The 142,820-nt window shown below is 46.0% G+C and overlaps 3 protein-coding genes across 5 annotated transcripts; 1 reads left to right on the top strand and 2 right to left on the bottom strand.

Moving 5' to 3' along the window:
• Positions 1-18,931: 18,931 nt before the first annotated feature.
• LOC117039780 (gametocyte-specific factor 1-like) lies at positions 18,932-39,104 on the bottom strand. The gene is made up of 9 exons (XM_033136970.1): positions 39,034-39,104; positions 37,809-37,884; positions 35,310-35,406; positions 33,420-33,520; positions 29,922-30,048; positions 29,095-29,178; positions 28,727-28,790; positions 25,930-26,024; positions 18,932-19,017 (listed from the first exon to the last, which is right to left on the bottom strand). Exons 2-9 carry the CDS (start codon positions 37,818-37,820, stop codon positions 19,004-19,006), a joined length of 594 nt encoding a protein of 197 aa, XP_032992861.1. The 5' UTR covers positions 37,821-37,884; positions 39,034-39,104; the 3' UTR covers positions 18,932-19,003.
• Positions 39,105-51,274: 12,170 nt separating this feature from the next.
• LOC117039767 (gametocyte-specific factor 1-like) lies at positions 51,275-65,425 on the bottom strand. 2 transcript variants are annotated; one of them, XM_033136967.1, is made up of 7 exons: positions 65,401-65,419; positions 60,768-60,901; positions 57,599-57,725; positions 55,771-55,857; positions 54,332-54,374; positions 51,952-51,999; positions 51,367-51,450 (listed from the first exon to the last, which is right to left on the bottom strand). In XM_033136967.1, the coding sequence occupies exons 2-6, from the start codon at positions 60,858-60,860 to the stop codon at positions 51,978-51,980; spliced, it is 372 nt and encodes a 123-aa protein (XP_032992858.1). In that variant the 5' UTR covers positions 60,861-60,901; positions 65,401-65,419; the 3' UTR covers positions 51,367-51,450; positions 51,952-51,977. The 2 variants fall into 2 exon arrangements, with proteins under 2 accessions (XP_032992847.1, XP_032992858.1); XM_033136956.1 differs by lacking the exon at positions 54,332-54,374 and having other exon boundaries at positions 51,275-51,450; positions 65,401-65,425.
• A 2,121-nt stretch (positions 65,426-67,546) lies between these two features.
• Positions 67,547-130,144, top strand: NCKAP1L (NCK associated protein 1 like). 2 transcript variants are annotated; one of them, XM_033136937.1, is made up of 31 exons: positions 67,547-67,746; positions 70,372-70,482; positions 71,881-71,973; positions 74,727-74,783; positions 78,244-78,386; positions 79,444-79,534; positions 82,386-82,523; positions 83,843-83,891; positions 84,247-84,403; positions 85,177-85,233; positions 86,387-86,483; positions 88,029-88,138; positions 89,164-89,296; positions 90,774-90,855; positions 92,082-92,140; positions 94,510-94,655; positions 96,697-96,829; positions 97,655-97,774; positions 99,700-99,839; positions 101,223-101,354; positions 102,785-103,003; positions 103,450-103,580; positions 104,438-104,535; positions 105,452-105,545; positions 105,952-106,034; positions 106,245-106,325; positions 113,906-113,999; positions 117,687-117,803; positions 120,072-120,181; positions 123,868-123,957; positions 129,386-130,144. In XM_033136937.1, the coding sequence occupies exons 1-31, from the start codon at positions 67,645-67,647 to the stop codon at positions 129,509-129,511; spliced, it is 3,393 nt and encodes a 1,130-aa protein (XP_032992828.1). In that variant the 5' UTR covers positions 67,547-67,644; the 3' UTR covers positions 129,512-130,144. The 2 variants fall into 2 exon arrangements, with proteins under 2 accessions (XP_032992828.1, XP_032992836.1); XM_033136945.1 differs by lacking the exon at positions 102,785-103,003 and having other exon boundaries at positions 67,548-67,746.
• Positions 130,145-142,820: the final 12,676 nt, after the last annotated feature.

The raw sequence follows: 142,820 nt of genomic DNA, 5'->3' as shown, positions 1-142,820 counted from the left end.
GCTCCACCAATGTAAGATTCGAGGGGACAGTTTTGCTTAGGAGGAACAAGACACTGGATTGTTGTTTTTGGTCTTGTGGCACACAGCATCCATGCTGTGCATTCAGTGTCTCATCACTGTTAATGGCCTGCCAACCTATGGGTAGAATTGGCAGCTATGGAAGTGGAGTCAGGAAAGAGCAGTTTGTGTGTGAGAGGGAGGACTGCATTTTTTGGAAAAGAGAGTGCAATTTTCCATCCCTCAGAGGAGAAGATTTATTTAATGCTTCCCTATTGGCCCAAGCTGCTTCCTCCAGCACCTGGTTTTGCTATGGTTGTTCAGCGGGAGGTGGTGAGGATGTGTTCCAAAGAGATGCATTCTCCCACTCTCCTGGTTCCTGAGATTTTTTTGTGTTAATTAAGAACCCCTTGTTCGTGTGTGTGTGTGTGTGTGTGTGTGTGGTTCCTGCTTCTCCATCCCCTCACAGCCATTTCTGCAAAAACACCCAGGAAGGACAGTAGCCTTCTGCTAAAGGGGCATAGAGAACTGAATGCAGCAAAAGGCAAGCAGGCTGCCAGCTCATCATCTGGTTTGCACTTCCCCAGACACAACAAGGAGCATAAATCCAGCCTGTCATGGCCCTGGCTGGAAACAGTGGCTTTCCTTGGCCTCATAAAGAGCCAGCAGATGTAGCAAGCGTGCTTGGAGAGCAAGCGGGTGCCCACCCAGTGGACTAGAAAACATCTCTTCAGACAATGTTCCCATTTTAAAAAGAGGTGCGGAGTGCCCTGCAACACCACATAGGAATGTGCAGAAAGTGGTAAGGGAAGCAAGAAGTATGGGGAGTGCGCAGTGTTCCTCTTCTTCTCTTGCTTAGTCAGTCATGCTGGCTGGTGTCCTTTGGGCAGAAAGCTGGGAGGCCCAGGCTGGGTGGAGCCAGAGCCAAGGACAGGCAGAGGTAGAGTCTATGACAAACAGAGCTAACTGGAAAAAATAATAATAATAATAATAATAATAATAATAATAATAATAATAATAATATATTTATACCCCACCCATCTGGCTGGGTCTCCCCAGCCACTCTGGGCGGCTTCCAACAAAATATTAAAATACAGTGGTACCTCGGGTTACATACGCTTCAGGTTACATACTCCGCTAACCCAGAAACAACGCTTCTGGTTAAGAACTTTGCTTCAGGATAAGAACAGAAATTGTGCTCTAGCGGCGCAGCAGCAGCGGGAGGCCCCATTAGCTAAAGTGGTGCTTCAGGTTAAGAACAGTTTCAGGTTAAGAATGGACCTCCAGAACGAATTAAGTACGTAACCAGAGGTACCACTGTACAATAGTCTGTTAAACATTAAAAGCTTCCCTAAACAGGGCTGCCTTCAGATGTCTTCTAAAAGTTTGGTAGTTGTTTTTCTCTTTGACATCTGGTGGGAGGGTGTTCCACAGGGCGGGTGCCACTACCAAGAAGGCCCTCTGCCTGGTTCCCTGTAAGAAGATGGGTGCAAAACAGTCACAGCTAGACTAGTGACTGGGAGCGGCTGCCGAGACCACATAACACCCATCTTGAAGGACTTACATTGGCTCCCAGTACGTTTCTGAGCACAATTCAAAGTGTTCGTGCTGACCTTTAAAGCCCTAAACGGCCTCAGTCCAGTATACCTGAAGGAGCGTCTCCAGCTCCATCATTCTGACGAGACACTGAGGTCCAGCGCCGAGGGCCTTCTGCCCCCCCCCGCTTCCCTTTGCACATTTTTCTCTGGCTTCTGCATGCACAACATGGACCAGGCAGCATAACTAGTATTAATTTTGAATGGGTGACAGGCATGATCACAGTAGCACCCAAAGTGTTCACTGGTAGGTGACCATTAGAGGATGAAGTTCAGGATCCCACAATCATGGGACCTGCAAGCATTAACAGGGGGGTGGGCACAAAAAAATGCGAGCCATGGTATTTGGAATGGTGTGTGCTTCCTCCCCTCCAAAGAAATAAGCAGAGGTACTCTTGAATATCCCATCAGGCCCTGCAGCATTTTGGCTTGGCACCAGAGAGGGGCATCCTCTGTAGCTGCATTGGAACTCCATCCTGAGGCAAGCCTGCCATGCTCTCTGGCTTTAACAGACTTTTTCCTGGTTCACAAATAACTCTAAGTCTGGTGTGCAGAACCTGCAGCCCTCCAGATGTTGCAGACTACAAGTCCCGGCATCCCTGGCCATTGCCCATGCTTGGAGGGCCAAGGTCCCCCACACCTGCTTTGTGCCATGGTTTGTTTAATAAACAGCCACAAGCTGTACCAAAGGCAATCAGATAAACCATGGCTTGTTTCTCCTGAGGTTTGTTTGTTTTTCAGCTGCTCTTGCCCTGTGCGCTTCATACAGGGTGGCCCAAAAGTAGGTATACAGAAGTAGGTACACAGTTAAATCATTGAAATTCATCACAACAGATTACCGTATTTTTCGCTCCATAAGACGCACTTTTTTCCTCCTGAAAAGTAAGGGGAAATGTCTGTGCGTCTTATGGAGCGAATGCATGGTCCCTGGAGCCGAATTGCCTAGGGGCCAAAAGCAGATCGTACTCTCTTTTTTTTTACAAAGAGAGAAGGGGGTGTTGAAAGGAAGCCACTGAACAGCTGTTCAGCAAGTGATCGGGAGAGAGATAAGGCTCCCTTTCCAGCCGCACCCCCTTGCCGAGGCCTCCATTGTTGAATGCAGAGGTTTCCCCAGCGACATGTGACTGGCTGATTAGATTATCTGTCTGGAAACTGTAGAAATGGCTGTAGGACTAGAAGCTGCAGAACTGTGAGTTGAAACCCATAAAAACGGGGTTTTTCCTCTTTGAAAAAGAAGCTGCACCACTTTCAGCTGATCCTAAAAAAACAGGGCTTTTCCCTTTGCAAAAGAAGCTGCACCACTTTGAGCTGATCCTCAAAAAAGCAGGGCTTTTCCCTTTGCAAAAAAGCTGCACCACTTTCAGCTGATTCTCCAAAAAGCAGGGCTTTCCCTTTGCAAAAAAGCTGCACCACTTTGAGCTGATCCTCAAAAAAAAACAGGGCTTTCCCCCTTTCCTCTAAAAACTTAGGTGCGTCTTATGGAGTGAAAAATACGGTATATGGGTGCACATAACTGGCACACAACAAAGTGGCAGTTGGAAAGAATAGCCAAGTCAGACGAAAGGATTATTTTTCTCTACTGATATTGTGAATGATGATAGCGAACTTGAGTCAAGAACAAAGAAAGTGGATTCTAAAGCAGTGTACCTACCTTTGGGGCACCCTGTAGTTTTAGGTGAGAATCTGGGGTGGCCAAACAAACCATGGTTAAGGAAAAGTGCTTGGTTCACCCACCATGGGAAAATCATAGATAAAACAAACCAAGTTTTGTAAGCAAACGACAAAACAATGGTGATAATTTGATGGCAGTAAATAAGGCTTAGTTAAGCTGCTGAGGTCACACATAATGCTAAACCTGTGAGGCCCAGGTTAATGTTGTGTTGTTGTTTAAGGAAAATAAGCCACCTTTCACTTTTTAAGTTAAACTAGGATATAAAACGTCGTAACTGAATTCATGTTTATGTAGCCCCGGCTTATGGCCGACTGCAAAAGTCTCCCAATTATTCCACTCTGTCCTGCTCACTTCATGACCACTCAATCCTAGTCAGACATTCCCACCTAAACACATCAGTATTTCCTCCCTCAGCAAATCAGGTTTGGGGCTGGAAATGGTTAGTGGAGTCACTGCTTGACTCTGGTTTGAACAAACCACAGTGGCCGCTATCTCCCTGCAGACACGCTGCTCCCTAGGCCCACATTGCCCTGTCTCAGCCCCTTCCGAAAGCTCCTGGGTCTGCTTCCCTCTGCTGTCTCCTCCCTATTAATTGGCTCCATTGCTGATCTGTTCTTACTGTCAAGTAATTCAGCGAAAATCTCCCTCCCTGTTACTCACACCAGTTGGAACAGTCATGTCCCCCCCCCCCCAAATCCTGGAAACTACTTTGTTAAGGAGACCCCCATTCCCCTCACAGAGCTACAATTCTCTGAGTTCCTTGGGGAGGGGGATTGAGTATTAAACCATTTTGGGAGTTGTAGCTCTGTGAGGGGAATGGGGCCTCCAAACAACTCTCAGCACCCTTAACAAACTACACTTCCCAGGATTCTTTGGGAGAAGCCATGGCTATTTAAAGTGGCTTAAATGTATAGTGAAGTCCAACAGGAGCAGTGACTTGGAAACTAAATTCTATCAATTAATCCTAAAATTTGCATTAACCTTGTCTGTTGCCTTCTCACACTGCTGACTCATGCTCAGCTTGTGGATCAACAATCCCAAGATCATTTTTCACATGTATTGCTTCAACGTTATACTGCTAATATTTTAATTTTCCACCCTGCTCCAAAATGTGTAAAGTTGCATTTGTTTCCTGTCACATTTCATTTTGCCAAGTTTCAGCATCATTTTAGTTTTGTCTTCACCCATTTGTAAGGAATCTCTCTGCCCATGTAAGTCATTGAGATACCAGTAAATGTTGAAGAGGGTCAGGGTTGAGGACAGAAGCCTATGATGGTCTGGACATGGGAATGCGATGCATGTGGGTCACTGCGCACCAGAGGACACACTCTGGGATCTGAGAGCCGACACCAAGTAGTTCACAGGTTGCCCAATTATATAACGGAATCTTGCCAATGTGTCCTCAGGGACTTGGATGTTAATTAGTGGAAATGCCTGCACTTTCTGGGAGGACCTGATATCACACAATTGCTAGGATGGTGACTTGCAGATATGCTCTAAGGCCACGCGGAAGCTGCTGGAGCAGAGTCAGGCCTGGGACACCTGTGCAAACTGTGGACTTCTATCTCTGGGGATTTAAAGTTACGTTTCATGCCAGCCCATGTTCTGTGTTTTCTGGACCCCAACATAATTACATATTTTACATCCCCAGCCAAGTGAGACAGCCAGGGCACGGAACCGGGGCCAAAGCTGGGGTTTTCCTGAGCCTGACCTCTCCCTGTGTTCATGGACGGTGCTGTTTTTGCTACGTATGAAGAATCCACATCCAGAAAACGAGTTTGCTATTTGTATAAACGATTCCCCCAGCCCCTGTTCAGGGTTCCTGTCCTGATTTTGGATTGCTCTCTCAGCTCAGGCAGAGCAGAAGCAGCGCAGTGAAACCCATTTGATTCTGAACAGCCAGGATGTTTTGAAATCACAGATGCCTTCTTAACCAGAGGGCAAAGCAGCAGCCCCAGCCCACGGTATTGGAGTTAGTCAATTCCCCTGCCAATGAGCTGCTTGGCTCTGGAAAGGAAGAGCTTGGGATCTTCCCACAGGTCCGAGCCAGACGCTTTTCTGTGGGGAGCTAGAACCACCTACACACACTGAGCTGTCCAGTTAGTGAGGTCACTGTGGGAATTCTCTGTGGACATGCAGAAAAATGCTGTGTCATAGATCTACCACTGGCCGCGTGACACCCTCTCCCCCCTCTCCAAATATATGCGCTGGCAAAGTTTGTATCCCTGATTCAGAAGGCAAACATACTTGCCCTTTGCATGGAGCCACAATCCTGGCCTTATGTCATCAGAGCTGTAATAGGCAGCTAGACCAAAGGCAGTGGTGGAGCTAAGGGTGGGGAGGGGAGGGGAGGGGAGCAAACCTCCTGCCCGATGCTAAGAGGCAAAGTTTGTGCACACTTTCCTTCTCTCTTTCTCCTCCAGACATTGCCAGTCTTTGCATCCTTTGCAACGGGACCCTTGGCAACCAGGCTGCTCAGACCTCCACCACTACCACCCCTTTCATCTTGCATTCGCTGTAGAATGAGTGGGGAAACCTGGGGTCTTTTGGGTGCTGTGGCACTCCCATCATCCCGAGCCCAGACAGAGATGGTGGAAGTTGGAGTCCTATAGCAGGCTTCCTCAACCCCGGCCCTCCAGATGTTTTGAGACTACAATTCCCAGCATCCCTGACCACTGGTCCTGCTAGCTAGGGGTCATGGGAGTTGTAGGCCAAAAACATCTGGAGGGCCGAGGTTGAGGAAGCCTGTCCTATAGCATCCAAAAGGCCACAAGTTCCTCACCCACTTTTTGAATAGTCCTGGCATGGCCAAGGAGCCTCTTCTCCCTCTTCCCGCCCAACCTCCCATATGCCTATCCCCAGGGCAACTGCTGCCATGGAACCACCTCTGGTGGCACAGCCAGGGCCAGCCCAAGGCATTTTGCTTCCAGAGATGAAGGGCAATGCAGCGCCCGTCCACCCCCAACCCATGGGCAGAAGCAGCCACTGCTGGCAGCTGATTCTTAGGATGCTTCCAGAGACACCATTTTAACAGTCAAGAATGCTTTAAACAGATGGTGTGGGTGCCAGTCTCCCTGCAAACAAGTCAGGATGTTGTAAACTGCTCTGAGATCCTTGGATGAAGGTGGTATATAAATTTAATTATTATTATTAATAATAAAATCTGTTTACTTTGAAAGTTGTTTGTCTCTTTGTCTGTTCTCTATGCTTTTGATACAACTTAAGATATCACAACCAGATTTTGCACGCTGCTCCCCAAGATCCAGGAGCAGGTTTTGTCTGTATTCAGTCACAATTGGATGCCATTTTGAATCAATATGGTAGGCTGAACATTTTAAAATACACCGATTTGCTCCAGAAAGCAACTCTACTTCAACCCTCCCTAGCAGTGTGATGGGATCCTCTACTGCTCCGGAGGGTTTGCAGCTCTCACAGCTCTGATCTCTAGCAGCGGGGATCAGCAGCCTCAAGAATATGCCCCCCCTGGGGGGGCTGCTGCTGCCGCCTTCCAGCATCTGCTGCCTCACTCTGCCTAATGCTAGAGCCGGCCTTGACCACAGCGATTCATCTCCAGAACATACCTTTCCACTGGCAGGATGCTGCTTTCAAATCTGTTTCAGTGTATCTGAAGAAGTGTGCATGCACACGAAAGCTCATACCAAGAACAAACTCAGTTGGTCTCTAAGGTGCTACTGGAAATAATTTCCTATTTTGTTTCGCTTTCAAATCTGTACAGTAATAAGAGTACAGTGGTACCTCGGCAGGGCCGTCTCATCCATAGGGGCGCCCCCGCAAGCCTGCTGGCATACTGGGCTCCCCCTCCCCAACTCGCCCCCGCCCCCACGGGTGTGCGGGCACTCGCGTGCCAGCGGGCTGCAAGCCGGCCTCCCTCGCCTCCCAGAGCCCCTGCTGGAGTGGCGCGGGGCTTTGCGCGCCCTTCCAGCACTCCAGCTGGGGCTCCAGGAGGCGAGGGCGGCGGGCTTGCAGCCCGCCCGCCCGCCCCTCATCCCCTGCCCACCGGCGCGCGAGCGCCCGCTCCAACGCCACGCCCCTCATCCCCCGCTCGTCCACCCCCCCTCCCGAGGGGCGGCCAGCGCGGGAGGGAGGCGGGCGGAGAGGCGGCAGGCCGGGGGCGCTGAGGGATCGCCGCGCCACGGCAGCCGATCCCTCTAAGACGGCCCTGTACCTCGGGTTAAGAACTTAATTCGTTCTGGAGGTCCGTTCTTAATCTGAAACTGTTCTTAACCTGAGGTACCACGTTAGCTAATGGGCCCCCCCCCCGCTGCCGCCATGCCACCGCAGAGCGATTTCTGTTCTCATCCTGAAGCAAAGTTCTTAACCCGAGGTGCTATTTCTGGGTTAGCGGAGTCTAACCTGAAGCGTCTGTAACCCAAGGTACCACTGTACCTCTGAGCATGCACAAAGTGCCAGTTGCTCAGCAACCATAGCCCACCCACCCACCGACATATTGCAGCCTGTCCCTCCCACATTTTAAAAGCTTCCCTCGTGCTGTGGCGGCTCTCCCTTGGGCTATTCTGCACTGGCCTTATTTAACTTGGATGGGCTTGGAGACTTGGGGAGGGGCCCTGTGAGAAAGCTTCAAAAACCCTGGCCAGCTGCAATGGAGAGGCCAGCTCCAGGCAGGCGCTTGCTATAAACTCTTTTCTCATACGCCAGTGTTTTTCAACCTTTTTTGGGCAAAGGCACACTTGTTTCATGAAAAAAATCACGAGGCACACCAACATTAGAAAATGTTTAAAAAATTAACTCTGTGCCTATATTGACTATATATAAAGTAATTCTCTTGAATAGGAATCAAATAAACACAAAGAAAGTATTTTATAATTACTTTTCAATTTTTCCCACGGCACACCAGGCAACATCTCGCGGCACACTAGTGTGCCGCGGAACAGTGGTTGAAAAACACTGTCATACGCAGGCCTAGTGCAAAGCCTTCCAACAATAGCGCTCTGGCCGCCTGCTCAAGAGTCCGGCACACAGGGCGACACTGCCACCTCTGGGCAGCCTTGGGTACTTGAGCCTTGAGTCTCGGAATTTTGGCTTAGGAACACTTTAGACAACTTTGTCCCTCCTCCCCAACAAAGTTTCCATGTAGCGGCACAGAAAGTACCTTGGCTGTGAGTCTTGGAAGACCTCCTCCCTGCCTTGCAGGCTTTCCCCCACCTGGCCTGGAAGAGCCAGGCCCCGACTGACTTCAGCTGCTGAACACTCTTGGGCTGGGGGATTGCTATGGGGAATTTGTAGGCGGGGGAATTTGTAGGCGGGGGCACAATACTTTTTTGAAAAAAAACTTTTAGATCTTATTATGATTTATGTGGAAATTACTCGGTTTGGTTGTGTACTTGTTGATGGCTTTTTTTTTTTTACAATTACTTTCCTTATGCTGAAATAAAGTCTTTTTCATGTTGCAAGCCCCCCTTAAGCATGGTTTTAACTATGGGTATGTTTAGCCTGGAGAAGAGGAGGTTAAGGGGTGATATGATAGCCATGTTCAAATATATCAAAGGATGTCATATAGAGGAGGGAGAAAGGTTGTTTTCTGCTGCTCCAGAGAAGCGGACACGGGGCAATGGATTCAAACTACAAGAAAGAAGATTCCACCTAAACATTAGGAAGAACTTCCTGACAGTGAGAGCTGTTCGGCAGTGGAATTTGCTGCCAAGGAGTGTGGTGGAGTCTCCTTCTTTGGAGGTCTTTAAGCAGAGGCTTGACAGCCATCTGTCAGGAATGCTTTGATGGTGTTTCCTGCTTGGCAGGGGGTTGGACTGGTTGGCCCTTGTGGTCTCTTCCAACTCTATGATTCTATGGAAAGGTAGAAATAATTATGTATGTACCTGCCTGGAAGAGAAGGAGAGGCCTGAAAGGAATGCCCTTGCCCCACAGTAGAAAGGGAGTTGCTAGATGCAAGTCAGCTGCTGTTAGCTATTTGCTACAAGCCAGAGGTGTGGGATGCAGGTGGTGCTGTGATCCAAACCACTGAGCCTAGGAAGGTCAGCGGTTCGAATCCCCGCGACGGGGTGAGCTCCCGTTGTTCGGTCCCAGCTCCTGCCCACCTAGCAGTTCGAAAGCACGTCAAAGTGCAGGTAGATAAATAGGTACCACTACAGTGGGAAGGTAAACGGCATTTCCGTGCGCTGCTCTGGTTTCACCAGAAGCAGCTTAGTCATGCTGCCCACATGACCCGGAAGCTGTCTGCAGACAAATGCCGGCTCCCTCGGCCTATAGAGCGAGATGAGCGCCGCAACCCCAGAGTTGTCCGTGACTGGACCTAATTGTCAGGGGTCCTTTTACCTTTAAGCAATGCATAGGATTGCAGTCGTGATGCATTATTGGTGTTGTTTTTTTGAGGGGGGGAATGTTAATTTGTTTTAATATTTTTTCAGTAGCACTGATCCATGAGATTGTAAAAATGGGGGGGGATCTTGCTAAAGGGGGCAATCAAACAAATAATTATCATCACCACTATTTCCAACTGGATTTAACATTTCCAGAATATCTGATTGGACATTCGTTGTAAGAGTACTAAAAATGTCACTGAAGTCAACAAGCCAATATTCCATAACCAGAAGGATGTCCAAAAATACAGTCCCTTCTTTTTTCCATTTAGTAGAGTTTCCCTTCTGGCTATTAATCCAGTTCTAAACTTTGTTTCCAGAAAAACTCAACACAACTATTGGGAGCTCAAATGGAAGTTGAACTTTCCCCCAATATTTGTTCATTGTGGGATGTGCCTACGATGTGTAAGACAATTATCAGCCCTGTTGCTGTGCGATCATGGTTCTCACCTTGACAGGCGACCACTATTATTGATGGTTATTTTATAAACTGGGAGAAACGGAGGTGAAGTCATAGCCATATGCTCAGGACCACACACGAGGCCATTAACTCTGCAGTCTTGAGACGGAGTCTGGAAGTCTGCCAGGCGACAAGGACAGACATTTCAAGAAAGGAGGTGATGGTTCTTCCTTTGTGTTACTGCTGAACTTTAATTCATTTAACTGTACACTGTGCTGGGCTCTCATTATTTATCTACAAGATTTATATCCCACCTTTCAGTCAAATGACCCTCAATGTCGATTAGAATGGATTATAATAATTCTGGAAACCAAGTCTTATGAGGGATGGTTGAGAGAGCTGGGTATGTTTAGCTTGGATAAGAGGAGACTGAGAGGAGATAGGATAGCCATCTTCAAAGGGATGCCACATGGGGGAGGGAGCAAGCTTGTTTTCTGCTGCTCGGGAGGATTCCAGTTACAAGAAAGGAGATTCTAACTAAAAACCAGGAAGAACTTTCTGACAGTAAGAGCTGTTTGACAGTGGAACGCTCTCTGTTGGGAGGTGGTGGACTCTCCTTCCTTGGAGGTTTTAAAGCAGAGCCTGGATGGCCACCTGAGATTCCTGCATCCCAAGGGGTTGGACTAGATGACCCTTGGGGGTCCCTTTAAATTCCACAGTTCTATGAGTCTATCATAGTGTCTTTGCACTCAATGGCAAGAAAAAACAGCTCCTTTTCCCTTATGCGATATCCAAGAGCCCATATGTAGTTTCCCTGTCAGTCGGAGAAAATAAGAGGCCAACTAGAGAATAATGAGAAGCAAAGCAGTTAATAAGCCTGATCTTTATTAAACTGTTGCAACAGGGTCCCCACTCACCACATGCAGGAGGGAGGAAGAACCCAGAACAATGGTGTGCAAGCCCTTATATAGACTTTTTAAATTGCCCACCCTCAAGACCACCCCCCAAACATCGTGCATACATCACATAAGGAGGCGGGCTACATCACGGAAGGTGGTCTACAACAGAAATCCTGTTTTGTCAGGATACCTGACAATGGTCACTGATTGCTCCACCTGGGCTGCCTGGCCATTCCTTTTGAGATGCTAAATACTTAGTTCCTGAATCCAGGTCACAGGCTCACCCTATCCATAAACAAAGGTCACAGGCTCACCCTATCCATAAACAAAGACAGGTAAGCACAAGACAAATGGCTTCAGGATTGCTCTCATGGACTATTTCAGACACGTGGTTTATATACTTATGTATGTGTTTGTTTATTTTATATTTGGGACCTTAGAATTATAACAAGTGGAAAATAAGAGCATGTTTACCTCATTGGTCAGAAACAGAATATGTTTTGCACCATTATCCTTCACTGCCAATAAGCAGGCTTTCTAAATAAATAGTAATAATGGAAAATTGGAAAAGGGGCAAACATTTCAAAGGGTAATCCCCCCCCCCCCACACACCATGGGTTGGCTGTGGCTGCTCTCTTGGCGCTGCTCCACTTCCAGCAGAATGGCCTTCATTGTATCATACAAACTAAACGTCCAAAGACCTACACCCGATCCCACCAGGTGCTTGGGAAGAAGTGTGAATTCCTCCCATGCAATTACCTCATGCTGTTTGGCACAGCAAGGTGTGCGAGGGAGTGTAAGAAGCTGTCAGTCACATCCCACAGGTGAGACCTGTAAACATGCACAACCACCAGTATTAAAGCAGCGTCATCTGGTGAAGTCATGGCCAAATCATCCGTGCCTCTGGATTCACAGGCCGGGGGGGGGGCACTGCGAATAGGAGGCTGGGACGTTCCAGAAACCGCCAGTAGCCAAGGCCTGGCTGCAGTCTGTTTATTGCTTTTCATACCAAACTCCCCTTGGAGGAAAGGCTACAACATTTGTTTTCTGCTGCTCCAGAGAAGCGGACACGGAGCAATGGATTCAAACTACATTAGGAAGAACTTCCTGACAGTGAGAGCTGTTGGACAGTGGAATTTGCTGCCAAGGAGTGTGGTGGAGTCTCCTTCTTTGGAGGTCTTGCCATCTGTCAGGAATGCTTTGATGGTGTTTCCTGCTTGGCAGGGGGATGGACTGGATGGCCCTTGTGGTCTCCTCCAACTCTATGATTCTATGATTTGGGTCTTAAATCTAGAGAAAATGCGATGAGAGGACGACATGATTTAGGTGTATAAAACTACGCAAAATGTGGAGAAAACGGACAAAACCTTTTTTTCTCCGTCTCATAACACTAGCACTCAAGGACATCCAACAAAGCTGAATGTGGGAAGGTTTGGGGGCAGACAGAGGTCCTTTTTCACGCAGCATGTGGTTGAGCTATGGTGGCTGCCAACCCAAGAAGTGGTGATGGGTATCTGCTGAGGATGGCTCCAAAAGAGAATGACACAAATTCATGGGAGATAAGGCCATCGCTGGTTATGAGACACAATGGCTGTGTTCTACCTCCGCTGTCAGAGGCAGTGGCTGGGAGAGGACTGCTGGGCTCAGGTCCCACTTTTGGCCTTCCCATAGGCAGCTGGCTGGCCACGGTGAGAGCAAATGTTAAACATGACCCCCTTTTATGGGCTGCTCATTTCTGTAAGCCGTCAATATGTTTTGGAGCACATTATGTTAATCAAACATCCTGTATGTAATATACATATATGGAAGCCTCATTAAACACAATAAACTTAGTTAAACCAGAACAGCAGGTTCCAGTACCACATACCCACCAAGTGTCCCAATTTTCCAGGGACAGACCCAGAATTATGGAAGACATCCCAGCTTCTGATTTGACCCTGGATTTCCCCCACCAGTGCCACCGAGCTCAGGGAGGAACATGAGCCAGGGATTGTCCTGAGCGACGGTGGCTGCGAGGGAGCACCTCGCTGCCTCTCCCTGGTCTTTCCGTGACTGCCACCGCTGGCCTCCTCCCTTGGGCAACTCACAGTGGCTGCTGGAGAGCAGGCAAGGGGTAGGAAATGTTCTGCAGGGGGATGGCAAAAAATGTTGGGGGATCAAGGAGGCTCGGGGGGGGGAGAAATTTTAATATGAGGAATGTTGGGGGTATGGTATCATGGCCACTGGTCCCATCACCTCCTGGCAAATAGAAGGGGAAGAAATGGAGGCAGTGAGAGATTTTACTTTCTTGGGTTCCATGATCACTGCAGATGGTGACAGCAGTCATGGAATTAAAAGATCCCTGCTTCTTGGGAGAAAAGCAATGACAAACCTAGACAGCATCTTAAAAAGCAGAGACATCACCTTGCCCACAAAGGTCCGTATAGTTAAAGCTATGGTTTTCCCAGTAGTAATGTACGGAAGTGAGAGCTGGACCATCAAGCAGGCTGATCGCCGAAGAATTGATGCTTTTGAATTATGGTGCTGGAGGAGACTCTTTAGAGTCCTATGGACTGCAAGAATATCAAACCTATCAATTCTTAAGGAAATCAGCCCTGAGTGCTCACTGGAAGGACAGATCATGAAGCTGAGGCTCCAATACTTTGGCGACCTCATGAGAAGAGAAGACTCCCTGGAAAAGACCCTGATGTTGGGAAAGATGGAGGGCACAAGGAGAAGGGGACGACAGAGGACAAGATGGTTGGACAGTGTTCTTGAAGCTACCAACATGAGTCTGACCAAACTGTGGGAGGCAGTGGAAGACAGGAGTGCCTGGCGTGCTCTGGTCCATGGGGTCACGAAGAGTCGGACACGACTAAACGACTAAACAACAACATGGTATCATGAGAAAATGGCAACCAAAACATGCGGACTGTAGGTGACTTCATGTTCAAAAATAATCACCAGTAACATTGTATCTGGGGGGCTTATCTTTCTCAGTCTGAAATCATGCATGGTCAGAATTTATAATGCTTTGAACAAAAGCAGCCAGACGTTTTTCTTTCTTTCCCAATGAACTCCTTAACTACTGGTAACTCCTTCTGCTGCCTGAAGTGACTCATTGTTCAAGCTTTATCTAGTACAAGGTAAACAGAACAGAAAGTCAATCACAGCTGTAGGGGGCAAAGGGGGGGGGGAAGCTACAGATAACAAAAAATTTAGCACATCCTACTTTATGCAAACCCCTTCATGGATCACTGCCTTGTCATGGTGAAGGGGCTTGAATTACTCAGGGAAGCTATGGACAGGTCATAGTGGAGAGTTTGGACCAAACGTGATCCATCTGGAGGAGGAACTGGCAAGCCACTCCAGTATCCCTGCCAAGAAAACTCCATGGACAAAGACAACAGGCAAGAAGGGGACGACAGAGGATGAGATGGTTGGACAGTGTTCGCGAAGCTACTAACATGAGTTTGGCCAAACTGCGAGAGGCAGTGAAGGATAGGCGTGCCTGGCGTGCTCTGGTCCATGGGGTCACGAAGAGTCGGACACGACTGAATGACTGAACAACAACAACTTTATGCAAACAGGAGAGGGTTTTGCATCGAAAAAGCAGGCCAACTCCCTCAGAAATTGTCACAACATTCCTCTTGAATGCTGCCTGGCAAATTACAAGCATTTCCAAGTGGAATTTCTTAGAGAGGCTTTGAAGAAGGCTCTTGCAATCTGATTGGTCTCACAGCTCAGAAATCACAACCAAACTCCGGAATGGCAGTTACAAAACTGTGGCAAAGAGCCGGGTGGGAAACTGAGGTCACATCTACACCATGCATTTAAAGCACAGTATTTATTTATTTATTTATTTATGAATCTATAAGCCACACTTTTATAAAAAAAATATAGCAAGGCAGAGTGCAACATGCAAGGATGAAATCAACCAAGAATCCGTAAAAGCTGCATTAATAGCATCAATGAATACTAACTGGCTCTACCGCTTTAACAGTCATGCCTGCACCCCCAACCCCGAATCCAGGAAACCATAGTTTATCCCTCACAGGGACTTTCCATTCCCAGCCAGCATTCCAAGGTTCTGTGCAGGTTAGATTTCAGGGGACATCCCAACCACCAAGGATATTTGGTGATATCTGACTGTGTATAAAGGTGCCGAAGCACACACCTGCCTTAAAGACAAAACACAGACTGTCTCTGGAAGTCCCTGTGGTCTTTCCAGACATCTAAGCCTCTCCCTGTGTGACATGTTCATGGACCTGGGTGTTAATTACTTGGGAGTGCTGCACATAGCTGCTCTGGTAGCACTAAAGGAATTCCAAGTGAATACAGGCAGCTATTGCTGACCTCTCTTTGATCGGGTCCACTTCTATCTAAGAAAAGCCATAGATTCAACTTAAAAAAGACCATGCTCTTCATCAGCTTGATGAGCAGCTCTTCACTAGATCAAAACCTTGTAACTATTTAACACATCAACAGATTTGGATGGGCCCATTAACTACAAACCCCAACATTTGGGATCCTCTCCAAACCTATGCCAAACTGTTGCAATTGAGAGACCACAGGTGGAGGAAGGGGGTGGGTGGGAGCGCCCCACCCCCAGCAGTGCAATCCTGGCGGGGTTCCATTGTGGCTGACCCCCCCCCCCAGGACACACGCCAGCCCTGCCCCTGAGCAACTGATACATCAAACCTGCATCCTTCCTCCCTGCTCTCTTTCTTTTGACAGCTGGGAGAGGCTCCCCCCCCCAGAGCAAGACTACCCCCCAAAACATCATACATACATCACAGGAGGAGGCGGGCTACAGCAGAAATATGTCACAGGGGGTGGTCTACAACAGAAATCCTGCCTGGCAGGATACTGACAATGGTCACTTGATTGCTTTACCTGGGCAGCCTGGCCATTCCTCTTGAGATGCTAAATACTTACCGGTAGTTCCTGGATCCAGGTCTCAGGCTCACCCTATCCATACACAAAGACAGGTAAGCACAAGGCAATGGAGAGGATTTCCCATTTCCTTCCTCCTCGCAGAGAAACATTTGAGGTCAATTTGGGAGAGTCAAAATGGCTTCAGGATTGCGCTCATGGACTATTTCAGACACGTGGTTTACATACTTATCTATGTGGTTGCCTTGTAAATTTATGAACATTTAATTTATATATTTGAGACCTTAAATTCTTATAACACCTCCAAACCTGTGTCAAACTTTTTTGCTGCAAAAAATCTGCCAAGCTTTGGCACCGGTTTGGAAAGGATCCCAAATTTGGGGGTTCGTAGTTAATTTTCCCGATTTGGATCTAGTAAGAAGTAAAGCAGTTCAGTTCTACGATAGCTGGTGGATAGTTGCCTTCTACATGTAAAACAGGTTTAATTCTATACCAGCAATGAATACATTTGCTTTTGCATTATACTGTTGATTCATGCTACGCTTGTGGTCTACTAAGATCCCTAGATCCTTTTCATATGTACGATTGCAAGCCAGGTGTCCCTCATCTTATATTTGTGCAGCAGGTTCTTCCTATGTGTAGCACCTTACATTTTGTCCTTATTAAAATTCATTTTGTGAATCTACAATCTGTTAAGGTCATATTGAATCCCAATTCTGTCTTCTGCAGCAATAGCTACCCTTCCCAGTTTAGTGCCATCTGTAAGTGGGATGAGCATCTCAACTCCTTCATCCAAGTAATTTATAAAGACGTGGAGCAAAAGGAAAACACCTCTCATTTTTTTCATGTTCATGTTTGGTCCCCCCCCCCCACTGATAAAATCAGATACAGTGGTACCTCGGGTTACATACGCTTCAGGTTACATACTCCGCCAACCCAGAAATAACGCTTCAGGTTAAGAACTTTGCTTCTGGATAAGAACAGAAATTGTGCTCTGGTGGCGCAGCGGCAGCGGGAGGTCCCATTAGCTAAAATGGTGCTATAGGTTAAGAACAGTTTCAGGTTAAGAATGAACCTCCAGAACGAATTAAGTTCTTAACCCGAGGTACCACTGTAAAAGAAAACAACTTGGAATAGCTGTGCAATTTCCCAGATGCAGAGGATACAATACCCTGCTTGGTATTGATTGCTCTAGCTCCCTTCTCTATGGTTTGTCTCTCCTCTCACTTTTACCATTCCCCAACAGCGAGTGTTAAGAGGTCTAGGAGCAGAGTTGCCATTCTATGTCTGACTTGTAGCTGAACAATAATTGGGGGCTGCTAAACTGTCCCTGTCCAGAGGCATTTCTAAACATGCTGCTCTTTTTGTCCCTCCCCGACATCACAATTTCCCTTTCCCAAGCAAACAGCTAAACCTACTCCAGGCTGTCAAGACACAATGGGCTAGAAGCTTGAATTACAACCCATTTAAGTACCAAGCAGAGTGCCAGATCTAGGCTCTGGAGTGTGCTTGGGCAAGATGCCCTTGGTGGGATTACCACCTTCTCACCTCTGTTGCTCACTGGTTGGCCCATTTTCTCTGGCCGTTAGTGCTGCTTGCTTCTGTGACTCCCTGCCTGCTCACGCAGGGGGAGGCAAGAAGCACTCACAACAAGGAAGAACACAAGGGTCAGGACAGGAGGCACCATAGGTTGGCAGCCTTCCTCTCTCTGCTAAGGCTCCACAACACCAACCCCCAAAGTGCCAGTCCTGGAAACATTTGAAAGAGGGCTACAGGATACCACCCTGCGGGCCAGTCAGAGCAGGACTTTGGGGCAAAGGTCTGTCCAGGGCCCAACTCAGAAGAATGAACAAGAGGGTCTCCCAAATGCAGCAGGCCCTGCTTCCCAAGTTTTGAATTTAAACGAAGCAATACATGTTAACACTTTAAAATAAAAGTGGGGGCAGTCCAAACTCAAAAATGTCATAATAGCAACACTGATCCCACTAGCCTTTACCAGTTTTCAGAGTACCGGTAAGTGGTCTTTCTTGAATTAGAGATCAATGAGGCAACAACATATTATTACCTAGAATTCTTTTAATAATTGCTTTTAAATTCTTTACAGCCAATTTCTTTTTGCAGAAACACTGTCAAAAAAGGGATAAATTTAACTATTCAACAGAAATAAAAGTAACCATTTCCTCAGGATCTAGAATTACCATGCCAACAGAAAAAAATCTACAAAGGTAGCTGGGAAGTATTTGGGGGCTTAAACTTGACAACACAGCTGTTTGGGGTGAATATTTAAATTTTCCAAATAAACCACTCATTTTTATTCAGCAATTTTTAAACATGCCCCTTCTATTGAAGTATCCCTGATAAAGAAAAGGAACTATCAGTGGCCAAATTGTGTATTTGCCAAAATTCTTTCAGAAATGAAAATTAAAGCCCGGCATTTCTCAAAGAAAGCACCTTTTCATGGGATCGGCTTTATGATTATGATAGCAAGGCTTCACCACTGATGTGAACTAAAGCAACTCTTTATGCATGCCAGGGAATGGACTGCAATGGCCAGGGTTACTGTCACACAGATTAATGGGAAATAACTCCACCCGTCCCGTGTCAGCTCTCTGCCTATGCCAGCTGGGGAGCATCCAAATGATGATGTCACTGTTTCCTGATGACTTCCAGATAATTCCTTGGCATGCCATGAAAGGTTAACAGGTGTCAGCAAGAGAGCACAGACTTGTATATGTTGTGCTCTTTCATCCTACTCCTGAGTCTCTTTCAGGGATCCAAGCATCTAAAGGTGGATGGCAAAGAAGACAGATCTGGCAGCAACATCACAGGCATGGATTGTACCACTTTATAATTTCAACCTGCCCTTTAAAAGTCAGTGCCATTTCCAATGGACAGGAAGCATTTTACTATGGGGGGCATTCTTCAATCCTCTCCAGGCAAAGTGGCAAAAGTTAGACACTGGTGGCAGAGGTGATCAACAACCACATGGGCATGAAGGGATGAAGTAGACCAGTCGTTTGATCTGATGATTTCTTTTGAAAAACAAGCAAACTCAACACAGTAAAAATAATTAGGTCAGCTCAGAACATCATCACCAGTTTTGATTGTGTGCTAAGTGCCCCCCCCCGGGAATTCCTCCTAAATCCTCATCTGAAGGTTTTTTTTTAACTATTTCCAGTGATTGGAAGGGATAGCTTCTGCCATGGTCCTCAATTTGCAGCATCTGCAATTAAATAAAAAGGAAACAATTTTAGGCCCTAAAATAGAAGCCATGATAATCCACGCACAATGTGTCAGGCAAAATGGCTTTGTGATCCCACTAACATAAAGGCCATTATCTCAAAACAGCACCACCAATCCTTCTCATAGTTTACTTGCTCACAGAGATATGCACGAAGGGCAAAAATATCCCAGCAGGTTAAACACTCAAACTGCAAGCAAACAGAATCTGTACCACTCTTTGTTGATATGCATTGCAAGACAACAGAATTTATACCTTCTTACAGCCATATGAGGAGCTGGGGAAGCTGGGTAAGGGTTTTGCAGTTTACTTGAACAAAATGAGCTCTGTCACACTATTTCTGGATTTAACTTCAGGCAAAGAATGCATTCTCTGAGGAGTTCTTGCTAAACTGAAATTGTAGTAGCAGTTCTAGTGTAATTCAAGAAAAGAGCCATATGATGGTAGCAAGGCTATCAAACTGAGACAGGTACTAAACAACATGTGAGGAGTAAAATCCAGAGGCAAATTCATCTTCTTGGATAAAAAACAAGCACAATACATTTAACTGCTTTACCTCTGAGCACCAATGATTTAACCTGAACAAGGTATTCAGACCACCTAAATAACATATTTACAAAGTTGGGATTCTGAAAGTTTGATATTGAACTACTGAATTTTCCACTGTGTTTGAGGTATCTTCCTTTCAAAGCCATCCATTTTAAGAGATTTAACTCTGCCAAACACCCATCAAGCCTAGATTATCAGCAGGCCAATGGGATTTATCAGTGCAGAGTAGGGGTTATTGATACAGGTATTTTCCATTCTCAGAATCAGGGACCAAGATGACATTCCTCTGGACACATGGAAAGCTTTATTATTTCCATCCTTCAAGAAAATGCAGAACTAGTGACAGCCCAAAGCTGACAATAGCTTAGAGGTTTAAAATTTTATATACTGTACTCTATAGTACTGAGTTTTGCTTTCCTAAAGAATGTGGACAAAATGTGACACAAACACGAGTCCTGCTAGGCAATTCTTTTCTAGATGATTAAATTTTATGAATTGAAAAATGGAAAAAGAGGGGATGTTTTAATTGCTGTTCTAAAAACAGTGTGCCTAATGGGGCAGTTTAAAATACAGAACTACTCTAAGGTACTTTCAACTGCACCATGACTCAACCCAGCTGCTTATGTTATCTCCTTGATTAACTTTGTTGTTGTTCAGTCGTTCAGTCGTGTCCGACTCTTCGTGACCCCATGGACCAGAGCACGCCAGGCACACCTATCCTTCACTGCCTCTCGCAGTTTGGCCAAACTCATGTTAGTAGCTTCGAGAACACTGTCCAACCATCTCATCCTCTGTCGTCCCCTTCTCCTTGTGCCCTCCATCTTTCCCAACATCAGGGTCTTTTCTAGGGATTCTTCTCTTCTCATGAGGTGACCAAAGTACTGGAGCCTCAACTTCAGGATCTGTCCTTCTAGTGAGTACTCAGGGCTGATTTCTTTGAGAATGGATAGGTTTGATCTTCTTGCAGTCCATGGGACTCTCAAGAGTCTCCTCCAGCACCATAATTCAAAAGCATCAATTCTACGGCGATCAGCCTTCTTTATGGTCCAGCTCTCACTTCCGTACATTACTACTGGGAAAACCATAGCTTTAACTATACGGACCTTTGTCGGCAAGGTGATGTCTCTGCTTTTTAAGATGCTGTCTAGGTTTGTCATTGCTTTTCTCCCAAGAAGCAGGCGTCTTCTAATTTCGTGACTGCTGTCACCATCTACAGTGATCATGGAACCCAAGAAAGTGAAATCTCTCACTGCCTCCATTTCTTCCCCTTCTATTTGCCAGGAGGTGATGGGACCAGTGGCCATGAGCTTAGTTTTTTTGATGTTGAGCTTCAGACCATATTTTGCACTCTCTTCTTTCACCCTCATTAAAAGGTTCTTTAATTCTTCCTCACTCTCTGCCATCAAGGTAGTATCATCAGCATATCTGAGGTTGTTGATATTTTTTCCGGCAATCTTAATTCCGGTTGGGGATTCATCCAGTCCAGCCTTTCGCATGATGAATTCTGCATATAAGTTAAATAAGCAGGGAGACAATATACAGCCTTGTCGTACTCCTTTCCCAATTTTGAACCAATCAGTTGTTCCATATCCAGTTCTAACTGTAGCTTCTTGTCCCACATAGAGATTTCTCAGGAGACAAATGAGGTGATCCGGCACTCCCATTTCTTTAAGAACTTGCCATAGTTTGCTGTGGTCGACACAGTCAAATGCTTTTGCATAGTCAATGAAGCAGAAGTAGATGTTTTTCTGGAACTCTCTGGCTTTCTCCATAATCCAGCGCATGTTTGCAATTTGGTCTCTGGTTCCTCTGCCCCTTCGAAATCCAGCTTGCACTTCTGGGAGTTCTCGGTCCACATACTGCTTAAGCCTGCCTTGTAGAATTTTAAGCATAACCTTGCTAGCGTGTGAAATGAGTGCAATTGTGCGGTAGTTGGAGCATTCTTTGGCACTGCCCTTCTTTGGGATTGGGATGTAGACTGATCTTCTCCAATCCTCTGGCCACTGCTGAGTTTTCCAAACTTCCTGGCATATTGAGTGTAGCACCTTAACAGCATCCTCTTTTAAAATTTTAAATAGTTCAGCTGGAATATCATCACTTCCACTGGCCTTGTTGTTAGCAAGGCTTTCTAAGGCCCATTTGACTTCACTCTCCAGGATGTCTGGCTCAAGGTCAGCAACCACATTACGTGGGGTGTATGAGACCTCCATATCTTTCTGGTATAATTCCTCTGTGTATTCTTGCCACCTCTTCTTGATGTCTTCTGCTTCTGTTAGGTCCTTTCCACTTTTGTCCTTAATTGTGCTAATCTTTATACGAAATGTTCCTTTCATATCTCCAATTTTCTTGAATAAATCTCTGGTTTTTCCCATTCTGTTATTTTCCTCTATTTCTTTGCATTGCTCGTTTAGAAAGGCCCTCTTGTCTCTCCTTCCTATTCTTTGGAAATCTGCATTTAATTTCCTGTATCTTTCACGATCTCCTTCGCATTTTGCTTGTCTTCTCTCCCCCGCTATTTGTAAGGCCTCATTGGACAGCCACTTTGCTTTCTTGCATTTCTTTTTCATTGGGATGGTTTTCGTTGCTGTCTCCTGTATAATGTTACGAGCCTCCATCCACAGTTCTTCAGGTACTCTATCCACCAAATCTAAATCCTTGAACCTGTTCTTCACTTCAACTGTGTATTCATAAGGAATTTGATTTAGATTGAATCTTACTGGCCCAGTGGTTTTTCCTACTTTCTTCAGTTTAAGCTGGAATTTTGCTATAAGAAGCTGATGATCTGAGCCACAGTCAGCTCCAGGTCTTGTTTTTGGTGAGTGTATAGAGCTTCTCCATCTTTGGCTGCAGAGAATATAATCAATCTGATTTCGATGTTGCCCATCTGGTGATGTCCATGTGTAGAGTCGTCTCTTGTGTTGTTGGAAAAGAGTGTTTGTGATGACCAGCTTGTTCTCTTGACAGAACTCTATTAGCCTTTGCCCTGCTTCGTTTTGATCTCCAAGGCCAAACTTGCCAGTTGTTCCTTTTATCTCTTGACTCCCTACTTTAGCATTCCAATCACCTATAATGAGAAGAACATCCTTCTTTGGTGTCATTTCTATAAGGTGTTGTAAGTCTTCATAGAATTGGTCAATTTCGGTTTCTTCAGCACTGGTAGTTGGTGCATAAACTTGGATTACTGTGATGTTAAGAGGTCTGCCTTGGATTCGTATCGAGATCATTCTATCATTTTTGAAATTGCATCCCAGTACAGCTTTCGCCACTCTTTTGTTGACTATGAGGGCCACTCCATTTCTTTTACGGGATTCCTGCCCACAGTAGTAGATATGATAGTCATCCGAACTGAATTCGCCCATTCCTGTCCATTTTAGTTCACTGATGCCTAGGATGTCAATGTTTATTCTTGCCATCTCATTTTTTACCACATCCAGCTTACCAAGGTTCATGGTTCTTACATTCCAGGTTCCTATGCAATACTTTTCTTTACAGCATTGGACTTTCCTTTCGCTTCCAGGCATATCCGCAACTGAGCGTCCTTTCGGCTTTGGCCCAGCCGCTTCATCAGCTCTGGATCTACTTGTACTTGTCCTCCGCTCTTCCCCAGTAGCATGTTGGACGCCTTCCGACCTGAGGGGCTCATCTTCCAGCGTCATATCTTTTATATGCCTGTTGTCTTTGTCCATGGAGTTTTCTTGGCAGGGATACTGGAGCGGCTTGCCAGTTCCTTCTCCAGGTGGATCACGTTTGGTCCAAACTCACCACTATGACCTGTCCATCTTAACCTGTCCATAGCTTCCCTGAGTAATTCAAGCCCCTTCGCCACGACAAGGCAGTGATCCATGAAGGGGTTGATTAACTTAAGACTACATTAATGCCTTTCACTTCCTTTTCACTTAACTTGGCTCCACACAACCAGAGCAGAAGGTGATTTGTGCACACACATCAGAAGACAAGCTAAAGGGCACTTTGCAGAATTTGAAGCTGGGTATAAAAATGTGGAGAGGTTTTAAGAGGACTTATGAATCAACAAGTAGGTCAGGCTTCAGATCAGAGGTGTCTCCCTCTAGTCTTTCTGTATGTTTTAAAAGCCACTTCTCACCCTCAGGAAGGTGGTCCAAGGAAAACTCTTTCCTATTTATGCCAAGCTCCTGCTCCTTTCTTTGACCGCGCCTGCATATACCTCAAATATTTGCTCATAGCATTTCCCAGTTCTTCCTATAAAGCTATTGTCAAGAAAGATGGGATAATTTCATATTAGAAAGCAGAACTCATGTTCTTCCACCTCTTCATTGCCATGATCTCCCCCAGGTGGACAAGGAAAGAAATGTGTCCCTTGAAATGAAGCATCTTCAGAATTAGTCATTAGCCTGGGGCAAATAAAGAATATTTCCAGGCTCTATTGTTCTTAGGTGCTCCAACAGAGTAGAAGGGAAGAGGCAGGGCAGCATTGCAGAGGCTGCAACATGGAGCTCCATCTCTCAGTAACCTAAAGAGTGACAAATTTAGAGAGGGGACACCCCTATTTCAAACCAAAACCTTTGGGCAGCACTTTGCTGGCCACAGCAAGAGTGGTGGCTGGCTGCTGCAGATCCTTCCTACCCCCTTAGCTCTAAGGAAAAGCTTAGATAAGTATAGCAGGAGTACTTAACTTCCACATTTTTTATTATAAAAAGTGACTGTAGCTCCAGAGGTATTTTTAACATGAATGCTGCTGCGCAACTTAAAAAATAATAACCTGTTCATATTTGCCAGCTGGCTGCATTTCCAGCCTGCAATTTATTTATTTTGACCAGCCTGTTTTATTACTTATGTAAGTTGGATAGTTGGGAGTGTTCTGTCCATCCTTTATCAGCCTCTCATGAGCAAACAGCAGGAAAATAAAACTTTTTAGGGTTAATAGCTTTTGACATTAGCAAGACTGGGTTTCAAGTGCAGTACTGCATATTCTCTTGGGTAGTTCAACACACTGGACCCTAATGATAATATTAAGTGATTGTCATTTTTTCAGACAAAGCAGGAAGTCTTGCATAAGGAATTATTATAGATAGGTGTACACACACGAGAATTAATTTCTCTGTTCCCCCCCCCCTGTCCTTTATGGAGCACTGCCTCTACTCTTGCCTCCACTCTCAGCACAGAGAGGGCACAGCTGGGGAAAACTCACTAGTCACTGCAGAAAGCTACAGCATGTTGCCACCAATTTAGTTACTACAGCTGTTAGCATAGGAACTGCCACCATATTTATTAGTCTTGCATGAAAAAGAGTACATTCACATATATTCTATGGGGGACGATTTGGTCTGTGACCGTTTAATAAAATTTGATTTGATATATTCCATGGGAAGAAGCTGAAGTCCTGAAAACAGAAGAATGGAAAGACCTTCACACTTCTCCTTGTATCCACAACCCTTAAGAGGGAAGGGGCATTTTGTCACCACAGGGATAGGACAAGGGGTGGGGAGAGGAATGCTGAGCTGCTCAGCCGCTTCACCCAGGAAGGGGACAAAAATAATTCCATGCACACACATTCCTGGTTGTTACTGCACATGAGATCTGAAGAGGAGACTTTGTAAACCTAATGCAGCTGTTCACCACAAAGCTGCCACTGAATTTAGCAGGAGGGGATACTGAAAACCCCCACAAATGTTTTGGGCTCACTTAAATACCAGATACTATTTATGCTCCCAGACAGGCTTCTTCCAAAGCACTTCTAAACTTGTATTTCAAGGCAGCTGCTTGTCAGGAGGTAGAGGCAAACAGTGCCCTCTCTTGTCCAGTTAAGACTAGAGCAAAACTAAAACTCTTCATTCAACATTCCCATTCATATATACGATCAATGGGCAAAATGCCGCTGAACTAACAGGGGCCAAGCCATGGCTGTCTTAGTTATGTGTGAACCTGGCCTCACGGTTTGTCTTACCCCAAACTCACAAGCCTGTGTTCTGTTTCTTCTATGACTTACCACTTGCTGCTTGCCTGGGAGAGATAAGCCTGATTTTAGATTTAACACTAAGCCAGGGTGGGGAACCTCAGACTAAAATGCAACCCTCCAGACCTCTCTGGCCCTCAGAATTCTTCCCTTCATTGACCCTGCTTTGCACCTGGAATGTTTTTGCCAGGATGGAATGTGATACTGAGCTGTGATGATGCCTCTTGCTTGTCTGCATGGAAGATAGAGAGGGGTATGCAAGGGGGTATAGAAAGTAGCTTACTGTACTAAGGTCAAATTTACATCCATTGCTCTGGTTCCACCCACCTAGCAATAACCAAGGGGCCACACTAAAGTGGCAGGGGACCTCATGGTCCAATGTAGACTGTGGATACAGTTCCAGTGTCACTTACTATTCTTCCATGGTAGTACATGTGGCAGGGACCTGGGAGCTCGTAGTCCTGAAGCTAGGTGGTTCTTATGTCCTACAGCTGGACTTGATCCAGAACTGTGGGGCAGGGGGAGAGAAGGAATGAAAAATTAATGTGTTCCTTTTTATTTCACACACGTGAAGTAACTTAGAAACAAAATCCATTAAGAAGCAAACCAAACCAACGCGGCATCATGAATTCTAGCATACAGGCCACTCCTGCAGCATCTGCTCTAAAATATGTGTTTGAAAAAACAGATTTGCCAGTGCCATCTACTACACGCACACAGTAATCCTTTGGGCAGCATCATTCCCATATTAGAGATGGAGAATTAAGGCTGAGAGAGTGGCTTGTTGAAGGTCACTCAGTGAATACATAGCAGAGAAGTCCATTGGGAGCTTCCAGATAATAGATCACACTTAATAATTTCACTGCAACAGCTCTCTGGTATCTCAATAATGTTAAACAGAAGGGTAACAAATAAAACCCTGGTCTTTGACACCTGAAATATCTATTTGTAACCTGTTTTTTAACACTTTATTTTTTAAGCCGTCCAGGTGAAGGGAAAGGAAGAAGTCAAAAACAATTATGATAAATATGATGGGCTGGGTGAGGCTAAGAAACTCAAACTAAAAAATGGAAGGCACTGTCCATGATTTGGGGAGATGTCCTGCTCTAGACAGCATTGCACTTCCCTTGAAACAACAGATTTGTAGCTTGGGACTTGTCCTGAAGCCACCTACCGTATTTTTCGCTCCATAAGACGCACTTTTTTCCTCCTAAAAAGGGGAAATACCTGTGCGTCTTATGGAGCGAATGGTGGTCCCTGGAGCTGAATTGCCCAGGGGCCAAAAGCAGATTGTGCTTTTTATTTTACAAAGAGAAAAGGGAGTGTTGAAAGGACCCCGCTCAGCAGCTGATCAGCAAGAGATCTGGAGAGAGATAAGAGTCCCGGCTCCCTTTCAGCCCCGCCCTCCTTTGTTGAATGTGCTGCAGAGGGAGGTTGTTTGTTTCCCCAGCGACATGGGACTGGCTGATTAGATTATCTGTCTGGAAACAGTAGAAATGGCTCCCCTTCCTTAAGATTTTTTCAGAAATGTGAGTTAAACCCCATAAAAATGGGGCTTTTCCTATTTGCTTTTCCCCCTTTGCAAAAGGAGCTTTGCTTTTTCCCCTTTGCAAAAAAAGCTGCAAAACCTTCAGCTGATCCTCAAAAAAAGGCCTTTTGCCTTTGCAAAAACAGCTGCAAAACTTTTAGCTGATCCTTAAAAAAAGGCCTTTTGCCTTTGCAAAAACAGCTGCAAAACTTTTAGCTGATCCTCAAAAAAGCCAGGGCTTTTCCCTTTGCAAAAAAAGCTGCCAAACTTTTAGCTGATCCTCAAAAAAACAAAAAACAGGGCTTTTAGAGGAGGAAAACCAGAAAAATATTTTTTTCTTGTTTTCTCCTCTAAAAATGAGGTGCGCCTAAATGAGGTGCGTCCTATGGAGCGAAAAATACGGTATGTCACTGGAAGCTTAGGCAGTTTTAGCTTTGCTTGGTTTGCCAGCTAAGGCCTTCCTTGAACAGCTATAGCTTAGCTGGTTATCCATGCCCTGAGAAATTGCAGGCTGGACTACCACAATTCACTCTACATGGCACTGCCCTTGAAAACAGTATTGAGGTTGCAAGTGGTGCAAAATGCAGCAGACAGGGTGTTAATGGGTGCGGCTGATGGTCTGCATATGATACCTATTTGAAGCAACTTCTTTGGGTGCCGACTGTCTTCTGGGCCTGATTTAAGGTGCCTATGATGAGAATTAAGGCCCTGAAAGATTTAATTCCAGACATCTGAAAGAATGCCTCCTTTCACATCGACCTGCATGTGCTTTACAAGTTTTATGGGGGGCATTTTTGGTGTCTCCGTGCCCAATGAGGTTCGTGGTGTGGAGGCCCATGGGAGGGCTTTCTCTCTGGCAGCTCCAGTTCTCTGGAATGACCTCCCCTCTGAGGTCCATCTCACCTCAACACGTTTTGCAATCAGGTGAAGCAGCACAGACCACTTTGGACAGGCTTCTAGACAGGGATGAGGTGCACTGAGAGTGCTTTGATTTAACTGCTGCTTGAGGCTAAGTCATGGCTCTCTGCAGGTTCCTGGTTGGATTTGGTTCCTGCTATGCAATTGTGCTGCTTGGGCAGGACGTCAGAAGCTTCCACAGTAATCCAGTTAGCTATAATTCAGTATTCCCCAACCTGGCACCCCCCAGAAGCTTTGGATTACAACTCCCATCTGACCCAATTTGGGGAAGATTGAGCTGTGTGAGTGAGTGTTTGGGGGTGGGTGGGGGCAGACAGCACAAAAAAGACTACATGAGACAAGCCTCAGCATCACGAGAGCTGTCATCCTGCCAACCCACACAATGGAGGAAAGACAAGCTTGTCCTTCCTGAGTAGTGAAAGAAATAATTATCATTTGTACCTCCAGAAAAGGAGAGAAGCCACCCCGCACAGAGCAAGAGGAGTGAAACTACCGTTAGGTTGTACTGCACACTGCCATTCTCAATATAGAAAAAGAGACACAACACTCATCAAAACTCTCCCTCATGCGTTAGACCTATGCAAAGATCTGAAGGATGCATATCCCCCCCACAAGTGTAAGCAAAAGCTTACTTTGTTCATGGTAACTCCCCAAATAATTTTTTTAAAAAAAGAATTAGTTCTCTGTCCACAACAAACAAGCGCAAAGGAAGGAAAAGATGAATATGACCTTCATCTTAGCAGTGCTGGATAACCCAACTTTACCTGCTTGCCTCACCATGGTGGCTTGTGCCCCAAATGAAGACAGTGTTTGACTGGCCTGCTACGTCTGTCAAGGAAAACAAAAATATTACTGAAGCCACACACGAGAAGCATGGAATAAACACCAGACTTTACTAAGGAGAATACAACTGATGCAGTGCTGCCTGAGCAAACACAGCCATTTAATTAAGTAATTTACCTCAAGTTGTACAACATATCGTTTTCTTCCCAGCACAGGTGATGGAAAATAATGGCTGGGGCAGAACAGGTGTTTGAAAAAAGCATTCCTTCTTACTAAGATCATTACAGTTTCAGGAGGGGACGGGCCCTTGCAGATACTCTAGCAAAGTATCACAAACATAGAGTCTCACCTCTATCCCAGTCTTCTTCGCATGGAGGAGATTGCCAGGAGCTTACCACACTAACCTCTCTTCTGCGGCTTTCCCCGTGGCTTGCTAAATGAAAGAAGTTTCTTTGTGAGAAAAAGCATTTTATGAAGTGCCCAACGCAGTGCTGGGCACCAAGCCTGCCTTTTCTAGAAGAGCACAGCCCTTCCTTGGCTACGGGCATGACAGAAAAATGGACCTAATTTCCAAACACCCTGATCTTCATCTTCCCAATCCTTTAATGACCAAGCACAGATAACATTTTTGTAAACTGAGCGGCAAAGCTGTGGTGGGCGGCAGGAGTCTAACAAGAGGTCGGCCACAATTATGCCTGCGCTGGCCCTGTAAGGCCAAGTTTTCTTCATGGCTACGATTGGGGGTTTGAACCCAGCTTTGTGTTCAAAGCTGTCCAGGCTGTATTGGTTCTTTTATATCTTGTCCATCTTTGCATAGCCAAACTTACCTGCTGGAGAAGAGACCTCAAACATCTAGTGAACAGGAGGTGTGAGTTACCCACAGTTTTTATGACCCTGTCCCTTATTGTCTCATATTAACTCAAATGCCAAGTAGGTTCCATCTTAATGTGAGTAATTAGCCTGATGAAGCCAGGTGCTGAAAAAGCCTGCACACTCAGCAAGAAAAAAATATTATTCTACCCATACTACTTCAAATCACAATCAAATAGGCACCACAAACATGTGTTATAGATTCAAAAAGAAATTATAGAAGACTGAGAGCAATCCCTTTGAAATGTTAAAAGTCAAGGTAAGGGGCAGCTGCCAGCCATTAATTCATACTGAAAAATTTCTTACCAATGTCTTGCTCAATGCACCTTTTGTCATCACAGCTTGATATGTGTTGACTGATCTCTCCTCTGGGGACCTGATGACGGGCATTAAATGGGCATGTGACCAGTTGCTGTACTATATCAGGATGGTTCTAGAAAACAAAGACACGGCTATCTTATTTTAAAGCTATGCAATACAGAACTATCAAACTATATACAGTACGTATATTTCGGACAACCCTGATTATGTGCATGGCAAAAGTTATTAGCTGTAGAACAAGTACACAACACACCGATAGGCTCACTGAAAACAAACATGCAAATCAACCAGGAAATCAGGAGTTCTGCCCTAGCAGCTTGAAGTCTTGATTTGTGTATGCATGCTGTGAAACGTCAGTGGTGTTTTTCTTTCCAATAGTTAATTGTTTTATTGTAAAGAGATTAAACAATCAGGCTAGCTGGGTATCAGTTAACCAATGCCTTAACTAACAGCATATATGTTACTTAAAGACAGCAGCATGGTCCATTCAGAGCCGTCTCATCCATAGAGGCCGGTGGCGCGGCGCGCCAGAGCGCCGGGCACCCCAGGGGCGCCCCCGCGAGCCCACCGGCATACCGGGCTCCCCCTCCCCAACCCGCCCCCGCCCCCACGGGCAGGCGGACACTCGCGCACCGGCGGGCGGGCGGGCTGTAAGCCGCCCGCCCTCGCCTCCCGGAGCCCCAGCTGGAGTGCTGAAGCGGCGCAGGGCTTTGCGCGACCTTCCAGCACTCCAGCTGGGGCTCTGGGAGGCGAGGGCGGCGGCTTGCAGCCCGCCCGCCCGCCGGCTTGCAGCCCGCCCGCCCGCCGGTGCGCGAGCGCCCGTCCGCCCGCCCCTCATCCTCCGCCCGCGGGAGCGCGGGCGCCCGCTCCAACGCCACGCCCCTCATCCCCCGCTCGCCCACCCCCCCTCCCGAGGGGCGGCCAGCGCGGGAGGGAGGCGGGCGGAGAGGCGGCAGGCTGGGGGCGCCGAGGGATCGCTGCGCCAGGGCGGCGGATCCCTCTAAGACGGGCCTGGGTCCATTGTAGTTTTTCTCTTCACAAAGCAGGTGGCTTTGTCTAGCTTGTGAGCAAGGGCTTCCCCTGGAGGAATGGGGTGGGAGAAGAGCCTGCTTTCAAGCCAAGTTAGAAACAAGGGCTTTTCCAGAAAAAGCATCTGCAAGAGTTGCTTAGACATGCAAGCACTCTCGTGGTTAGTCTGCTGGGCTGGGTTTGGACATTCAAACAAAACACTGCTTCGTATTATGCACAAACCAGGCCTTTATGGCTGGGAAATGTCTACCTTTCCACTGGGCCTGACCAAAACGTCCTTCACAGAATCACAGAACTGTATAGTTGGGACAGACCCTGAAGGTCATCTAGCCCAAACCCCCTGCAATACAGGAATATTGATTAAAGCATATATGACAGATGGCCATACAGTCTCTGCTTAAAACCCTCCAAGGAAGGAGAGTCCACCTTGCAATTGCAAGGTTTATATATCCTAGTACCAAGTATTGTAATAATAATAATAATATTTATTATTTGTACCCCGCCCATCTGGCTGGGTTTCCCCAGCCACTCTGGGCGGCTTCCAACAGAAACCAAATACAACAATATCAAACATTAAAAACTTCCCTAAAAAGGGCTGCCTTCAGGTTTTTTCTGAATGTCAGGTAGTTGTTTATTTCCCTGACCTGTGATGGGAGGGCGTTCCACAGGGCGGGCGCCACTACCGAGAAGGCCCTCTGCCTGGTTCCCTGTAGTTTTGCTTCTCGCAGTGAGGGAACAGACAGAAGGCCCTCGGCGCTGGATCTCAGTGTCCGGGCTGAATGATGGGGGTGGAGACGCTCCTTCAGGTATACAGGACCGAGGCCGTTTAGGGCTTTAAAGGTCAGCACCAACACTTTGAATTGTGCTCGGAAACGTACTGGGAGCCAATGCAGATCTCTCAGGACCGGTGTTATGTGGTCTCGGCGGCCACTCCCAGTCACCAGTCTAGCTGCCGCATTTTGGATTAATTGCAGTTTCCGGGTCACCTTCAAAGGCAGCCCCACATAGAGCGCATTGCAGTAGTCCAAGCGGGAGATAACCAGAGCATGCACCACTTTGGTGAGACAGTCCGCGGGCAGGTAGGGTCTCAGCCTGCGTACCAGGTGGAGCTGGTAGACAGCTGCCCTGGATACAGAATTAACCTGCGCTTCCATGGACAGCTGTGAGTCCAAAATGACTCCCAGGCTGCGCACCTGGTCCTTCAGGGGCACAGTTACCCCATTCAGGACCAGGGAATCCTCCACACCTGCCCTCCTCCTGTCCCCCAAGAACAGTACTTCTGTCTTGTCAGGATTCAACCTCAATCTGTTAGCCGCCAAGATCTCTCTACCCATTATGTAGTTCTGGAAATGAATGGAAAAAAAGGTCAGATGGCTGGTGTGCACTTAGACTGAAACCTCCCTCCCATTATCTCCACAATGTCTTTTTTTAAATGTCCTTCAGTTGATAAAATTCATCTTACAACTGCAAAGAGTAACAGCACTGACACATCCCAAGTTTCAACAAGCGTATAGACAGAGGTGATCCAGCTGACACAGTATATCAAAAAGCTTTTCAACAAAGCTTTCAAAGACCCATAAGTCCACTTAGCTCAATCAGAAACTGGTTAGATAACAAGAAGCAGAGAGGAGGAATAAATGGACATTTCTTCCAAAAGAGGAATGTGGAAAGTAGGAGTGCCCCAAGTAGGGCTGAGTGATATCTGGTTTTCCAACATTGTAAAACCACATTTACTCGAGCCTAATGTGCTGTTGAATCTAATGCAGTTTTTGCATTACTATTATTATTATTATTATTTTGCAAATTATTTTTGCAACATAATTTGGCCAAAAAAGGTGAGCATTAGGTTCAAGTAAATATGGTGTATCACCAGCTAACCATTGCAATACAGTGATGTATCATGATGTCTGAAATAACCCTGAAAAAGGTTGGAAAAGTGGCTGAGCTGTGGAGGTAGGGAGCAACCAGGAAGAAGGGATGGTGACTGCCCACTTGCTCGGGCGAAGGAGCTCCTGCCCACTCCATCCGCAGCCCGGCCCTGGCCCTGGCAGAGGGAGCCTGAGAGGGTGCTCTGTCTTCTACTTGCCTGAACGTTTGCCTTCATCCGAGCAAGTGGGGTGGGCTGCCTCTGCCTCTTTCCAGGGGTGTAGCAAGCCCTGCTGGCGCCTGGGGTGTGTGTGAGAGAGAGACAGCTAGGGTGCGGGGCACACTGTGGGGCTGGATGGATGCCAGAGCAACTGTGTCCCGAGGGCATCTGAGAGGAACGCGGCTGGCATCCGCAGACCCAGTACTGCCTGAAAAAGCAGTGTGGGGTTTGCTGCTGGAGCAGCTGTGTCCCTCCTGGGCCCCCTCCAGCTAGATTGGCTATTGGCCGGATTCAGCAAGCTCTTCTTATGTTCTTAGGCAACAAGATACAGGCTTGACATACTCAATAATAGAATCTACATTTCCTACCTTACGACACTTGACAAGGTGGTAGGGGAACCTACATGCCCTGATTTTATGATTCTTGTCATATGGACATTGCATTAGTTTATCAGGATCTGAAGAATCAACTAGAAAAAAACAAAGATGGAAGCATGCTTTGTGGGAACACACTAACATATTGAAATTAATCAGATAACTGAGAAAAGCTTTTGGTTCTCAGTATTCCTTAACTGCAGAATTACCGTATATACTTGAGTATAAGCCTAGTTTTTCAGCACACTTTTTGTGCTTTAAAAGCTGCCCTCGGCTTATACTCAAGTCAACCATTCCTTAAGGAAGTATTAAAACCCCACAGGTGCTCACTTTCCCTGGCTCCTGCTTAAACAGGACAGGATCCCAGCCTTCTCTGTATAACACAAGGGAACATTGCGCTGTGAGTTAAACCACAGAGCCCTAGGGCTTGCTGATCAGAAGAATGGTGGTTCGAAACCCTGCAACGGGGTGAGCTCCACAGCAGCAAAGGAGGAAGAGGAAGGAGCAGCCCAAAGGGCTGCTTTGGGCTGCTCGTTCCTCCTCTACCACAGTGGCAAAGGCGAACCGGCTTATACTTGAGTCAATAAGCTTTCCCACATTTTTGTAGGGAAATTAGGTGCCTCGGCTTATATTTGGGTCGACTTATACTCGAGTATATACGGTACTTCAGGTTTAGTGGCTAATTACACTCACTTGAAAAATTTAGGTGATTAGGGTACTAAACAAAGAAAATGTAGTCAGTGGTGCAAGACTGCTGTAGACATTAATGAGCACATTTCTGAAATAAAGCGCAAGTTCCAAGGAACTGAATCCCTGAAGCTACTCAATTAGATAGTCCAATTAAAAGAGTTATTCAAGGAAATTGAAGAGGTATGGCTACATTTTTCCCAATGGTCTCATAAGACAAGTGGGTCTTGGTTTGAGTGCCTTTGTATTAAGACTTTGCTACAGAGCATCATATTGCACATTTTGCAGGTTCCTCTGCGCTTTCACTTCAGAAAACATGAAAATCCTATTACAGTTATGAAAGAAACCCACACAGAGTTTGTCTTACATTTGTCAAAACCAGAAGGGGTTGGAGAAACCTCTTAGTAGGTCTGGAGTTGGTCTTTTACTCATCAGGTGTAAACTGCTTTCCTTTCCTTCTATAATTATTACCATCAATATGCTCTATGAACTAAATCTCACCAGTGGACAAAGTGCCACCCTCCAGCCCCCGTATCGCCCAGTGCTGAATCTCCCCAACTGCACTGAGAAATAACTACTAAATCTAGTAAAAAGGTAAAGGGACCCCTGACCATTAGGTCCAGTCGCGGACGACTCTGGGGTTGCGGTGCTCATCTCGCTTGACTGGCTGAGGGAGCCGGCATACAGCTTCCGGGTCATGTGGCCACCATGACTAAGCCGCTTCTGGCGAACCAGAGCAGTGCACGGAAACGCCGTTTACCTTCCCACCGGAGCGGTACCTATTTATCTACTTGCACTTTGACGTGCTTTCGAACTGCTAGGTTGGCAGGAGCAGGGACCGAGCAACGGGAGCTCACCCCGTCGCGGGGATTCGAACTGCCAACCTTCTGATCGGCAAGCCTTGGGCTCTGTGGTTTAACCCACAGTGCCACCTGTGTCCCGTGACCAAATCTAGTAGGAAGATAAACAATAAAACATGCTCATAACATATTGTATATTGCTAAGTAAATGTATGCTGTGCTTAAGTATAAATCATTTATCCAACAGCAGAGTTTTGTATGGATCACAATGTTTTATTGCCTCATTTTGTCATCTAGTGAGCTTCACAGCTGAATATTTGAAACAGACTCCTACACAGAATCAAAACTGTGGAATAGTTATCAGCACAAAAATAAGAAAGAAAAAATTGGTACTTGCCATAGTTGTCTTCCATCTCCAGATTAGAGAAACTGATGGAATTTTGTGCAAAGCTATGGTAACCATGCTGCTGAGTCTCTGAGATATAATATCTGCCCTAAAGATCAGAAACCAGAAGGTAACAAAAATCATTTCGGTTAAGAAGCAAACTTGGTCATACAGAGATTAGATGTACATAAACTAGTCTCATATATATGGAGCAATTATTTCCCTTCAATTTTCCCACTTGATTCTAAAAGCTCATGAATGACTGTACCTGTCAGGGAACTGTCCCCGGCTCAGTGCAGGTTAGTGGAAGGGCTTTTGGGATGTTACAGAGAGCCCCGACCCCACCTGACCAGCAGCACCTCCTCCTCCAGCAGAGGAAGCAGCGATGTCTCCAGTGGGGAGGGGCAGGCAGCTCAGAGGCTGGAGAACAGAGGCTCTGGGGATGTTGGAGAGACCTTGCACTCCCCTTGCTCAGTGGGCGAGGAGGGAGATACGCCATTTCCAGCACCCCAAGTGCGCAGAGGGGTGAAACATAAGGAGGGGAGGTGGAGATTTCGTATAACGAAACTCTTATGTTGGGGTCACAGCCGGAAGGGGCCACTCCCGGATTCTGTGAGTGACTGATACAGACATGAACTTGTAGCTCTGCACTGTAAATAGTATGCACAATAAAACTGCTAAAAGACAGGATGCAGTTTTGGCTGTTTACTCACGAGCAACCACCCAGCGGACCTTACAGTACCAAAAAGCAAACGTGTAATCTCCTATCTGCATACACACTTTTATAGCACATTCCCACCAGAGACACAAAAGCACCTGGCTAATGCTACGAAAAAAACATGGGAAACTTTTTAAAAAATACATACACCTTATTGCTTTATTGAGCTTTCATAATGGGTAATACAGAAACCAAGTAACGAACCCTGTCTTCCCTACAAATAACAAAAATAATTAGTATTTCCTTCCTAATGGGCTTACTTGTTTTTCTTCTCTTCGCACAAGAAGCCAGTATTTTTGAGGCAATTATTTTAAACACAGTTTTATACTTTTGCCAAAGCTGGAATTACAGGCCACCCGTCTTCCCTAAAAAAATGGGATTTCTCCATTTCCTGTCCAATAATAATAATAATAAATAATTTAAATGCTGCCCACCTGGCTGGGTTACCCCAGGCAATCTGAGCGGCTTCTAACAAATTACAACACCGTAAGGTATTAAAAATTAATTCAAACATTAAAAAATTCCCCTATTCAGGGCTGCCTTTAGATGTCTTCTAAAAGTCAGAAAGTGGTTTATTTCCTTAACATCTGATGGGAGGGCATTGCACTGGGGAGGTGCAACTGTGCAGAAGGCTGTGTTAATTTGTGTATATGAGGGCTTGTGCACACACCAGATTTCGCCTCGTTTCCCCCCATCACACCACCATCTGTTTTTCAACTCAGTGGGGTTTGCAATGGTGATATGATGGTGTAGGGCTGTAGCAATGGAAGACACAGAAGCCCCACTTTCTAGGAGCTAAACGTGTTCAAAACAAAAACAAAAACACCCCAAAACTGCAGCTTCTGTAAAGCTTCCCTGCCTGGTAGCAAGTCTTACTTGCCATGCAATAATATGATCAACTACAGTGGTGCCCCGCTAGACGAAAATAATTCGTTCTGCGAAAATTTTCGTCTAGCGGGTTTTTCGTCTTGCGGAGCGGCAATGACAGCCGCGCTCTGCAAAACGGAAAAAAAAAAGACGAACATTTTTCGTCTTGCGAGGCAGCCCCATAGACTTTTTCGTCTTGCGGGGCAGCCTTCCGCTAGACGAATGCCTTCGTCTAGCGAGTTTTTCGTCTTGCGAGGCATTCGTCTAGCGGGGTACCACTGTATTAGGAAAGACAGTTTAAATGGGGTAGGTGTTTACACTGAATGCACAGCCAATGTCTGCAGTACACTTACCAAGATGGGTTGCAAATTCAGTAAGTGTGGAAAACCTCACTTTCATACTCTTTCATTAACAGACACTTGTCATCCACAACAATTGAGCCATATGAACAAGGAGTACAGAAAAGTGCAACTCTTCTGTGTTCTGCAATTTTTTGGGGTGGGGACAGCAAGTGAGATGCTTATGTAAAGTATAGGTCTTCTAGCAACCTTTGCCTCAGCAAAGAAGGTAACATCCTGCTGGAGAATGTGTGAGTCGTCACACATTGTGCTCAAGTTCCTCAACTCATTTAAGCCCAACACCACTAGCACTGTAGAAAGTCTGGACATCTAAATGTAAGTGGCATTGGAATGTACACATTTTTAATGTTCATCAAAACCAAGATGGGAGAACACTCAAGTTGCGTTACTGATAATGGAAAATGTTATGCTAGTACCAAAGATTTTTAAGTTACCTCAGTTATGTAAACTCAACATACACCTTAGAGAAAGCTGAAAAATGTAATCAAAGAGGATCTAAGCTGCCAAAGTCCTGCTCTGCCCTGGTAGCATAATCACCAATATTCTTTAAAACTGTGTAAAATATACCTTTTGACTCATTGTTGGTCTCTGTTTTCTGCTCAGTCTGAATTCGGAGTACAGTATTATTCTATTCCTAGCACAGCTGGGACGATCAGGAACAGCAAGAAAAGCACAGAAAGAAAAAACAAACATGTTCATCTATTAACTTTTAAAAAAACTGACAATGAACAGAGGGAGAGCCCAGTTTGATGCACACAATTTCTTTTTCTATTCATGACTAATTATTACAGCAGGTGTGTTGCTGAACTTCAACTATCAGCCTGAGCAAGTATGGGCAACGGCCAGGGTAAGTAATAGGAAGGCCTAAGAGCCAATTCCTAGGGTAGGAGCTGAGGTCCCTTTCTACCAATAAAATATTTGAGGGGCCTGGGGCCTGTGAAGTTGAAGAAAATTCCCATTCAAATGGGTGGGTGGGTGGGTGTGCCATGTCATGTGATCGATTATGCAGAGTCCCAATATTTTATTCAAGTAAGCAACCCTTTTTCTGGAGAACCCAAGGTTAACCAGTATTATTTTTTTACCTTATCATGTCCTAACAACAATCCTGTGGCACAGGGCCAGCAACTTAAAACACAAGTTACTTGCTGGATTGGCCCCTGCCTGGAAGAGGCTTGTACATTACAGGACAGCAGTTCACTTCCATTTCTTTTGAAACGTTTGAGGTATCAGGATAGCTTATTCTAGAGTTAGCAACTACTGTAATCTATTTTTCTCAGTGCAATAGGGAACTCTAAAGGCAGCTCATGAGTTTTAGATTTAACAATGCAATTTTATATATATGTATAAAAGAATTAAGAGGAAACCCGTTCCCCTTTTTGCAAGAATAGCAACTGCAGGATTCACTGGGTGGTCCTGGGCCAGTCACTGCATCTCCGCCTCTCCTACTTCACAGGGTTGTTGTGAGACTAAGATGGAGAGAGAGCAGGGGAGGCCCGGAGAAAATAAACATGGGCTCTGGGAAGATGCTTATATCTCTGTGCTTTTAATAATAATTCTCTTAGCCCCCCCCCCCCGCTTTTCCCTCTCTTACTTTTATCTGACAAAACCACCTTTTCGTTCATACACAGAAATTATACGCGGCCCTTTTAGCGCCCTTGCACCTCTTCACAGGGTTTCCCTCCCAAGGTGGCTTACAAAACAACTGCAGCATTATGACAACATTAAGGAAAAAGCGTCGCCCCCTCCTCCCCCCCCCCGCCCGGCCTGCAGGCCCTTGGAAAACGCGGCTTACACGCAGGCCTCGCCAGGCAAACGGCGCTCCCCTCCCAAGGCGTGCGCGTCCTCTCCCGCCCCCAGCGCGCGTGCGCACTCGCTTCTCTGCCTCCCGCCGCTGCTTTCGAACGCGCGGCTCGCGGCAGGTGCGCGGCGCCAGTTGGGCTCCGCCCCCCGGTTTCCCGCGCGAGGCTCTCGGCGCGCCTCGTGTCCCCGCCCCCGCCCCCGCCCCCGCGAAGGTAGCTTTTGAGAATGATGCTCCCGCTGCCCGGAATGGAAGCATTCGGGATGTTAGGTGAGAAGCGGCCCTTCGCGGTCCGGCCTTCCTTTCCTAACTCGCTGTAGGTACATCAAAGGCGTGAATGCTCTGAGGGGGGCATGGAGCAGGTGGGGGTCCCACAGGCAGAGCGCTTTCGGCGCCTGAGGCGGCACTGCCCGCTTCCCTCCCTGCTGTGGGAGAAGCGGGTGAATTGTGGAGATCTCCGTCCGTCACAAGGCGGGGCGGGGGAATGCAAATCTCCCTCGGGATCTGCTGCTTGTGCGGATCCCACCACCGCCTGAGGGCAGCCCTGGGGGGTGGGGTGGGGGGCTGTGCAGGGCCGGATTTAGATGAAGAGAGGCCCTAGGCTACTCCACTTGTGAGCCCCCCCCCCATCCTCCACTCTCACGACTAGAAGAAAATGGAAGCGTTACAAACAAAATTGGGTGAAGCGAAGGATGATGATGGGTATTTAAAATTCTGCAATTCTTAATTTCTCCTCTAAAGGACATAAGATGTTATTGTTAACTTAAATACAATGGTGATTTTTAAAAATGCAATGAATTAACACTGAAAAAACTTTTGCAATTATTGAACTTTGTAGACCTGTTGTGGAATAAGCATTTTTTTTGGAAAATGAAGTAATGTTATCCTTAAAAAAACACTTACAAATTAAACTTAGTTTACAAATTACAGTATATTGCCTGGGAAGTGTAAATAATATGATCAGGATTACCTGACAGTGTGGCACTTTTAGAATCCATGCTGTCATTAAAAAGTCAAAACAAAACAAAATAAAAAATTCCTTCCAGTAGCACCTTAGAGATCAACTAGTTCCAGTAGCTTCCTTCCAGTAGCACCTTAGAGACCAACTAAGTCAAGTTTGTTTGATCAGCTGATCACCCATTCCCACCCCCCTTCTGAGTAATACCCCTCCCCACTCCCTCACTATATTTAAGGGTCTGGTGACTTCCGTTTCAGTGTATCTGAAGAAGTGTGAATGCACACGAAAGCTCATACCAAGAACAAACTTAGTTGGTCTCTAAGCTGCTACTGGAAGGATTTTTTTTTTTTACTATGGTAGACCAACACAGCTACCTACCTGTAATTAAAAAGTCAGTTTTAAAATGGAAGTAAACTACAACCATCAAATACAGCAAGGCTAAAATGTTTTTCCCCTAGTCTTCCTCACATAGCAAAATCATCCAAAACTTCATCAAAATTTGTCTAAGTTTGTCACTTTCAGTGTACAGAATGCTCAGTGCGGACATCCTCTCTTGAGACATTGTGGCCCCTGATTCATTTTTAATTCTTTTGAGTCTTGAAAAACTCCTTTCTCCTGAGCAGTTAGTGACCAACCATAAGGCTAAGAAAAAGCCGCAAGTTTGCTTCCACATTAGGAAAGGCTATCTGAATGTTTTCCTTGTATATAATTTGATAAAGGTTTGTATGAGACAGAGAGTGCTCTGCTGTAAGCCTATGGCTTTGTGTCACGTACAGGTGAAAGTGCAAAAGTTCATCAGTAACTTTCAGGTCAATATCTTCTGGGTATGCTTTCATCAACAGCTCAATACCTTGCTTAATTTCTTGCTTAGGTGCTGTCAAATTAGCAAGAATGGCAAACAATTGTGGAACATCACTGTACGCAGTACTTCTTCTTTTTAAATTGGCTTCAAGTGCATCTAATATAGGAATAAAGGATTTTATCCTATACCTGTCTCTTGAAGAAAGCGCATCTAAGGCATCAGGTGCACTTCTGTCATTTCTTTGCCGTTCCCTCACTCTTTGTCTCCTTGTTTTGTAGTTGACGTTTGGCAAGGTGGCTTTTGCTTGTTTCTCAAGCTCATCAAAATCATCTCTAATTTTCCTTTTAAAAAATCCAGGAGTGAATTGTACAAACTCCCCTCTGCCTGTGGGCCATCTGCAGTGCATGCTGCAGGCACCAACAGGGCTCTGTGAAGTGTGAAAGATAGACTTCTCTGCCTGGGAGGAGTGACGCCAGTGCCAGTCACATGTGCTTGCCTTGCTGTGTTCAAGCCAAGGAGGAGGGAAGGAACGGAAGAGACTTGGGAAAGCTTACTTGCCTAGCCTATCTGCCCCATGCGGTCTCCCACTCCCACTCTCCCACTGATTAAAGTGTAGCACGTACCACTACTGACCTGACCCTTGAGCTGAGGAAGGCTGTGCAGCTGGTTGTTGACTCTCTGGGCCAGCTGGCTCTGGATTTTGAGATGGAAAATTCTGCGGTGCGAGGATACTCATCAGGGTGAAAGCCCCCGCAGGTTTCTGCAGCTAGCAGAAGAACGAAGTTCCAGCCAAATACAGCAGCAAAACAGCGGTCAACAGACCACAATCTTTATTGTTGCGCAACAGGTCTCCACACAGAGTAAGAACATATCCAGAACCATCATTGATACATCACTGATACATCATCATCATGTCACAAGGAGGGAGGGGAGTCGTGAGGTTACCCATCGACTTGCCCTAGTTATCAGATCAAGTTCCCAACACCTTAAGTAACCGCCATCTAAAGAAATATCCTTGCCTTCTGGCCTTCTGAAGGATGGGCTGTGGGAAGACATCTCCTCATTTCAGAGGGGAGGAGTTGCGGGCAGGGGCTGTTTCCCGCGCTGGCAGGGGGGCGTGTTCGGCCTCCTGCCTTGTCCCATGGCTAGGGCCATGGCACGACCCCCGGTGACGTCAGGGGGGTGCTTCCAGTTGAATTTGCATCAACAAGCTCCTCCCACTGCTTGTTAACCCTCTTGTCCAATGCCTAAGCCAATACCACTCACACGCCATAACCAATAAAGTTGTGGCCTTACTTTGCCCATTAACCTAAAATATTGTGTCTGTGTGTTTTATTTACCCCACGTGGGTGACGGGCCATCGACCCGCAACACCTGGCCTCAGAAAACCCATCAACGGATGCTCATTGTTCCCCTCAAGGGAGGGGTGCTGTGTACTTGACTGTATATCCCAAGGATTATGGGGGAGGGTGGTATCCAAGTTGAGTAGTGACCTCTCCCTTAGAGGATAATGGAGGAAGACGATGTCCAAGTCCGCCTTTCCTTTTGAAGCAAAATGTCACTGAAATGGAGAAATGAAGTCTTGGGTTTGCAATTTTGGGAGAGGGGAGACTGCAGTGCTGGGGAGCGGGCAGGCTGGCGAGGCCCCCTAGATTTAGAGGCCCTAGGCTTCAGCCTACTTAGCCTATACATAAATCCAGCCCAGGGGCTGTGGTTCATTTTGTGCACCGTGAAAGGACAGCAGGCGTACGGCTAGTTGTTCAGTTAGCTGTTGGGCTTAAATCCTTTCTGCTGAGGCAATTTTACAAATTTAAAATACTTAAATGATACAAAGTTAGACCAGGGGTGGGGAAGGAAAGGAGACCACCAGATTAGCATTTTTCTAATATTTTGGTTAGGGAGGCAACCTAAGATTTGTCTTGGGTATAACTTGACCAGCCTTGGGTGCAAAATGTGCCTGGCTGGCCTTCATTTGCACTCAAGACTGCATAGCAGGGGTATGGCCAAGGGTGTGGGTGAAGAGGAGCATTTTAGGAACATGGTCAAGGGATGCAGAAAACAGAACTAATGCAGTAAGTTGGGTCAGTCTGGGAATACAGGCAAAGGGTTTAAAAAATGGAGCATAATGGCCAGTTGGTTCTGAAGGTGCAGCATTGTAGGAGACTGAAAAGGAGGTAAGTTCACTCCAAGTGGGGCAATTTGGATGTGTCATGTGAGGGATAAAGCCATTTTCTGAGGATATGGACAAGGGTGTCAAGGGTTTGTTGGAACACCCTTACACATGTTTATCAGGAATAAATTGCATTGAAGACTTAGAATTCTGAGGAAACGTGTATAGGATTGTTCTGTAAGTGGACAAAAGCCTTGGACATAAGAAAAATGTAAGACTGCCACACGTATATAGAAGAGTTCTTTTGTACAGTACTCTTCTTGGAACAGCTGCACCTGTCTTCTCACCTTTTTTTCTTTAAACCTCTCTCTGTGTGAAGCTGTCCTTTTAGTTTACTGCATGCCCATTCTCTGATTGCTTTGTATAAGAGTATCCCTGCCTCCCATTTGTTTCAGACACGTCAAAATGCCCGATCCATTTTAAAGCTGTAATAATCACAGTAAAATTGCTTGCACTGTTACTCAATGGCCCGTAAATGTCATTAACTCACATCTCAAATAGATAGAATTTTCAATCAAAGACTCGATAGAGCTTTTCAAGAGAACAGCTCTAACTCAGCCTTCATTCATTATTTTCATTTATTGTGAGGAGGGGCTGTTGGTGTGTAAACTATTCTGTTTGGTCCTTTGAAAACCTGTCAGTTGAAGGTGAAACTAGCTCAGACACAGTTCATAAGTCTTTGCCCCCATTAAAATAAGTGGCTTATTTCCTGCTCCTTTTTAGGCTAGTCTCCATCAGTAGAAACTAGCTACAATGCTGTAACCATACATTCTATTCAGAATTCTAGCTGTCAGGTCCCACAATTATTATTATTGTAGTGGAGTATTGTGCATTTGACAGCTGCATTGCACAAAAGACATTCAATGGGTGAATGTTTTAAAGGTCCCTTCATCTCAGTATTGGCAAAACAGCTTCTCTTGAATTTTTGCCTGCTTTGCTGCTGTTGAACAACCTTTCTAGAGGAAAGAGTAGTAACCATAGTGCCAACATTAGATGACTTGGTAAAATATTCATTTTGTGGCGGGCTTTACACAGCTGGGGGGGGGGCAGGTTCGAGTGAGCAGTGAAGGCATAGATGAGTGGTTGAGTGAGATAGTGGTTGCCAAGTAGGCAAGCTGAGCGAGCAGGGGTGGCAGCCCCTAGTTTGGAAAAAACCAAACCAAATGTCATGCATCATTCCTTGGCAAGTTTTTCAAGGTGCCACAATCCTCATTTGATGGCTTTTGCTGCAAGAGAGTAAGATGGCTGCCCTTTGGGAAATCATCTGCTTTTGTGGTTCGGGGCTTTCAAGTGCTATGTGTGCTCTGTGCTCTAATGGTCCTGGAGAGGAGCTGCTTTGCAGCCCCTAGGCTGTAGGCTGTGCCTGCTGGCCCCAAGTCTTCGCAAAAGAAGACTGGATCATGCTTACATTATTATATCCATGTTTTCTCACATTGGGATTTGTCACCATCTCCTTAAATTATAGATATAGCAAAGTCTAAAGAATGTGAAAAACAAAACTAGGTGAAGTTACAGGTAGGTAGCCGTGTTGGTCTGCCATAGTCAAAACAAAAATAAAAAATAAAAAAATCCTTCCAGTAGCACCTTAGAGACCAACTAAGTTTGTTCTTGGTATGAGCTTTCGTGTGCATGCACACTTCTTCAGATACCTGCATGCACATGAAAGCTCATACCAAAACTAGGTGAGAACATTTAGTCCCGCGTTCCCTAAGGAAAAGAGCATTTGTCGTTCAGTCGTGTCAGACTCTTCGTGACCCATGGACCAGAACACGCCAGGCACCCCTATCCTCCACTGCCTCCCGCAGTTTGGCCAAACTCATGCCAGTCGCTTCGAGCATTGGCCCTGGCCAAGTTTCACTCTGTAAAATAAGGATTAGGTTAAGGCTGAATGTTAATAACTATTGTTTATTGTAAAGACCATGGAGGGTTTTCTATTTATTTTGAGCTGAAATTGAGCTTTAAATTATGTGATGGTAGGGATTAGGGAGGCAAGCCAACCATCTGTTCTGGGTTGCCAACATGGTGCCTGGGGGCATACAGAGGCCTTTCCTTGCACCCACAGGGTCTCCTCCCTCTGCTAAAATCAAGCTTGAAAGAATCATTGTAGCCAATAAAATAGGGGTGCAATGTGTAATTGTGTGTGTGATGTCCATGCCAGTTTCTTCAGTTTGCAAATGCTCACAGGTCTAAAAATGCTGGCTAGGAAGTGTCCAGTTTATGCTGCACAAATGGTGAAATTCCTTGTGCCCCGCTGCACCAAAAACCTAAATGCACAGTGCAGGTACCTGGATAAACAACTCTTAATTATATGAGAACCTGCTATTATATCCAGTGCTCACATCTGATAGCGATCTGGAAGTTGAAGCTTGTAAAAGTCTGTTGACTACCCCATCCTTCTTTAGGCAAAAATGATTGAAAAGATAATAGACTACCCAGCTGCAAAAGAGGAAGACTCTTACACCTTTTATAATTTGTATGTCAAAAGTAGCACCTGCTGAAATCCCCTTTGACACAACTACCATATATCAAAGGTGTAAGAGCCTCCTCTCTTGCATCTGGCTACCCTTGCTGGTTGTTTACAACCACACAAGCAGTACAATAGCTACCCCTATAAACATTATGAGCGGATTTCAACTAATGAGTCCTGTTAGTAGAAGCCCTATGCAAGGGCTTTTGATGGCACATTGCGGCTTCCCTCCATGCCTCCTGAAATTGGCTCTGAGGGGGTCAGGAGAGCCCCCAGAACAGCAGGCAGGGTAAGGATGTTTCCATCTGGTAAGCTGTAATGCTTGTCCAGAGAGAAAAATTGCCCTTAGAGTGGTGTTGAATTCCCTCCTATATTTCAGGTTCCTTAAGGTGCTGTTACCAATGAAGGAGCGTGTGAGAGGTGTTTAATCTGAGCAAAAGTACAGCCATGAGATTTGGTCATTGGGCAAAAGAGGGTAGGTAAGAAAATGAGGTAGTTCAGCAGCCCTACAAAAAGTGAAAATGCTTTTGCTGTTCTTGAGCCATTGTTTTGACCTTCTCAAGGTTACAGATAAATCCCCTGAGCAAATGAAAAGATTGGCCTTGGAGAGTGAATTGCTCTCTTGCTGTGGTGCACTTTCTCTCAGACTTGTGTTGTAATTCAATAAAATCTGAAACAGGGAAAGAAGCTTGACAGGCGTATGTCAAAGTAAAATTACAGAGGGGTTGCTGTCTGCGTTCAGTAATTTTCCTCTTTTCCACTTCACTGGTTTTAAGAACGCTCACTCTTGCAGAGAGCCTGCTGGTGGTGCAATTTAAAAATGCAAATGCCTCGTAGACAGGAGGACTTTGTAAGAAGAATCACATTTAAACAAAAGTCTTTTACTTTAGAGAGTTGTTGAATTAGATTGACCACTCACATTTGATTAATCAATGGCAAACAGTTTCCTCTGGCCACATGGTGGGAGTGTTGTCTAGAGGTTTGGCAGATTCTGAACTGGATGCAAGACCTAACACAATTTTGGATGGGAAGTAGTTGGGACTTTCAGCTAAAAAGGCAACTTGGAACAGGCTGCTGGGATTTTTCTTGTGCTTTTGAGTAAAAAATGTGACTGGTTCAAAGACCAAAGTGTGATGTTAGAAGGTAGTTTTTATGTGATAAATGGAAGCAGCAACAGCAGCAGAACTGGGACCGTAGGTGTGATGGGGATGCGACGGGGAAGAATTTGGTGGCTGAGTCTGGTGAAAGCTCAAGTCTTCTGTTTCTTTGTTAACAGTCTCAAGACTGAATGGCTGAATTTAGACTTCATTAAATCTTAATTAAGAGTATGTTCATGTTAGCGGCTTAGATGCATCAAAGTCACACACTCCCACAGTGCATTTCATACTGTCTTTGCATGGTGGGGAATGTCTTCATCTAATACAAATGACCTTTTTGAGCCTTCCCCCTGCATCCGCCCCAACTTATATTGTTACCTGCATATGTTTGTTCACCTGGGCTGGGCATGTGCTGCAGCTGTCTCAAACATTTGTGAAATGAATGCAATTTAATGTTAAATTGAGGCTGGTTTGAGAAATGGCAGTATTGGTCAAACTATAGGATCAATATGGATAATAGGTAAAGTTGTGTGAATGCAGCTTCTGAAAGTAGCACTGGGCGCAGAGTAGGTGGTAATGTGAACATATCTGAAGTCTGAAGCAGGGGCGTACCTAGGATCAAAACTAGGGGGGGGCAAACAAAAACAGCTTCAAAAAACAAAAACAGCTTCAATAAACAGAAAAACTTTCCCCCCCAAACAGAAAGCCCCAAATGGCTGAAAAGCTCAGTTTCCCAGGATCCTCAGTCCTCGCAAAGGAACTACTCACCATGCACTTCGGGTAGTGAAAAGCGGGATATCAAATCCAAACTCTTCTTCTTCTTCTTCTTCTTCTTCAAGGGAACTCAGTTTCCCAAGCTCCCTTGCAACGATGAATCCCTGCAAATTCAGAAACTGTTCCTCTCTTGCCAGCACGATGTAGCTTGGACACAAAAAAAGCAGGCAGACGAGGAAGGATGAGAACCCAGGCTAAGACCATGGTCAGCCCTCGGATTCGCCCCCTGACACTGCCCAAGTCTCAGCCTGCATCCCCATTTGACCAAGCAGGGTGCAGGCTAGGATCCGGTCTCTGATAGGAACGCCAGCTCTTTGTTGGCACGAGGGAGGGGGAAACAGCCGGCGCAACACAACACACACACACACACACACACAAACAGTGGCCAACTATGCCTTGACAAGAGTGCAAGAGCTCAATTGTTATTGAGATTTTGGGATGGGGAGAAAGACCAGTCGTTGAGCTTTTATTCAGGAGGAGAGCTTTTTTTCCTTTTAGGCTGCCGATAACCATTTAAATTTTTTTTTTGCTTCGGGGGGGGGGGGCAGCTGCCCCCCTGCACCCCGGTACGCCCATGGTCTGAAGTCCTACTGAATACAGAACATACATTCTCTCCTAAACATCTTCATTCCAACATGAATACTTCAAATGAGTTAAAAGCTAAATAATTCTAAGCACTCATCCTCAATGCAGTTTAATGTGGATTTGAAGCTGCTAGTCTTTTTACAGCACCCATATGACACCCTCATCCGATTGACAGTCTGCACTTCCCCCCTCATTAAATTCAGGTTTTTCTGATCCACAGATAATCATGTAAGGGAAGAAAATCCAATATAACATTGCATGTTACATTACTGTGGATGCACTGAAGCGAATTGTGTGGGTGGCTCCCCCCCATGTGGTGACATTTTTCTGGGTGCCATCTGAGTGTCATATCCCCTACTTCTATTTTGTTTTCGTCAGCCCAAAGAAAGGATGCAGCCTGCCCCTTTCTCACCTGCTATTGCTGAAGGCACATTCTTACTATTTTTATTAGTAAAGCAGCTATTTTGTGCAGAACTTATCTTTCACGAAACAGTTATATTAAAAATTTAAATTTGCCCTTGCAAGTGCAGCACGCAGGAAAGGAAGCAGCAGGTTTTTAATTGCCTTAATGTCCAAATACATGCCCACAATGGACCTCAGGTTTCCTGGCTTGGAGGTATAAAAGGTAAAGGTAAAGGGACCCCTGACCATTAGGTCCAGTCGTGTCCAACTCTGGGGTTGCGGTGCTCATCTCGTGTTACTGGCCGAGGGAGCTGGCGTACAGCTTCCGGGTCATGTGGCCAGCATGACAAAGCCGCTTCTGGCGAACCAGAGCAGCTCACGGAAACGCTGTTTACCTTCCCACTGGAGCAGTACCTATTTATCTCTACTTGCACTTTTTTACGTGCTTTCAAACTGCTAGCTGGGCAGGAGCAGGGACCGAGCAATGGGAGCTCACCCAGTCGCGGGGATTTGAACCGCCGACCTTCTGATTGGCAAGCCCTAGGCTCTGTGGTTTAACCCACAGCACCACCCGCATCCCCGTTTGGAGGTATATATAGCTTTAAATGTTTTTTACTGTTCTTTTGTGCAAATCTGGTATATCAAAGTATTCTTTAAAGGTGCATATGAACAAATGCCTATGCACACAATGGACTTTGGGTTTCTGGAACATATAATGAGCAGGAAAGTACTCTTACAAAAGCCTGCCCATTTCTCCGCCAAGCAGCGGCCAGATTTCATGGGGCCACAGGTACACACACAGGGTTTGTGTCCCTTTGGAGAATAGAAGACACAGTGGGACTGTTGTGCTTTAAGAAATAGGGTTTATTCACCTATTTACAGTCTGCATGGAGGGAGTCCAGATCTTACAGCATGGCTCACAGAAGTGCAGAGAACCTTTAGTCTCTTCCTCCAAAATGGATCTCCCCCTTCCTTCCTCCTTCTGCCCAGAAACCCTTGTTTCAAATCTCCCTTTTCCTGTCCCTCAAACACACAGTTACCCCAGCAACCTTTGTGACATCTGACTCCCCAAGCCAAAGAATCCTTCTATGGTCCATCAACACCTTTTTGTAATGCTAACAGGTCTGCTCTTCCCCTAGCCAGCCAGGCTGGTTTGCATACACCAGCCCAGGAATTTCCTGTCTGGCGCACTTCTGTACTTTAATCCATATATCAATCAAAATCCTAATATTTATTCGGTCCTAGTGTTTAGGGGGATCCCCCCCTATTTCTATAACACCATTCATTGGGGGAAGAAGAAGAAATGCATCCCACAATGCACTGCGGTGGGAGAATGGGAAACAGATTTTGGTGGTGCACAGTTGAAGGCACTAGTGTGTGAAGGTGCACAAGCATGCACACTGAAACAGTGACCCATGCACACATTAATGTCTCATTGTAGACACAGCTTCAGTTGCAAAGCACTTCATCACTACCAGGATCCTGTGGTCCTTTCTCTTACATTATCTTGGGATGGAGATTGGGGATGAGCATTGTGTGTGCTATTTAGGTTTTCAGGGTGAAGAAATTTCATACACTTGTCTCCTCTGTTTTTCTAAGGGACAGCACAAATTGGTGCCCTTAAAAGTTCCACTTGTCTCAATCAGATACCATCTCCAAATTTCATTACAGCTTCATCATCAGCTAAATTATCAAGACAAATGTCTTCCTTAACCCTTGTGGTTAGCACCTTAGTGTTTCTGTGTTATGAAAAAGGTTAGTTATACAGACCCAAGCTTTTCCTCTGCAATCACCCATCATGGCTGGATTAGATTAACAGAAACATATTGGGAAGAATTCAGTGTTGCACTAACACAAATTTTCCATTAGCACAAACATTTTTGCTTGCCTGACAAAATGATCTCCCCTTTCCACATGCTGTTCTGGGGGCTTACCCACACCCCCAGAGCTGATTTGGGAAGCAAGTCTCATTAAGCTAGCAGGTTCGGTACTGGTTCCTGCTAGTGCAACTACTTAGCTGACTCCAATCCATTTTATATTCCAGGGCTGCTTGTCCTGTGTACATCTTTCCTTTGGTCCATACCCAGCTTGTCATGACAGTCAGACTCTTTCTAGTTACAAAGTATTTAAAGGTACTAGGTCATTGCAAACTATCACAGATCTCTAAAATGTGTCTTGGCTTACTTGCACTTGTTGAAAGAGGCAGTTCTCTAGCCTGCCTCAAGCAACTCTTGCACATCTTTTAGGTCAGACATGTCCAACTTGTCACTCCTGATTGATCAGTCGATCATGGGGTTGATCTTGATCAATCAGGGCCCAAAGCGCCCCGAGCACAGCACGCTCCTCAATAGCTAGAAAGACAATGGCTCCAAAGCCTGGCACAAAAGAGCTCCGCCGCCCACCCTGCACCCTTCCCCGCCCCATCGGGGGAAGCAGCCAGCGCCCACCTGCCCACATCCCTGGGTGGTAGATCACTGACAGTTTTTATGTTGGATCGTAGATCACTCCCTACTTCTTGTTACACATGCCTGTTCTAGGTCATTCTCATACTGCTTCTGGCTGTTAAGGATGACCACTTTGAGAATTCATCCCACTTTGTGAAATACATAGACCTTATTGGAAAGGGAGTGGTTGCATAAAACAGCAAACCCTTTACTGCCCTGTGTTGCTGAACAGCCAGTTTGTTCTGCCAGCTATGAAATACCTTCCCAGTAAGTAAGGGAGTGCCAGAATAATGTGGTACATTGGTTAGAGTGTTGAACTTAGGACCAGTGAGAAAAGTTCAAATCTCATTTATATGATGCTCGCTAGATGGCTTTGGGCCAGTCACTCCAAATAACATGGCGCTATTGTGAGGATAAAAGAGGAAAGGACCATGCTTGCATGCTTAGCCAATTGAAGGAAGAATAAGGGGGAAATTGCAGGCAACTGGATTTATATAAACTTTATTGGAAAAGTATTTTTCAAACATTTAAAAAGCATTACAAGCTGGGTTTTAAAAAGGTATGTTTTCTGTTGCTCCTGGAGAATCCCTGTGGTGATCTTGCAGTGACATTTTGAGTATTTTTTTGTCACTGGTAGCCTGCCAGAGTAGCTTAGGATGGTCCCCAAACCTCTGCAGTAGCATTTTCCAAAGCTGATAAAATATAGGGGAGCCTTTGGAGAGAAGGACACAAATTATTTCATAAAATGTAATTGTAAGCGCCTCAGAATGGTTCACAACAAGAATAAAGTCACATTAAAAGCAGTTAACAGCTATTTAAAACATTCAAATAATAATTAAAATCAGTGATAAGCTAAAAACAGATCAAAGCATCTGCAAACATTCCACCTAGCTGGTTAGGCTTATCTAAACAAAAAACTGCAGATCAAAGCAGTTGATTAGGCACATATGGGATAAGACGATCTCACAAGTAAGCTGGTTATAGTACCAAAATACATTCTCAAATCCATGTAGCATCAGTTGTGCCAAATTTGATGAAGTTAGAAGGGAGAAGGAGCAAGATACTCATACAAGATACAAGGATTTCTCATCCGGGCACAGCAAGGGCTAATCAACTGTTCTTCTCACTCGCCAAACTGAACAGGTTTAACACTCCAGAAGATGAGTTCTACAAGGTTTTACTTGTTTTCTACTGTACTTAAAAAAATACTTACAGTTCAAAAAAGGAAGATGTGAATTTCTAGCTCCTCTCACCAGAGTAGCTATATTAAAGAAAAAGAAAATGAAAGGACATACTCATTATAAACAAATCCTGCAGCTTTCAAAGAGGACTCTTATTTAGCTGATACTTCAGAAGACCAAGTAGGTGTACTTAGCCCAAGGCAAGGGTGGCTAACACTTGGTCTGGATACCAGATCAGCCGCTGTCCCAGCAAATATTTCTGCAGTGGCAGCAAGAACAAAGTTTGACACAGCTCTGTTGGGAATGCTAATTGTTTCCTCCCTGGTAATCAGATTTTCCCATTTGATGGTCATGGAGGGACGGTAATAGTAATAAATAAATATATTATTATTAAAGTAATATTATTATTATTAATAATAATTTTTTTAATTTATACCCTGCCCTCCCCGGCCAAGACCGGGCTCAGGGCGGCTAACACTAAATATAAATACAGTAAAAACATTTTACAAACAAACAAACAGACAAACAGTTGATTAAAATATAAGTTAGAATACAGTTTAAAATGCAGCCTCGTTTTAGTGGTAGCCTATAAATCAAAGCCAGAAGCGGAGAAAACGTCAAATATTCACCGGGGCCAACTATCCATGCTGGCGCAAAGTAGGAATGTCAACTCAAAGCAGAAGAAGTGTGGAAGTCAATTTTGTTTTTAGTTATTTGTATAGACTGTTTTAAGTTACCAATACAAATCTGGATAAATTTATTGGTTTAAATTATATATATGTATATGATGTTAAACAAGAGTTAAATGTCAATTTTTTGCAAACTCTTAATAAATATCATTTAATTTTTTTTATTATTTATACCCCGCCCATCTGGCTGGGTTTCCCCAGCCACTCTGGGCGGCTTCCAACAGAATGTTAAAATATAATAATCTATTAAACATTAAAAGCTTCTTCTAAAGGTCTGATAGTTGTTTTTCTCTTTTACATCTGGTGTGAGGCACCAGCTGGGGAACGCCTTAAGGGAGGAAGGCTCAGAGCCCAGGGTTTTGGTGGTTGGACAACAATGAGTGGTCAGACGAAGAAGACTGGGAGGTGGTGGTGTTGGAAGCTGAAGAGGTAACAGGCTTTAGTGAGCAGGGAGAGTCTGTGGCAGAGAGAAGTCCAGAGGCAGGAGAGGAGCGAGGCCAAGAGGCAGAGGTGAGTCAGGCTGGTGAAGAAGCCAGGGGGTCTCCACCTCCTGCTGCGACAAGCTCCCCTCTCCCCTGGTTTCCCAGATCAGTTCTCTTCCACCACCACTTCCTCCCCCCCCCAAAAAAAGCTGCCATGACCACCCAGGTTTAGGTCTTGGGGGAAGACCAATAAATCCCAATTATCAGGAGATTCCAGGGTGGGAGCCAAGAATTCATTCTTCACCACCGGGATCCTCTGTTAATCCCCATATTACTTGGTATTCCAAGCGGCTCAGGCACTACATTCAGATCAAGGCAAATCCTGCCAAATACCCACATCATAATGCAGGCATCATAAAAGAATAAATCTGCCTTACCTAATCTTAATACAGTACTTTACCACCATTTTTTCCTTCCCACCCAAGAAACAGCTAAGGAGTCCAACTCCAAATATCAGACAGGCAAAAGAAAGCAGGAATTAGCAAATAGGTCTTTTTTATCCTTCTGGGGCCTGGCAGCACCATTGTCTCAGGCCAACCACTCCTTAGTGCTCCCCCCCTAAAAAAATGAGGTTTAGGGGTACTCTCATTTTGACTCAAGAAAATCACAAATTAGGGGAAATAAATAAAGCAAAGGAATTAGGGGAAATAAATTAGGGGGAATAAAGCAAATGAACAAAAGCACAAAGATTCACAAAAAGTTTAGGGGTATGTGTACCTCTGCATCCCCCCAGGAAAAAAGTACTGACTGTAACTTTCCATGATCTGGGTTGGGTGATGGTAAGAGGGGATGGAGAGTAGGGCTGTGCGATATGTCACCATACTGGTATTGAAATAACATCATGATAAGTGTTTCAACAAGGCAATATATGGGGAACAAAAGTTCTGTTTGAGGATAAACCCTCACACGAAGAAGAAGAAGTTTGGATTTGATATTCCGCTTTATCACTACCCGAAGGAGTCTCAAAGCGGCTAACATTCTCCTTTCCCTTCCCCCCCCCCCACAACAAACACTCTTGTGAGGTGAATGGGGCTGAGAGACTTCAAAGAAGTGTGACTAGCCCAAGGTCACCCAGCAGCTGCATGTGGAGGAGTGGGGACGTGAACCCGGTTCACCAGATTACAAGTCTGCAGCTCTTAACCACTACACCACATTGGCCTTTGTATCCATGGTGTTTGCTAGTTAGGCTCTGAATATAATTAGATTTTCATGAGGCTACAAAGGAACCTATGTAGTCTTACCTGGTGCCAAAAACAAAAGGAGCAGCAGGATATTCATCAGCATCTTAGGAGAGAGTAACAAAATCATTAGGCAGAGTTCTCATAATGGGGCACATCATCCCCCTTGCCATAGTCACTCGCATATTACAGGAGTACTCAGACTCCAGATTGGATGGGCTTTCAGGAGAGTCTAAATTGGATCAAGAGCAGTGGGGTTTTTCTGATGTTCTTTGGAATACCTGTATGAATTGTTTCCTTGGAGAAAAGCTACAAATTTGCTTTGGGACCAAAAATGGTTGTAACACCCTCATTTGCCCTTACTAAAGCATTATTCTATTTATAAATCAGCTAACAAGGTAATGGGGAGGACAGAAGAAAACAAAATTAGACTTCAGTTCTTAGGCTGTACCAGAGCAGACATTGGAAACAGGGCTACTCCTATTAAGCTCTTTGGGGAGACCGGCCCTGTTGAGACCCTCTTTCCAATAACCATTTTGATTTCAGCTGGTCATTTAATAAATACTATGCTATACTGTAAGGGAACCATGTGGCGCTGTGGGTTAAACCACAGAGCCTAGGGCTTGCTGATCAGAAGGTCGGCGGTTCGAATCCCCGCGATGGGGTGAGCTCTCATTGCTCGGTCCCAGCTCCTGCCCACCTAGCAGTTCAAAAGCACGTCAAAGTGCAAGTAGATAAATAGGGACCGCTCCGGCGGGAAGGTAAACGGCGTTTCTGTGCACTGCTGTGGTTCACCAGAAGCGGCTTTGTCATGCTGGCCACAACCCCAGAGTCAGACACGACTGGACCTAATGGTCAGGGGTCCCTTTACCTTTACTTTTTTATGCTATACTGTAAAAATTTGAGCCTGAGATTATATTATTTGTTTTCCTCTGGAGTCCACATGTATTTCCTTACAACTTGTGGCGTTTTGATTGCAAGCCCATGGGCCAGAGGCTGTGTTGTTATAGTATTGCCCTTATGTAATAAACTGCTCCAATGCTTTAATAAAAGTTACAAGAAATTGTGCATTCTGCCTTCCCCAATACTGCCTCCCCAGCAGCAGGTCACTAAAATAATTCGGAACAATCTGACCAGGACAATGAACTTTGCAATTTCTTCCTCTGGTAAACTTTCATGTTCTGAGGCAGAACATGGGACAGACACTGGATGAGGTGCCCCTGTCATTTCCCGCAGCATCTAGCAGGCTGCTGTTTGAAATAGGATGCTAGACTCTTTGTCTGATTCAGCAGGGCTTCTTCATGCATGATAATTTTGCCAAAGAGGCCCAGTTCCTTACAAAAGTGCCAAGTTGGTGCTTCCAGGTTAAGCATGTTAGAAGGTGGGTGGGGGGATTCTAAATGCAGCTTTCTTCTAATAAGCCAAAGCACACTCAAATTCAGCCAGGGTGTGGTGCAACCCGGAAAGTGTGTTTTTGCACAAGTGGAAGAAAAACAACTCACCAGCCTCCCAGTCTTCTTCTGGAGGGGGGCACTGCCAGGCTGTCACCTCTTTAATTCTGTTCTTTGGATCACCTCTGCTTGAAGTGACTGTCAGAGTATTAAGAAAAGAAAAAAGTTAAGGCATCTTGGTTTTGGAAGTTCTAGTTTCAGAGATGGCTGCTCCATGCTTTGAGATTGTGTTTGTGTGTTCACATCAGATGCATCTTTTCAGACTTTCCTGCTTAAACAAGGGGAGGCTAGGGGTGCAGTGAGCATACCTGGGGTCAGGGTCGCCAACTATAGGGGGCTCTGGGTGTCTGAGCACCCACATAATTTTTGTTGTGGGTGCTTAGCACCCAGACTTCAGGGCCCCTGATGTAACTTCCAAGGTCTCGCAAGGCCTCAAACAGCATCTCAGAGGCTTCGTAACCTGACTTCCAGTGGCACTGAAGTCAGGTTCCCAGGCCGGGACGTGCGCATGAAACGTCATGCTGCACGTAATGTCATGACGTCATGCACACCAGGCACCCATAACCTGGGGCCCAAGTTGGCTCCCCTGCCTGGGGTGAAGACGCCTGGGGCCCCTCCCCAAGTTAAACCCTCACCGGCTCTTTTGAATGCATGAACAGGGCTACAATGAGCTATGGCTATACTGGTGGTTTGTGTGTACAGCTATCACTACCAGAATATCCCAGTTTTCATATATGAAGTTTTATTTTAGGCTATTGTAAGCAGCAGCCAGACACGGATGCGTTCACTTGGTGAAAGGTTGAAGTTTATTAACAGAAAAGGAAAACAAACCAGCCTCAGGTCTGGAGCCCCCTGCTCTCAGGACTGCCAGCTACATTGGATGATGACTCATCTGGCTCTACAGCGTTGTTGTTGTTCCTCCTTCCTTTAACACCATGTGAGGACCCCACCCTCTGACATAACGTCAACTTCCCCCTCTCTTGTAACCCACCCCTTTGACGCTCCTGCAGGCTGAGGGGTGGGGTATCAGTCTCTGAAGACTTATATTCCGATGTGTCTTCTGTCTCTGAGCTCCGCGCCCCCTCCTTCGCTTTCTTCTGCAGCTCTCTTATCTTGCAGATCTGGGCTGGCCTCCCAAGTTAGACAGCTGCGAACGTTCACTGGCGTGCTCTAGCCTGACAGCTATCAAGTATAACCAACCATTTTTAGTGGAAGGCATACATTGTATACTAGAGTTTTAAGCTGGAACACACCTGTTCCCCGCATTCATAAAGGCTGCTCCTTCCAGCTAGGGAACGGTGATAAATTCAATTCAGTTTGCATTTCAAGGCAAATCTACCCAATTTGCACTTTCAAAAATGCTGCATGAACTGTATCACAGACATCCTTCAAGATTCATTCTTTTTCAATTTTGTAATGTAGTTCTACAGGCCTACCTTTACTTCATGTATTATAGATTGCAGCCTCCTGTTTTATAGTTTGCGACATAATGCCTAGATCCTTACCTACAGCACTTCTCCCTTCACTTGTTTGACCAGTAAGTACTTCAAGTTAGTTTTGAATTTTAATCCCATCTTCCATTACATCACACACTTCAAGAAATGGACTGGCACTCAGCCAAGTCACTCCCCCCACCTGAATGCTACTTGTTACACCAACCCTGCTCAGTATAATCCATTCATTACTTATTTCAACCCAGCTTTTACAACTGGTTGAATGCTCAGTATGCAGTCAATCAGAGCATGTATCTCCAGCCTAGAGTGCCCAGAGCTTTGCTACAGATAGCAAGTTATTAAACTTTATTACATCAGCATCATCAATATTATACACACCGCATGCTCTAGCTGGGTTTTAGAGCAGACAGGAGCAATTCTCTTACCCTCCAAGACCTCTGGAGAAACTTTGTTCTCACAAGATGCAATGTGCAATTTTAACTCCTGCTTTGGAACTCTGTGACGGGCATTGTAGGGGCATGTTGCGAGTTCTCTGGCGATCTTCTGGTTGTTCTGGAAAAAAGTCAGAAGTCAACAGTGCAGAGCTAGGCCTCCATCAAACCCACCCATCACTCAAGAATGAAAGAAAATGTTCTCAACTATGACAACATGCCCACTCATATGGGATGATTATAGATTCTATTCCTCTCTAGGGAAGAATAGTAGAATAATTGAACCCAACATTCTTCACTGGATCCACCATGGCTTTCCTAGAAGCCCTCGCTACCTGGTCAGTCCTATTCACAGAGAGGAGACATAGAGGGGCTAAGAACCTGTGGCTGTCCAGATGTGACAGGACTACAACTCCCATCAGCCCCAGCCACTGGCCAATGCACAGGAATGGTGGGAGTTGGAGTCCAGCAATGTCTAGAGCAGGGGTAGGCAACCTAAGGCCCGTGGGCCGCATGTGGCCCAAATCGCCTTCTCAATCCGGCCCACGGAAGGTCCGGGAATCAGCGTGTTTTTACATGAGTAGAATGTATGATTTTATTTAAAATGCATCTCTGGGTTATTTGTGGGGCATAGGAATTCGTTCAATTCCCCCCCCAAAAAAAAATATATAGTCAGGCCCACCACATGGTCTGAGGAACGGTGGACCGGCCCATGGCTGAAGAAGGCTGCTGGCCCCTGATCTAGAGGGTCACAGGTTCCCCACTCCTGGATTAAAGGAAGGGTGTATATTTGAAAAAACAACAACAGTTAAGTACCGGTAAATTATTCTTTACTCCACATCCCACTTGGACAAGTCCTTTCACTATGAATAGATGTGCCAGTTAGTAAGCCCTCTGCAACGAACCTCCCTGTTACACTCCCCTCCCCTGTTACTAAGTTTATTTTTTATTTTTTTTATTTTTTATTGGTCAGGTGTTCTGGGTCAGACTAATTAGCCACCCCACCTGTCCCTCGGAGGTCCGTCAATGAAGTTAACTCCCTTGTAGTTATAAAATAGGAGTATCTTAGTAACTGGAGTTTCTTTGTCCAGCTGCAGCGGCCATTTCTATTCCTTGCTCTGGGCTTCAGGGGTTAAACACCTTTTTGCCTACAGCCCCAGGGTCCCTCTCTCTAGATCCCTCACTGTAGCAGTCTGCTAAACCCTTTTAGCAACTCAGTGGCATACACAATGTTTCAGCCCGCTAGCCCCTAAGACACAAACTAACACCCCGCAGGACAGTTTGGTCTCCTCCCTGGGTTCACTTCTTCACGAGCAGTTATAACCTGCTGGACCCAAAAATCGATGACTGATTTATAGTAACAAAAGCTAGTCTTGGTTTACTATTCAGTATAACATACTCAACCTTCGCCCTAGCCTAACCTACCCACCACTATCCTGGTCTCTTACCCTCTCTCCCTCAGTCACCACTCACTCCCTCTTTCTCCCTCCCATGACCAACTGCCGCTCCCTCCTTTTAAAGGGCAAAAAGTCCTGCCTCCTGCGAGCGAACTGCCACTCAAACAGATGGAATCTTAACTCTTAACACGCTGGTGGGTTTCTGACCATACCCCAACTGAGGGCAGATCCGTTACACCCTCACTCCAGAAAAACCATTGTGGACTTTGTGAAGAAGAATTCCTTTTTTATTTTTAGGACTGCCTTTCTCTAGAAGGCTAGAATATGTAAATCTGTATTGACTTTACTTAGGAAAGGATTAAATGGAGTGCTGGTGTAATTTGCAAATATGTGCAGAATTGCACTAACTGCTTGGTTTGTGTCTTCCCCCACCATGTGTGATTTCTGAGAGTTAGGATGCCAGCTGAGGTGGGCCTCTGGAAACAGTTCAAGGCCACAGGTCTTTGGCAGGACTCATCCATCCCCCTTTCTCCAAGAATGTGTGTGTGTGCATTGCCAGCTATAAAGCCAAGGCTGCATTCAGCAGCAAAAGGCAGTGGTGCATCTCTCCTCAAATGTAGACCTCTTTGTGTATTTGGATCTCTTCAGTTAACCTCTAAGACCAGGTTACTATAGCATAGTTTATGATGCAAGAGCATCTCTTAACTATGTATATAGTGTGCTTGAGTTGTCTTGTGTCTTGAAGCAATAAAACACCTTACACTGAACTGTGTTGTGGTCAAGGAGTTTTCTTCACTGTTGACTCTGGAAAGGCTGACAGCTTGAAAGGGAGAAGACTCTGAAGCTTTGCTGGACTACTCTGCTAGTGCTGTGCAACTCTGGTGGTCACACTGATATAGGTGTGATACCAAGACGCTATCATGGGGCATGTTATCAGAATTTAAAACCACACAATATCTCACAGCAATGTCACAAAAACAAAACTGTTAAAATTAAGAATCCTTCCAATAGAAGAACATGTGTACCAAACAGGAGACTCTAGTCTAGAGCAGTGTTTCCCAACCTTGAGCCTCCAGCTGTTTTTGGCCTACAATTCCCATCATCCCTGACCACTGGCCTTGCTAGCTAGGGATGATGGGAGCTGTAGTCCAAAAACAGCTGGAGGCCCAAGGTTGGGAAACACTGGTCTAGAGGACTCGCTCAAATGGCTTCATTGTGCAATTTTGTTTGAACTTGTTTACATTTGTTGGGATGTTCAACATGTCACATAACCCCAGATCAGAGCTAACTTACTCTGCTTTTGAAAAGGGAGCCAATGCACGAAGTGGTAATTAGATTTCTGCTTGCTTTCACCCATAGGAGCCAGGGTAGCCCATTCTTCTGTGGTGAATTAACACACTTCAACCATTTCCTACAAATCCAGGATGTGCAAGGCCATTTTAAGAAGAGAAGTTATTTATGGTACCCTACCAATGTCACCTCATACTTTGGCCACCTCATGAGAAGAGAAGAATCCCTAGAAAAGAATCCCTAGAAAAGACCCTGATGTTGGGAAAGATGGAGGGCACAAGGAGAAGGGGACGACAGAGGATGAGATGGTTGGACAGTGTTCTTGAAGCTACTAACATGAGTTTGGCCAAACTGCGAGAGGCAGTGAAGGATAGGCGTGCCTGGCGTACTCTGGTCCATGGGGTCACGAAGAGTCGGACACGACTGAACGACTGAACAACAACAACCAATGTCATTCTTTTCCCCCCTCCTCTTACCTTTCTGCATTTCACCAAGTGGTAAGGTAACCTGCAGGCTCTGATCTGGTGGTTCTTATCATAAGGGCACTGGACAAGCCGTTCAGGATCCATGAAATTAATACAGGTGAGAGGACTGGTTGCGTACTGTGCTCCTAGCAATGTTTAAGAATGAGATGTTACAAAGCTCAGGGCAAAACCATACAAGAGAGAGAGACATGGTCTGAAGCCTAAGACTCTGACCCTCTGCTGAGATAGCTTATTTGCTCAGAAGTGCAGCTTCTGAACTTATTTCAGACGTTAGTTTAGAGCACAAGAGCCCTGGTTATCAAACCACATGTCAACCTAGCCCAGCCCATTTATACCAGATGGACAGGGTATAAATTAATAAATAAACAACAACAATAATATCATCCCATTTCTAGCAGTTGATAGCCAGATTCTAAATCAGCTGCCAGGATATTAAGGTAAACAGCCCTCCCTTGTTAGCTGCCTCTTCCCCTCAAAGTTTTCAGAGGAATAATTGTTTAAAAGATTTGGAGATTACATTTATAAAGATGCCAATGCTGTTGACCCATTAGTCCTCTGTAAGAGTTAGTGTACAGAGGTGTACCTAGTGGGTGGATAAACTGGCTTCTGCTGGGGGCACAGGCTGGGGGGGGGCACCACAAAATTCACCTATCACTATGGAGTGTATGACATATATGGCAACATTCCACTGCTATCATGGGGAGATCAAATGCAGAAGCAGCTTCCCATCCTTGCACCACAGCACAAAGGCATACAGTAAAAGTTTTTTTTTGGGGGGGGGGTGTATTGATACAGCTCCTTGCCAAGGGCACAAGGGGCCCTAGGTACACTTCTGTTTATCTAGTCCCATTTATAAAACAATCACATCACCACATTTGGCAATGATATCCTTGTTCATTATGTGTTGTGAAAAATACCTCCATCACTCCTATATTTATGCCAGTTTAATTGGGAGACTTCTAGTGTTATGCAAGGGAATAAGTGCCAACCATTCTGTTACCATTCATAACTCAAGCCTCCACTATATGTCCTATTTTCTAAAGAAGGTATCTTCAACCCATATAGCCTTTTCTGCACTATCATTTTGATTGGCCCATTTCTTGCATCTTTTCCAGCTGTATTAATTATGCTCTTTTGGGGATGCACCAACCTCACATACAAAGCAATACAGTACAATAATAATTATCATATTTTAGCGTAGAAGGCATTACAGTACCGTCGGATTTATTTTCAATTCTTTTCCCAATAACTCCCTCCCCACAAGCATGGATTTTGCTTCTGCCATTGCAGCACACAGAGTTGATAGCTCAGTGATGACCCCTTGTTATAAGGTTGGTGTCATTGCTGTTACAAGGAAATTTGGGGTTGCCTTTTAAAGGGTAAAGTGACATCATGGTAAATGACACAACATCCTCATCTGCCATCCCCCCCCCCCATTCACCTAGCTGGAAGAAATTACTTTGGAGCTGCTCACAGTCTGCTTTGGCTTTCACCATCCTGGTGATATGGGCTTCCTCTTTATGCTTTTCAACAAGGAGGTAGACAAGCTATGGGAGGGAGTTGTACCCAAGAGCCCCCTCCCCGAAACCTGGCACCAACACACTCAGCCTCACAGGATTGCTGCAGGGGGTTGTGGGGGAGAAGAATGTGTGCTTCCTCACGGTCTATGGAGGGATGTCAGGACTACAATGCAGTAAATAAAAATAAAGTGTGTGTGTGTGTGAGAGAGAGAGAGAGAGAGAGAGAATGAATGAGAATGACTATATAAGGCCTGTTGGAGTTGTACTAATGTGACAGGAGGACCCAGCATTACTTTTAGTAGCAAAAGTCAGCTATTGTTGCTGTGTGTAGAGATCACACAGAGTTAGGGCAGCAATCTCCAGATAACAAGGTAAAGGTGCTCATCTCGCAGACAGCTTCCAGGTCATGTGGTCAGCATGACTAAGCCACTTCTTTGATAATTACTTGTCCTTGGAAAATGAGGATTTAGAAGTTACTCTGAAAACAACAGTCTGGGCATCCCACTGGGCAGGACAATACTGCTCAGCAGGAAACATTCTCAAGCAATAGTGGCAGAGAAATCCTGATTAGAATTCCCCTCCCAGATCTACTTCAGAAGGCAGCCAAGATCTTTTGAAGTCACAGGCAAGGACTGCCAGGTGTACCCCTCTTACTCTTACAGCAAAACACAACAAAACAAAATAAAAAATAACAAAACAAAACAAAATAAGGAGTTCTGTGGCACCTTGAAGACTAACAAATTTATTATGGCATAACTTCCATGATGCTTTTGAATTATGGTGCTGGAGGAGACACTTGAGAGTCCCATGGACTGCAAGATCAATCAAACCTATCCATTCTGAAGGAAATCAGCCCTGAGTGCTCACTGCAAGGACTGATCCTGAAGCTGAGGCTCCAATACTTTGGCCACCTCATGAGAAGAGAAAACTCCCTGGAAAAGACACTGATGCTGGGAAGGATTGAGGGCAAAAGGAGAAGGGGGCAACAGAAGACGAGATGGTTGGTGATCTCGAGGCTACCAACATAAGTCTGACCAAACTGCGGGAGGCAGTGAAAGACAGGCGTGCCTGGCGTGCTCTGGTCCATGGGGTCATGAAGAGTTAGACATGACTGAACAACAACAAAAACTTCCATGGACTACAGTCTACTTCCTCAGATGCATCAAGGCAAGGACCACATCAAATATCAGAGCCTATACCCCAATGAATTTTGTGGGATGTTTCTTCAGTAAATATTAATCCTGTCTTTCCAGCACTAGTGCCCCAAAGTGGCTTAATAAATGCTACAAAATATTTCAGGGTTTTGCAAACTGCAATCCTATTAACACTTAATCTGGGAGTACAGTCTGCTGAATGGAATGTGATTTCTGAGTAAACATACATTAATTGTAATGTTCCTGTGCAATAGTCACATTAATTGTTCAGCTTTTTAATTTGTTCAACCAAGCAGCTAAAAACACGCTGGCCCCATGGTTTAACCACAAACCGAAGACTTAACAGAGACTAGTTCCTCCTGAATCCCAGCTTTGAAACTCGAAAAATTAGAATATCGTGGAAAAGTCCATTTATGTAAGCAATTGTTTTCATTAGCTACTGGAGTTTAATATATGAGATAGACTCATGACATGCAAAGCAAGATATGTCAAGCCTTTGTTATAATTGTGATAATTATGGCATACAGGTGATGAAAACCCCAAAGTTGAGATTGTTAATTTGGGGTTCTCATCAGCTGTATACCAAAATCATCACAATTATAACAAAAAAGGCTTGACATATCTTGCTTTGCATGTCATGAGTCTATCTCATATATTAGTTTCACCTTTTAAGTTGAACTACTGAAAGAAATGAACCTTTCCACGATATTCTAATTTTTTGAGTTACAGGTGGGTAGCCGTGTTGGTCTGCCATAGTCAAAACAAAATAAAAAAATTCTTTCCAGTAGCACCTTAGAGACCAACTAAGTTGGCATACACATGAAAGCTCATACCAAGAACAAACTTAGTTGGTCTCTAAGGTGCTACTGGAAAGATTTTTTTGTTTTGTTTTGACTAATTTTTTGAGTTCCACCTGTATATCTTTGACTGGCAGATTGATCACATCAAGATTAACAATGCTTTCTGATAAAACACTTTTCTTTTTGGTAAAACGTTCACAGATGTGTGTGACACCTACCCACTGGGCCACAGCCCTAACCAGCCCTGCTTGTGGCCTCCTTTAGTGTTTGTGCCTGGCTGGAATGTGCCCTTGGAACTCGGATTCTTGCTTGCTGGATGGAGGGAGGGTAGAGAGGTGTGCAAGTGTAAATAAACTAGTTTACTAGACAGAGAGACAAGCAACCTTTAATGCTTTACCTGCTTTTGCCTTTGGCCAGCCACCCCTGCAATGCAGCCCAAGGGAATGTGGCCTGGGGGTTAAAAAAAAGTTCCCACTCCCAGGGGGTAGGATTAACTTCTGTTTTTCAGATTAGAGGTTTATAAATTCTTGGTTCCTTGTTAAGTTTTCTGATTGTGCTCCATTTTCAACTTGTACAAATAAGGAACTACTAACCAGCTTCAAATTTGAGCCCCTTAACTCACCTAGAAAGTTGCCTGGCTCCTTCAGCCATGGAATCCCCCAACTCAAGAGCAGCAATAATAATGCCAGCAATCCTCTCCGCACTATCAAACATCCTGCCATCATTTCTGGTTAAATACTAACCATAGTAATGAATTACTTTTCTTATCTATATGAAGATTTTAAACTCATGGGGTTTTCTCCAAATTAAGGATAGACCCACTGAAGTCATGTCCTTGAATCTCAATGCATTTCCTCAGGCTGGGATTAACACTTGATTCACCCCATCAGGTCCCCTTCACAGTCCCAGGACAATCTCTCGCAATTAAAATTATACAAAATTAAACACAACCAGAAAACCTTACCACATACTGTACTATGTCCCAAGGTGCAGTTTGAAAGCAACTCCTTGCTAAAGCTAAGCGTCAAGTCATTACCTAGATAGGAGAGAGTATACCATAGGAACCACGTGCACAGCACTTTGGGTTCCAGGATAGAAGATAAATAGATATAAAGGGAAGACAACAATAATACCAAGTCTTTCAGTTTACCTCCACACACACAGATTAAAAGCACCTTACTTTCTACTCAGATTCATTGATAGCCTTTTATACACCCCAATCCCAATATCTGATAATAAATGGAAGCACTTGCCTCGTCTGCAGCTGGCTGGCTTGGAGAGAAGTGGGGCAGACCAAATAGAGGCTGGCTTCAACAGCTGCTGAATCCAAAGTGACTCAGGTTTCAGCTTACCCTGCTGTTTAACTGTAAATCCAGCCAATGGGATGGTGGCTTTCTGAAGAACTTTGTGACATCATTGTAACTAAGGTGCCTATTAAAGCCATAGATACCTGATACGCTTTCTCTAAAGGCAAGTCTTGGCAGGATGGAAGGGAATTTGCATGGCCTTGGCCCTCTCCTCTCTCATTAAGAGCGAGCAGTAATTTATACACATTGATCTGCATACTTTGCATGAGTGCCATTCCAAGCTACAACCTTGGGCATCACGTGCCTTGCTAATTGGTGGGAACTGGCACATTAGTCAGATAGAAGACTTCCATACTTTTCCATGTGTAAGACTATTTTTTTAATTCAAAAATCATGTTCAAAATTTGGGGTCGTCATACATGGGTAGTGTATTGTGGGAACGTGGGATTGGTTGCTGCCGTGAGTTGGAGATTGTTATTGGTAGCTGCGGCAAGGGCTGGTGTTGATTTGCTGCCATTGTGGCAATTGGATGGGCAATTTGCTGCTTTTGTTGATCTGTTGAGTGATTTTTGGCATTTTCCAAAAGCTCAACAACTTTGGAGGAACCCTGGTCTTCCAAGGTCCTGGTCCAACACTGTAACTCTCCACAACAAGCCTGTTAAGCGGTTTAGGCTGAGAGGCAGTAATTGGTACAAAAGCTGTCAGCACGCATCATGGCTAAACAGGGATTTGACTTTAGGTCTCCCTCAGCCCAAGACTGCAATCCAACACAAAGCTACATGGTGCAAGTAGGTCCCACTGCACTTCGGAAGAGATACTTCCAAATATTTCTCCACAATACTTGCTAGTGTGGCGTAATGGTTTGGGGTCAACAAACTTTTTCAGCAGGGGGCCGGTCCACTGTCCCTCAGACCTTGTGGGGGCCGGACTATATATTTTTTACACAGTATGTAAAAAACTACATAATTACAGACATAACGAAAGTACTGTAGCCATCAACAATAAATAAAACATCAAAAAGTACACATTGTACAATTTCAACACAAATCCTGAGATCTAAAAAAAGATACAAAAATAATATACCGTATTGGTCTGACTATAAGCCCCACTCCCCCCCCCCCCACAATTCTGACTGTGAAAAGTTAAAGGGTGGCTTAAATTTGCAACCTTACAAAAATGGGCTTTTACGGTATCGCTGCTGTAACAGACATACGGTAAAATGGAACGGGTGTGAGTGCCTGCAGAATTTTAAGGGAGCATCTTATATTCGGGTGTTGTATTTTTTCTCCCCCCCCTGAATTTTAAAGGTGTGGCTTATATTTGGGCGTGGCTTATATTCGGGCCAATACGGTAAATAATAGCAACAACTGCCCACCCTTGAGCTCCTTGGAGGAAAGGTGGAATACAAATCTAAACGTAAAATGGTGTAACTCCTAAGTATAGTAAGTGCCCTTAACTGCTTCCCAAAAAGTGGTGTGTGTGTGAGAGAGAGGGGGTGGGGGTGGGTAATTAAATCAGTCATTGATGTTCTGTTTTTTTTTCCTAGTAAGTCTGATGGTATTTAACTCAATGGACAGAAGTTCAGCAACTAGTTGCAGCTTCACTGCCACAATTTCTATCCGCTCTCCAGCTTGAAAAAGGCACCAGGAGAAAATATGGTAGTTCTAATTTTACAATAGGTGTGGTTTGGCAGAAGCAGCAGAGTTAACTGTCTAGCAGGAAGAGGTTTGCTCCCACAGAACAAAACTAGCATGATCTGCAGATCTGCTTTGCAACAGAGCTGCTGTGCTTCTTAAGCACTCCAGCCACAGGAAGTCCCAGCCCCCAAAGGGAAGCAGCGTTCATCGCTTCTCAAGGGGGAAGTGTCAGGAGACAAGCTTGTGTGCAGCTGCTGGCCCCAGTGCGAAAGCAGCAACGCAGGCCCTCTGCAGCTTGTGTTGCTGGGTGTGGCCACTGCAAGGCACCCGGATCTCTTGCCCCCCTTTTAAATATCCCCCCTGAAGAGATCACGGCACTGTATTACGCCTCTAGTTTTGAGATCTTGCTTCAAGTGAAGACTGAGGGGGCACTAAGAATTCAACAGGGAGATGTCTCTGCCCTCCGTGTATCAGCACAAGTTTGCGGAGAAGCTGACCATCCTCAATGAGAGGGGCAAGGGGGTCCTTGTTCGCATGTACAACATCAAGAAGGTAGGAGCTGATGTGACCAGTGGCAGGTCTTTGTGTTCTCTGCAGCGAAACGGATCTGTGCCCAACTTTGAGAAGGAAGTCATGGGGTCTAGTGGTTTGGAAAAGGGGTGGTGAGTGGTCCTCTGCCGTGCTCTGCTCTTGGCTTGGTGCAAGAGGAGAGAATGGCTCTTACAGCCATGGTTGCAGGTAGCTAGAGATCAGGGCTGCTAGTTACTTTTATTGGGTTGAGGAAGTCCTAGTAGCGGCAAGGCTTCAATGACTAGTAGACACAGCTCATATTTGATCCCAGTTGTGAAAGCATGATGCTCACTCCCCAACGAATATGAACTGGGAAAGGTCCAAGGAAGAGATCATGGCTCCCCAGTCAACTGCTGATGCCTTCTTAGAGGCAGCTGGCAGTGGATCTAGTGGGTTAATGGAGGAAACTAGAGATTCTTGCATACTGCTGCTCTGAAAGAAAATACTTCTTTTCTGGATCTGCAATCGGTCCCAATTTTCTCTAGCTCCCAGTCCCACTTCCTTGCTTTCATCGGTGCTAATCAAGCCCTTTCTTCAACTCCCACCAGAAAGAGTTTTCTTTATTTGTCCAGCCACTTACTTCCTCTCTTCAAGACTCATTTTTGACCAGCACAAACCTTTCCTGAGCCATTTAGTCGTGTCCGACTCTTCATGACCCCATGGACCAGAGCATGCCAGGGACTCCTGTCTTCCACTGCCTCCTGCAGTTTGGTCAGACTCATGGTAGCTTTGAGAACACTGTCCTTAGCCACCTTAGTGCTCACATATCTACTGCAACCTTGGGTGCGCCTGACTATCCCCCTTTGTCCATCTCCTGTATGCCCATCTTAGTCTTGTCCATCAAATACATATCACCAACGGTTGGAGTGGCAACTGCTCCGTATCTGTGATCTTGATCACTGTTGCATTAATGCTGTAGAAAGGTTCAGCAGGCAGTGGAAGATGTGGTAGCTGATATAAATTGCATGCGTCTGCCCTCCTCCCTTCTGTGGAGCTCAGGGAAGCTTACATTTTATCATCACAAAAACCTTAAGATGTATGTTAGGCCTGGGTGTGTGTCAGGAAACTGGCCCAAAGCCAAGTGATCTTTATGGGGCTTTGAACCCAGGTGTGCTAATCTAACTTTTTGGATTGAGCCATTTGTTTGGCTCCTCTTTATCTTGTCTCAGTAGAAGGCCTGAAAAGACGTAAACAGACCGTCCACTGGCTGAAACCTTGGAGCTATTTCAGGCGTTTTAGCAGACAAGTTCCTCTTCCTGTTGCATGTGGGTGTTGGCTGAGGACTCTCTGAAGCTTCCTCTTTCTATTGGAGCAACAGCAGATCCGATCACAGCTTACAGCTGAATTGTCTTGTTGGCGGCACCTCCTTTCCCCTTCCAGTTTTTATCATGATCTCTACTGCAAACTGTTGCAGGGTCCACCACATGTACATCACTTGCATTTTACCTTAGTGAGTGATTTGAGCTTGCTATCTGATTACTGTGGATGGGCCTATGGTTTTTTCTTTAAAGTGCCTCTTGAATTAGAAATACCAATAAATCTTATAGAATCTCGGATTGGACAAAACAATATTATTTTCTTAAATGGCTGTGAATGGTCCTTTATATGGGTGGTTCACTGACAAGGTCGTTGGGGTGGTATGGTCTGAGAAGTAAATGCCTGACCTTGGCAGATTCAGTATGACAGTGACTAAGCTGAGCTGCTATTACTATTACTACTACAGAGAGAGTTGAGAATTGACTGAGGGCTGTATGTTCTGTATGATTTGGAATCTCTGTGGGGATCTGATGTGTGGTTATGGGTCTGCTGATTTGTAGGAGTCCCTGTTGTTTACCTCCACTTATTAATAAAGTGACTGTTGCTATTGATTATGATCTTGCCATATTAAATATTTGGTCTTATTAGAGGAAAGGGAAATGGGTACAGCTTTTAACGCAGATGCTCATAGGATAATAATCCGTAATTGGAAAAAAATGTGTCAACTGGAGGATTGGACATGAATGCTGACCCCTCTTACACGCAAAGAGCTAGGAATCCCAAACCAACATCATGAAAGGAATGATCAATCAGTCAGATTGAATCAAATTGAATTCTCTTCCTACAACTATGTTTCCTAAAGTGGTTTAACAATTTCTCTTCCCAGGGAACACTGGGGATTATAACTATACTGTATAAGGAGAACAGGGGTCTCCCAACAACTCCCAGCTTCTTAACAAACTGCTTTCCAGGATTCTTTGCAGGTAGCCATGACTGCTTCAAGTGGCATGATGTTGCTTTAACTGTGCTGTGCAGATGGGGCCTTGCTGAAGTTAAGTGAAGTCAGAAATTAGATGTTCTGGAAGACTGCAGTGTTCATGGGTGGTGTCCAACTTTTGTAGCATCCCCCTTGCTCTGCTGTTACGCTTAGAGGCAGGTCCTATTGGCACCAAAAGGCACTCTCTCTGTGTGTGTTGCAATTGCAGTAGGGTAAAGGGTTAAACTTTCTTCTCCCTGCATGCTGTATTCCTGATAAACAGTGCTACCCACTTCCCCTAAAAATTAAACAGAGCAGCACAATTGGCATTGCACGTTGCTCAGTTCTGAGTGCAGCTTTGTTGACTTTTGCAGACATGCATGGATTCCCGGACCAAGCCAAGCTTCTTCACCGAGAAGACTATGGAATCCTCTATCAAATACATCAACAAGAAGTTTCCCAACTTGGACACACGGAGTGGCACGGTGAGACCCCATGTCAGAGCTGGAGTGGGGAGCTGGAGGGATTGTACTCTCTGGGAACAGAAAGTGGCCATGGCTATTCTCCTGGCTTTTGCATGAGAAGAACTGTTGCCATCCTGGGTGTATTCTAGGGGTTGAGTCAGGAGGCATTTTCTTGATGGCCCCAAATTCCAATTACATTATATTAACTAGAAGGATAGAGCATAGGTAGAAATATGTTCTGTCCCTGAGTAATAGGAAGCTGCCTTTTACTGAGCCACACCACCAACCCATTTATTTAGCCTAGTATTGTCCATGCGGACTGGCAGCCGCTGTCCAGGATTTCAGGCAGTGGGTTTTCACAACCCTATCTTGAAATGCAGAGAATTGAAACTGGGAACTTTTGCATGCAAACTATGTGTTTGACCATGGAGCTCCAGCCCTTCATAATCCATGTGAACGTATGAAAATGCCCTATTCTGAATCTAGTCAAGGGCTATTTTCCAATTGCTCTCCAAGGAGACCTTTCCTTTTCTAGCCCTGATACCTCCTGAGGTCCTTTCAGCTGGATATAGGACTTTTTCGTTGTAAACGTGTGCTATCACTATATCTCCCTGTATATATTGGGGAAGGCCCTGATGATATTAATTGCTCTTCAGGAATGAAAAGTTTGTAAAGCTGGATGAGTTCATCAGTCTCTTAAAAAACAGAGAAAATGGTAAGTGTCAAGCAGGGGAGGAAGGACTTGGGCCACTCTTCCTAGTGATGTGGAGATGCTAGGTAGCCATTGTGTATTTGTTCCAGTCTGGAAAGACTTGGCGCTATTGCCCTGTGGCCTGGAAGCAAGTTGTGATGTTATTACTAATGCCTAAAACCATGCAAGCTTATTCTGAATTCATTCTTCCTGTGTTCAGTGGAGCTTATTGCCTAGTAATTGTGTTCAGGATTGTGGTGTCAAACATACAAAAGATAATAATTAGCTGTAACGTGACACTAAAAAAAAAATGAACAGAAGGAGTAAGCCTAAATGTAGCCAGAGGGTGACTAAAATGAATCCAGTAGTTTTCAGATCAAGTATTTTACCTAAATTGTTGGTGTTTCATTTTTGTTTGTTTGGTCAATTGCTTTTGTCACTTGAGTTACCTGTATTTCTGGACATGGAGCCTTAATAAAACTCTAAAAATATACAGTAATTTGTTTTTGCAAAAATTCTTCTCAAATTAAAAGAAATACAAGCTCATTTCTTTAAAATGATGGTGGTGGGGGGGAACCCAAGATCAGGGGCCAGATAGATAGCTTTAGGGAGTCCGTTCCCTAGCAAGGGAGCCACTGCTGAAAAAAGCCCTGCTCTGTTTCCCAGAGGAATGAGGTTGCTGGTGATCAGTCATAATTGTCCATGCTTTGTTTACTTTTTCTTTACAGCAACATTTGGGACCGGTACACAAGGAGAAAGCAGATATTTTCCGGGCACTCACTTCCTATTATCAAACCTTTGTGGATGTAATGGAATTCCGGGTGAGTGTTAGTAGGGGTTTGAGATGTTGCCTTGGGGGCTGCTATTGGTTTTCCCTGGTCTGACTGGAAAAGCCTTCTACCTTTTTGAAAGAGGAGAGCAGTTGTTCTGTAGTTTTTCTTGACCCCTTTGTGTGAATGACAGGGATGGCTGCAACTGTTGAGTGCTAAGCCTTTGTGGAGTCTTTACTAGGCCAGAAGTCTTCTCCTTGCATATAATAACTTGGCTGACCAGATGAAAACGAAAACCAGACTCCTACACCTTTAATGGCTGTGCAAAAGTGGTCATTTCAGCTGATGGGTAAGCTATAATAATGTGATATAATAGTCATAATGCCAAAAAGGGCACCAGAGCATTTCCCACTTTGGCACTGCAGAATCTGGGACATGGCTGTTGTCAGAGCGAGTGGTTTCTACATTCTTATTATAATCATCACATTTGTATCTTATTACATTTATATCCCACCTTTCCTCCAAGGAGATCAAGGTGGGGTACATTGTTCTCCTCCTCCCCATTTTATCTTTGCAACCTACCCTGTGGGGTAGGTTAGGCTGAGAGACAGTGGCTGGTGAAGGTCACCCAGTGAGCTTCACAACTGAATCCTGGTCTCATGTCTCAGCCCAGCCCACTAACTGCTATGCAACACTGTCTCTGGGTGGATTTTAACTTGGGCACTTTATTTATTTATTTTTATATTGGCAGTCTCATACTTGCTGTTGCTTGGGAATTCTAAGAAACCAAAAAATCATGCAGATTTTAAATCAGTGGCTAAAATCAGTGTGGTTTTGAAAGGTTCAGTTGCCATCTTGATTTGAAACGGCATTCTGTTGCCTACAAACATAAATGAAAATCTGTTCCTTGATCCCAAGAACCATCGTGAAAAAATTTGTTACGATATCTTAAATGTATGGTGAACAAACAACTTTCCAAAATATATAGTAGATATTTTATCCAGTTCTCCTTCCAAGTACATTTTATTCCCCAGTCCTTCCTCACCATAACACTGGAATGTAGGCTAGGCATGCATGATTGCCCAGTGAGACCAATCAAGGGGTGGGTGGGGTGGAGGCATAGCAACACACCCTGGCAATGGAAAACCTGTTCAGAATAAAACCAGAAAACGAATTCTACTGTACAAAAATAGAATTAAAATGAAAAAGCAGTCACATTTGTGGACAGAGGACATTTGCTAAAAAAGCAAATATAGCAGCCAAATAAATAATCCTGACACATTTGTGCTTAATAAGAACGCCAGCCTCAAGAATGGAAGGGACAATTTTAAAAAAAAAGAAAGATGAAGCATTCATGTCTGTTTTAATGCTACACAGAGTTTACAGTTGAATTCATAATCAGGTAGATCTTTAGTGTCCAAGGACAGAAACACAAACATCTGTCAGTGTCATCAGCAGCAGTCTCTAGCAAAATCCAAGATGATTCATACAGCTTTGTGGGGGCATGGAGTGGGGAAAGGTAAACGGTTTCATGCTGGGTTGATCTTTGCAACCAGACTGTTTTAAATTGGTGTGGGCGACTGTTGTATAAAATTGGAGGTTGGGTTTTGCTGCCCAACTCCCCAAAGGACTCTGAGTCCCCTATATCAGAGAAGTATGGATGGAAACAGGATCCAGTGAAAACAAGGCAGATCTTTCCCCCCCCCTATTGCAACAGAGTCCCACCCCCTCCTTCCAAGGAGGTGAGAGAGCCCAAGAACAAAGTGTGCAGGAACCTTTAAAGACTTCAGACATTTCCCAACCTCTTAGCCAGAGAAGACCCTAAAAGCACCATACATACCTACATCACAGAAATTTGAGAGTGTGGGTTCTCTCCTGTCTGCCAAGATACCTGATAATGTTTTACTGATTACCTGGGCAGTCTGGCCTTTCTTTTGAGAGAACTAAATACCTTAGTTCTTGAATCCTGGTCATAAGCCCACCCTACCCTATCCATACATCAAATATGCCCTTAAGACAGGATTGTAAGTGAAATAACTACTGGGAAAGGTGTCTCCAAGTTATTTCCTTCTGTAGATGAAATTATTTATAGTCATTAGGAGAACCAGGATGGCTTTTTGGATCGTTCCTTGTGCTAAAAGAATGTGTACTTTTCTCAAATGTGTACTTTTCACACTGAGAGCCAGTGTGGTGTAGTGGTTAAGAGTGGTAGACTCGTAATCTGGTGAACCGGGTTCGCGTCTCCGCTCCTCCACATGCAGCTGCTGGGTGACCTTGGGCTAGTCACACTTCTTTGAAGTCTCTCAGCCTCACTCACCTCACAGAGTGTTTGTTGTGGGGGAGGAAGGGAAAGGAGAATGTGAGCCACTTTGAGACTCCTTCCGGTAGTGAAAAGCGGGATATCAAATCCAAACTCTTCTTCTTCTTCTTCTTCTTCTTCTTCTTCTTCTTCTTCTTCTTCTTCTTCTTCTTCTTCGAATATTTCCTACATTTTGAAGGGTAAAGGATTGGTTTTATGTGAAGTGTGTGTGTCTGCTATGTGTGTGTCCCCTAAAATTTTATAACAGCGACCTTGGGCCAGTCAGTCTCTCCCTCTCTCTCCTCCTACCCTCTCTCTCTGTGAGTTTAATTCACCTCACTGAGTTGCTGTAGTAACGTGGGGAGGGGAAGAACCAAGTACAGCCCCTTGCAGGAAAGGTGGGCTATAAATGCAATAATAAAAATGAATGAGATGCAGCAATGGAGTGTGTGGAGTCCAGTTCTTTACCATAATAGCTTCATTAATGCTAATATTTATTCTTCAGGACCATGTCTATGAGCTGCTGAACACTATGGACGCCAGCCTGTGCCACTTCGACATTGTGAGTATATTTTGAATAAAGTATGGCTGTGTTGGCTTCTGAGAGTTAAAGGCAGATGGGCATTACTTTTAGTTTAATGCAGAGAGGGTATGCAACTGTGGACATTATGCCTTTTTTATCTTGATGCTGGGCCATTGGCAGCTTAGAAAGTCAGTTGGGGCTTCCGGTTCCTGTCTGACTTAATGGAGTTACCTCCCACGACAACGGGAGATCGTTGGCAAAGATTAATCAAGGATGATTGATGATTGGACAGTGTTCTCGAAGCGACTAGCATGAGTTTGGCCAAACTGCGGGAGGCAGTGAAAGATAGGCGTGCCTGGCGTGCTCTGGTCCATGGGGTCATGAAGAGTCGGACACGACTGAACAACAACAATCCTTGGAAATTTCCCCCCGGGGATGGGAATAGGCTACACTCGCAGATCGTCTCAGTACCTGGCTCCCGCTCTGGCATAGAACACGGGAGGCAGGGAGGTACTGAGTGCAAAAGCACTTCGCCTCTTGGTAACCCTCTAACGACGCCATTAAGAGCAGAGGTTCTTCTGTTCATTAAAGATTATTTAGGATTCATGTACAGACGCCTGCTGGAAATGATGGAACAAGATCAAAAACTGCCAAACTGAAACAGCTACAAGGTCGTAAAGATTTGAATCGGAAAGAAGACTTCATTCAATCTAAAAAACAGTATCTGGGGCGGGCGGGGGAGCCAACGGCTTCATTATAAATCCTTTGTTACATAAATGACTTGGCAAACCCCCTGGGAATGCAAAATAATAATAATAATCATATAGCAGGTGAAGATGAAGGGAGACAGGAGTATAGATATTGATTACAATGACAAGCGGAACTATGTGAGGAAAACATAATACTGTAGTATGGAATAATTTTTAAAAGACTTGGAATCTCTATGAAGTTAATTTTTATTTTCCCCCTGGCTGAGGGGAGGACGGATTGGACTTTGAGGACTTGCCAAGGCTTTGGCAGGGTGCCAGATCACTCTTCTACGAGAAATTATAGCTGATTTCTTCAGTTGGACAGAGAAGAGAGAACTTGGAGGCTTGCCAGGGATTTGGCATTGCCATTACTTCCTGGGACTGGAAGTAATGGCAATGGAATTTTGCAGCTGCAATCAGAGGGGATGGAGAACAAAAGAGGAGAGATCTATCTAGAGTGACACCAAGTCAACAGCGCCACAAGGCATGACAGAGATCGGGAATAACCAAGGTGGACATAATATTTGACAAAGACATAAAGGAACAATTGATTAAGATTAACACAAGAAGAAAGGAGAACTTCACTAGCGAACTTATAAATTACTAAATGTGTTAATATGAATTGAAGTTAAAACATTGTAGCTGTGGTATAAGGGATTTTATCAGGACTGGATTGTAATTGGATTGAGCAATAGTTTGTAAGCAGAATTAAAGGGAACTAGTAGACCTTGAAGTCCAGCATGTGGGGAGCCACCTAAATTTTATAATTGGCCATGTGATTGATTTGTATTTGAATTGTAATTGTAATTTGGTATTGATATTATAAGGCTTATGTTGGATTTTTGTAATTCAAAATTAATAAAAATTATTTTAAAAAAGAAAAAAAAGTTGGGTGGGAATAAGGAGGCAGCAAGGCAGCAAGGAGTTGAGCAGATAGGAACCAGCTATAGCAGAAATCACCACTGCTCCTGCTGCCCAAGCAAAGCTCAAGCTGACCTGAAAGCTTTGATAGATCCCTATCAGGTCAGGATAAATCAGTGGGCTGCTTGGCCTTACCAGAGCCTAGAAGGAAGTTTCCTGGGTGACTTACCACAAGGGGCAGCCAAGCATGGATCCTTAAATTCCCAGCTCTAGCGCTGGACAGGAAGTGAATGTCCTCAGTATGTGGAGAGGGTACTGGAACCTTTCTTCCCATGCCTTTTCCTGATGAAAACCCCACTTCCCGAAAGCTGCTGTTTGACTTCGTAGGGAAGCTGCTATAGGTACAGATGGACCACAATTCAAACTTTTTGGCTATTGACAGTTTGCTAACTGAACTGTCAGTATGATTCATCTAACACATGAATGCCTGAGGAACTGTGTCTTTATTCCATCGAATCATAGGTTTGTTTTTGTTTTTTAAATTTTATTATACAAAAATAAGTACATACAAACCAACATACATACAAACATACCAACCAACTGTACAAATACAACTACAACTACAAAAAAGGAAAGAAAAAAACTATACACATACAATATACTTACATCCATATCTTCCATATTCATTTTTGACAAATATCACATTATAACACTGATTAATTTAAATCCATATATTCATACTTTTTAGCCATCCGTTCGTAACGGTAGGGCTAAATTATTAAATAATTTTGTTCCTTGACTTCCCTGATCCATCTCTTCATTAAATTCTAATAAATATTTAATAAATATATAAGAAACACATAAAAGTATGACTCTGACCTCGATTACCTTTCTTTTTTTATTCCATTCCTTTACTTTTTAACTTCAATTCATTACTATACCATCTTTAAACCATACAAGAGTTATTCTAAATCATAGGTTTGGAAGAGCTGGGCAAGGAGATGAATAAATGTTTTCTAGTACATTTTTTTTTAAAAAAATGTCCAAGTAAGGAGATTTTCATTACATTACCTCTTAGGTATGTTGCTGAACTCATCTTGCAGTTTCCCCTCTAGACTTAGCAGAGCTCCACCTTCCCCTTTCATCTAGTCTTGCACTCATTGGGAAGGATTGATCTCCTCTTCCTTCTGCCATTAAAAGAAAAGTATTTTTAATTTTTAATTGCCTGTTCTTCACAACCAACCCTCAAAGCAGCACTTACTTCATCAGCCGGAAGCAAGACCCCACCTAGTGCCTGTTTAGTGCTAACCATAGTTTGCTCCAATGTCTGAACTGGCAAATTATGGCTTAGTGTTTGTCCTCCAAAACAGAATTGGGAACTAGAATTTAAATGCATTCCTGATTCTGGCAGTGAAAGGCAAATGCTAATTGTGGTAGACACTTGGCACAGTGTGGCAAACAATGGAAAGTAAAAGAGAAGCTGTGTGTCAGAGAGAAGGGGGATTCATGCAGCCTATTGGCTCATTCACAATCCTCCAACATGACTTGGAGACTCACACAAAGTGAGCCATTGTCTAAGACAGGGAATGAGGAACGTCTTACAATCCCATCACAATCTGCTTAGATAAGGGATGGGGAGCCTGTGAACTTCCAGGTGTTGTTGAGACTATAACTCTGTATCACCAGTAGCCAGGGATGATGGGAATTATAGTCCCGATAACATCTTGAGAGCCACAGGTCCACCATTCCTTATATGAGCAGATTGTGCTGAGATTCTAAGAAAAGTGCTACTGCCAGGAGTCAGAATCTGCCCAGAGTTGATGATGATGTCAATACATTTCCCCTTTTATCAGATAAATAAAACTGATTTTTTTTCTTTCCTTCTGCAGCATCTAAACTATGACTTCACCAAGAATTACCTTGACCTGATTGTCACCTACGCATCTGCCATCTTACTCCTTTCTCGTATTGATGACCGCAAAGCCCTGATTGGCCTGTACCAGTGTACCCATGAGATGATCCATGGATCAGGGTCAGTGTCCATGTATTCCACTCCCTTGGCCCAATAGTACATACCTAATGCCTATAGCAATCCTTAACATGTGGATGTCTGGCCTTTTCTTGACAAGTATTGAAGAGGAGGTAACACTTCCCCCACCCCAACAGCTATTTTGCTATTAAAAGACCATTCCTAAAATTTAACCTAAATATGCCACCTGTAGCTGAAACCTACCATTTTCTCCTCAAAGCTATGGGCCTTTCCAGATGTTCTGTTGTTGTTGTTTGGCTGTTGTGGGAGATTCAAATGCAAATTATTTCTTTTATTCTGTATTAGTATTGTTTTTGCTTTGTAAAGTGTTATGGGAGTTTTAGCTGAAGAGCCGCTAATAAAGAATGTAAATAAACAAATCACTCCCCCCCCCCACTCCTATGCCCCCCTCAAGCTAGCCCATCTGTTGAAAGGTAATTGCATTAAACACCAGTATTTTGATATGGAAAACACAGTTCCTCCCTCTGCTTTCCTCGTTAACAAGAGGACTGCGTGGAATGTCCTTGTGCAAATGTCACAGATACAGAAATGTTCAAAACAATGTTTTTCATTTGTTTCTGCAAATTTTCTAGAAACAGGGCGCTCCATGATGCCCCTTTCCACTAGCAGCACTCAAGTCATCTTTTATCCTGGAGGAGAAACACCAGCCAGGCTTCCACCTCCTCCACAGTAATCCCCTTGCTTTTCTTTATTCCCCTCACCCCATCACCAACATGGGAGCACACATCTTCAAGAAGGAAAGAAATAAAAATGCAGTTAAATAGGCCAACCCCACCCCATCATCCTGTCATCACCACAGCACGAGAATCCCTTCTCCTGCAAGGCCACCCTCCCACACTTTTGGAGACCAGATGTTGCATTTTCCTGTATTTTGTGTTGTTGCCTGGATTGGCCCAGTAAGGTTCTCTGGAGCCCAGGGCTTCCGTCATTGGAGCACTCTTGTCATGTTCTTGCAGTGAAATGGGTGGGCACTGTCAGTGATGGAGGAGGGCTTCTGTTGCTGGCAAACACCTCTGACTCATTCCTTATCTGGCTATAGTGATGCCAGTTTCCCTCGGTTGGGTCAGATGATACTGGAGTACGAGAATCCCTTGCGCAAGCTGATGGAAGAGTTTGGGCCCCATACCAAGGTGAGATTAAAATAAAGAATTAAGTGGGAGGCTTGGGAGGCACCAAAGGAAAGTGTATGAGGACACTGTGGTGCCCACAGGCATGGCGTTGGGGTCTCAGCTTTAGACTCCATTAACTTCTGAGCATATCCAGATTCACATTATGATTTTGTAACATGCATTCTTCCTGCATGTGTTGCTGTGTGCTCAAGGATGGGAGTGTTGGTTATAATAATAATAATAATAATAATAATAATAATAATAATAATTTATTTATACCCCGCCCATCTGACTGGGTTTCCCCAGCCACTCTGGGTGGCTTCCAACAGAATATTAAAATACAATAGTCTATTAAACATTAAAAGCTTCCCTAAACAGGACTGCCTTCAGGTGTCTTCTAAAAGTCTGGTAGTTGTTTTTCTCTTTGACATCTGGTGGGAGGGCGTTCCACAGGGCGGGTGCCACTACCGAGAAGGCCCTCTGCCTGGTTCCCTGTAGCTTTGCTTCTTGCAGCGAGGGAACCGCCAGAAGGCCCTCGGCACTGGACCTCAGTGTCTGGGCAGAACAATGGGCATGGAGAAGCTCCTTCAGGTATACTGGACCGAGGCCGTTTACGGCTTTAAAGGTCAGCACCAACACTTTGAATTGTGCCCGGAAACGTACTGGGAGCCAATGTAGGTCTTTCAAGACCAGTGTTATATGGTCTAGGCGACCGCTCCCAGTCACCAGTCTAGCTGCCGCATTCTGGATTAGTTGTAGTTTCCAGGTCATCTTCAAAGGTAGCCCCACATAGAGCGCATTGCAGTAATCCAAGCGAGAGATAACTAGAGCATGCATCACTCTGATGAGACAGTCTGTGGGCAGGTAGGGTACTATGCAGTATCATTAAGCTGCTTTATGCTGAATCAGACTATTGGCTCATCTAGTCATGTCAAATTGTAGAGTCTGACTGGCAGTGGCTCTCCAACATCTTGGAGATCTTTCCCAGTGCTTGGTCCTGTGAGATCCCTTTTGTTAGAGATGTGAGGAACTGAACATACAAGGTGTGACTGGAAAGTTCGGTGAGTGGTCACAGAAATCGGACAGAGAGAAATATTCGAACATACAATTGGCATCGGAAACCCATGAAATGCTCACAATTGTGTACAGAGATGAAGCTGTAACTCGAAAGACAGTGTATGAGTGGTTTAAGCATTTCCATGAAGGGCGGCAACCATTGAAGATGACCCTCGGTCTGGCAGATGGTTGATGACCAGAACGGCGGCAAATGTTGACAGAGTTTGTGAGTTATTGATGCAGGATCGGCGTTTGTCCATCCGAATGATGGTGGAAGAATTGCATATTCCGTGTAAAATGGTTACTGATTTGTCCCACCTTCCATACTCTCCCAATCTGGCCCCATCAGATTTCTTTCTTTTTCCAAAACTGAAATCTGCTCTGAAAGGGCGCAGATTTTCCGACATTTCATACGTCCAAGCTGCTGTGACGAGGGAACTGAAAGCAGTACAAAAAGAGGACTTTTTCAGAAGTTTCCTTACTTTGAAGGCCTGTAAGGTATGTATGTTCGAATATTTCTTGCGGTCCGTTTTCTGTGACCATTCACCAAACTTTCCGGTCACACCTTGTAGAGTCATAGAATGGTAGAGTTGGAAGGGATCCCAAGAGTAGGATCTCAACTAAAGCACCCATTACAAATGGCCATCCAACCTCTGCTTAAAAACCCCCAAGGATTGAGAGACCACCATCTCAGAACCTGGGAAATGATGTGTGCAGAGCATGTGCTGTACCTCTGAATTGTGGTTCCCTGGAAGTGAATGTGGTTCTGTAGTTGGTTGGAGAGAATGAACATTCTTTGCTCCAATTTCTCATGGTGTTGGCTTACAATTGTTCTTACAATTACAATTCTTATTGTGAGCTGCTTCACTTTTCTTTTGCTGCTTCACAAGTGTATACAAATAACATTTCGAGAAATGTTACAGGTGGGTAGCCGTGTTGGTCTGCCATAGTCAAAACAAAATCGAAAATTCTTTCTAGTAGCACCTTAGAGACCAACTGAGTTTGTTCCTGGTATGAGCTTTCGTGTGCATGCACACTTCTTCAGATACACTTCTTCAGATGCACACTTCTTTGGTATCTGAAGAAGTGTGCATGCACACGAAAGCTCATACCAGGAACAAACTCAGTTGGTCTCTAAGGTGCTACTAGAAAGAATTTTCGATTTTATTTCGAGAAATGTGTGGGAAGTTTTGGTGGCAGCCGTGACTGGAACAGGAAGTAAAAAAGAGGGAAGTAGGTAAACTGCAAAACCAGAAAAGCTAATAATCAAGTCATCTGCATGCTGGGGGGGGGGGGCAGGTAGAGAAGGGACAGGGGAGGAAGGATGACAAATTTATCCAGCTTTTGAACCAACACTCGATGATCCAAAAGCAAGCAGGAGTTACGGTAGGTGAATGTGTCTATGTTGCAGATTTGGTCAATCCAGTTAAATATTGCAGTTAATATTTGGATGATAGTTGTCTGCCATCTGTGGGTAGAGTAGAAGTTGAGGATAACACATACCGGTAAGTGTGGGGCACTTGTAGGGGAGAAGTAGTGGGTGACCAGGGGATACTTAACTTTCCCTTGTAAATACCTGTTAATCTGGCTGAAGCTGAGCTGTGGGGGAAATTCCTCCAGGGGAGCATTTGCAAGTGAGAAAAAGCAAGTATGGGAAGATTTAAGTGTTCCTCTCACCTGCTTGATGCTTCTCCATGTCAAATGTATGTGTGCCAAGGGTAACAAGTAGTTCTGCTTTCTCTCTCTCTCTCTCTCTCTCTTTCTCTCTCTCTCTGCATTTTGTCATTTCCTGCTGCTAACAGAGTTCTCTTTCCAGGCTGTGAGCAATGCACTTCTTTCGCTGCACTTCCTCTTCGCCCGTAGAAACCACTCAGCTGATCAGTGGCGAAGTGACCAACTCTTCAGTCTGATCAACAACCCCGCGAACATGCTAGCTCCTGCCAGTTCAGACACGGTGAGCGTGTCCGTGTATAGAGACAGTGACACTTTCGCCCAAACTCAGGCTTTCTGGAGCATCTTAAAATCAGAGGCCTGCATTTTGGATCAGCAGTGCTACCTTTTACAGAGCTCATATATGCAGGCTCTGCCCTCTTGTAGATGTTTCTTGAGTTTCAACAGACTTCAGTGAGATAATTCACTGTTTCCCAGCATGCAGTGCAAGCTGACAGGTCTTGATTGTGATGTCATTGAGGCTAGAATGCTGACAAGTTCTGATACTATTGGCAGTTGAGCTAGAGCAGGGATGTGGAACTAGCTTGATGGCAGTGCTTTGTGGGCAACCTACAGGGTGGGGGAGAGCACATGCCACCCAGGCGCAAGAAGAAGGAGGAGGAGGAGGAGGAGGAGGAGGAGAGGAGTTTGGATTTGATATCTTGCTTTATCACTACCCAAAGGAGTCTCAAAGCGGCTAACATTCTCCTTTCCCTTCCTCCCCCACAACAAACACTCTTGTGAGGTGAGTGGGGCTGAGAGACTTCAGAGAAGTGTGACTAGCCCAAGGTCACCCAGCAGCTGCATGAGGAGGAGCGGAGACGTGAACCCGGTTCACCAGATTATGAGTCTACCGCTCTTAACCACTGCACCACACAAGTGATTTTCAATGAAGGGGCTGGGTCCCTCAAAGTTCTGCAGCAGCCATGCATGCACACTGTGGGGTGTGCTCATGTCACAGGAATAAGCTGTGGGGTGTCCCCACGACACATCATCACTTGTGCAGGCTGCAGTAGGGCACTGGTGTCATGTGTGCATGTTGTAGGGTGTGCTGATGTTGCATGACCCTGGCCCTCTCAATCACGGCCACGGCCCCCTCAATCATGATGCCACCAAAGGCCACAGAGGCCACAGAGACAGAAAAGAGAGCAGGTTAGTGGATGTGAATCTTAAGTTTGTACAGTGGGCTACTTTCCACCTATAGACAAGTTAAGTTTGTATGTGGGCAAGCAATTGGTTCCGGGCAATTGAAAAAGGCCTGAAGCAGGGCCAGTGAAGGGGGTGATCTAGAGAGAAGGGGTTTGGCCTTGGGAAGAGATATGGCTTGGGGAGAGTCCCAGAGGCTGCAGCAAGAGAGTGAACTGCTGCAGCAGACTGTAATGCTGGCTGTTCTACCAAATCTTTCCCATGTGCACCCAATGAGGCCTTGTTACTCCCGACCTCCTAGGAAAATTATGCTGCACACATTAAAAAACCTTACTAGAGGCACTGAGTGTTTAGGAAGGAAGATGATGATACCAGATTTCTGTAGGCAGAAAACTTACATTTCTTTCCTCTTCCCAGATGGCCTGTGAATACCTTTCTCTGGAGGTTCTTGAGCGATGGATTGTGAGTAAGTCACCACCTTGTTCTTTGCTGATCTGGTAGGCTGGGAAAGATCCAGAGCTGACCCCTTTCTCATAGCCAAAAGATGCAGAAATTGTGCAAGATCATCTTCATTGGCCCAGTGGGCGTAGGCAGACATATGCTTGCTCTCTGGGTTCCCCACCCCTTGCCTCACAAACTTAGCACCCAGGTAAATTCTAGGGCAAGAAACACTATGGTTTGTAATGCATTTGCTTGATTTGCACAATTCATTTTGCTCCTGGAAGTGGGTGGCAGGGAGGGGCTAGATGCTGTACTGAGCAGGGAGGGTCAGTGTCCGTTGCTTCCTTATCCTTGCCTTTGACCATCTTCTACTCCTGCAGTTGGGTTCTTGCTGTGCCACAGCTGCCTGGGCTCTACCCAAAGCTGTCTGGATCTGTGGCGGGCAGCTCTCCGTGGCTCTCTCTACATTGCTCTAATACGGGATGAAGTGCTTTCTATTCACAAAGTGGCGGAGGAGGCCTTCAGCAGCATCAAAGGGTAAGAGACATGTAGAGGCGAGTTAGACCCGCAGGCAGATTTTGGCAGGTTTGAATCCCCTCTTTTACACTAATGTTAGAAGTACAGGAGTGGTACAGTTGTTAAGACTATGACTGGGAAGACCCGGATCCAAATTCCCACTTGACTATGAAGCTCACTCGGGTGACGCTTGGGTCAATTGCCAACTCTTAGACTAACCTACCTCACAGGGTTGTTGTGAGGATAAAATGGGGGTGAGGGTTGATGAAGGGCTGTGCATACCACCTTGAGCTCCTTGGATGAAAGGCAAGTTATAAATGTACTTATGAGTGGGAGCGCCCTCCTGTTTTGTATTTGTTCACCCTCTGTATACATGTATACATCCATTGAGTCACGCCTTCGGTCCTTCACGGCCAGTACTGCTGATTGTGACTGGCAGTTGCTGTCCAGAGAGTCAAATGCAGGTCTTTCCCATACTTTCTTCCTGACATCTTTATCTGCAAATGCCCTGGATTGAACTTGTGACCTTCTGCATGTACAGTATGTTCTCTGCTCCTGAGCTGTAGCTCGTCCTGGAAAACATCACAAGAGACAAGGAAGCTTTGGTGTAGCCATTTTAAAGTGAAGGGTTTGCCAGTGTGCCACTGGATTTTAAAAATCATTCAATTTTTAGAAAACTTGTCCTTGCACAAGGGTTGGCTTTGCTTGGATGGATGAAGCAACAGAACACAACATAATGTTTTGGAGGGGTTTGGTTGTGATCTCAGTCTCTCTCTCTCTCTCTCTCTGCACAGCTATGGAAAACGCATAGCTGATATCAAAGAATGTAAAGAGCACGCTGTAGCAAACAGGTAGGAATGACCCTTTGCTTTCTTGCTCATTGCTTTGTCTGCCATGTTACTGCCTAGCTCTGCACTTTGTCTGCTCCAGGGTTTTGCCTAGTAGGTAACCAGATCTCTTCTGCTTAATACTTTGCCTCGCTAGCTTTACCTTTCCCCTCAGGTCTGAAATTTGCTTCCCAGCCCCATTGGACTGATGCCCCCATCATCCCTATTTCTTCAGTGTATCCCAGCAGCTGCCCTTTGTTACTGAACTTGCCACCTTTTGCCTTATACACTAGATGTCCTCCGTTAAGACTGTGGTCCTGTACATCAGGGGTGACTAACCTTTTTGGGCATCTCGCTGCTTTCAGCCATGGCCAGCCTTCTGGGTGGGGGAGCAGGCCAGGGGCAGGGGTGGCTAAAAGTTGGTGTATCCAATCCATCCCACACTCTCAGGCACACACAGAACTTACTTGCCTTCATCAGCTATCTGTGCAAAGAAACTGTTAAAGACACAAGCTCCCTCTCTGCTCACCTCATCCAATGATGGGTCTGGTGGCCAGGAAGGGGACAGTTTGACTCCTCACTGGAAAAACTGAACTCTGCCCACCCCCTCACTGTGTCTTGCTTTGTTATATATGTTTCTGCCACCACTACCAAAATCAATCGATTCTTGGAGGGCTTGTAAAATCTGCTTGGAGGACTGGATCAGACTTCCAAAACTGGGGCTAGCCACCACTGCCATATGCACTTACTCCCAGTTTGAAGCCCTATTGAAGTTAGTAGGAGTAATTCCTGAATAGACATGTATAGGATTGCACCGTAAATCTCCTTTGGAGCCCCACTTTTCTGCAGCTCCTCCTGGATGTTCCCTCTGAGGTCCTGCCATCCACCTGCTCCCTCATCTGTTGCACGGCACATCTAGGAGTCTGCCCAGCCTGAGCATTTGGTGGACAATTCTAGGCATCATGCAAGGGCATCCAGTTGTTTGTCATTTAGTAGGGGATGGTGCTTTTATTGCAATTTTCTGCCTCTACTTCCAAAATAAATTGATCTGCCTTGGGTACTATGTACCTTGGCTGAGTAGCTGGGCATTGTCATTTACTGCTGCTTGTGGTGTGTCAGATGGGGCATGGGGCAGCTGTCACCTTCATGTGTGAACCTTCCAGTGGTGTCTTGACAGTGGGCAGCTGCATCGAGGTCGGCGCCATTTCCTGAGGAATGCTGTACGGGAGATGGAGACCATTCTGGCCAATGAGCCCGGGCTTTTGGGGCCAAAGGCAAGTAGACAAGAGCTGGGAATGTGGGAGAAGAGAAGACAGTATTGTATGCATGATGTGTTTGAGCCGGGCAAGTGGGCAAACGTGTGTGTGTGCACGCCTGTATGCATTTGCCTATGCAAGTGTGCCTGGGAAGAGGAAGCCAAATGTAAGGGTGCGTATACATATTTATTACCTATTAATTGAAAACAAGCAATTATAGATCAATTTTCAAATTAAAATAATGAAATGTTAACATAAAACCACAGCATAAAAACAGTGCAGAACCAGAAGAAAGGTGAATTTCAACCTGAATAATCACAACCATGCACCTGACGTTAAACTCCAGCAAAGCCTGGGTGAACAGCCAAGTCTTCAGCTGACACTGACAACTCTTGACCCCTGTCATAGCAGGGAAACTGTCCCAAAGCTGGGGCGCCACCACCGAGGAGCCTTTACCCCATGTTGCTGCCAAATGCTGTGTTGATCTTGTATTCGAGTCTGACTTGATACAAATGTGGACCTTACCTATATTGGCTTATTTTTTTTACATCATACAAAGCCACAGTAGAAAGGCAGGAAGGGTTGTCTAAGAAGCAGTGCCTATTTTTATCCTGAAATTCATGTAGTTTCTGCCTCTTGAGAATCAAAGCTTTTACTAAAAAACATACCATCATATTTCCAGCTTTCCTGGTTGCTTTATCTTTATAATGTATCTGAGCCGTCCCAAGGGTATCTGCAGCAGTCACTACAAGCCAAACTATATGCAGTGGCAGCGGGTTGTATCTTTTAACCACCGGCTGCTCCAATCATGAGTAAAATGAAAAGTGTGATTTAAATGCCAAAGGCGGCATTAGGGGAAGGGAGCGGAATCCTTCCCTCCCCACTGCTTCTCTTCCTCCCAGCAGGTTTTCTTCCAGTTAGGCAGAGCTTGAGGGAAAATGGCACTGATAGCTTCCAGGAAGGTGTGTGTGTTGCATGTGTGAGGAAAGAAATTCTGTATAGGAACATTTATGTATTTATAGATCTATAGTCTCCTCCTTTGGAGCTCTTTAAGCAGAGGCTTGACAGCCATCTGTCAGGAATGCTTTGATGGTGTTTCCTGCTTGGCAGGGGGTTGGACTGGATGGCCCTTGGGGTCTCTTCCAACTCTAGGATTCTATATCTATTTCATGCATAAGTATTTATGTTTCCAGTTTTTACCCTTCTGCTTTTCCTCATCTTTGCATATTGATGGTCCTCTCAGGTCTCTCCTATTCCATGTTCCCTTTCTCCTTCATCACTATAGTGGCAAAAGGAAAACATAAGCCAGAACAAGCTGCAATCAACAAATGTCCTTAATTTGCATGATGGATCTCCCCCCTGCCCCCCCCATTTTAGGCTTCTCATTATGCAAGACACAATTCAAGGACATCGGCTAAGTAGAATAGAATAGCTTTAAAAAAAGTTAATGTGCAGTGTTGGGCCATATTGAACGTCCCTTTCTTGAGCTGGCCTTACTGATTTGAAGGGAGGGATTATTTTTCTCATAAAGTCCCTTCTCCCCTCTTTGCCCCCCCACAACAGGCTGTTTATGTCTTCATGGCCTTGTCATTCTGCCGTGATGAGGTCACCTGGCTTTGCCGACACAGCGAACATGTTAGCAAGAGCAAGAACCCAGAGGAATTCACTGACAGGTACTGATTTGGGTGTTGTTGTTTTGCTTGAACTATTTATGAATAACCATCATATATACACGTGACCCTGAAAAATAAAAACCAATACACAAATCGTAATTACATTCCGATATTAAAAAGTTCTATGTCTGCATCTGTCCAATTTTCCTGCCCCTGAAATGTCTCTTTGTGCGATGTTTTTTCTTTCCCACAAATCCTTTTATGACATGTACTGGTGGGGTGGGTTTCAAGAATGGGGGTGGCTTGAAGATGGGGTGGAGGAGATGGATCCCAGCATGTTGAGCACAGATGGATCTTGCCCCCCCCCCCCAGTTCTTGACCATGTAGTGCAGAGTGAACCCGTGAAAAGGAGTTCCCTTAATAGCTGGTTAGAAGGGGGGGGGATTACAACAGTTCTCCCTGGTCTCACATTTTGGGGCAGTGCCATGTGAGAGTGGAGGGAAGGGAAGAAGCTAATGCTTGTTGGAATTAGGTAAAATTCCTCTGGCATGAACTTGGGGAGTATGGTATCCAGGCTGGCAGGTCAGAGGTGTGTCTTTGTAGGTGTTAACAGCCAAGGGAACCTCTCACACACAGCATACTAGGACACCTAGTTCATAGAATCACAAAATTGTTGAGTTGGAAGGGACCCTGGGGGTCATTGAGTCTAACCCCCTGCAATGCAGGATTATGCAGCTGCCCATACGGGGATCGAACCTGCAACACAGGCGTTACCAGCACCACACTCTTAACCAACCGAGCTATCCTCTCCCTGTATTTCATCCAAAGTCTCATCTATCCCCCCTTCAATGGCATTCTGAAAGTCATAAAGAAGGCATTTGGGTTGTAGTTAGCTGCTTTATTTGTTGTATTGCTTTATTAATCTGCTGAAATGATTCTGTGTATTCTTCCTCACCCCACTATTTTTTGTGTTCATTTTTTTAAACAATATTTTAAATTCGTCAGCTGCCTTTTTATAAGTAAAGGTGGGGTTGCAAATGTTTTAAATAAGCAAACAAACATCCTGTCCTGCCTCACACCAATAGCTACCTGGCTGAGCTGCTGTTTCTGATGGAAAAGCTCCGTCGCCTCGTCCGACGGCACCAAAATATCCTCCAGCGCTACCATGTCCAGTACTTGTCACACTTCGATGCCCAGGTGCTCAGCAACATCATCCAGGTATGGGAGCTGCAAGGAAGGAGGAAGACATGTGGTTGGTGGGATTATGTGTGGTGGTCTCTAGGAACTCCCAATTCCAGTGAGATTGTTTAGTACCAAACAGATGTGAGAAAGGAGAGAATGGACAGCGAATGATTGAAATGCTGCAAATTAGGTACTCGGTCCTGTATACCTGAAGGAGCGTCTCCACCCCCACCGTTCAGCCCGGACACTGAGATCCAGCTCCGAGGGCCTTCTGGCGGTTCCCTCACTGCGAGAAGCAAAGCTACAGGGAACCAGGCAGAGGGCCTTCTCGGTAGTGGCCCCCGCCCTGTGGAACTCCCTCCCTTCAGATGTCAAAGAGATAGACAACTACCAGACATTTAGAGGACATCTGAAGGCAGCCCTGTTTAAGGAAGCTTTTAATGTGTGATATTTTAATATATTTGATTTTTGTTGGAAGCCGCCCAGAGTGGCTGGGGAAATCCAGCCAGATGGGCGGGGTACAAATCATCATCATCATCATCATCATCATCATCATCTCAGTGTTAGGCGTGCATACTTTGCATGCAAATAGTCCCTGGCAGTCTCCAGTTAAAAGGTTCCCAGTTCGCAGGTACTAGAGCAGATTGCTAGTGAGAGTCGACACATCTGGACTGGATCATAGAATCTAAGAATTGTAGAGTTGGAAGGGTCCAAAAGCCTCATCTAGTCGAACGCTCGCAATGCAAATAGAATAGCATTTCTCAACCCAGTGCCCTACAGATATTTTGAATTGCAGCTCCCTTCAGCAATGATGGGTATTATAGCCCAAGAACATCTATTCTGGAGGGCGCAAGGCTGAAATGGACCAACAGGCTGGCATGGTATAAAGCAGCTTGACACAGTCTGCTGTGATGCTATAAAGCAGAATCCTGTTCACAAGGCAGGCAGGTGCTTGCATGAAGTAGGGTGAAGCAATTTGCCCTGGGCGGACAGTGCAACCCCTGCCCCTGCTGTTGCACCGCTAACAGCCCCACCACAGCTTCACCTGTGCCACTGTCGCTGCCACCACAGTGCCCTTGCCCTCAGTACTAACACGGCCTTGCCCCTGCGATTGCGTCATGGTGGCAGTGTGGGTGCTGCCATGGATGAGGGTACAGTGTGGACACAACGGTGGGGGCAGGGAGAGGTGCCAGATCTGCTGAGGGTGGGGGCAACGCATTTTGCCTACAGAGACAAAACATCCCGGGCCTCCCCACAATTCACAAGCCAGAAATTATACTAGAGAACAAAGGAGGCACTCTGGGATTATATCCTTGTCCTGAGGCCTTTATTTCTTGAGTTTATGAGTAGCCTCACTGCCCAAAGACACTCAAGGGATGTACAGGTTTAAAACTGGCACATCAATTCATTAAATAATCACGTTCACTGAAATCCATTGCAAACAAGCTACTCTATATACCGCAAATGCAAATAAAGCACTGGCCCCTTCTCTGAGCCCTCTTGCCTCTTGCAGGACCTGACCGTGTGCCCTGAAGAGGAGTCTGTGATTATGTCATCCTTTGTGAACTCACTCTCATCCCTAACCATCAAGCAAGGTAATTATTGTGTCATCTGGAGGTTGCTATGGATGGATGTGGGCATTTTAACCCTTCCTGTACAAGAGTAACTCAAACTGAGTGCCAAGGGAGGGTTAGGCTTTGTGATTGGAATATATTTGGCAAGTTGTGCACAGTTTGTGTGGTTTTGTTTGAATCCTGCTTATGTTAGCAGTGGGGTGGGGGAAAGCTTTCTGACTGAAGGAAGCTCTGTCCAGCTTTGGCTTCTGAGAGTTGACCACAGAGGCTTACCCACATTCAGGAACCCCGGTCTCCCTTGTGACAGGCGGGGATACTTACCACTATACTAACGAGGAGTTGACAGGGTCCTGATGGCCTAGAGCCAGGGGCGTTCCTAGCCCCTTGGCTGCCTGGGGCGGGAAGCCAAGAGGCACCCCTGGGGGGCGGGGCATCGTGACTCGTGCGTGCGTGGCGACGGCCCGGCATCCCCGGGGGCGGGGCATCGCTGCGTGTGCGTCATGACGCACGCACGCGCGGTGACGCCCCGCCCCCGGGGTATGCCGGGTGGGGGCTTGGGGGCCTCAGCGGGCTGCAAAGAGCCCCAAAGCCGCTGCCGTAGCGCAAAGGGGTGCCAGGCTGCGGCTTCGGGGCTCTTTGCAGCCCACCGAGGCTCCGGAAGTGGCGGCCCGGCATCCCCAGGGGCGGGGCATCGCTGCGTGTGCGTCATGACGCACACACACGCGGCGACGTCCCGCCCCCGGGGATGCCGGGCCGCCACTTCCGGAGCCTCATCCGTGCAGCGCTGCTGCTCCCGGGGTGACGGAGGGAGCGGCGGCGCATGGGAGTGGTGGGAGGGGCCGCCGCTTGTCACCCCACGCGCCGCCGCTCCCTCCGTCACCCCAGGAGCAGCAGCACCGCACACACCCGCCTAGGGGCGGCACGAGGGGCGGCCCGCCCCCACCTCCCCCACCCTACGACGCCCCTGCCTAGAGCAAAGCTGTTGGCGTTTGGTGTAAGGACAGGTTGTGGGTGTGAGTAAAAACAGAACCCACTGCATCCAGGAACAAAGGGGTGGTACTTAAACTCCTTATAAACTCCTCTAAAAAGGGCTGTCGGAAGGCAAATCATTTTTCTAGTAGGAGGCCTGTCTTCCCACTGCATTTCATCTTAAATTTTCTCATCTGTAAGGCCTATGAATGGTGGGAGGGACCCCTGTGGCTCTTTCTAGCAGCTTTGCCTCTGTTAAATGCTTTTCTTCTTTGCAGTTGAGGAGAAGAAGAAATTTGAATTTTCTGGGTTGCGGCTGGACTGGTTCAGACTGCAGGTAAGATTCTTTGCCAGGATTTGCTCCTCTTCCTCTTCTGCCCCAGCAGCATGCCGGTGGAGATGGTGTCCTGTGCAGTGGAAGACCTTGCTGCCTCTTAGGACTTTGCATGCTGCCTGCTTGGCCAAGGGGCTGAGGCATCTGGAGGGGATCACAGTCAAACACACAGGGGAGTGCTGGCTGGTCTTGTTTATCCCCACTTGAAATCTATTTTTTTCCTAGAAGTTGGGAGGAGGAGAAGCGGGGAAAATTAGCTGCTTAAGGAGAGAGGTATGAAGAGGAAAACAACAGACAAAACAAGCTGCCCAAGTCTCCTCCTTCCCCATGTGTTTAAACCTTTTCCTGCTTTCTCTGTTGGTGCTGGGAGACTGCAGATACCCCATGGTGCCTGGCTGCTTTCATGTGGGGAGGGCTCTGAATGAGGTATAACTGTGAATCACTCTGACATGACAAACCCTGTGTTGCAGTTCACACACTGAGTAAGTAGGGGCTAAAGAGTCTTTTGCCTGTGCTGCTAGCCGGGAAATATTTATTTATTTATTTGATTTATATTTAGCTAAAGAAGCCAGAGCAGTGTAGAGCATTAAGAACATAATTTACAGAGCATTTTTAAAAAAGTAATACAGAGCATAATAATAGATAGCATAATACTGTAATAACAATCCAAATAACGCCCCCCCCACCATCTAACAGGCCATAGATTATTTAATGACCAAAGGCCTGTGTAAAGAGGAAGGCTTTCACCTGGGGGCTAAAGACATGCAAAGTCTAAATTGTTGGCCCTTCAGCCTTTGCCAGCTGCAATATACATCCCTGTTAGGTGCATCAAGTCAAGGCTGCCCAGCCTTTGTTTGAAGACCTCAGGTGGCCTTTCTAGTTACAAATGCTGTTCCTGTCATCAAGAATTTCTTGATGCTTAAACTAATGTTCTGTCTGTCTGTCTGTTTCTCTCTCTGTGTATTCTGATTTATCTGGTACATCTCTGGTAGTGGATTGGCTTTCTGACTTCTGCCATTGTCTTAACAGTAACAACAATTAAAAACCTTCAGTCTTTCCTAAATTCAGTTGCCAAAAAAGAATGCTTTGGGGGATATCCAAAGGAGTGGGTTATTGTGTGGTACAGTACAGTTCAGGCGCCCCTCAACTTACGGTATGTGCAATCAAAGGAATGTGTGGCGTCGGGAAATAAATAAATAATTCAATTCAAACCCGGAAATGGTGGGAGAAAGCTGGAGAGTCCTCATAACTTATGAGGAGACCCACCCCGACGCCCGAAAAGGACGTCAGTGAGGCTGGAGGAAGCCCTGAAGAGACTGGGGGCGCAGCAGGGCTTTGCTCAGGCTGCCCAGCCTCCCTGCCTGAGAACTGATGTGCAGGGTAGTGCAGCCGCCGCCGCCGCTTTCCTGCATGTCCATCAGCTTCCTGCCGGCCCCAGAGCTTCAGTTCTAGTTGTGGATATTTTTGGATACAGTATTTTTGGTATGTATTGGAGAAAGAGCAGCAGAGAGGTTGTTTAGAGGGTGCTCCCCACTTCACATGTGAAGTGAGGGACATGTCGTCAGGAACTGGTTGCAAGTGAGTTGTGCTGGAAGCAAGCTGATTGTGAGCTCGGCAGAGACTCTTTTATTAGCAAGAATATGCACACATCTAGGAACAGTCTGACCTTTAGCAAGTTTACATCATGAGCTGACACGTATGTTTCCTCTGACATTTGGGAGACCTTCTCCACCACGTCATGTTCCTACCAAGTGGAAAGTGAGCCATGCCTCTGCAAAGGGAGGCAAAGGTCACAGACAGGCCATGGCAGGCCACTGAGAGAGCCAAAGGTTAGGTTGTGGGCACGGTGCTCAGAGAGAGTAAAAGGCTAGACGGAGGACAAGATGTTCAGACAGCTGTGGCCTGCCCATGGGCGGTGGTGTGCCTTGCACCCTGTAGTCAAGCTGTGGCTTGTCTGTGGGCAGTGGTGTGCCCCACGCCCGGTCATCCCTACACACATGATTTCACTTATGCGTGCAGGAGCCTGGACCACAAACTCCATGTAAGTGGGGAGTCCCCTGCATAGCACTTGTGAGCTTGGTTGGGGAACTGATCACAAATTCCTGGGATTAGCATGTGCTCAGAGGCATCCTGTTCTTTAACACTTAGCATGTGCTGTTTGCCTGGCTAAGTCGCTGTTTTGGACCTGCTTCTTGGTGGTGGATCTCAAGGCTCTAGTAAATAACAAAAGTAGATCCCACATTCCTGAGGTCTGAACCTGCATACTGTATTCCATAATGACTGAGTCATTAGTGTGTGTGTGTGTGTGTGTGTGTGTGTGTGTGTGTGTGTAAATGAGCCATCCCAGATATCTTTTTTCCCCCTCCCACTAGGCATACACCAGCGTTAGTAAGGCTCCCTTGCAACTGCGGGAGAATCATGACATTGCCAAGGTGATGAATCTCATCGTCTTTCACACTAAGATGCTGGACTCTGTGGAGGACTTGATGGTCGAGACATCGGACGTCTCCATATTCTGGTGTGTATATGGCATGGAGGAAGGTAATAGTGACAGCAAAGCAGATTTGGGGCACACAGGGTGGAGCATGTCGGCTACCAGAACACATGCATCCTGGCACAAAATATTTCAGTCAATGCATTTAATTTGCATAGTTGTCTGGTTTGGTTTTACATGGCAAATATTTGTTGTTGCTTTTTGAAGGGAAGGTTAGAAAATAAAGGCCCCACCATAGGCAGGTTCTCTGGATATAAAGAATGATGAAAAGAGGTTGCCAATTCACACAACCATTCTGGCTGCAGTGTGGTACTGTTTCTTTCCAGCTCAGATTGTGCTAAGGAGGTGAAGAGCAAGTGTGTGAAATGGGTGTGTGAGTTGAGGAGAGTTGAGAAAAATAAGGAGGAGGGACTAAGAAAAAGGAGATAAAGATGGAAATGGTGGTGCAAAGGGGTTTGCAAAAAAGGAGGGAGTAGGAGGCGTGGGAATGGTATTGGGGATGAAAGCAGGGATATGAAAGGGTCTGCAGAATTGGAGAGGATGGTGGCTTCATCATTGGGTAGAAGGGGGAAAGGGTGCTTTGTAGTTGCAGCTCAAGGTTATAGGTGTGTGCGCGAGAGGGGTTGCACAAAAGGAGTGGGAGGAGGAGGCATGGACATGGGGATGAAGGTGAAAACAGGTGCATAGCAGGGCTGCAGAATACGAGAGAAGAGTGGGTTCAGAAATAGGCTTGGGAAGGTGAAAAGCCAGCTAAGTAGTTGCATGGCACGGGAAGGGGTTAATGGGGGGGTGACACAGGGGGCTTGGTGAGCAGAGCAGTGATGTGTATACTGCTTACATGTCTGGCAAACAGGTTGCAGTGTTTCAAAACTTAGGACACAAAAACGTATACACTGAGAAGCAAGACTTCTCTCAAACCTGAGAACTTCCTTTAAAGTTCACACATTCATATTGGTGCACATTGGCACATAGAAGCACCTATGCTTCTATGGGGAACAACCATAGCTCAGTGGTTGAACATCCGCCTTGCTTGTAGAAGGTCTCAGGTTCAGTCTCTGGCATCTCCAGGTATGGCTGGGAATGACCTATGTCTGAAATTCTGTTGAGCTGCTCTAGTCAAGGCTTACCCACACTTCTGCTGCTGCTTTCCCCTGGGAAAACCCACTCTGTGGCGCTCAGTTGGAGCAAAGGGCAATTGGAGTGATCTCCGGATTAACACTAAAGGGTGGATTTTCCCTGGGAAAGGAGCAAGGCCTGGGGAAAACCACTCAAACCCATGCCTAGGAAGCATGGGTCAAGCAGAAACTGTCCAGACCCCTTGCTTTCTAGGCACGGGAGAAGTGGAAGTGTGAACGAGCCGTCAGTGGACCATCGTGGAGTAGGAGAGCTGAAAAGAATGCCAAGATATTTCACATCTGGCAACCAATGCGCCCCTTTGGTTTCAGATAGTACTTGGGGAGACGAGTCTAAAAAGCCCAGGACACAAATTTTCACAGCCCTCTAGCACAGCCCTTGGTAGCTTATTTACCAGAAGTAATTTGTTTAGGGGAAAGGCCTCCTAGAAGGCTTAGTTTGCTCAGAATTGAGTATACACTTACAGAGTTAAATACCTTACCTCTGGTAAATGAGCCACCTATCCGCTAGAGAACTGTGGAAATTTGTGTCTTGGGCTTTTTAGATTTACTATCTGAAAACAAAGAGGTGCATTGGTTGCCAGACGTGAATTTTTTTCCAGCTCTTCTACCCCCTGCCACGGTTTCTCAACTTTTAAAACTCATGTCCCCTTTTAGCTAGCTTTGACATTCCATACACACACTTTGAACCTAGCTTCCTTAATTATTTTATTGGAGTTTTCTGATGGATTGAAATTTTGTGACTTTGAATTATTTACAGTACTCATTTTGGACATAATTTTCGGAAACACTCCTTCTCCACCCCAAAATGTTTATATGCAATGCTGAGCTCGATGGACTTACAGTCCTACTCTGTGTAAGGCAACTTCCACAGCCATGCCATTGATTGCTCCCACTTGCCCTGGTTCCTGATGTCTCCCTTCTTTTAACAGTTTCTATGTGCGCCTCTTGGAGAAACTCTTTGCATCCACCATGGAGGAGCCATCAATGTTGCGCTATTCTATTGCTTTCCCGCTTCTGTGTGCCGACTTCAGCCACGCCTCCCATCCATTGTGCCCCGAGGAGGTACGTATGAATGTGACCATGATGAGGTGTGGAGAAGCAGCTGGAGCTAAAAGAGCAAAGACACCAAGTGTGAAATCTTTGAGAGTGCCCTTACTGGGCTTATATGTGTTTGGGTTCATGCCCCTGCCTTGTAGTCAGAGCTGGGTCTACTTTGAGATAAAAATGTCAAATCCTGCACCAAGATAACCAGAAAAGCAGAACTCTGCCCACTGTATTCATTTATGTAAATGAAGCATATTATTTGAATAATTTATTCTGTGTGGGTTTAAAATACAGGGCCAGATTCAAGTAACGTGGTGCACTAGTACAAGGACTCCCACGAAAGCAATGGGACTTTCCCCGCTCGCCTCCTCCACATTTCCTCCAGAGGGCAGGAGAACCCCCCAAATAGCATGGGGAGGGGAGGGGAAGTTGTTCCATCTGGCAAGCAGAAATGCTTTTGCTGATGGAATGATAGTGTGACGCTGAATTCCACCCTTCCTTTTGTTTAAGCTGCAGCTTTCTAGGAAGTAAGCCTTATTGAACACAGTAGACCTTTCTTTGGATTAAAAGATACATAGGATTAAGCTGGTAGGCCTTCAGATTTATGCTCATTTTACTCAAGAATAAATCCCACTGTCAGTGGACAGAGAGCGTTGCACTACTGGAGGCTACCGTGACAGCAGGCCTTTGGAGCACCATTCTTTTAACCCTGTCTTGTGACAGTGAACAAGAAAAGTGCCCACTCACAGCCTCTTAGAGGGGCAGCGAGCAGAGACTTGCAGCAAGCATGGCACCTAAGGCTCCCTTGTAGATCCCATGTGCTTCTTTCTTTTCCTGGTTCAGTATCCTCATCTGCAGAGCTGTGCCTTGGGCCTGTGCAACAATTTCCTGGAAGAGATGGCTAAACAGGCTTGCACTTGTATCCTGGATGCCTCTGCTGAACAGCGCAACCTGAGTGAGCAGGTAGGAAGCCAACTCCTTTATGGACGCTGGGGAATGGGCATTGGAGGCAGATCGGGGACTGGCATGAAGAAAGTGGGGAAAGTGGCAGTATCCTAGTGGAGTTCTGTGCAGCATAGGATAGCGCAATCACTATTCTGTGATTGGGGCATATGGGTAGGGGGAGACTGGGCAGAATGTATAACTAATTCAGCTTGCCAGACATTTCCTGGGCATGATGGCTGGCTGGAATGGAATGAAAGAGGGGAACCCAGGTAGATGAAATCTGATTTGAAAACTTGAAGATATCTTGTACTTTCAATGACAAGCTTGATTCATCCTGTTTTATTAATTGTGTTACATTTATCTCCCACCCGATGCAGTTCACAGTAAAATCCAATGTCTCATAAAGAGGCAAAACTACAATAAAAAGGTATAAAAATCATATGAGAGCAGATAAAAACAAAAAACCCTGCATGGATTGATGAATCTGGTTTGTTCTTCCTCTGTGCATGAGGCCTGTGTTATGTACTTGTTCTTGGCTGATCTGCAGAATGAGCATTGATGTGCAAAGGATCTGACTGTGGCATAGCAGGTTGATAATCCAGTCTCTTCTAGAACATATTCAAGTAAGCATCAAGAGCAGAGTTAAAATCTTACACAAAAAGCCAAATCCTGGTTGCAGTCTCTTGGGCAGGACAAAAGAATGATATGATTTGATTTTATATTCCACTTTTCCAATAACAAATGTTGAGCTCAGAGTGGCTCACAATAATCATCATAACATTGCAATCACATTGCAATATTAAACACAGTTGCATATGAATGAAGCAAACAACAACAGCAACAAATTCATCAAAACAATACAATTCAATACCGTCAGAGTAAATCAAAATATCGGAAAGAGCTGCTGAGCACAAGCCCTGTGACAGATGACATCTTCTCTCTGGGAAAGTGCTTCCTTCTTCTGTCAGTGCAGCAGGCAGCACTCTCCCAGGCAGTGAGATCCTCCACACTTTTAATGGAATGGAACCCAGGGTGAAATTATGCCAATGAGGTTGTTTAGCTAGCTATGATGAAAGAGGTTGACTCAGTTCTCAGTGGCTCCTGTTAAGTCTTGGATAGTTTGGGAAGGAGCAAAAACTGCACACTTCCCTGGCACTGAGAGAACACTCCCACATGCAAGAGGAGTGCACTGTGACTGTAGGCACAGTGCAAAACGGGGCAGCTGGAGTGAGGAGTCCGCAAAGGATTTATCAGAATGACTGCCTTGTACAGATTCCTGGTGACCAGGGACCATGCCTGGCTGTTGAAGCAAGAATTGCCCAAGGAATGATTTTTCTCCACCCCCACCTCACCCCTGCTACCCTTGTGTTCTGAACCACAGACCTCAAGGAGGGCTTGTGCAAGTGATTTGATGCAGCGTTGCCAAAAAAGGATACCTACAACGCCAGAATAGCCAGTTCTAGTACTTTATTAAAGAAAGATGTAAACTTATAACACAGCGTGCAGGGCCTGACTGCCTTTACAGACACGGGAGGGGCAGCACAACAGTGAGAGGTCGTCGTGACTTGTCTGCGCCCAAGCAAGCAGTCAGTTCCCCCAGAACCTCCCATCACACCTGGCTGGTGAGGCCATAGATGGCAGCTATCTAAGGCTTCTCCCCTCTCTGGGCCTAGAGCCCAGCATCCCAAGCAAGGCCAAAGATAAGCACGACATCAAAGCAAGCCAATTAGCATATATCAAAGCAAGAAAACGTAAATATAGACGAGCTCATTATTTCAACAAATACCAATTATTTGGGGGGGTCATCTTGACTACCAAGATGGCGTTTGCAGGCCTTCCAGAACATTTCACCTTTGCTTTCAACACACCTTGTGATTTGCAACAGACCCTTTCTTAATACACCCACCCACACCTAACCCCCTTGCCTCTTTTATGTCTCCCAGCTCTTACCCAAGCACTGTGCTGCCACCATCAGCAAGGCTCGGAACAAGAGGACCCAAAAAGCATCAGCCAAGAAGGGAGAGCCAGAGAGGGACAAGCCTGGTGCAGAGAGCCACCGGAAAGACCGCAGCCTGGTCACCAAGTAAGGCCACAATGAACCCATGCAGCACGGCAAGGGCAGCGTCAGTGCTTAAACTTCCTCATACCAGCATGATTGAAGCCTTACGGCAGTGTTTCTCAAACTTGGGTCTCCAACTGTTGTTGGGCTGCAACTTCCATCATCCCTGACCACTGGTCCTGCTAGCTAGGGATGATGGGAGTTGTAGTCCAAAAACAGCTAGAGACTCAAGTTTGAGAAACACTGCCATACAGTTAAAACAGGGTGCACTTAAAATGATACCACCCCACCAGTCAAGCATGCAAAGATCTGTCTGGTGGTTAGCATGGAAAATACCATTATCCTAGGTGTTTTGCAAGGTGTTTCTATGCTCTGGCTCCAACTAGGGGGTGGGTCAAAACAAATGTTGTGTGGAAGTTGCATGCTCTCCCATCTCCTTAGGATTACGTTCTGGAGTTTTAACTTAAAAAGCAGTCATAGCAATTCCATTTTTTTATCGAAGCAATGGCTGCGAGAGAGGGGATGTTTAAACTTCCCACCTTCCCACCATTTCCCCCTGGCTGAAATTGCTCGCTGACCCCAAGCTATTCCTAATTTCAGAAATAAAAGACAGACAAAATATGGTATATGTATTTTCTGCCCAGCAGGGCTAATAGCAGCTTTGGAGAGGGGAAGCTTGGTCAGGAAAACAGTAGAGGGGGGAGGGTTATTTTTCTGCAGTGGAGGAGGGGATCCTCAAATGGGTTGTTGCTCCCACTTACTCCACTAGGCAGGACTCTGCAAATTAGGCTACTGTTTCCACCCAGGTTGAGAGGATGACATCCCTAGTTCCTTCCTATGCAGGGCATGTGGGAGGGGTCCTCCAAAACTGCTGCTCCAATCAAAATTGGAGCATTCCTGACCCCCACCCCAACTTCTTTTTTAAAGTTTGTTTTAAAGTCAGAAGATCAATCACATCTTATTTTGCCCTTTAGTTGTAGTGGTAAATAAGGCTAAAGCAGCCAGAGGTGGACAATGTTTCCCCTGCACATGGCAGAAAGCTTGCCTATAGCTAACCCTGCCCCCCCACCCAAAAAATGTGGCATTTTATGCTTTAAATGACCTGCTACATGTTGAATATGCAATATAATTGGGCCTGTGTGTGTGTGTGTGTGTGTGTGAGAGAGAGAGAGAGAGAGAGAGAGAGAGAGAGAACAGACATGATCAGAAGAGCAGGGAATGGGAAGACAGAGTATCCTGCCCCTCCTTCTGTCCTTGGCTCTTACATCTGACGTGCAAAGTGCTTCTGGAGTTGGACTGATGAGGTTCTTGCCTGGCCAGTACTCCTGCTCTTCTCTTCTCTGCCTCCTGCAAACCAGGCAGTCGGTATCTAACCCACGATCACCTTCTCCCTACCCCCACTTCCAGTCTGGACAAGCTGCACCTGACGCTGACTGAGATCTGCTGGAGCCTGAACAATGTGACCAGTTTTGCTGTCTTTGAGCACACCGTGACTCCAGCGGAGTACCTCAACAGCCAGCTGGAGACACGCCTTAGCAGGTATAGGATGTGAGGGGCGCAGCAGGAAGTGATGTGGCAGTATTCATTATGGGTCTGTTCTTGAGAGAAGCCATAGAAGTACACAGCTATGGTGCATGTGCTACAGCTTTTGCTCAGTAGTGCCGATTATGTGGGATAGGCAGGAAGGTGGCAGTGGGGTGGATTTGTTAGATATGAACACTTGAGTCTTGCTTAATTACACTGATGTGTAATTAAGTTTGCTGCCCCCAAAGTGCTGCTGCTGTCCTGTGTCCCATGCACTTGCTTCTGTTGGCTTAGTGCTTCAGTCCTGGTGACTGCATCTCCAGAGCATGTGCTTGTAAGATGTCACAATTTGAGCTAGCTGACCTCGTATTTAGCAAAACCTAATCAGCAAAGCTGCTGAGGCTAGGTTTTGCAGCAGGTTCTTGACAGCTGGCTTTGACTGCCATGCCAGAGGCAAGAATTTTTGCCATTTACTATCTAAGCCAAAGGGTGTTACCTCTGGGGACTGTCTTCTGCTTTTTTAAAATGCCCATTCAGTTACCAGCACCTGCTAGGTTGCTCTCTTCCCCTTAGTCATGACATAGAAGCATGTACAGTCATACCTCAGGTTGCGAACGCTGCTGGTTACATTTTTTTTGGGTTGTGCTGCGGGATACGAACGCTGAGGGTTGCGGACGTGCCTCCGTCACAGATTACATCCGCAACCCGAGCGTCCACTGTATCTGTTATGAAACTGTTTTGATTTGTCTTTGTGGAAATATTATGGGTAACAATGTATTGTAAGTGTTTTCATATTTTAATTTTTGTTTCGTCATTCTTTGTGGCATAGTGCTTATGACTAACTGTATAGAGAAAGAGCAGTCAGCAAATCAAGTGATTGCTGTAAAGATTAAAGTCCCAGAACAAAGCTGGCAGGATCACCGCCAAGCACTTGATATTCTCATCACCCTGACAGGAGCTGGGCTGGGCTCCGTGCTGGCTAATTAGTTGAGCAATGGGGAGCAGATGCTCAAACTTTGCTAATTTTCAAAGGACCACTGTTTCCCCCAAAGCAACAGCATTCAGTCCTTGCAGTTCTCCCCATGGCTGCTTCTTGACAGCCAGCTGGAAAACCCAGACTTGTGTCTCCTTCGCTGGCTACATTTATGTTTTTCTCGTACTGCCATCTACCTCCCCGCCTGCCGCTGCCAGTAGAGCACAGATTTCTGTCCCAAACATCCAAGTAGATCTGACCTGTCTTCCTGGCCTGGAACATCACCTGATCCTCAGTGCTCATTGAGAAACCAAGCTATTCAGCATAGCACTATATATTGGGAAACTTGAGCTTGAGAGGTAGGGAGAGTGATGAACATCAAGCTGCCAGCTATGTTGGGGCCGTGGTGTTTGGGTGCTTTTTTCTTTTGGCCAATGTACATCCAATAACCATTCACATCCCCACCCCCCAGGTCTTTGGTGCGGCTGGCAAAACCAAACCCAAGCTCCCCAGAACTGGCACGTCCCTCAGAAGCGTTGGCAGGTGTGCAGGCCTATACCACTTTCCTGGTTTCACTGATGCATCGCATAGGTCTGGATACTGGACGCCTGCTCCGCAACGTGCTTCTGCAGCAGACCCAGCCACTGGATGCAAATGGAGAGCAGACCCTTGCCACACTCTATACCAACTGGTATGTGGCTGGGGAAATGGAGGGGCTGGTTGGGGCACTATACTGTCATAGTAGGCAGGACATAATTTGTTTCAAGACTCCCCAGGACGAGCCCCAGAATCTGCTTTCAATGCCAATATTTCAGATATTAATGAAGAGAGTTCTCCTAAGTATATGCAGAGAGCTTTCCCTAATCACTGAGCAGCCTCACTCATGCATATGGAAACAAAGGATCAGCAGGTGTGGCTCAACTCTGTCATCTCTGTCTCTCTCTTTTAAAAAAAGATCGGAGGCAGTAGTAAGAGAGGCAGGTAGGTGTCAGGTGGTTGTTACTCTGGGCCAAAGTCCTGTTTAAGGGGTTTTTCCCATAGGCACGGCTCCCCTCCCCCACCCGCTAATCAGCTGACTCCTGCAGCAGCATTTTGTTGAGCTAAATTATATCATGTTTCCTTTGCTGTCACTCCCAGGTACCTGGAGTCACTATTGCGCCAAGCCAGCATGGGCTCCATTGTCCTTTCCCCATCAATGCAGACCTTTGTCAGTATACCCAAAGAAGGGGAGCAGACCTTCAGTGCTGAAGAGTTTTCTGATGTTTCAGGTAGGTGCTCACGCGCCCAGTCTGGAGCACCCAAGGCTTAGTTGCAGTAGTGGTTCTTGAGCTGAATTGGGCAACAAGACTGATCACAGCGACGCCACGATGAGTGGTTATTCATCCAGGAATGGAGATGGGTGGGGACACGATCTCACTCTTCAAATACCCAAGTGCCTGTCACATAGCAAAGACTTGTTCTTTCCCGCCCTAGCCATCAGGACTAATGTTACTTTAGGAAAAACCTTAATGGTAAGAGCTGTTTGACAGTGGAACCATTGGTGATAGGCTCTCCCTTGCTCCTTTGGAGAGGCATCTGTTTATGATGCTCTTCCATTGTGCATTCCTGCATTGTGACAGTGGTTGGACTGAACTGCCTACGAGGTCCCCTCCAGCTGTATGGTTCTGTGACTTTGCTACTCAGTAGAAGCCACAAAATCCATTAGCAAGCCCATTTTGTTATCTTGGGCAAACAGTCATGTGGATTATAGTGGATGTTTAAATCTGAAGAAGCAATCCATAGTAAGGTGTGGAGAAGCAAGTATGGGAGGATAGAAGCTGGAACTCAGGAAGTCGGAGGAAGCAGAGAGTAGTCCAAATATTCGTGGTTAGGATTTGACCCGTCCTGAAAGGAGTGTTCAGCCAAACGGAGGACGGGGCTTAGAGGAGCCAATGAGAGCTTGAGACGTCCTGCACAATACAGAGAAAGGTGGGCAAGGCCTCTCAGTTTGTCTAGCTGGCATAGGCCTCTGTTGTGAGGAACCAGCACTTGGCAGACATCCACAGGGAACAGCAATAAAGAATTGGTCACACTGTGGCTGCTGCTAGTCGGCAAAGTATGCTGTTGCCTTTTCCTCCCTCTGCAGAGATGCGAGCCCTGGCAGAACTCCTTGGGCCCTACGGAATGAAGTTCCTAAGTGATAACCTCATGTGGCACATCACCTCGCAAATGGTGGAACTGAAGGTATGAAGCCAGCAGGAGAAGGGAGCTTGCCCCAATTTGCTGTCCTACAACTCCACTCTGACATATTGTGTGAATTAGTGGTTCAGGGGCACTGATTAGAACAGAGCATCTGAGTGTTGTAAATGTCCTTGTGTTTTGTGGGAAGGAATGGGCAGGCTGGAGCTGGACTGCTTTTGTCAAAATGAGCTTCCCTATGTCTGTGCCTCTGTTGATTCACATGCATCAGTGGAACCAACCAATTTGCTGTGTGCTGTGCTGCCGCTGGGTTCTCCTGTGTGACTGATCCACAGGGTTGAGGGAGTTGGTCACCCACTGATGAGAGCACAATCCTGGTGTACAGGGTGGTGCAGCGGGCACCACTCAGTTGAACACTTAAGGCTATCCTTCGTTGCTCAAGGCCTCAGAAGGAAGAAAAGAGAGTTGTCTATCAACCATGTGCCTTCTCATCCTAGTTTCTGACTCTGAAACAAGCTCTGGAGATCCTTCTTCCTCAGCATGTCATTCTCTTGTATAGCCACACCCATTTCCTGTTTCCTGTGAGTGGGCCTTTACAGCCAAGCAGACCATAGTCCCTTCTCTTGGCTGGGGAGTGTTTGGGGCCACAAGGATGGCAGCATCAAGCTCCTTCCCTCTGAGTTGACTACCAGGGAAGACACAGGTGTCCATCACCTCTGTGGCTGGGCTCCTGTTCCTTCATGGTTGACCCCTTTGACTCAGCCTCTGTCTTCTTCCCCTTCCACCCTCTCTCAGCATCTTTCCACCTCTCACCACCACCTTAGTGTGGGGTGGTGGAGTATTTCTTGAACTCATGCACAACATCAGGACCATGGTTGGTGATGGTCTGCCCTGTCAGGACATCATCTGTATGGCCAGTTTTCAAAGTCTGTGTGATAGAATTTTATTTTCTTCTTTTTAGAAACTAGTGACAGAGAATATGGATGTACTGGTTCAGATCCGATCTAACTTCTACCAGCCAGAGCAGATGGCCGCACTGCTACCCCGCCTAACTGGTAGGTGACAGGCAAAGGTCTCAGTTCTTTTGTTCTTTGCTTCAGAAGCTACCAAGCAGACTTTTGAATGGCTAAATTTGGAGTGAAGCAACAGCTGAAATAATCCTTTGCTGCTTGTGAGCAGCGATTTTTAAAAAGCCATTGCAAATAGGCAAAGGAATTCTCATGAATGTAGGTTTGTATAACTCTGAAAAGTTCAGAAAACCCTCCAGAAGATGGAGCACTGTAAGAACGCCTGCTCAAAGATCCAAATAACGAAACTACATTACACATCCCTACTGGGGGTTCTGTCCTAAAGTGGGTTGGACTGTACTGTTTTCCATAGAATTAACCAAGCAAGTTATGCACATCCAGGAATTCTGTGGCTGCTAGAAAATTGGGACCAATAACCATGTACTCTCCACAGCCACAGAAAATGTTTTGAAGAGGATGACCATAATTGGGGAGATTCTGTGGTTCAGGTCCCTGGCGCAAGAGGGCCTTCGAGAGGTGAGTGATCGCAAATCTGTGTATGTATTCCCAGAGCAAAAGCATTCATTCCTGCTCCTTGATTTCCTTTTGATCGTGCTGGATGATAAAGTATAATGGTTTTATGCAGCAGGACTTATGGGAAGGGCAGGCAATACAGCATTATAGCAAGCAAGAAGAATCAGCACTTCTCCTCTGTTGCATCACTTCTTGCATTCTAACTTTTGGCAGGTGTTCACCAATCACTGCCCTTTTCTGATGGGCCCTATCGAAAGCCTGAAGGAATTTGTCGATCCTGACATGGACATAAAGGTGAATTTAACTCTATTTGGTATTTAAAATGCCCGGGAAGAGTCTGTTATATAACTTAGCTTCTGCCAGGTGAGTCAGTTCTCCTGCGTGCTTCCCGAATGTTGCTTTGACAGTAGCCTTGGTTCTGTGAATCCTACATTCCCTGGCTTAGCATGTCTAAACTGTTTCTCTTCAGCCTCCACCTGACCCCACCCCGGCCCCAAACGGTGTTCAGATGGTGGGTGCATGTGTGGCATTATCTTGGGTGGAGGTAGGGAACTCTTTTCACCCCTAGGACTGCATTCCTTTTTGGCGAGCCTTCTGGGGCCCACATGTCAGTGGAACAATAGATGTATTTTTTTACCACTTTTTGGGAGGCTTGTGACTACACACACTCGCTCATTCCTCTCTATCCTCCACCCAGGCAAGCAAGAATCGTGATCAGAGTTCGAGTACACTTTCTAGCCAGGCATAAACACCCAAGGAAGATGCAGAACAGGGCTGAGAAGGGATGTGGCCTCAGGAGTGTCCCGAGAGCCATATAAAGAGGCTTTGGGAGCCACAGTTGGGGTCTGAAGCTCCCCCTTCCCAATCTAAGAAGAGGCAGCGAAAATTAATGTGTGGATTGAAAGACTAAATGAAGTAAAGTCATTGCTGAGTATGATGGGAAAAGCTGCTTCCTGCCAAAACAGACTTGATAAAGAGACAGACCTAGCATTATATTTTCCTGCCTGGGACATGTGCTGCTATTGCTAAAGCACACAACTAAGGGTACAGCTGGACTGCTCTGCATGATCTCCAGCTGCATCTCTCTTTCCTTAGAAACTTAAATGTGCTCTTTAGTTACAAAATGATGGAAGTTCCTAAATTATGCTGAGTCCCCAGACTTAATTCCTTGGTCAGTGACACCTCCCTCCTCCTCCTCCTCCTCCTCAATAAAAAGGGACAGAGCGTGAGTTGTAATTTGTTTTAAAAGTGGCACAGCGTTACAGGCCTCCTAATGAAAATGTAATAATGTTGACATGAAGTGAATGGCACTGGGAAGCGCTATGGTGTGGAGCTTGCCGATTAAGCTTGGGTGACCTAATATTATTCCATTGGAGGCCCTGCACAGGAGTCCGGTGGATCCATTGCCTTAGGTAATTTCAGCCCAGTTCTGAAGGCTCAAAGTTTAAGATTCATGCTGTGCCATCATTCCAGTTCCACATACTCCGCATGGCTGAACAGTGTACATTGAAAGCCATTGCTGCAAATAGTAGGGAGGGGTTGGGGAGCAGAGGGCATAAGCTCACCTCTCGGCATTAGTCAAACTGTTTTGAGTCCTCTTCTGCCCCCATTTGAGGCAAGGTTGTGTCTCTGTCCCATTTCATTTATCTATATGCCACTGTGGGGACTGGTTGTCCTCCCCTCCTAGAAGCTCTAATCTCCCGTGGTGCGGAGTATCCTTTGACATGTTCTGACTTAAGCATCTCATTCATGGTTGATGGCGTCATGGCATTGAGGCTGCAACCTTGAGAGTCTCCCGCAGAGAGCGTCATCTTGGTGTGTGATATGCCAGTTGCAGACCCCTCCACCCCACTGCAGAGCAGGGGTACTTATGGAGGTCTTTGGGTGTCAGATGAGCAAATTGGCCTGTTTGCGGCCCAGCTGCAAGGTTGGGGCTGCAAGAATAGCCAGTATCGTCCCTTCTGGCTGGTTCTGCTGTTACTATGCTTCTAGCAGTTGCAAGGTGCAAGTGGAACAAAGGAACATAGGTGAGTGTCATATGCCAATGCTTGTCAATTTTCTTCTCTGACTCTTGAAGGCCACAGGCAGAGGTCTCTCTCTCTGCCTGATACCTTCTATAATTTGATGACCGTGGTGTTGCCTATGAGCCAGTTTACAACAGTAGGAGCTGTCTAAGGCAGCCTTCACAAACCAGGTGCCTTCAGGATGCTTTGGACTGCAGCTCTCATTGTTGAACTTTCCCAGTTTCTCCAAGGGGTGGGAAGGTCAAGGAGCGCAACATTTACCAAGGTTGCATTTCCTTTGCTCAGTGCAAACTGTGCTTGAGTAGACCAATTGAAATTAATGGGCATGATTAACAGGTGGGTCTACTCGGAGTGTAAGTTGGTTGGATACAACTCCAGGAAGACAAGGACTGAGTAAAAGGCCTAGGTTTAGGGCAATCCAGGTTGCAAAACTGCAGTTCCTTTCATGGGTAGCTTTATCTGAGCCGCTTCATGAAATTCTAGAGGTAATTGGAACCTCTGGAAATCGCAAGGAGCATTGAAGTATGTACTAAAGCTGGAGTGGGGAGCCTCACCTGTGCTCCTCTAGATGTTGTTGGACAGCATTTCCCATCAACCCTGGTCATTGGTCATGTGGGCTCAGAAGGATGAGATTTGGACTATAGCATGCATGCTCCTGCTAAAGGCCATGCAGCTCATGTTTTATGGAGGCACTGGATGTAGAAAAGTTTCCGAGCACAATTCAGAGTGTTGGTGCTGACCTTTAAAGCCCTAAACGGCCTCGGTCCAGTATACCCGAAGAAGCGTCTCCACCCCCATCGTTCTGCCCGGACACTGAGGTCCAGTGCTGAGGGCCTTCTGGTGGTTCCCTCGCTGCAAGAAGCCAAGTCACAGGGAACCAGGCAGAGGGCCTTCTCGGTAGTGGCACCCGCCCTGTGGAACACCCTCCCACCAGATGTCAAAGAGAAAACCAACTACCAGACTTTTAGGAGACATCTGAAAGCAGCCCTGTTTAGGTAAGCTTTTAATGTTTAATAGATTATTGTATTTTAACATTCTGTTGGAAGCTGCCCAGAGTAGCTGGGGAAACCCAGTCAGATGGGTGGGGTATAAACAACAACAACAACAACAACAACAAATTATTATTATTATTATTATTATTATTATTATTATTATTATGCATGAGGGTGTCTGATTTCTATTGCATGATTTGTGTTTGTGCTGGAATCGAAAGAGGTTATTTTTGAACTTGCAGTTCTGCACACCTGCTGACTTTGGGCAGCCTGCAACTGCCTAAATTTAGAATGTACTACTTGGCAACGGCTATGCTGCTTTAACTTAGAGGTGTGTATATTTTGCTGTTACTGACAAGGACCAGCTCCGTAGTGGTGCTGGCCTCAGTGTTGCCACATCAGCATCATCTGGGGTTTCCTGGAGGCTGTATACTTGCTGGTGTTGCAGCCTCAGGTGTCCCCAAGGCGGGCTCAGCTGGCTGAGTGCAGGAATCCAGCTGAAAGGAACTGGTGCCCTTGTTGCATAGCTACATGTAGCCCTGCTTAGCTTCCCTGCAGTTCTTCTGCCACCGTCCTCTTTTCAACTGCTTAGAGACATCAGCTCTTCTCTGGGTTTCTTTCAAAGCAGCATTTCTCCAGGGGAGGTGGGCAGAGCTGGCACTGTAGGTTTCTCTTTCCCTTTGAAGAGTAAGCTTTTCCTAATGTTCCTTCCCTCCTCCACCTTTTTTTATAAAGGAAAAGCAATGGCAGCAGAGTCTCAACTGTTGCACTAATGAAAAAGGCCATGTCCCACAGAGCTTTTTAAAAGCCATTCGTGTGCATCTTAAAGGAGTATTTCCTGGCTTATCCTGGTGTCACTAGGTGGTGCTGTTTCCCTCACCTCTCTCAATTCCTCACAAGCAAATGCCTTTGGAAGCAAAGATATGGATGCTCTCACGTTTACCTTGCCTTAAGAAGAAGTAGGAACACGCAAGTTCCCTCAAATGGGCTATGGATCAAATTGGAAGGGAACCCAAACTACTTTTTGGTGGGAGGAGCTGGGGGTTGGGGAATGATCAGTGGGAGATCTGCCCATGTAATGCCTTCTGGTTGCTTACTTGTGTGTATGTGCTGTTTGTATACAAATAGCATTGAGATGGACCAGCAGGGCAGGTAATGGCACTGACACTATGCAGGTGGTTGTTGCTGTTGTTAATTTGCTGTGCCCTCTGGTCAGGACACATTTCCAGCCACACACAGGTGAAAAATGACAGTTCAGGCTAAGCCATGTGCTTTGGGGGATGGGGATGCCTGCTGTATATGCATGAGATCGGAACACTGGGGCCAATGCAGGTAATCAGCCACTGAGCAGCATCTATATGGAACTGGAGCTTGTAAAGGTCTGGTTTACAATGCCCAGCAGGAAGGAGACAGTGTCTCTCCTTTCTCAATCCCCTTTTGTTTGGCTCATTCCAAAACCAAACGTGGCAAGAAGGACTTAGCCAGTCACACATTTTGTAATCCTGCTGTGTAGGGCTAGCCTTGCTACCCAGAAATTTGTCTTCCAAGAAGATGGAGGGACACCCAGATAGACTTGTTTCAAGCCTCGGCAGTGAGTTTCCTTTTCACTCTGCAGAGTTCTCTGATCTTTCACTGGCTGGGGAAGACAGAATGTGAAGCAACAGCCAGGAATTAAGAGTTAGAAAAATATTTAGAAATAAGTTGCAATGTTTAACCACAAGGGTGATTAATTGGCACAGGCTGCCCAAGGAGGGGGGTGGATGCTCTGTCATTCACAGCCTCTTGAATCAAGATGAGAAGTGTGTTTCATAGAGATGCTTCAGATAGTGCACAAGAGTGGGCTCAAGGCAGCTGTAGCTGGTTGCTTCTGCTTTTAACAATTATAAATGTTTTAAAACTTTTTCCAGCCCCCAACTGCCTACTGTGCCAACTTACATGAAATCTGCAGAAGCCTTTCACGTTTAGTTAATTTCTCTTCTCTCTCTCTCTCTCTCTCTCCCCCCCCCCCAAACTCCCTCTCTTCTGGAAGCAACTGGAAATGCGATTCCATTTCATAAGTTTACAGGGCTAGTACTGCGGCCCAATTTATGTGATGCAGAAGCAGTCATGGGCCCCACCTCCCCTGTCTCCACACATGAAGTGTTCCTGCCATGCAGCAGCTGATACACATGGAGGACTGATTCACATGGTTCTTCCTCCTTATAGAAAGGAAATCATGCAACTTGGGTTTACACATTTAAGGCCTTCTGCGTGAAGCACATTGCATTGCATGTTACATTATGTCAGTGCGCCTGCTGTAAAACATGCAGAGACTCACCAGCCAAATAATTCAGCAGACTACTATTCACATCTGCAAAAGTTTTGGAGCCGTCATACTGCTTAATTTCTAACTAGAGCATATCCTGCTGAAATCGTGTAACTTTTCATACCACAAACATTCTTTCCTCCCTCTTGGCGTGCTATAGCTGCTGAAGACAGTCATGATGGGGTAGCATTGGGGAAGGACCGTAGAACAGCTAATAAAGCAAAACAAATCCACCACTGGTGAACTATTATTGTGTGAAGAACATAATGCAGGATACACTTGCCTAAAAACACCAGCCTAGCGGTTCCCTTCGTGCCAGTGGTGCCGTAGGTGTTGTTGGTGCATCCCACCTCCATGCCCAGAGGACTTACAAGCTATACAAAATGCCCTCCATGCCCAGAGGACTTACAAGCTATACAAAATGATTCAGTGTGGTGGGAGCCAGTGTGGTGTAGTGGTTAAGAGTGGTAGACTCGTAATCTGGTGAACCGGGTTCGTGTCTCCGCTCCTCCACATGCAGCTGCTGGGTGACCTTGGGCTAGTCACACTTTTCTGAAGTCTCTCAGCCCCACTCACCTCACAGAGTGTTTGTTGTGGGGGAGGAAGGGAAAGGAGAATCTTAGCCGCTTTGAGACTCCTTAGGGTAGTGATAAAGCGGGATATCAAATCCAAACTACTGCTCCTCCTCCTCCTCTTCATAGGAAAGGAGAGAGAGCAGGGATTTTCAGTGAACAGTGGAGATGTGCTAGAGAGAGTGATGATGGCAAAGGGAGTAAAGGTTGTTTCGGGAAGGTGAATTAAAATTCCTGAAAGGGGGCTTCGGAGATTGTAGTAGAATCAAGGACCTAAGCCTTCAGTTGTCTCGTTTCATGTCTCCTGTGACTTGAGTGTCAGTTCCCCAGCTTTCATATCGATCGTATTCATTGCTGCTGCCAGGGAGAGGGAACACGAGGGAGATTTCTCTGACTGCTCAGATCCAGGGAAGCATGATAGGGGTGAAGAGCTGTCAAAAAGATCCTAGCGTAGGAGGAAGGGGGTGTCAACATGCCTGCTTCCCTAGCATTTTTCTCAGCTAGATTTTTATGTCAGCACATTTACCTAGTGCAAGGAATTGGAGGACCCTAAATTAAGTGCCTTCTGGACAAGTTTGCACCTCACCACTGCTCAAGGCCTCTACATCTACTTATTCTTTTTACCCTTGTCTCTGGTACTTGCGGTGACTGCTGGATCCCAGCCACCATTTTTCCTTGCAATATTGCATATGCATACATAGGCACACTTCAAAAGAAAAGTCCCAAATGGCCCAGGCCCAGAATAACACAAAGCGCATCTCATTATGAATTACTCCACAATACAGACACTCTAGGTCTCTTCTCTTTAAGAGGTTATGTTATCTGCGACCCAGAGTGTAGCATTCTCAGTGGTGACACCCCAACTTTGTAAGGAGTCTTCTAAGAAGGCTTGCCTGTGCCTGACCCTGGAGAGTTTCTCAGCCCTTGAATGGATACTTACTTAGCTTTTGAACTCTTGGGAGAGCTTTTCAGCTGTCAGCGCTATTCATATTGGGTGTGGGTTTTCTTAAAATGATCCTTTATGGTTTTGCTCATATTGTACTACAGTTTTATTGTGGATCTGTGTTCTGCCTTGAACAGCTTTATGGTTGGAAAAACAGCTGACCATTGTGAAGGACCAAATCCAATAAATGCATCCTGGGGGTCTATAAGGGGTTTCCCTCCCCCAACCCCATTAATAAATCAGGAAGTGTGTTTCCTTTCTCCATGGTTTGTTTGATTCTTCTCAGTGGGACTCATTCCTGACACATGATATTACTTGGTGTCCCCATGCTAGAAGCCCTGATTTCGTTGTTTATTCTGGGTACTTCTGGGCTTTAGCAGGATTTGTCTCCAACTCTGTATATGCCATTGAGGCAGCAGGATGGAGCAAATGTCCTCAGCGCAGCCTCGGCAGGGGAAGTCAGATGGGCTTCTCGTGTCTTATGTAACGTATTTACCATATCTGAAATTCTGTTAAATAGTTCCAGTTCCAGGTAGGTAGCCGTGTTGGTCTGCCATAGTCAAAACAAAATAAAATAAAAAATTCCTTCCAGTAGCACCTTAGAGACCAACTAAGTTTGTTCTTAGTTGGTCTCTAAGGTGCTACTGGAAGGAATTTTTTTTTATTTTGTTCTGTTGCAGTGTTTTTTCAGCTTGAAATTAGGTGAAATGCCATATCTTAGCTAGCTTTGTCTCTTGCGTGAGTCCTCCTGTAAGATTTTTTGTTTGCCCTCCTTAGCAAACTAGTATAGCAGGAAAGTACTACCCTTTCTCCATGATGTGTGCTGCCTTCTTTTTTAAGTGCTCAGTTTTGTTTTATAAAACATGGAGAGCAGTAAAAGATTATACTCCCCACCTGCAGTCTCACAGTCCAGAATCCTACCGCCTTATTTTTGTGCATGTTCCAATCAGGTCCGATATGTTGCAGTGAGACCAAGAGACCAAGGCCCAGCAGCAGCATTTCTAACACCCGGTTCTGCCCTTCCCCCCTGCTCTTTAGGTGACCTTGAGCATCTTTGAACTAGCCACAGCTGCAGGGGTCCCTTGCGACATTGACCCAGCCTTAGTATCCGCTCTTTCCAGCCTCAAGAAAGGTAAGAGCCAAGGCTTGCCAATGTTTCCATGTACTGTTGCGATAAGACTGAGCTGTATGGCTGTAAAATGTCTTCCCTTTATCTACTAGGCAAGAGATCCCAGAAGGCAAACATTCCTAGTATCAGGAAAGCTCCGCTTTCAAAGGAGCTGCACAGGGAATCTTGCCAGGCGGTACATCATCTCAGCACTGATAAATATTTAACTCTGTCTCTAGGAGGCTGTCGCTGCTTGGATGCTGTCACGGGTTTGTTTGTGTTTTAAAAGGCCCACTCCCAGGCTTCAGCCAAGAATATCAGCTTTCCTGAATTTTGCTTTGTGTGTTTCCCAGTTGGCAGTGGCAAAAAAGCTTCTGATCTTCCAGTACATGCACAGCCATTTGCACACCTGCATCTCACCAGTGGGCTAAATGCTATTCCCCTACCTGGAGAACACTCATGTATTTAATAGCTTCAGGCCACAGACATAATTGATGCAATTTGTCCTCCTCCACAGCTGCTGCTTCCTTTTCTTCACTGAAATCCAGATAGTTTAGGCCTTAGGGTGGGCTGTGGCCCTCCGCATTTGGCCTGCCAGGCCATTTCCCCCAAACCACGCCAACCTTCCCAACACCTAATATCATATGTGATGTCTAGTATGCAGCAGGTAGAGATGCAGTTGGGCAAAGCAGGATTGAACTCACTGTGTGTCAGCTGATGCACAGGGAGTTCAATCTTGCTTAGCCGCTCTCTCCCCAGTGATCTAGTGCCTGGGATTACTCAAGGCCTACATAAGGATAACGTCACGCTGGTACCATCTGCCAAAACCCAGGGGTGGGGAATCTGGTTGGCCTATTGGGTAATTGGCAGGTGGGTGGCCCTGCCCATCTATCAAAATTGGCCTGTGAGGTGAAGATGGGAAAATCTGGCCCACTGGGCCAAATAAGTGTCTCAGCCCTGGTTTGGGCAGATGGTATCTGTGTGTGACATTGTCCTCCTAAAGGTGTTGAGGCGTTGAATAATCCCAAGTGACTGTAGTAGCTAAAGCTCCTCTTCTGGAACCTAGAAGCCTGTCCTTCTCTTAAAATAGCAGATCAGAAGCTTCTCTGATGAGATAGCCTGTGCTCCATTGCCTTCAGGGCAACCATCTCTTCTTCCTTCACCACAACATGGACAAGAGACATAGAAACCCAGAGTGGAGATCAGGCAAGGACTTGGGAGACCAGTGTTGAAATACCCACTTGGCCACAAAGCTCTTTGGGTAACCTTGGGCCTGTTCCCAGCTTGTAAGCACGTTGTTGTGAGGATAGAATGGAGAGAGCCATCTGAGACACCTTGAGCTCCTTGGAGAAAAGGTGGGAATATGAATGCAAGAATAAACAAACAAGCTTGCCACCTCACCACCTTCACAGTTGCAGATTGCAAGAGCCCTAGGGGCACTAGAGCACAGCTAGCCAGTTATAGCTTTGTTGGGGTTGTATTGGCAGCAGCAATAACAGTGGCCCATGTGCCCCAGTCTAGCCCTTCCCTCTCTGCCCTTTTGAGACTCTTGTTGGTACCTGAGCCTCTTAAAGAATTTCTCCAGCCCCCTGCCCCATAACTTTCTTGTCTAAATCAGTGCCATTTTTCATGCATCAGGATGCAGCTGTGTTTCTTCCCAGCATGGTGGCAAAGCAAAGAACAGCAGTAGCTTAATCTCCCTGTTTTAACTGACACAGGGACTTGAGATCATGGGGCTTTGAGGCTTCCATTCTTCAGTTCACTCTCAACTCCGGTCTTTGGTTGCTTGTAGTTTCTGCTTTCACTCCTCTTCTCTTCCCAGCTTTGCATCTACAATCACTAAGAATCATAGACTTGTAGAGTTGGAAGGGACCCTGAGATCATCTAGTTCAACCCCCTGCGATGCAGGAATCTCAACTAGATCATCCATGACAGATGGCCATTCAACCCCTGCTTAAAAACCTTCAGGGAAAGAGAGTCCCCACCTCTCATGGGAGTCTGTTCCAGACTAATCCATTGCCTCCCTGCAGTGCTGGCCTCAAACTGAGCCTGTGCTATTCCCTAACATGCTCTAGGACCAGGCTGGGGTGGGACACATTTCCTTGTCTGAATCCTTTTGAGAGCTGCAGACATGCTATGAGTGGCGCTACAATCAAAAGTGGGATAGGTACCGTATATACTCGAGTATAAGTCGACCCAAATATAAGCCGAGGCACCTAATTTCCCTACAAAAAATGTGGGAAAGCTTATTGACTCAAGTATAAGCCGGTTCACCTTTGCCACTGTGGTAGAGGAGGAACGAGCAGCCCAAAGCAGACCTTTGGGCTGCTCCTTCCTCTTCCTCCTTTGCTGCTGTGGATCTCACCCCGTCGCAGGGTTTCGAACCGCCATTCTTCTGATCAGCAAGCCCTAGGGCTCTGTGGTTTAACCCACAGCGCAATGTTCCCTTGTGTTATACAGAGAAGGCTGGGATCCTGTCCTGTTTAAGCAGGAGCCAGGGAAAGTGAGCACCTGTGGGGTTTTAATACTTCCTTAACTGATAGGCTTTCTGCCTTCTGGGGTCTAAAGTTTGCATTTATGTGAGCAGTTCAGGAATGGAACAAGCTGCCTGGGGAGAGTAAAGAACCACCGTTCTTGTACACTTCTTAAGGAATGGTTGACTTGAGTATAAGCCGAGGGCAGCTTTTAAAGCACAAAAAGTGTGCTGAAAAACTAGGCTTATACTCAAGTATATACGGTAATGGATATGACCTGTAACTTTTTGCAGCCGGGGAATAGGCAGAGGTTTCTGTACAGTCCATAAATAGGAACATCTCTCCATCCAGCCAAGTGAGAAGCATTTTCACAGCTCAAGGAGCCATTCCAACAAGGCAGAAGTACTCAAGGAGGACTGGTGGCAGGGGAGGGGCCTGGGGGAAAGTCTGGAGGGCTGAATAGAGATGCCAGGAGGGGGCACATTTCTACCCTTGGCCTGAGTCTCCCTTCTGTAGAACCTGCCTTTGTAAAAGAGGTGTTTCACAAGGCTGTCCAGCCTCTCAAAAATCTTGCTTCCTATTTTTCCTGCTGCCTTGGGAGGCCATAGTTCTGTGGCTGCAGCTAGTCTACCTCTTAGTCACTGGCTACATTTCCAGGGCAATTGTTGTACAATATCGCACCCTGCCACTGCCCCGCCAGCCCAAGGCTTCTCTCCATGTGAGAGGGCTGCTGTCAAAGATTAGTGCTGTCCTGATCCTCCCTGGTTGGAAGAGGGGTGGGCTGGCATTTCTTATGTTCTGAATCCAAGCAAGTCAGACACAGGCGCTCAATGGTCCATGCTGCTGGGAGCGCCTGGCTGTCTAATGTGCAGTAGTCCAGAGTCCCTGCACACACACACACACACACACACACACACCCCACTGCCAGTGCTGAACTTTTTCTCTTAGTTTCTTCTTCCATGTCTCACCGACACACACGTGTCGATTCAAGCGGAGCCAAGCCGTGTCAGTTCTGTTCAGCTCACCAGCTCCATCCATCAGATAATTTATTGGCCTGTCACAGCTGCTACAATTCTAAAAAAACCGCCACCCTTTTTTCTGCTAGGGTTTTTTTTTTGGTCTTTTTTTTGTCAAGTCTGTTGCGCAGCCGAACTGGGGGGAGAGAGGAACCAACAGTGTAAATCAGGCTTATTACTGAAATCTCTTCCTATACATCATTCCTTTGCCTCCTTGATAGACAGCTCTTCCACAGAGGAGGACTACAAGGCTGCCTGCTTGCTGCTGGTCTTCGTAGCCGTGTCTCTGCCGCTGCTGGCCACGGACCCTTCCTCAGTCTACACCACCGAGATAGATGGTAAGAAGCAAGGTGCAGGCTTACAGCTCCCTCCCCAAACCTCCTGTATTGATCCACTCACTCATGGAAAATCTGCAAGGCAGAGATGCCTGCCAAGTATTAGTCACAGTGACTGCAGGCGGTGATCGCTTCCTGCTCAGCACCTCCTTTTGCTTAGTGATTTGCGATATAATGCTATCACTGTCTCTATCTCTTTGGATGCTGGCATTTCATCACAAAGAAGAACTCAGGATAAGGCTATGGAAGATGAAAGGGTGGGGCAGGAAGTAGGTTTGTCCCTCATCCTAATACAGGGTAGCCCTCGAGTGAACTTCAGACAGCTTTGGGCCACAGCGCCAATTAGCCAGCATGGCTAGTGGCGATGGATGGCAGGAGTTGTAGTCCAACAACATGTCAGAGGGGGCACGTTGGCTGTCTCTGCCCTGTGGGTATCCCTGAGTGTAGCTCTTTGCTTTCTCTCATTCTACGTGGAAGCTAGCATGGTGTGGTGGTTGGAGTGCCATACTAGGGCCTGGGAATGTGGGTTCACATCCCTAATCAGCCACAAGGCTCACTGGATGATGGATGACCCTTGGCCAACCACTTTCTCTCCACGTGTCCACATTACAAAATTGTGGTGAGGGTACAAATTGGAGCGGATAGAGAACAAAACCTCCTAGCACAGCCAGTAGCCTCTTTATGCCCTGTTGTCATCCCTCTAATGCACATCCTCCTCATCTAGATAAGAGCTTTGTGCAGAGTGTGGTGCTTAAACGTTGTTGGTCCAGCTGATTCTGGGGTTCAGTAAGGTTCTCTCAGGGGCCAAACTATATATCATATGAAACAAGTTTATTTGAAAGTAAGTTTAGAACTGGCCATTCTCTTTCTTTGGAAAAAGCCAGCATAGTGGGAGAGAAAATCTGGATCAGTCCTGGGTTCAGGGGATGGGGAACCACCTGAGACCCCTGGGCATAGGGTGGTATATAAATTCAGTAAATGACAACAACAACAACAACAACAACCTTGCCACAAGCCAGTTACATAGAACAAGAAGTGCGCCTCTAAGCTGGAATCCCCAGGAACATAGGAAGACCATCGGTCTGTGTAGCTCAGTATTGTCTGCACTGACTGGCAGCAGCTTTCTGGGGTTTCAGACAAGAGTAAGCCCTTCCTGGATTGAACCTGGGACCTTCTGCATGCAAAACAGATGCTCTTTCACTGAGCTATGGCCCTCCTCCAATTGCTGTGAGGGTACGGATAATTCTTTTTTCGAGATCTCTGGGAAATTTTTAAAAGTTTGGTTTTTTTAAAAAAAGGTTTATGTCCCGCCTTTTAAATAGAAACTTTCTCACAAGGTGACACACATGTAATTTAGCTCAGACAAATATACAACAATATATAAAACACATACTTTTAAACTAAAACAATAGCCCTAAAAGTAATGGGTGTAAGAAATATATAGCCAGTGAATACTATCAACTAGCAGAATCATAAAATTCCATTACAACTGCAATAAAATAACACTGTGGATTTCAGGCCAAGTTAAAATCAATGCAATGAGGCCACAGTATACAAATAAGCTTTCAGTTCCTGTTTGAAGTGATGGAGTTTCTGTGACCACACTTGGAACAGAGTTCTACCAGCCCTGTTGCTGTCATGGATAAGCATGCAAGTCAGGACTTGGAAGCAGATCTCAAGTGTATAGACAAAATGATGGTGGGAGAAGGCAGTCCTTCAAGTAACCCAGCTTACAACTGTTTAGGGCTTTGAAGGTTGAAATGAACAGTTTAACTTGGAAATGGCATCATACTGGCAACTAGGGCAACGGGTATCATATTGGTGTTGTGTGTTGTAACTGTATGGGCCCCACCAGTACCCGGGGGGGGGGGCTGCATTTTGCACCACTTTAAGTTTCTGGAGCATCTTTAAAGATAGCTCCACACACTACAAATTACAGCAGCCCAGCCTGGTGTTTCAAAAACTTGGGTACCAGGAACATTTAATAGGAGCCACACAGGAAGGTGGGAGAGATGGAGACCTGAATGTAACAGGGAGAAAAGAGATCTGGTTTGCATCAGTCCATTCTGTTGTGAGCGTTCCTACATAATACTGCCTTCAAGGCAGTGCTTAACTGAGAGGGGTCAAAGCTTGCACTTACCTCCATAGACAAGTGCCAGTCTCCAGGTCCATTTAGCTGTTTAAAAAGTTTGGAATTGGTGTAAGTTTCTTCCCTTCCCTTCCCTTCTCTCTCTCTCTCTCCCCCCCCCCACCCTGTGTGTTTGTGAATAGGCTTCTTCAACAACATCCACTGCCTAGCCAAAGCCATCATCCAAGTATCGGCTGCCCTCTTTACAATCTACAACAAGAACATTGAGACTCATCTCAAGGAATTCCTGATGGTAAGTGAAGCTCTTGATTTTCTCTGGGCGATAACATGCACTGAACAGCACCATGTAGAGGTTTGGGGGCCCTGCATAGCTGGGGTTATCTATCCACAGACAAAGCCGCCTTCAACCTTGATCAGTATAATACTGCTTCTAAATATTAGGCGTGCTGTATAAACAAAGACAAAAGTAGTAAGCCTGGAGAGAAGTTTGTGTAGCATAACAGTTAAAAGAATGGACTATGTTAGAAGTTGCTGATTTGAGTCTCGGCTTAATTGCCGACTCCTTTGCAGCACCATCCTATACATGTCTACACAGAGGTAAGGCCCATTATGCTCAATGGCACACACTCCCAGGGAAGTGGGTCTTAAACAAGCCTCAGCATTCTCGTCTGCAGTATTAAGGTGGCAATATTCATACTGGACTACCTCACAGCGCTGTTGTAAGGATTAATATGGTAATGCGGGTGAAGTGCTTTGAACACTGAACATCTGAATGTGTTATATAATTGCCTGTTTGTTGTTATTAACAAAAGCTGCCGTCTTCATAGCCAGCTGCATGCTCCTTTGCAGGCTGGAACTCTGTGTCATGTGAACTAAACTTAAAAACCAGATGCAAGGATTTCTTTCATACTGTAAGATCTGTCTCTTTTTATCAGGCTTTAAAAAGCACTCACCCTGGGACTGCATGATAAAAATGTTGCTTGCCTGGTTTTTGAGAGTCCTGATAAGGGGAGCATTTACAACAGATGCCTTCTGCTGTTCTGAACAAATGCTCAGGAATGTGCCATTCAGCTAAATATGTTGCATTTGTGGTACAACTGCAATAAAATAGCACCGTGGATTTCAGGCCAAGTTAAAATTAATGCAATGAGGCCACAGTATACAAATAAGCTTTTGCCATTCAGCTTACTGAAAATTGAAATTTTGCTTGCTAGTGAGGAGTTGTCAATTACTGAGAAGCAGTTTCTTTTTCATTTCATTTTCATTTGCTGCAGAAATGCTGAGACTATGTGAACTTATACATGGTGGGCAGATCTGAATTCTCCTGGTTGATTTTAATTATACAGCATTCTTCCAGTGTGGTCACAATGGAAATGTTAAATATGGGTCTGATTGTGGGGTGTGTGTGTGTGTGTGTGTGTGTGAAAATCCATTGCCATTCCCCCATCACATCTGCTGGGGTCTTAACAGACCATTCTCCGCTTCCCCTTTGGCCTGCTCGAAACCCCACTTGGGCATTGCCACAGCCAGACACAAAGCTTGTTGCCTTCTTATCCTTGCAAGGAAGGTCTCGAGCCTCTTGCCTCCTATTGGCCAGAAACAGAGAATGCCCATAACCTGGGCTGCCACTTGGTGCAAAATGGAAAAGGGAAAAAGCAGTCTGCAAGTTCACAGGTGTGACCAAATTATCTACTTAGGATTTTTCCAAAGTTGGCAGACAAGTCATACATTGCTCCCAGGAGCACTGAGAAGCCAGATTGAATATGATTGCAATTTACTGCTGGCTCCTCCATGGACTTTAACTGCCTGTGCGCTCAATTGGGGATGGATCCCAGGCCTTGCAGATGTCAGTAGATAGCTTTCTTCCTGCTAACATTTAAGGATGCTCATGTATCACGCAACTGCATTATCCCATGGCTGGCAGTATGAGAAGAGTCAATCCCGCTGGCTGTGGGTGATGGATAGAGGGACCGCTCAGCATGATCACTTTCTTATTTCTGGCCTGTAGGTGTTGGTATGATTTATCTGTCGATTAGCTGCAATGGCAGTTCATGTTTCCGGCACCATCACACCAGGTGAAAAGTTTCCTTGCAGCTCATTTCAGCAGAGATCCCATAGTAGGCAGTCAGGTGCATTGGAAGTTAGTGGATTGGCACCTGGATAGCGTCACCACCCCTCTCCCCTCTCCCCCAACAAGCAGAAATTCAACAAGGATAGCTTTTCCCATGACCTGGAGGTGAAAAGATGGAGAAGCATTTCACTGTTTGAATTTCTGCCTGTTGTGTAGGAGATCTGTCAGAACAGGAATGGCAAAAAAATACCTGGAAAATATGTTCTTTTTGCAACTAGCGCTGGCATATAGAATTAGATGTGCTCCTGCTGAGATTGTAAACCAATTAAAGATACCGTAGCTTTTAACTTGAGCTGATTAAATTTACATATTGCACAAAAGAAAGGTGCTTTTATGAAGATTCTGAAGAAAAACGACAGTTTCTGTTTGGCATGTAATACACTGGGTTTTTTTTAAGGGTTCTTTGTTTTAAAGAAAGAAAAGCCATTTTCATTATTTTAATCACATTTGGTGGGATGGTGAGGCACACGTACCTTGACCCTCTTTGGTTGCTGCATTTGACTACTGTTTGTTTTAAATCTGTTTTTTAAATCAGCCCTGTATTTAACAACTCATCTGGTAGTCATAGGTGACCCAGAATTGCATGCTGGCAAGAGAGGACTGGCAGAAGACAGGTCCACTCCATTTCAGCTCTGCCAGACACTTTGGTTTCCATCTTCGCTGTGGAGGAAGAAAAGTCTCTTCCACCACCACAAGCGTGGAAAGCACAATGTGCTAGCAGAGGCAGAATGGAGTGATCCATTCCTCACCCACCAACCCACTTGGCTAGAAGTAAGCACCCACTTTTTTACCAGCTTAGGAGGCTAGCAGCCTGTGTTTTCATGCTGGCTGTAGAGGAGGGGCCTTTGCAAAGCTAAGCATGCCACTAGCATGTTACTAGCAGCTGTCCCCCATCAAGTAAAACAATAGAAATACTTAACTAATTGACCAATTACGTTGGTTCTGCCCCCCCCCCCAAGGTCCTGCTCCCACCCCAACAAAAATCCTGGCTATGCCCATGCTCTCAGAGAAGCGGACACGGGGCAATGGATTCAAACTACAAGAAAGAAGATTCCACCTAAACATTAGGAAGAACTTCCTGACAGTGAGAGCTGTTTGACAGTGGAATTTGCTGCCAAGGAGTGTGGTGGAGTCTCCTTCTTTGGAGGTCTTTAAGTGGAGGCTTGACAGCCATCTGTCAGGAATGCTTTGATGGTGTGTCCTGCTTGGCAGGGGGTTGGACTGGATGGCCCTTGGGGTCTCTTCCAACTCTATGATTCTATGGTTCTCTCCCAAGTTGCTTTACCACACGTGGAATTTAATTTTTTCCTACTGGGGAGAAAAACAGATTGAGGAAGGCAATTTTGAGCAGAAAATAATGGCTGCAGGGGTTAAGCATCTAATCTCAATACCTTTGGTCTTCCTCTTTTTTGAATGCAGCGTCTCCCACTGCTTTTCATTAAAAAAAAGTGGTTGTCTGCAACTGTGCTAGCTTGTGTTAGAGAACACAAACATTTATTACTTTGGACCCTATATTCCTTTGTTTAAGCGAGGGTTGTTAGAAGGGCACAAACCCTGGACACTCCCCCAATTTAACCAGTATGCTTCTTCAACCTACAAGTAAAACTCTTGATTAATTGCACCCATTAAATTTATTGTGTATTATTTGTTTGTTTGTTTGTTATATCCCACTCTTCCTCCCAAAGGAGCCCAGGGCAGCAAACATCAGTGATAAAACAGTAAAAAAAAATTAAAATCTTTAAAGTGATTCCAGTGCAGATGCAAACTGGAAAGATTTTTCATCTCTAGCTGCTGTTGACCACAGGCGGTTTGACTTGGCTTTTATTGTCCTTTTCCTGTCTTCCTAGCTGGCCTCTGTTAGCCTCTTACAGCTGGGACAAGAAGCTGACCGGCTGAAAACCAAGAACAGGGAATCCATTTCACTCCTCATGCAGTTGGTGAGTATCCTATAGGGGAAGGAGTTTGAACAGAATGGGGGCTTCCTCTGAACACTGGCGGAGGAAGGCGGGTGTGGGGGGTGCAGGCCGCAACGGGTGTCAGCCATGAGGGTGGGTGACATCGCTGCGCCACCCCCTGCTTGCTGTGCGGGTGGTGGGCCGCTAGGGACAATGCTGCCGCGGGTGGGTAGCGGCGCCCCTCCCCGTGCGGGCGGCAGGCGACTAGGGCGGGGGTCTGCAACCCGCGGCTCCGGAGCCGCATGCGGCTCTTTTGCACCTTTGCTGCGGCTCCGGGCAGGGTCGGTGCGTTTAGCGCCAAAATGTAGGGGGCGCTGCGCCGCGCTGCTGGCCCGCCTGCGCCCACCCACTTCTCTACCTTGCCGGCGGCTGTGCTGCTCATGCGTGCCTCGTTTCGTGCCAGCGCAGGCGCAGCAGCAGACCGCAGCAGCTTCTCTCCTTGGCGCCTGTCCCGGCGCTTGTGTTTGGCTGCTGCTGGTGGAGCTGCTGGCTGCTGTGATTCGACGAGGCGCGACGACTCAACGAGGTAAGGAGGCAGCTGCGGGCTGGGCCAGGGGCGGCGGGCGAGGGGGAAGCCCTCTTTTTAAAAAGTGGAAGGGCCTGGCTCCAGGACACGTGGCAGTCTGGGAAGGAAAAGGAAGCCCGGCTGTTCAGCTAAGGGCGGCCCAACGGGATGAGATGGGGGGCAGGAAAAAGCTCAGGGGACGACTGGTCCTGGGCTCTGTTTCGGGGGCGCGCAGGAGACTTCTCTTAAGCAGCGTGGCGAAAGGGGCCCGAGCATGGGCGTACCGACGGGGGGGCAGGAGGGGGCAGCGACCCCCCTAGAAGCCCCCTGCCCCCCTAGAAGCGGGAGTCCCATGGACTGAAAGAAGGGTTTTATCCATTCTGAAGGAATGTTTTCCCGCGCCTGTAGGGGGGACGTGATCAGCCCCCTGCTTCAGCCCCTCTCAGCTGCCTTGCCCAGCCCCTCTGCTGGCCAATAGTGATTGGGGCAGTGTGCATGCTGTGTGCTTTTGCATAAGTTTGCTAAACTTTTAGGGTTGCATTTGTGCTGTTCATGGGGCGGAAGTATTCTGGGGGGTTGGATTTCCCCTTCTAGATTTGCCCCTGCAGCGTCAGGTGTTCGGACGGTTCCTTTAATACAGTGCTTGTTGTTTGGCTGGGGGGGGGGGAGCATTTCGTGATATTTTGCCATTTTGCCTTCATTACCTGCTCTTCATTACCTGTCTAAATTGTGCTATGAGCTTCTGGGTGTTTATATTTTTGTGGGCTGCAATGGTTTTGCGGCTCCCAGTTTTTTCTCTCTTTGGAAACGGGTCCAAGTGGCTCTTTTTGTCTTAAAGGTTGCAGACCCCTGGACTAGGGAAACTCGTCGTGTGGGCGGCTAGCAGTGCCCCCCCCACGCTCGCCTTGTGGGCGGCTCACCGTGCAAGCAGCTAGCCCTGCCCCTCACCGCTCCACCCCTGCCTCTGAATGGCACTCATATGAGAAAAAAGAGGGCCTCCTATGAGAATACTCATTTTTTCCAGTTCCAGCTCCTTTAGGGTTCAAAGTAAGGCAGGTGTGTGTCCAGCAACAGAAGCTTCAAAGAGCACAGACTTGTTGGACAAGCAAGCAAAGCCTGATGATGATCTAGAAACTATTATAAGGATCAGAGGACACCAGCTAGTCCTGTCCTATTTTCCCTCTCCCTCATTCCTTTTCCCTTCTGAATTGTGTCCCTTACATTGTGAGCCAACGGGTACGAACAGCCTTGGTTTTTAATTTTTGCACAACACTTAAAGCTCTTTAGACATGGCCCCAGAGTTCCCTCATTTGGCTGGAGGTGGGTAGGAGCAAACTGCCTGAATGCCCACCTGACAATCCCTAGGTCCTAGATTGCAGGACCTGCAGCAGCTTCAAATCCTTGCATCTTTCCATATAGGAATCAACATGCAAATCTTTTTTGGTGTGTGTGTGTGTTCTTGCTCATTCTGCTTCATAGTCCTGCCCTGACAACACCTCTACTGCTCAGTTCTCTCCTTCTCTACCTTTAAAATGGGATTAATTATCCCTGAATGTTGCAAAAAAGAATAATAGCTTTATTTTCAAACGCTTCATGTGTAAAAAATGCTTTATAGACATTGGTGCTATTTTTTTCTGGTGGTACACAACAGTACACAGTACCAGCACGTTTTTTCTAGGAAGAAACTCTCTCCGTGTGTGTGTGTGTGTGTGTTTGTCTCTTTGCCAGCTGTCAGGTTGGCCATTGAGCCTTCAGCCACCATGCCTCACCTGTCCAGGTTTGCTGTCTGCCCTCGAAATCCTTCCACTTTGCTGCTCACCTCCCTCCCTCCCTCTCCTGTCTGTCTGTCTGTCTCTCTCTCTCCCCCCCCCCATCCCCCCCCCCGGATCTGTTGCTCACTTGTGTCTCAAGATGTCGGCCAATGTGGGATTGATGTTTCAATATTGGAAGTGCTTTGATTTACAGTAGCTGCAGTTCAGGCTCCAGGATCCGCTTCTGGGTGGGCTTCCTGTCCACACACCCCACCCTCATCCCCGCCTTGCCCTCCCCTTCCGTCCCCTTTATTTTCCTGCTTTCCCCTGAGGTGTGTGTCTGTGTGCCCCCTTTCCCCTCACACCCTCCCCCTTAAAAAAACAACTGCCACCCTGCTTTAAAAATAAAACAATAATGTCCTGGCAGAAACAGCGGCTTCTCCATCTCGCCCTTGCTCCTGGTTCCCCTTCTTTTTCTGCCCCCTCAGGCTGGCTGGCTCTTCAGTAGCAAAGCGACGGCCAAGGGCTGCCTAGGCTGAGCTCTCTTTATACCTTGCATCTCTGTCATCACCCTGCTTTGCTGCTTTGAGGGGTGGAAGATAAGTATTTTCTTGATTGAAGTTATTTTATCGGTCTGCAGGAAGTCATCCGGATGCGTAAATGGGGCCCCAGAAGCAGAAAAGTCAGACTGTCCTCTAGGCTACCTTCTACAGCCCGTGAGCAGGAACTGCTTTGCAAAGATGCAGCAGATCAGGGCTTGATCACAGCTGACTAGGAACAGAGCTGTTGTGATAAAAGGACAAAATTAAACCACGTTATAAGTAGGGTTTTAAAACATCTTAAATGACACATAAATGAGGAGGATGACACACACAAGATTTTAACACGCTCAAGCAGAAATCATGATACCTACTCTGGATTTAGCCTCAATGTTTGAAATATGCTTCTTTCTCTCATTATGGAGCCCCATGATTTCCACCACCTCTCTTGGTTATGTGCATGTGCTAAGTGTCTTTTGAGCCAGCCTTTCCTCCATAATGCTCACAACACATCCTGCTGTTATAACCATCCAGTTGCAACATTATAGCCTCCTTGGTGCAAACTTGGTTCCTTTTTCTTCTATATTTCCTTCTCTTTTGCACAACGCTCCAAACTACATTGTTAAGAAATAGATAAACAAGCCTGCTGCTCAGGAGGGGCAATGGAAAGGTGAAGGCCCTGGTTATATAGTGGAGACTATGCTGTAGGTAACCTACCTGGCGTGCTCAGGTGTAGGTGAGGCATGTATGCCTGGTGATACTCTCTTGGACACTGAGGCTACAGCTGGATGAGGACCATGGTGGAGGTGAAGGAGCAGATCCAATATATGCCCTGCTAATTTGCCAAGTGCCATGGCTCAAACAAGTGAGCCAAGCCATGTGACATGGGTGGGGTGCAGTTTTGAAAGTGGCTGATAGATGTAGGACCCTCAAGATTTTGCGGAGAACAGGTAGGCACTTTCATTTTGCGAAGGCCAATGGTGTTGGCTTTCTGTTGCAAACTGGCAGCACAGGTATAGTCCTTTGAAGGGGAGCCTCCAGTGAGGAGAGAGCCTAGTGGTTTCAGGCCAGGTGAAGAGATCCAATCTGGAGAAGCAAGAGGCCACAGTTTGGTACCTGAAGCAGCGCAGGTGATGCATCTCCATTAGGAGCTCCCGTGGCAGCAGGAGATGGTTATTGATTCTTCTACTGATGGTAGGAGACGTCTCAGCTAGGGAGTACCTGGATTCCCTGGAGGGATTGATATTCGCCAGGTGAACTGCTTTTGCAGCAAAGCAATTTAAATGCAAATGTTTCAATCTGGAGCTTGCGAAGGAGCTGGCCAGCATGGCATTCACTCTCTTTCCCAATTGGAGGGCTGGGATAGCTGCTCCTCTGACACTGGCTTAGGCAGAACCTTGCTGCCTTTTGGCTTGCTAGCAGGATGAGAGGGGGGAAATGTGGCTCTTGGCTGATAGCTGGGATGTGTTGGAAATGCAGGTCAGTGGTGTCCCAGCTTCTGACCTGTTCAAAGTGGGGGAAGTGATTCCATAGAGCACAGACCTGCTTGGCCTTTTTGTGAAAAGCTCCAGGGAAAACAGATCCCCAAACCTCCCATGGCAGGCAGATAGCTATTGCAATATGTATCTGCCTGCCATGGAAGGTTTTGGGATCTGCTATCCCCGGAGCTTTTCACAAAAAGGCCAGACAAGCCTCGGTCAGGGATGCCTTGAGGTGTGGAGTTAGATGATCTGACCTGTATGAGCACTTCTAGTTATCTGATACCTTCATCATCCCCATGTACAAAGGGCTATCTACATGCCCTGATTTTCTGTTCCCTACCTATCACAAGGAGTTGAGAGGTTGCAACTTACCACTCCAGATTCTCAAAGCATCCAGACCTAAGGTTTGACATATTCTGTCCAAACTAAGAGCACCTTTTTTGTAATATTGGTGAGAGGTGGGAATGTAAATGTTGTGTTATTTATTTGTAATTCAGAACCTGAACACCCTGAGCTAAAGGCATATCATATTATGGTGGTTTTCCCTCTCTCCAGAGTTGAAGGCAGGTTTGAAAGAGGACTTTCTGCTTGTGGTGTATATACACTCTTACCACTTTTTCCTCTGATAAACCAGTAACCTGCCTTGGTGTCAAGCTACAGTATGTCAGCCAGCCAGCCCATATCCAAGGCTCCGTGGTTTTTCCATTGGACCTGTGGAATTGTCATAGAAACAGGTATCATAGCACAGCAAGACTGCAGAGTTTACCATAGTTTTTAGGACTGTTGAAAGTGGTTTGACACAGGTTTCATTTCCCTTTCCCTACATTTTTTGCCCTGCTGTGTCAACTCTGAGGTGAAACAGGTTTTTTAAAAACTGCCAAAACCTGTTCAGCAGAGGTGAAAACAGGAAGAGTGTGCATATCACAAGCCCTCCTTTAAACTGCCTTCTGCTCTCTGGAGTGGTGTGGAGTGATATCATTGGTATCATCAGGCAACATCCGAATTACCGGTATACTTGGGGGTGCAGAATCTGGATACTGTATTTTCTGCACCCAGTATGCATCATGCTGTGGCCCTTAAGCTAGCTGGCAGTACAAGGCAACCACATACACATTTTCCCTGCCTCTTTTTCAGCTTGTGGAGGAGTCGTCCTTCTTGACCACTGATATGCTGGAGACCTGCTTCCCTTACGTGCTGCTGCGCAATGCATACCGAGAGATCTCCAGGAGCTCAGCCTTGAGCCGGCTTCCTACACATTGACAACCTTTCCCCTTCACCGATAACTCAGAAGGTCACAAGCTGCAGCTACCCACCACCCCATAAATGCAGAACTACCTTAGAAAAGATCAGCAGGGTAGCAGAGGGTAGTTAGAATCATGCTTCTCTTACGTGCCTTAAGTTATGATCTAATGGCAATAGTGTTGAACTTCTAGATGTTTCTGCAAAAGAGCTGCTGGTGAGCTTGCATTGGCTGAGATAATTGCTTGTTCACAAAGCTGAGCAGTGGGCAGCAACATACTAATTTTGTATGCCACTTCCATGACAGTTGCCAGCCCCTGTCGGGCTGCTTATTAGCTCCAGAGATGCCACAGGCTCTGCCATTTGCAGCTTTCATGGTTTTATTAAAAAATATGCCACATTTCATTTGCCAGGTTTGAGATCCCATTTAACCCAGAACTGCCCATGCCATCACTTTTGGATTAGTAGTTGCCCTTCCAACGAAGCCTAAGTAAAGATATCTGCCCACATTCTTCATCTCTTCCTCCTGTCAAAATCTAGATTGTAAGCTCCTTAGCGGTAAAAAAGAAACTTTAAAACATAAATTAAAGCTTACATTCTGCAAAGTGTCACAAACTTCAGTAGCTCTATGTGAATAAACAACAACAACAACAACAACTCCTCAAAAATGTATTGAGACATACACGTGCCAGAAATTTAAGCTGGCTTTCCTGTCATGCCTTCCTTATGAAAAATCCTGGGAATTGTAACTTTGTGAAAGCTGGAAAGTACTCTTCTGCTGCTGCACACTTGCTTTTCACAGGGACCATTCAGTGGCAATAAAGTGAGATGGAGGGTAAGTATGGCTGATAGGTAAGGCCTGCGTTTTTGTGAGTAGCAGGGCTTACTCAGGTGCCACGCTGAGCCCTGCTCAACTCTCCTTATCTCCAGGCCAGGTGGCAGCGGTGTGAGAGAGTTGTATAACTTAGAATCATAGGGCCTTTGAGTTGGAAGGGCCCTTGCTCATCAAGTCCAGCCTGATTCTTTTGGGCAAAAATAAACTAATGGTCCTTGTCTAAACCCCTTTGTATCTTTTTTCTGAATTACCTTTATCATATATGACTTTGTTTTTTGCTTTGGACATTGTCAAATATAAAAATGCATTTATAGTCACTTGGTTTTAATAAATAATAAATACTTTTAATGGAAGCAGTTGTCTCACTTGCTCTGTTTTCTCAGTGCTTCATTGTGCTTTACATGTAAACAGTTTATGACAAATCCCTTTTTAATGTTTTATTTGCACATTTAACAAGAAAAAGGGGGAAAGCTAACAGAGGGGGGAATTGAAGGCTGGGATTCGACTGAGCTTGTGTGCACAGAATGAGGTTTGCTTGTGCAATGGGACTCGCCCTCACCTTGAGAACACACAGGTGCTGATATTGTTAACAGCTTTTTTAAGACAAAGAAACATGAGTACTTTTTTTTACAGAATGCATTATGAACTACAGTATGCAACTCATTTTGCCAGCTATTTGTAACAGCTACTAGCATATAATTTTTAAAACTTAGACATATGTATGACTTACTGGCAGCTGAACCCAATGGCTGGGTTAGCTCAGTTGGTAGAGAATGACACTTAGGGTTGTGGGTTTGAACCCCACGTTTGGCAAAGGATTCCTGCATTGCAGGGGGTTGGACTAGATGACCCTCGTGGTCCTTTCCTTTTTTTAACAAAAATTTATTAGTTTTCCACCGTATATAGAACAAATACAACCAAAAAACAACATATAATAACAATAACCATAACAACCAAAAACAAACACTACATACAACATCAACAAAATAAAAAGAAAACAAATACATACCTTACACACCTAGACACTCGAACTATCAATTGAATCTTGTTCCAAATCCTAATTACCGGGGGACTTCCCCCGTTCTCTCTCTTGCTTTCAGTTCTAATTTTAATTTAGTAACTTATCTAATTATTTTAAACAATACATTCACCATCATTCTTCTTCTTTCTCTCAAACTTATACATCATTTAGTTTCTAAATAAAAATACAATACCACTTCATATTACAAATCTTAATTTCTTATAACCTTTACCTTTCTTAGTTCCATAAAACTGCTGCTTTATTACTTCTAATTTATAAAATATTCAACCAATATTATAACATAAAAACCAAAGTATTACTTCTCTAATCCAAAACCATTTTCGCTCTCTGACGTCGGGGTACCGTGATGAGCCTTCCTAGCAAACATATACATTTTTTCACCCTACCCCTCTTCTCGCCATCTTCTCTCCTTCCATAACAATCACCCACCGGGCTTCCCCCCAACCTTTCCCAAAACCATTGGTCAGAATGTCCCCTTTTCCTTGATGCCAGAAAGCCAGAGAATTGTCCCAAAGTGTCTTTGCTAGTCTCTTCAAAGAAAGCATCTCCAATTTAATCTTCAGGTCAAATTGTAATTGTAATTTCCAAAGCTGTTGTTCCTGTACTTCTGGGCTCCCACCCCAGAAAACCGTTATAATGTCCCAAAATCCTTTCCTGGACCTCTCACATCGACAGGAAAGTTCTTTTTCCTTTTGGAGTTGCATCTTCTCTTCTTCAGCAAGTCTTGCTAAACTTCTCTCTCTAAATACTTCTTTTAATTCTCTGAGATCCTTGGCAAGATCCTTAAAATCAGTTCCAATCTCAGTGACATTCTGTTGCAAGAGTTCTAGTCTCAAAAGTATTTTCCTTTGTCCAGGAGTCATTGTTAAGTCCGGAGACATCATAAAAGCGAAACCAGAAGGACAGGCAGAGAATAACAAGGATCAGTACTTTTCCATCATCCAGTCTCAAATTACAGCCGCCATTTCCCCCTAATCAGAGTGCAAAAATTCTTCATCTTATAATCCACAGCCTGAAGAAATACCTCAAAATTCTTAGTTCTCCCCCTTACTGGGGTTTCTTTGCAAATCCACCAAGTCAGAATTTTTTTTTGTATCAGTTAAAAGTAGCAACAGCCAGAGTCAGTGTTACTGTTCTTTGTCAGACAGGAGAGAAACGACTCCCTTTTTCAAGTTTCTCCCCTAAAGCCAAATAAGCAACTTTGTAGTCCAATTAAACCCGTACTTACAGCTTAGGGGTTTCTTCTTGTTTTAGGTCCGAATAAGGAAGAACGTGAGCACTCAAAAGCCTGTGGTGGCCGCCGCTGTGTTTTCCCAGTTGGGGACAGCCTCCACAGCCCCGCGCCATTACCCATTCACTCGAACCCCTCTTTTACAAAAGGGGCTCGAGAATGGGGTGACGCAAAGGGGCCCGCTGGAGAGCCCAAACCGCGGGACGCCCCTCCCGCGGCTCACCGGAGCCCGCAGCACGGTTGCGGGTCTCCCAGCCCCCGGGAAAACCGGAGCTGTCTCGGAACGAAGACAGCTCCCAGCCACCAGCTATGGCGCTCTCGCCGGAAGTCGACCCTCGTGGTCCTTTCCAACTCTACAGTTCCATGATTCTACATCCTCAGTGTTTGAATGTCACATGTGTCTGATGACAAGATGCTGCTTTAGGTGTGAACATCACCATTGTGTCTTTCTTGTGAACCTGCCTCCTCCAGCATCCTCAGTGTTCAAATGTCACATGTGTCTGATGACCAGATGCTGAGTTAGGTGTGAACATCACCATTGTGTCTTTCTTGTGAACCTGCCTCCTCCAGCATCTGCCTGGCCTTTGGGGGAAGAGGAGACCTAAACAGTCTGTTGGTCCAACTCCAGATGTGCTCTGAGTCCCGAATCCCCAGAAGACCAGTTGGAGCATGATATTACTGCAAGTATGAACTAGAGCAGGAGCCCTTGACTGAAGAAGCAAACAGGACATTTCTCAGTTCTTTCGGTCCCTCTTAAGGAGTCCAGATCCGCCCTTGGGTGGCTTCTCTTCCTCCTCATGCCAAGTAGCTGAGGAGGAGATTAGTTCCTTCCACAGGCATAGCAACCACATTGTTGTGCTTCAGAGGAACCAGACAAGCTGTAAAATGCGAGTTGTAAACCTGCCTATTCCAGAGCTGACTCATTCCTGAGAAACTGCAGGCAGCCAAGAAGAAACTGACCTGGCACACGCAAAAGCGTCAGCAAGACCCTTTTTCGCGTAGAGTTGACTGGAGTGGGGGGGGGGGGAGGTTCATCAGGAATCATCAGATGTAGAGGTGTGTATCCACAGGAGTGCACCAGCCTCGGGTTCCATGTTGAGCCCGGTGGCTGCTCCTCTATGCATACTACATAGGACTAAGGGCTTAAGGCTGCAATCCTTTGCCCTCTTTTCTAGGAGAAAGCCCCTTTGAACTTGGCCAGACCTTCCACTTTGAGCAGGCAGATACAGGATTGCACCGCAATCTCTTTAAAAAGAGGTACAAGCCTGTATGTACCTCAGTGGGGCTGTAAAGCACACTCCTCCCCTTTGGGTGGTAGTTCCTCAGGGGCAAAATTATTTGCCCATCAATAAGGTTGGCAGCAGCACAAAAAATAGCATCGTCTCCTAGGAGCAAATTAATGAGATGATATACCTGCCACAATTTGTAGCAGGACGAGGGGTGGGGGAAGGGATGGATGCAAGCAAAGTGTCTCTGATTACACACAGAGCCTTTTCTTGTAAGTATTCATTTCCAGGCACTCAAACAGAGCTTCCTATATTCTTTTGAAATATGGCAAGCGGGACTTCCTGGCTGCCAGATAGACCAAGATACCTTTATATTAGAAATGTTTTAGAAAGGAAATTTACAGTGACGTCTGTGCCTGCGCTTGGACTTCCATGTTGCTTTTCACTTTGCTTCGATGCTGCCTGGTTTTGTTAAGCATCCCGCCCCCCTGGCCAGAAAATAAAGGAATGGAACACAGTGAGAACAGCACATTGCACCTGCTTGCCAAGAGGGGAGTGCTGGCGGTTTTCTGGGAATGGGGCTGAATCCAGGCAAAGAGCCTCTCTAGGCAGGCATGCAGTCACTCCCTGTATGTGTAAAGCACTCTGGTGTCACTTTAACTGTCATGGCTTCCCTTAAGGCTTCCTGAGAACCATAGTTTGTTAAGGGCGTTGGGAATCATAGCTTGGGCAGGTGGGTCACCTGATGAGGGTGCTGAAAGTTAACAAACTACAGTTCCCAGGATTCTTTGGAGGAAGCTTAAAGTGCCTTGAATGCATGGTGTGAATGTGGTCTCTATTAATTAGCTCACGGCCCTTGGTACATGTTAGGCTAGGATGTGACAGAGCTACTAGATTATTTTACAAGACAGGCTTTTTAATGGACTAAACTGACAGCTGCCTCAGGTGTTGAAAAACTAGGTTAGGCTGGTACAAATTAAACAAATGACAAACTGGCAACCCCAGGGCCTGTGCAAATGAGCCGTTTCTTTCAAAGACCGGGTGCTTTGGATTCAGCTTGCATGAGAACCATGGCCTAAGTGCTTTCTTTCCTCAATTCCAGGGATATGGACAGTCATTACTCAGGCAGCATGCATGTTGTTTAGTCATTTGTCCAACTCTTCATGACCCCATGGACCAGAGCACGCCAGGCACTCCTGTCTTCCACTGCCTCCCGCAGTTCGGTCAGACTCACGTTGGTAGCTTCGAGAACACTGTCCAACCATCTCATCCTCTGTCATCCCCTTCTCCTTGTGCCCTCCATCTTTCCCAACATCAGCGTCTTTTCCAGGGAGTCTTCTCTTCTCATGAGGTGGCCAAATATTGGCGCCTCAGCTTCAGGATCTGTCCTTCCAGTGAGCACTCAGGGCTGATTTCCTTCAGAATGGATAAGTCTGATCTTCTTGCAGTCCATGGGACTCTCAAGAGTCTCCTCCAGCACCAGAATTCAAAAGCATCAATTCTTCGGCGATCAGCCTTCTTTATGGTCCAGCTCTCACTTCCATACATCACTACTGGGAAAACCATAGCTTTAACTATACGGACCTTTGTCAACAAGACAGCATGCATACCATACATTTAAACACATTTTCCCTCCTACACCCCAAATCCCAAAAACTGTAGTGCTTAGAATTGCTGCTGTGTGGGGGGTGAACTACAGTTCCCAGGATTCTTTGGAAGGTGTGTGCTTTAAATGTGTGTTGTGTATGCAGCCTCAGTGCTGTAGGAAAAGCCTTCTTCACATGCACAGAGCCACTCTGTAAAACAGATGAGAAAATGTTTGGTGGGTTCTCAGACTTTCGTTGACTCTGTAATGCTTTTTGTTGGGATCAGAAACTGGAGGCCCTGGAGCCAAATACAGCCATGATTAGGAGCACCAGCTCACTCTCCTGTTTCCCAACCGGAGGCAAGAGAGATGTGTGAATGGAGAGGCTGCTGTGACAACAGTATGGACAGTCTACTTTATGAGGCCTGGTCAGCCACCCACAGTGCCTCTCCTCAAAGGTGACCCTCTTGTCAAAAAACCAGTTTGAAACTAGTTACTGTCTCCTTGGCTCTGTTACTGCCTTGATGGTCTCTTCTGTTGCAACGGAAGCCATCCTCTTTCAACAAACATCACTCTCCCTGTCATATATATAAGACATTTCCCCAACTGAAGCCATGAGCAGGAGCACACCTGATGGGATCGTTGGGGCAGGGACAAGGCCCACGGGAGAAGCATGAAGGATGAGCAGGGAGGGAATGGCATTCAAGAGTCTTGCATTGAGGGACCCAGGGGGTCATCTGCTACCTATCCTAATCCTACCCATGTAACCCTACTACTTCTGCTTGTCCTGGGCCCAGAAAGCCTGGGGCTGAACAGTTTTCCGCTTTTCCTGTGCTTTCCAGGCACACGTCTGAATGGCTTTGCCCTTGCCCCACCACTTTCCCCAGGAAAACCCAATTGCCATTTTTTCCGATTGAGCACTGAAGAGTGTGTTTTCCTGGGTGAAAACCGCAGGGCAAACTCTATGCCGGAGAGTGGCTTAGGACTGTTCCTGTTTAGTTTTGGGGATGTTTCAGCCAGTTTCCAAAGAACCATGCATTTGCCATGTGCCAAATTAAATATTCAAAAGAGACACCTACAAAACCGGAGTGTTTGGCTTGAAGATGATCCACAGCCCCCAGCCCGTCATGCTCTGAATGGAAACTGCTGTGATCCAGACACAGGCAACTGATGCCAGGAACGATTGATGGCTTTAATTACCTTGTGTGTTTGTTTATCAGCCACCATCTGAGCTCAGAGGGGGGTTGCATTCTGTCTTAGTATACATCCACATATAAATATCAGGGCTGTCTTTCGCATCCCAATTTACAGAGAAGTGCTTTGTGAGAAATGCACTTTTTCAAAATGGGCAGAGACCGCAAAGCCCTCTGTGGCCAATATTGAAACATCTTTGCCTGTTGTGGTAAATGTCAGAAATCTGGGGAATGTTAACTTTTACCAATAATATTTAACATTTTAGGAGGCCACTGATACTGTTGGAAAATTCTGACATTTACAGTTCAGTCTCAAGGACAACCACCGTCTCTAGGCTGGTAACTGAAAAGCAGTTTCTAAGCCTTGTGACACACAATGATTTCTGACATTCAAAAACAATGATACTTAAGGTACAATCCTATCCCTGAGTTCCTGGGAGAAAGTCCCATTGAACTTAGTGAGATGTTCTTACAAGGCAAAAGTCAGCACAGCAATGAATTATAATTTTTACCTTTAGTCAGTAGACCAGTTCCTGCGCTCACTCTCATCCTTATCCAGCCAAGCAAGAGGCATTATCCAACACAGTCCAGCCAGGCGGAAACACTCCAGGAAGGTGTATCTGGGAAGGTTCCAAGGGCCAGAGAAAGAGGTATGGAGGGCCACAATTGGCCCTGCACCTCAGGTTCCCTGTCTCTGCTAATGGCCAACTCTTAAGGAAGGTGTCAAGCAGCGAGGGGTACAGCTTGAGGATGGGGCTGAGGAGGGGCTGTGGTGTGGGGAAGGTTCTGAAAAACTCGGAGGGCTACATATAGCCTCTGGGCCTGAGGTTCCTAACCCCTGCTCTAAACCAATGCATTGCCTAACTTTGTTCCTTGCTCTGCCACAAAGCAGAGAGCATCATGGGTTTGCCCAGCATACACAGTTCGGGCATTGGTAAGCAACAGGTGTGGCTCCTCCTGGTTAGACACTCCTTGAAAAGTTGCCAAATGCCTGCCAAGAAATACCTTCCCCAGTCCTGCAGGGCTGGCTTTAGCTGTGTCCCCAGCAACAGCACCTTGAACAATGCCTCAGCTTTCCCTAGCTGTGATGAAGACGACAAGAAGACTGAGAGAGAGAGCGTTTGCAAAAGGAGAGCACATGTTGCTTTACAAGGGGCAAAACAAGGCTCATTTTCACCAGGGTCAAAGACCCTGTTTGGTACCCCCCCCATGTGCATTTGCCTACACACACACACACACACACACACACACACACACGGAGCCTCAATGGCACCCCTCTGGAGGCTTCACCCGGGGCAAAAAAACAGGCGCCCCCCCCCCCCCAGCTCTGGCTTAAGGCACATCAGAGAGGCTGCTAAAAGAGGCTGCTAAAATTCACCATGGATGGAAGAAAAGGGAGGGCAACAAAGAAAAGCAAGCTTTATTGACCACCATGGCCCCCATCCTGCTCTCCAGGGCATTCCTGGCCTTCGCAAGGAACAGCATGTTGTTGTCACAAGCGCCCAAATATGTGCCAATGTTTCCTGGCCAAGGACCCTGTAAATCACAGCCCCACAGACAGGTTGCGACACAGAGACTCTGACCTTATTTCTCTCCTTGAAAAGTGAATGAGTCATTGTGGATAATGTGTCAGCTGAGCCGTGACAAGGTGGCTTCAGTGCTCCAGCTCCTCTCGTGAAGGATTGCTGCTAAAGGCGCGTCTCTGGAGAACGGCTGCCATCTGTGCCATTTGCACTAGAACAAGTCCACTCCTCGTGTCCTGGTCAAGAGTGGGGAACGTTTTTCTTCACGTGTCCTCCTTGGCAACTTCCGGAAAAGGGAGGGGCACATGGCAGTGGTGGGCGGGGCCAGAGGAAAAAGTGGGTGGAGCAACAAGTGTGACTATACCATAGGCTACGCTCCAGCCATGCAAAAGGCAGAGGTATATATTGGAACATAGAAAGCTGCCTTATGCTGAATCAGACCTCTTGGTCCATCTATCGAAGTAGGTGTGGGGTTTCAGACAGGCAGTTTTCTGGAGACGTGTGTGTGTGTGTGTGTGTGCACGTGCACAAATGCACTTGGGGGTGTGCCCGGGTGAAATGGAGCCTAGTTTCCACCCTGGGAGAGGGCGGTCAAGCTGGTGTAGAGTCAAGGGCTCTCCCAGGACCAGAAGAGGATTGAACACGCAGGTGTAGTCTCTGCCTACATGGGTGCAGCTCAGGTGCAGGAGATACATAAGCTGAGCTTGGGGGTGGGGCCTCTCTGCTGTGGCAACTGCCTCATCAGGTGTGCACCTAGGAGTAGCTGAGTGTTGTAGGGCTGATAGACTTGTCTTTTCCTAACACTTCCTGCAACGGATCCTTTGACAATAAAGTGTTAATTCCTCTTGCTGGACATTCCTTCCCTGGCAGTGCCATGATGAAAGGTAAGTGTGCATAAGCCTTTAGATATGCCCTCTGTCCTCCAGTGCCATCCAATGTCATCTTCCTAGTGGAAGAACCATTAAGGCTGGGATTCTGCACACCAAATTTACCTAGGAATAAGTCCCATTGAATGCAGAGGGACCTTACTTCCAGGTAAACATGCCATGGATCAGGGCAAACAGAAGAGATAAGAGATTCCACCCCTCACTGATATTTCCAAAAAAAGGTGCTCTTAGTTTGGATGGATCATGTCAAACTTCAGGTCTGGTTGCTTTGAGAATCTGGAATGGTAAGTTGCAGCTTCTCAATTCCTTGCGATGGGTAGGAAACAGAAAATCAGAGCACATAGACAGCCCTTTGCACATGTGGATAAAGGTCATGCTTCTGAAACTGATTCCTCAATGATGGCTGACAGCAGCACAACATAGACAGGTAAAAGGAAAGGTGTATATTCAGTGACAAGGGCACTGGAGACGAAAAGAAGGTCAAAACAAATGGTGTGAAGCAGACAGGATACAGTGGGATATAAAGTACAGGGGTAACCTGTACTTCACAAAGAGCATAAGCAGGAGACAAGCCCCTGCCTTCCATCAAAACAGAGATGAGACACAGGAGGGAGAGGAGGAGAAACACGGTTAATAAGGGATGGATGTGAGTGCGTGCAGGAAGGGTTAACCTCCCGTCAAGGAGCAAACACAGCTACATTTGTGAAGTTTGCTGTATGAAAGCAAATAAGGTCCAACTGTGTGCCGTTATGGTCACACTCACACACCCTACATCTAAAGTTCATGGCTTCACCCCAAGGTGCTATCTCTGTCCGTTTCTGAGGCCACCTGCAAATGCTGGGATGAAGAAGTACTATGACTGACTGATTCCTCGCTCTTTGCTTCTTTCTAAGTCCCATACAAACAGGGATTATCTGGGGCATTGTTGGCTGCTGGAGGATGGAGCTCATTCCATCACACACCCTGGCATTTGTGTGCCAACACACAGAAGCTTAATCAGACACAAAGCAGCCTCGGAAGCAGCTGGTAAGCAGCTGGAAGGTTGGGCTCCTGCATTGTCCTGAGCCAGATGGGATTTTCTGACATGCAAATGGCACTTTTCATGCTGCCAGGCTCCCTCAGGAACATGGCCGTGGCAGCATCTGTGCCTCCGTTGGCAAAACACAAGCAGCAGAGCGAAAACACCTGGAATGGGATGTGGGTAGAAGTGCTCCAGTATCAACATGATGAATGTGTGCCAACTCAAGCCAAGGGCACTCAGAAGCTAGTGAAATTGCACAGGGCTACTGCTGTGGAACTCTTAATTGGCAAGAGAGATTTCAATTCCCCTTCCTGAAAATTCCTCTCTTGATTTCACAGGGTGGGGCAGGAGAGAGGGAAAGGGCAAATCTCACGAAGGCCAAGGGCAGTGGTGCAAGAAGAGAGGAGGGGGGGAATTGGCAACAATTTCATCTGCCCCAGCTTCATTTGCAGACATCCATGGCTGATAATGCTTGTCTCCATTGAAGGCAGCGGAGCAAGCCAGCTTGCTTTTTTGTCTTGGTCAGTTGGCAACCTCACATGCTGGCGCTATCAGTGCTGAGCTTGTAACTCCACTCCTTGGAACCTACCCATTTTGCATCATCCTCTCTGGCCACACAGAAAGAGAACCAGTAACCTCAATAGAACACACTGTTATTATTCTTCCATGTTTTTTGACCCCTGCAGAGTCTACCTAGTAGTAAGCTGTACTGCAGGGTTAGGGAACCACTTTGAGTCTAAGGGCCACATTACCTTCTGGGCAACCTTCTGGGAGCCACCTGTGAGTGGCAGGTGAAGCCAGAGGCAAAAAGAGACACAGCAACGGCTGCAAATGTTTCGTTTGCACACTAGACTAGTTCCCAGAAATACTCAAATGTGCTTCCCCGTCCACATCTTGCCTGTTTGCTCTACACAGGGGAGGGAGAAGACCTGTTGCTGGACTGCATTGCAGGCAATCCCTGGCCCTGGTAGTTGGCCATGCTGGCTGGGAAAGACGGGAGTTGGAGTACAGCAACATATGGAGTACTACAGGTTCCACACTCCTGCCCTTGAGAGCATTTGGCTCTTGAGCTAAATTTTTCCCCATTTGACTTCCGGCGGCGACGCCATCGCCGGGTGGTCGAAGGCTGCCTCGGTCTCGAGGCGCCTTGTCCATCCCGGGGGTCAGGAGCCGCGCTACCGCAGCGCGCGGCTCCGTTTGGGGTGCGGGAAGAGCGTCCCGCACCCTGGGCTCCCCGGCTGTGCCCGCGGAGGCTCCGAACCCTTCCCCTGCCCCCCCTGTAAAGGGGGAGTGGGGGTGAAGGGACAACCGGAGCCGGGCTTCAGGGGACATGCCCCAACCGGGATGCAAATGCGGCGACAAAGCCCGCGGTGAGCGTCCAAGTTCTACCTGCGAAGAATGGAGCTAAAAACCCGGTGGTCGTGAGTAAAGATTTGGATTAAAAATCGCGTTTTTGGAACGATCCGGGGGGAAGGGGAAAGGTAGCCTGCCTCCCTCCCTTCGAGCCGAAGAATGTAACCAAATGAGGGTTTACTGCTACTGAACTGGTTTCAATGTAGCTAAAATTGACACATGAGACTGGCAAACTCTTTTTTCGGGCAGTTAATTAGAGGAAAATATCTCCATTTAAAGTTGCGGTGTTTGCGCTTCAGCACAGAAAAATGGCGTTGAACAAAGAGGAGAGCAGAAATACAACACCCACTTCCTCCTCCTCTGCCAGTATGCTGGGTTTTGTCCTTGAACTGGTATTGAACTCTGGACTAACAGATGAACAGAGACTCATTGCCTTGAAGGTGGAACTTGTTTATAGAAAAGTCAAAGTCTTGTGTGGGGATCTGAAAGGGAACCAATTGCCCACAGAGGAGGCTTTTAAAACTTTTGACACTTATGAAGAATGTCTTGCTAATGAGCTGAGAGAGTGGATGGAAAGATGGAGAGAACTGAGTGAGCAACTTCGGAGAAGAAATTCGCTTTTTGGGGGTGGCAGCCCCAAGGCGACGTTAAGATTTGTTATATCCAGTCCCCGGGGTGTGAGCTCGGGGGCCAGGGACAGAGAATTAAGGTATTTACAAGAAGAAAAGGAACGTTACAAAGAACCGAAGAAGCAGGGAGATGATGAGATAGACACCTCTGAACTCGTGGCAAGAAGAGACATGGACTGTGCCTGGATCTGTGGACGTTGGGAGAGAGAAGTTACACGGATGTTCAGTGCCGATGCCACCAGGAGAAGAATAATGGACAGAGGGGGTGTGGGGTGAAGTCTTAAACAAAATTTAAAGTAGTCTAACACGGCAAATCGAAAGTGGAGGGTGAATACTGTCAACAATACTCTGTTATATTTTTGTTTGTATATGAAAGGAGATATTTCAAGTTTTTATGTTATTAGCAGTAATCTTAAGGATAGAAGAATTAGATTTGATGCGAGGAGCAAGATTAAGACTTAGATTAAGTTAAGAAATTGATAAGATTGAATTAAGAAGAACTAGGATGAGGTATTATTATGGTGATGTATTTACTAGTAAGGTGTTGAAAAGATAATTTGATGTAAATATATAATTGAACTAATTTTTTTTTTTTTTTTTTTTTTTTTTTTTCAGAAGAAATGGTTATAAAATAGATTAAGGATATAAAATCGAAGGTGAAAAGGCAGGGGAAGTCAATGGTCAAGATATGGAAAAAGAAATTTTTCTTTTTAGAAAGATACTATAAGAATCTTGACACTGTTTGTATTTGTCATATTTGTTTTGTATTTGTGGGTGTGGGTGAGGGTATATGTTGTTTGGAAAA

This window comes from Lacerta agilis, chromosome 2, assembly GCF_009819535.1.
Source record: "Lacerta agilis isolate rLacAgi1 chromosome 2, rLacAgi1.pri, whole genome shotgun sequence".
In the NCBI taxonomy this organism is placed as follows: domain Eukaryota; kingdom Metazoa; phylum Chordata; class Lepidosauria; order Squamata; family Lacertidae; genus Lacerta; species Lacerta agilis.
The sequence above is the reverse complement of the archived record's forward strand: the minus strand, read 5'-3'. Positions and strand labels throughout refer to the sequence as shown.

What these genes read in the sequence shown, in the direction of transcription:
- LOC117039780 (XM_033136970.1), bottom strand. An exon ending in ACCTTGTCAAGTGTCGTAAG is followed by an intron (nt 30,049 to 33,419) that starts GTAGGAAATGTA and finishes TTTGTTTTCTAG; the next exon opens with AACCATCCTGATATAGTACA. An exon ending in CGAAGAAGACTGGGATAGAG is followed by an intron (nt 28,791 to 29,094) that starts GTGAGACTCTAT and finishes TTTCCTTGACAG; the next exon opens with ACGTAGCAGGCCAGTCAAAC.
- LOC117039767 (XM_033136956.1), bottom strand. Translation starts at nt 60,860, where the DNA reads ATGGATCCTGAACGGCTTGTCCAGTGCCCTTATGATAAGAACCACCAG. An exon ending in ACTTGGTGAAATGCAGAAAG is followed by an intron (nt 57,726 to 60,767) that starts GTAAGAGGAGGG and finishes ACTTTTTTCCAG; the next exon opens with AACAACCAGAAGATCGCCAG. An exon ending in TTCTCCAGAGGTCTTGGAGG is followed by an intron (nt 55,858 to 57,598) that starts GTAAGAGAATTG and finishes ATACTCTGACAG; the next exon opens with TCACTTCAAGCAGAGGTGAT.
- NCKAP1L (XM_033136937.1), top strand. Translation starts at nt 67,645, where the DNA reads ATGTCTCTGCCCTCCGTGTATCAGCACAAGTTTGCGGAGAAGCTGACC. An exon ending in AGAGTTTTCTGATGTTTCAG is followed by an intron (nt 103,581 to 104,437) that starts GTAGGTGCTCAC and finishes CTCCCTCTGCAG; the next exon opens with AGATGCGAGCCCTGGCAGAA. An exon ending in CGCAAATGGTGGAACTGAAG is followed by an intron (nt 104,536 to 105,451) that starts GTATGAAGCCAG and finishes TCTTCTTTTTAG; the next exon opens with AAACTAGTGACAGAGAATAT.